General features: G+C 36.1%; 8 protein-coding genes across 19 annotated transcripts; 2 read left to right on the forward strand and 6 right to left on the reverse strand.

Moving 5' to 3' along the window:
* Positions 1–8,509: 8,509 nt before the first annotated feature.
* On the reverse strand, positions 8,510–17,476 carry LOC132111086 (uncharacterized). Of its 5 annotated transcripts, none has more exons than XM_059518255.1 (5): positions 17,333–17,476; positions 16,184–17,007; positions 15,331–15,472; positions 13,000–13,099; positions 8,510–8,656 (listed from the first exon to the last, which is right to left on the reverse strand). In XM_059518255.1, the coding sequence occupies exons 2-5, from the start codon at positions 16,898–16,900 to the stop codon at positions 8,530–8,532; spliced, it is 1,086 nt and encodes a 361-aa protein (XP_059374238.1). In that variant the 5' UTR covers positions 16,901–17,007; positions 17,333–17,476; the 3' UTR covers positions 8,510–8,529. The 5 variants fall into 5 exon arrangements, with proteins under 5 accessions (XP_059374238.1, XP_059374236.1, XP_059374237.1 ...); XM_059518253.1 differs by having other exon boundaries at positions 16,178–17,007; XM_059518254.1 differs by lacking the exon at positions 17,333–17,476 and adding an exon at positions 17,174–17,323 and having other exon boundaries at positions 16,178–17,007.
* A 1,671-nt stretch (positions 17,477–19,147) lies between these two features.
* On the reverse strand, positions 19,148–64,480 carry LOC132110419 (low density lipoprotein receptor adapter protein 1-B-like). Of its 4 annotated transcripts, none has more exons than XM_059517003.1 (9): positions 64,229–64,480; positions 38,726–38,868; positions 37,552–37,664; positions 34,895–35,009; positions 34,632–34,704; positions 27,987–28,082; positions 25,904–26,010; positions 25,655–25,689; positions 19,148–19,359 (listed from the first exon to the last, which is right to left on the reverse strand). In XM_059517003.1, the coding sequence occupies exons 1-9, from the start codon at positions 64,311–64,313 to the stop codon at positions 19,188–19,190; spliced, it is 939 nt and encodes a 312-aa protein (XP_059372986.1). In that variant the 5' UTR covers positions 64,314–64,480; the 3' UTR covers positions 19,148–19,187. The 4 variants fall into 4 exon arrangements, with proteins under 4 accessions (XP_059372986.1, XP_059372985.1, XP_059372988.1 ...); XM_059517002.1 differs by having other exon boundaries at positions 25,898–26,010; XM_059517005.1 differs by lacking the exon at positions 19,148–19,359 and adding an exon at positions 23,495–23,917.
* A 2,773-nt stretch (positions 64,481–67,253) lies between these two features.
* On the reverse strand, positions 67,254–82,028 carry LOC132110420 (macoilin-2-like). Its single transcript, XM_059517006.1, has 11 exons — positions 81,668–82,028; positions 76,526–76,667; positions 73,911–74,037; positions 73,121–73,244; positions 72,630–72,808; positions 71,691–72,249; positions 70,776–70,934; positions 70,513–70,695; positions 69,664–69,784; positions 69,382–69,556; positions 67,254–69,279 (listed from the first exon to the last, which is right to left on the reverse strand). Exons 1-11 carry the CDS (start codon positions 81,745–81,747, stop codon positions 69,077–69,079), a joined length of 2,052 nt encoding a protein of 683 aa, XP_059372989.1. The 5' UTR covers positions 81,748–82,028; the 3' UTR covers positions 67,254–69,076.
* A 13,964-nt stretch (positions 82,029–95,992) lies between these two features.
* On the forward strand, positions 95,993–104,757 carry rhd (Rh blood group, D antigen). Of its 2 annotated transcripts, XM_059517008.1 has the most exons (10): positions 96,019–96,339; positions 97,371–97,563; positions 98,040–98,190; positions 98,682–98,829; positions 99,728–99,894; positions 100,109–100,246; positions 102,816–102,940; positions 103,786–103,865; positions 104,274–104,347; positions 104,516–104,757. In XM_059517008.1, the coding sequence occupies exons 1-10, from the start codon at positions 96,177–96,179 to the stop codon at positions 104,540–104,542; spliced, it is 1,266 nt and encodes a 421-aa protein (XP_059372991.1). In that variant the 5' UTR covers positions 96,019–96,176; the 3' UTR covers positions 104,543–104,757. The 2 variants fall into 2 exon arrangements, with proteins under 2 accessions (XP_059372992.1, XP_059372991.1); XM_059517009.1 differs by lacking the exon at positions 103,786–103,865 and having other exon boundaries at positions 95,993–96,339.
* An 808-nt stretch (positions 104,758–105,565) lies between these two features.
* LOC132110422 (transmembrane protein 50A) lies at positions 105,566–111,519 on the reverse strand. The gene is made up of 7 exons (XM_059517010.1): positions 110,988–111,519; positions 110,287–110,447; positions 110,089–110,201; positions 107,222–107,289; positions 107,056–107,148; positions 106,870–106,936; positions 105,566–106,089 (listed from the first exon to the last, which is right to left on the reverse strand). The coding sequence occupies exons 2-7, from the start codon at positions 110,386–110,388 to the stop codon at positions 106,044–106,046; spliced, it is 489 nt and encodes a 162-aa protein (XP_059372993.1). The 5' UTR covers positions 110,389–110,447; positions 110,988–111,519; the 3' UTR covers positions 105,566–106,043.
* Positions 111,520–112,441: 922 nt separating this feature from the next.
* LOC132110423 (glutathione S-transferase 3, mitochondrial-like) lies at positions 112,442–115,854 on the reverse strand. Its single transcript, XM_059517011.1, has 4 exons — positions 115,593–115,854; positions 115,332–115,454; positions 113,610–113,682; positions 112,442–112,627 (listed from the first exon to the last, which is right to left on the reverse strand). The coding sequence occupies exons 1-4, from the start codon at positions 115,716–115,718 to the stop codon at positions 112,527–112,529; spliced, it is 423 nt and encodes a 140-aa protein (XP_059372994.1). The 5' UTR covers positions 115,719–115,854; the 3' UTR covers positions 112,442–112,526.
* Positions 115,855–116,196: 342 nt separating this feature from the next.
* LOC132110424 (arginine/serine-rich protein 1-like) lies at positions 116,197–121,611 on the forward strand. Of its 4 annotated transcripts, none has more exons than XM_059517013.1 (5): positions 116,197–116,480; positions 117,816–118,394; positions 119,078–119,238; positions 121,214–121,294; positions 121,381–121,611. In XM_059517013.1, exons 2-5 carry the CDS (start codon positions 117,824–117,826, stop codon positions 121,510–121,512), a joined length of 945 nt encoding a protein of 314 aa, XP_059372996.1. In that variant the 5' UTR covers positions 116,197–116,480; positions 117,816–117,823; the 3' UTR covers positions 121,513–121,611. The 4 variants fall into 4 exon arrangements, 2 of the variants coding, with proteins under 2 accessions (XP_059372996.1, XP_059372995.1); XR_009424646.1 differs by lacking the exons at positions 121,214–121,294; positions 121,381–121,611 and adding exons at positions 119,466–119,525; positions 119,683–120,276 and having other exon boundaries at positions 116,202–116,480; XR_009424645.1 differs by lacking the exons at positions 121,214–121,294; positions 121,381–121,611 and adding an exon at positions 119,683–120,276 and having other exon boundaries at positions 116,201–116,480; positions 119,078–119,525.
* An 8,022-nt stretch (positions 121,612–129,633) lies between these two features.
* syf2 (SYF2 pre-mRNA-splicing factor) lies at positions 129,634–135,679 on the reverse strand. Its single transcript, XM_059517026.1, has 7 exons — positions 135,548–135,679; positions 135,143–135,232; positions 133,147–133,272; positions 132,811–132,928; positions 132,473–132,563; positions 131,011–131,109; positions 129,634–130,080 (listed from the first exon to the last, which is right to left on the reverse strand). The coding sequence occupies exons 1-7, from the start codon at positions 135,563–135,565 to the stop codon at positions 129,915–129,917; spliced, it is 708 nt and encodes a 235-aa protein (XP_059373009.1). The 5' UTR covers positions 135,566–135,679; the 3' UTR covers positions 129,634–129,914.
* Positions 135,680–144,179: the final 8,500 nt, after the last annotated feature.

Raw genomic sequence — 144,179 nt, forward strand, 5'->3', positions numbered from 1 at the left:
CTGGATAGAGTCTGTCTCTAAACAGCCATTCCCTTGGAACATCCACCGAACGAGACAAACAGCTGCTCCATCTGCCGAAAGGCAGCATAGCGAGATACATAAGCTCTTAAAACCCTGACAGGGCAAAGAAGACTCAAGTCTCTATCCTCTCCTGACACCGGCAGGGCAGACAGGGCAATAACCTGAGCCCGAAACGGCGTGTTGAGGGATTCCGGCACATAACCGTGCCTAGGTTTGAGTATGACCCTTAGTCATTAGGCCCAAACTCCAAGCACGACTGGCTCACCGAGAGCGCGTGCAAATCACCCACACACTTCACCGAAGCGAGAACCAACAAGAATACTGTCTTGAACGACAGATGCTGAACGCTAACCGACTGGATAGGCTCAAAAGGGGGACCCTTCATGGCCTCCAAAACCGCTGCGAGGTCCCACATAGGGACTGACGGAGGTCTGGGAGGATTCAGCCTCCTAGCTCCTCTGAGGAACCGGATGACCAAATCATTCCTTCCTATTGACTGACCGAGCGCTGTTTCAGAAAACGCTGCAATGGCCGCCACATAAACTTTGAGCATGGATGGGGCTCTGCCCTTATCCAACAGCTCCTGTAGGAAGGAGAGAACCTCCGTCACCTCACAACTAAGGGGTGAATATCCTCGAGCTGTGCACCAGCTGGAGAACACCGACCACTTCGAGGCATACAGACGTTGTGTCGACGGAGCTCTAGTCTGAGTGATGGTATTCAGCACTCCCACTGCGAGATCAGCGGGTAACCGTTGAGCGCCCACACATGGAGGGACCACAACTCCGGTTGAGGGTGCCAAATCGAGCCCCTGGCCTGCGAGAGGAGGTCCCTCCTCAACGGTACTGGCCACAGGGCGACATCTGCTAATTGCATCAAATCTGGGAACCATGGTTGGTTCTTCCAAAGAGGTGCTACAAGCAGTATTGAACATCTCGTTTCTCTCACCCGTTCTATCACCTGCGGAAGGAGGGAGACGGGAGGGAAAGCATAAAGCAGGCAGCACGGCCATTCCCGTGACAGCGCGCTTTCGTTCTTGGAAAAGAACGCAGGGCAGTGAGCATTTTCGTGGGATGCGAAGAGGTCCACCTCCGCTCTGCCAAATCTCTCCCACAACAGCCGGACTGTTTGCGGGTGTAGAGACCATTCGCCCGTAGGAACATTGCCTCTGGACAGCCTGTCTGGACCCAGATTCTGTAGCCCAGGCACATGCACTGCCCTCAGCGAACGCACGTTGCGCTGAGCCCAAACCAGGAGGCGTTCCGCTAGCCTGTACAGGTTTCGGGACCCGAGACCGCCCTGGCGATTTATGTAGGACACCACAGACATGTTGTCCGAACGGACTAAGACGTGGTGATCCTTGATTTGGGGACAAAAGCGCATCAGCGCGTTCTCCACTGCCAGCATTTCCAGACAGTTGATATGAAGGAGCTTTTCCCGTTCTGACCATAGGCCAAAGGACGGTCTGCCCTCGAGCAGCGCTCCCCATCCCGAAGTGGAGGCGTCCGTCGACGCCATCTTCACATTCGGCGAAGTCCCCAGGCTTACACCTGATCGGTACCAGCCGTTCGCTGTCCAAGGGATTGACCTTGAGATGCAGCCGGCCAGACGCCCACGCTCTGCGAGGCACCCGCGTCTTCAGCCAGAACTGCAGGGGGCGCATGCGGAGCAGGCCCAGCTGCAGAGCCGGAGATGCTGAGGCCATGAGGCCCATCACGCGCTGTGGTGACAGCCGCGCCGTCATGGAACACGAGTTCAGAACTATACCCAGAAACAGAATCGTCTGAGCACAGTCTGGGCACTGAGGGGTGGGCACGCTTACTATGCAGTGTGCACGATCGACTTGAGTCGCTTTTATGGGCGCGGGCCCTGCGTGCAGGGCTGTGCTTACATGTGGAGATGGGCACTGAGGAGTGGGCATCGTCACTACATTTATAGCACCATCGGCCGTGGCCGGACGAACATGCAAGGGTTTCGTTTTTACAGAAACCACATGACGCGTGTGACATAGTGATTGTGGGCACTGAGGAGTGGGCACGTTTACTATGTAGTGCGCGTGATGGACTTGAGTCGCTTTTATGGGCGCGAGCCCTGTGTGAAGGGCTGTGCTTATATGTGGAGATGGGCACTGAGCAGTGGGCATCGTCACTACATTTATAGCACCATCGGCCGTGGCCGGGACACCAGAAATTACACCTTTTTCGGGAAATATCTGGGTAGCCGTGATAACGGTTTTTGTGTTTTGTGTGCAAGCGGGCAACCGTACAGGCTTGCGCATTGCAAAAGACGCTGAAACAGTCACAATCTCTGGAACTGAAACAGCGGCGCGTTTAGGTGAGAGCCTGGCCACAGCGGAACTCGTACACCGGCGCTTCGATGAAGCAGCCATCGTGTGTAGTGCAGACGCAGCGTCATGCAGCATGCATAGATGGCTTTCCTAGGATGGCTTCGGGGCTCCCGCCCTCACCGTAATCCTCTGCCGCGGTCCCCGGGTCTCGAGCTGCGTTGCTGAAGCTGTTGTGATAACGGCTTTTGTGTGCAGGCAAGCGGGCAACTGTGCAGGCTTGCGCGTTGCAAAAAACGCTGAGACAGTCACAATTCCTGGAACTGAAACAGCGGCGCGCTTGGGTGAGAACTCGGCCACAGCGGAACTCGTACACCTGCGCTTCGATGAAGCAGCCATCGCGAGTAGTGCAGCCGTAGTGTCACACAGCAGGCTTTAGATGGCAACACCGCTTTTGCCGCCGTCCAGCAGAGGGCGGACAAAGGTGCGTCGCTATCGGCTGTTCCCCCGGTGGAAGTGACTGGTAGTTCCTGTTTTTAGCATCATCCAGTGTGGAGAATGCTAATGAGACAGACGAACGAGTTCGCGCTGAATATGGAGCGTTCCAAGCCTTCGCCACCTCTTCGTGAAGCTCAGGAAGAAATGAGGCGGGCTTTGAGAAGTACGCTCATCCAAAAGGAACATACCATCCAGCCGGGAACGAGAGGCGGGGCGCTGGTGCAGACCACTCGCGGCCGAGACACGTCGCGGCCAACGCGAGCACTCGCCCCGGCTCCTTCTCGATGTCAGCTCGTCTGCTGGGCTTCTGAGCAGAAGGCGCGAGATCCTCTGAGCTCGCCCAGCCCTCACTGCCCGAAGCTAGCAGAGAGCGCGTGTCCTCTTCCCCCGACGCGGCCCTGAGATCGACTTCCTCGGACGACGCGCCGGCAAACAGCCGGCACTGCCCACCGGGAAGCGATGCAGGGGGGGCCGGTGAAGCAGGGCGAACCGGCGAGGTCGGTTGAGCTGAAGACGGTTCCGGAATCCGCTGGAAGCGACGCTTTTACGGCGCCTCAGTGCAGCGGAGAATGCAGGCTCAGAGAAAAAGGCCAGGCGAGTCCTCAGAGTCACCATGGCAACAGCTCACAGTGAGGGCATCCGCCGTCAACGAGCGCGAGCGCTGCATGATCTTCACCCAGGCAGGAGACACAGATGACGTACCGGTCTCCCTTGTTGAGTGGGGCTCTGACGAGCCGCAGGAAGGCATCTTAAAAAAGACGCGAGCTCTTTTACGAGTGTGTGTCGCAGGGCGAACACACACACACATAAAGAACAGTTGGATATAACAGAATTGAAAGGATATATGCACCGGACAGCGCAGCAGGAATGGCAGTGGAAGGCGGCGAAGGCAAGCAGCTTCAGAATGGCTCGTCCCGCTGATATGCCTCTCAGACGGCGCTTGCTTCCTCCGTGATCCAGCGATGCGTGAGCTTCGCTGAAGAGATGAAAAATCAGGTGAGTCAGCCTTTTCTAGCTCCTTTTATAGGTTGGGCCACACCCATTTCGGCGGGAAGTGGCAAGAAGACTTATTGGTCTGATGTTGCATCAGCCTGCGCTCGATAGGCTGTGCAGTTGCCGCAGAACAAGCCAATGAGCGAACGAGCCGTCTCGCCTATGGCTGTGTACTGCTGCAAATGCGCTTTACAAAAATACAAAATTAAGGATAATTTTTTGCTTCAGTATTTCGTGAAAAGAGACTTTTCCCGTAGCGTCTTAGCTAAGACACAGTACGAGAGAGCTCTCGTAAGAGAACTTGTTTTCCTCACTGGGCATATGACAATAAATCCTTCATATCCTTGAATCCTTGAACTAACTTAAGCTTCATCGGTGACTGCCCTGATAGAGCAAGATAATTTGTTTTATTTGCCCTCTTTTGTGGACTAGTACTTTCTTCATTTTGAATGCATTTAAATTCCTTATTTTCTTCAATCTCTTGACATTTAATTAAAGATTTTTGAATCTCACTCGTTCTCTCGCGAAAAGTGAATCTTCCTCGCTCTGTTTCAAAGCTTGTGATTGCCTTTATGTAACACATTCATGCACACACACTCCACAAGCTCAGGATGAAAGCCTGAGCTGACGAAGAAAGTTGATGTTCAGCACACTAACAAAGCCAGAATGGAGTGGTTTGTTTTTGTCAACTTTAAAGTAATCCTGTAACTCTGAATTAGTTCAACTACCATCATGGTATGGGCCCCCTGATCAGGTCAAATTATAAACACTAAAATTACAGATGATTGTCAGAGGGAATCAATAAATGCATTTATTCATAGATTAGATTTATATTTTATCTTTATAGCACATGTGTGCAGTGTTAACAGATTTGAGTATTGTCTAGTCTTTTAAAAGTGCATTCATTTATATTTTCTAAATTAAAATATGAACTGCACTTTAAACAGTCGTTTAAAATTATGGTCACTGAAATGATATATTCTGTCACACACATTGTTGTGACGCCTTCTATGTTTTCCAAGGAAATTTCTTAGCAAGTTCCAGACACCAAAATTAGACTTTAATCCTCATTACAACAAAGGCAAAATGCCTGCAGAACATGTGTTCATCTCATTCACAGCTAGCAGTCTTCATACAGTCTTCTCTCTTTTCCAAAGAAATTTCTCGAGTCAAGATGTTCCAGATGCCCAAATCAGACCTTTATGCTCAAAACCACAAGCGATGGGGGCGTTTCCACCCACTTTATGATATATGCATACTTCAACTTAATGGTTTATTTCTAAGTTAATCACACACATGTTTTTAAGCCTTGCCAGTTTATGCATCAAAAATATATATAAATATATTTTAATCAATTTTCACACAAGATAATGCTAAAGAGAAATTAATGAAATACTCATGCACAGATGGCAGAGTCCACAGCACAACCCCCCCCCCCCCCCCCCCCCAGTTACTGTTGCTTCCTCAGACAAACAAATGGTGCTGCTCAATGTGTCACAATGAGAGCTGTCAGTGTGAAAACCTTGTCTCACTATGTTTTTGCACAATTTAGGACACAGAAAGGCCACCATTCAAGTGGTACTTAAATATCCCATGGAGTGATCAAATATTTTTAAATAAATATGGTGCATTTTTGAACCCTTTTTGAAGCAGGGGTTTACAGCTCACAATGCAAGCTGGGAAAGGTCTCATATTACAGTCGTCATGATCACGGAAGACAACATCCTGGATCAACACTGTTCATGTACCTCAGGGTACATTAGAATTAATGCACATTTAACTCGTTCAGTATGGAGATGCACTGAAATATAGACCTTCGTTTATGTGTTTTTGACTTGCACTGTATATGATGTGAGGAACAGTCCACTATTAAGGTTTGTAAAAGCATTGACTCACTAACTTTAATTTTAGCTGGTTTTAGCCAGAGATACCTCGCTGAAACACAAGATGATATTAATGTTCTGCTTGAGCAGATGAAAATTATAACTCAATGAGAATATGACAACCAGAAAATGTTGTCTTCGTTGGGATTGGGGTTGAATGCTTAGGGACATTTTTGCTCTGTTTTGTCTGGTTTTAGGAAATTTAATAAAATAAACTTTATTGCCCATCCTCTTGGGAAATCTAGATTCAGTGTTACAAGTACCACAGGCACATAGTATAGGATGCTCTGCCCTCCCCATGTAACTGATACCCGACTGCCATTGGAACATCTGCATTTGAGGGGAGGGGCTTACGATAGGTCAATTAAGGCAAAAGCTGCGTCCCAGATGACGCAATTAACACTATGCATTTTGTATTATGTACTCAACCATGTAGTAAATGAATTATAAAAGGTTATTTTGTCATTGATATTCAGAGTCTGATAGCCCCTCCCACTACGTTACATAATTAAAGCTGCGACAGTTGCGTGCATGCAGTGTACAACATTCAACACTTCGTTTTTTTTCGGTAATTTAAAGGCATCATCCGGGTGTTTAAAGTGCACTTTTTCTTTTTGGAATTTTCAGTGTGAACGCACTACTCACAATATTTAAACTACAAAACGTTATATATGTATAGTGCATAAGTACACAATTCAATTTTCCCCATTCCAAACTAAACGAGTGACATGTCTTGGGTTTTCTAGTATTCGATTATGCTGATTTGGACGGTAGTTGTTTCTCATATGGACGTCTGTAAAAAAAAATACATTTCCATATTACCAGTGATAAACTCATAGATTCGGATTAAAATTTATTCACAGTGGAGGAGGGAGTGCTGTGTCCTACGAACCTGGTCACATGATTGTCTGCTGTAAATAAAATGTATTTTATTATATAAAATTCATTTTATTTACAAATTTATTCTTATTATTGTGTAAAATGTATTTAAAAGTAGTTATGTAAAAATGTATTCTTATTATTCCAAGCATATTTTATAATATATAATTTTTATAATATCCTATTTATTATTTTATCATTTAAATCTTCTGTTTAAAAATAGGAAAATAGACCCACTATAGTTGTATATATGCAATATATAAATATCGGTTTATAATAATACACATTTTAAAATTGTATTGCTGCTGCTGCCATAATAAAGACTTTAAAAAAATGTAATGCTATAAATGCATAACAAATGCTTTTATTCTCTTTCATGCTCCAGGACGCTGTAGTGGAACAGTTATGAACTACTGTTCATTTAAATATTAAAATTCTTTACAATGTTAGCCTTATGGTGTTCAGGAGTGCTCCAAAAGGGGTTTAAACCTGTGGCCCACCCAGCGAGAAGCTGGTAATTTTCCAGATGAATGTTATTCATCAAAAGATAATTATAAATGTATAGTTTCACTATAACTTCATATATGTGCTTTAAAATATATTTAACATGAGTTTTCATGGTCAATTAAAGGCAGTTTATTAATTTTCCCTCGTCTTATAGGTGCATACTATACGTTTGTCAAAATAATGTTTGGTCAGTTTCTGTTAGTCCCACCCACAATTATGTTAACAACATGAAGATGCACATGTTTGAATTAATGTTGAAATAATGTTAAATTTGAAAGTTGAACTTGAAAATAGTGAAACAAAACTCATACAGTATTTAAAAATTATATATTGGATTTCCCGATTTAAATGTGAAGTCTTTAGTAGTATTGTGTATTGAATCTTTGTGCTGTATTTTTTGTTGGCCATTTGATATGCAGTTCTCATATGCTACACTTTGCCCACCCAGTTTTATGTAGGCCCACCCACTTAAACAATTCTAGCCTCGCCAATGGTTTAAACACTGAATTTGGAATCGATTTCTTCTCGTAAACTCAGAGATGTGGATTCAGACGGCAATTAAATTACCATTTTTTGGTGTAAAAAAAAAACAGTAGGTAATTTGGGGCCAGGGATTTTTACGGGGGTGGTCAGAGAAAAACAGACATCCTGGATTCGGACGGCATTAAAATCACCAGCTACCTCCTGTAAATAGTGAAAATCAGATACATCGCCCTGAGATACAATTACCGTCCGAATAGCACTTTACTCAATCTTTTGAATCAATCGCAGACCAAAAGTCAAATTCCCATTTTGGCAAAAATCCTCTAACAGTTGGGAGAAAATCTGATGTGTGTCAGACATTAGACAACTGCATTTGGTCTTAAAGTAACAGCAGCATAATATATATAATTATGTCTCTATTTGTTTCTTGGTTTTGCCATGGGATGTAACTAGGATTTACACAAGCTCCAGTCTGGATCCAGACCACCTGAGAAAAGATTATGCCAACCCCTCAGAGGACCCCGTTTGAAACATTTAGCAGTAAATTAATGTATAAAGTTTATAAAACTGCTTTAAATGTAACAAAAGAAAAAAACAATCAAAAGGACACAACATCCAGTACATCCTCTTTCTGAGAGTAACAATGTTCAACAGAACATTTTCCTGCTCACGCGATATAAAATATTTTATCAGTATATGCCTTTATATGCATTTAATGCAAAAAAAAAAAAATAGCAACTGTAATTAGTTTATAAAATAGCTAAAGGAACACTGCAATGTTTCCCCTCAATAAAGCAAACTGAATTAAGTACTACCATGCAACAATGTACAATGGAAAAAGTAAAGTTTCTCAGTGAGAAACTAACCAGCAGCATGAATCAATGATCCTCACCTTTAAACTGATGATAGAGAGAAAAGCTAAGACAACAAATATATATAATAATGTAATAATACAAATAATGAAAGTAAAAAAATTATAAATCAGAGCACTGGGCTCCTGTGGAAAATATCTGGTACTTTAGCAAAGCATTGATGAGAAAGATGGTTTCTTTTTTGCCACTGTTCAAGGGAGACTGACAGACATCTGAAATGGGATTGAAGATAATTCCTACAAACACAAGAGAAGAGAGAAGAGAAAAAAAAAGCACAACACATTGACTTAAGGAAACCTGTAGAACAGGGAAATCACAGGTTTCACTCCACACCATAGAGATCTAACTATATATTCCATCAAAAGTACACCAGCAGAAATAATATTGTATAAATGCTCATATACACACATATTAAATATATATATATATATATATATATATATAAAGAAAAAAAGTAAGTGCATCCTATTGAATTCCATGGTTTTTCTGTATCAGGGCATCATAAAAAAAATATCTAGACCTTGGCAGGTCTTACATTTAGGAAAATAAAACCTCAGATGAACAACAACATGACACATTGCCCCGTTTCATTGTCTATTTAACAAAAATAAAGCCAAGATGGAAAAGCCATGTGTGACAAAGTTAAGACACCCTTACTGTTAACATAGAAATGAAGAGAGTAAGTAATGGTCAGGCACTGCTAATCAAATACCTTTGATTAACAGATCATCAGCAAGTGTGAGCCAGTGGCTCGTACACACTACCATGAGCGCTCAGACTGACATGAGATTTGCTTGCAAACATTTCAGCAGTTATTATAGGCCTGTGTGAATTTATCAGTCTTTTGCATGCCAAAGTCAATTTCTGCATATAAATATTATGCCAAATAGAAGCAGATAATCATGCATTACGCACTTTCATGAGATCGGGTTAGCCTACAACATTTAATTTGTTGGCTATTTTACAAATTGGATTACAAGAATTCACGACAACGTTTTACATTCAAGCTACCTGTAAAATTTATAGTGAAAAGTACTTTGTGTATCTGGAACGCAATAAATTCATTTTTAAAGCATTTGCTGCATGGATAAAAATAAAAATAAAATAATAAATAGGCTAATAAATAATTCACATATCAGACAAAATTGCCTTGCAGCAAATCCTTTAAATTTTAAGGTATTCAAGAACAGTGGAACATAAAAATCTGAAAATATAAGCCGTTTTACATATTTGCCATTATAATTTGTTATATTTTTTTAAATTGTACAGAATTATAAAATAAAATGCAAATTATAATCGGGCCTGTTTTAGGATTTTCCCTATTTTTATATTTTAGACATGCATCTATTATGGTGATGAAAAAAAATGACTCGCCGACATATAGGCTATGATCAATCCACTGTCTGCCGCTGGGTCATTTACCTAAAATCCCCCTGTGGTTAAATATGGTATCCCTTAAAATCTTAGATCATCAAAATGACAATTGTTTTATTTTTCTTAAATTTTTCTATTTTTCTTAAAGTAGCTTTAAATGAAACTTTACACCCTTGCCTCAATTACTACGGGGATCTATGAATATGCAAATTAGACTTTCACACCAGCCAGTGCCTCCTAAGCCACCAAACTGTTGTAAATGCCAAACAATGGCATACACATATTGATTGATAAAACCGTTTTTACTAGTGGATAACTACAGTAAATATTGTAGCATTTACTAATTTGACGATGTTGTGTCCTAAAATGGCTTAAAGACTAATGCAGTGGATTGTGATTCTTAATTCACACCAGTGAGCATACGCTTGTGAAGCGCCGATGCGTGAGAGGTGGGTCTGACCCCGGCTTACTTTTACTACTACTATTGCCATGGGTTATAATGCAAGTTAGCAGTTCTAAATACACATTAAACCACAGCTTCATGAGTTTTTGCTCTTTTATTGTGTGCTGGTATTGTTTTTTTTTCATGCTAGTGATTAATCTATTCTTTGACGTGATTGGCCATTGGATTGTGACGTAGCAAACCGAAGGCTGTTTCAAACCACACTTCTGGGACTGCCATTGGGAAACTACAGTTTTAAGGAGAAAACACTCAGCAATGGTGTTGATTAATGGATAGGCACATAGTTTGTCGAAAGGCATGTTAAAAACACCACAGACAAATAAACAACATAAAACCTTGATTTTCACTAAAGGGAGATATTAAAAAGACAACAACTTACATTTAAGTGCACAAAATTTTTTTCTAAAAAAAAAAAAAAAAACCTTTTCCATTACATACGAAACTGAACTATTTTAATAGCTGGAACTCAGTTAGGCCTAAGTTTTTTTGCAGTTTATATCTGAGGCCTGTGCAGGGCTCTAATCCACCTTATTCCATGATTCAATGCGGTTTTCATCCAATACCTCATATACTGTACCCACCCTTGCATATCCTGCAGGCGCCCCTGGTGTGAGCAGCTCTATTAAAGCAGAAGTCTTGGCAGTTTGCTGGTCCGGAGCCTTTAGTTGCATGTTAACACAATGTCAAAGAGGAAAGACATCAGAATTGAGCTTACAGAAGCAACTGTTGCTGCTATCAATCAGGGAAGAATAATGGGGACATTTCCAAACAATTTGAAGTCCATCATTCTACATTGAGGTGGTTTGTTCACAAGCGGATGACATTCAAGACAGACACCAATCCTCCCAGAAGTGGACATCCCAGGAAATTCACCCGGAGAACAGACCGTACTACACCTCAGACTCTTCAGGCCTCTGTTAACACAACAGTTAAATTAGAAAAATATGGCACATTTGGAAGGCTTGCCAGGAGAAAGCCTCTTCTCTCTAAAGAAACATGGCAGCATGGTTTAGGTTTGCAAAGTCGCATCTGAACAAACTGTAAAACTTCTAGAACAATGTACTTTGAAAAGATGAGACCAAAGTGGAGATGTTAAGTATATACAATACATATATAACAATACATAATGCACAGTGCCATGTTTGGTGAAAACCTAAAGAGCATATCTGCACAAACACCACATACCAAAAGTCACACATGCTGGTGGAGGGGCTGATGATTTTGGGCTTGTCTTTAATCACTGAATCGAACATGAACTCCTCTGTATGCCTATACTAGAGTCAAATTTGAGGTAATCTGTCCGAGAGCAAAAGTTGGGCTGTAATTGGGTCATGGAACAAGACAAATTATCCCAAACACACCAGAAAATCTACAACAGAACGGCTGAAAATAAATAAAAATAAATCAAGGGGTTGCAACAGTGTGGTCAAAGTCCAGACCTCTTCCTGACTGATGCTGTGATGAAAGCTTGGCTTAAATGCCGATAAACCTCAATTAACCTAAGCAATGTTGTAAACGACACAGAATTCCTCCAGAACAAATCTGAGACTGAAAATTACTTATCATTGCTGCTAATAGTGGATCTACAGGCAATCGAATCATAGGTGTTCTAACTTTTTCCACACATGCCTTTTCCATCTTGGCTTTATTTTTGTGAAATAAACAATGAACCATTGTGATGTCATGTGATGTTGCTCGTTTTATTTTCTAAATTTTAAGACCTGTCAAACACACACATATTTTCACACACACACACACACACACTAGGATGTACATGCTTTGTTTTATCGTGCAAAGCTCTGTAGTTTTTATTGTGGAGGCAAAACAATGCAATCCAATGATGATTGAGAACCTGATGGATCACATTTGATAGTGACATTTTAACATAACTTTTCTAAAGATTATATAAATTAAGCAAACCCAATTTACTTCAATCCAGTAAATGTTCAAGTTAAAATACTGCTAAAAATATAAAAGTATTTTGAGGTTTACTTTAAAAATGATTAAACTTTTCACAGCAAAATACATTTTTACAATTACACTGAAATGAATTAACTTAACTATTCATTAGATGACAGAAGGCACTCTTTTCAAACAGAGCAGACCCTGGTATCCTTTATAGGAACTTAGGGTTTTGTACATTTAGCATTTTAGAGTCTGAAGCCTCCCTCTAGTGGAGGGGCTCTGTTAATAGACACAAACAAATGATGTCAAAAGTTTGGAATAGATTTTTGAATTAAGTTTTTTATGTTCATCAAGGCAGTAAAATACAGTAAAAGCAGTAATATTGTAAAATAGTATTACAATTTAAAAGAACTGCTTTCTAATTGAATAAATTTTACATTTGAATTTATTATTGTAATGGAAAACTTTAATTTTCAGCATCATTACTCCAGTCTGCAGTCACATGATCTTTCAGAAATCATACTAACAAGCTGATTGGCCCCTCAAAAAACATTTCTTGTCATGAGAGTAAAAAAAATATTATTATATATATATATATATATATATATATATATATATATAGTGTTTCTTTTTGATTTGCACAAATCACATTTGCCCATTTCAATAAATAGCAATGAGTTTGCAAGTATGATGGTGGTAAGTAAGCCAGACTTTATGATAAAAATTATGAACAACAATCTTGGTACATAAGACTGAATTAATCAGCTAAACAAAGCTTTTGATTTGGGGGTAAAACGTGACCCAGAAAATGTTCTTGACAGGTTTGGTAATATTTACCTCTGTGTGAGGTCTGACGGGTGTTGCCAGTGTGGTCCATTCCCTCCAGTTTGGTGACTGGCCACAGTATTCATCAAAGTATGGAGCTCAGTGATGACACCTGCCAACACAGACGTCACACCACCAATCAACAGTGTTCTACAGTGGGGAAAACATCTGATCCCCTGCTGAGTTAGTAAGTTTGTCCACTTACAAAGAAATTAAGAGTCTTTCATTTTTATGGGAGGTTTATTTTAATGGACATAAATCATTGATATAAAGTTTAGAGACTGATTTGCATTTCAGTGAGTGAAAAGTATTTGATCCTCTACCAACAAGAAAGAATTCAGGCTCCCACAGATAGGTTATGTGCCCAATTGAAACACAGATTAGTCCTGCCACATTAAGAAGTTACTCCTGTCAGCTTGTTAGGTTTATAAGACACCTGTCCACACACAATCTGTATCTTCCATTCCAACCTCTTCCACCACCATGGAGTAGACCAAAGAACGGTCACAAGATGTCAGAGACAAGACTGTAGATCTGCACACGGCTGGAATGGGCTACAAGACCAACAGAAAGAAGCTTGGTGAGGAGACAACTGTTGGTGCGATTATTCAGAAATATCCACAGCCTCGGTCTGTAGCTCCGTGCAAGATCTTGCCTCGTTGGGCAAGGATGATCATGAGAAGGTGAGAGATCAGCACAGAACTAGACGGGAGGAGCTTGTTAATTATCTTAAGGCAGTTGGGACCACAGTCACCAAGCAAACCTTTGGTTACATACAATGACACAATGAAATGAAATCCAATGTACAGCCCTGTTTAAGTTTGTCAATGAACATCTAAATGATTCACAGAAGGCTTAGGAGAAAGTGCTGTGATCAGATGAGACCAAAATTGAGCTCTTTGGCATTAACTCGACTCGCTGTGTTTGGAGGGAGAGAAATGCTGACTATGACCCCAAGAACACCATCCCTACAGTCAAGCACGGAGGAGGAAACCTTCAGCTTTGGGGCTGGTTTTCTGCTAAGGGATGAGAACCTCCTTCCACCAGCCAGAACACTGAATATGGGTCATGGATGGGTCTTCCAGCTTGACAATGACCCAAAACAAACCACCAAGGCAACAAAGGAGTGGCTCAAGAAGCACATTAAGTTCATGGAGGGGCCTAGCCAGTCTTAGAACTCAATCCAATAGAATCTGTGGAGGGAGCGGAAACTTCGATTTGCCAAACAACGGATAAGAAACCTTAAGGATTTAGAGAGAATCTAAAAAGAGGAGTGGATCAGAATCCCTCCTGAGATAAGTGCAAACCTGGTGACCAGCTGCAATACATCTAGCCTCTGTGCTTTCCAACAAGGGTTTCTGCACCAAGTACTAAGTCATGTTTTGCTTGGGGATCAAATACTTATCTCACTCACTGAATTGCAAATAAATTTCTAACCTTAATACAATGCATTTTTTATGGATTTTTTTATTGGTATTCTTTCTTTATACGTTAAAATAAACCTACCATAAAAATTGCAGACTCTTCATTTTTTAATAAGTGAGAAAACTTACAAAATCCGCAGGGGATTAAATAAATATTTGAGAAAGATTTCACGTTACATGTTGCTGTAATATGTAAAAAAAAAAAAAAAGAAAAAGAAAAATTAAAATTTGCTGAAAACTTACTCATCATTAGGCCATCTAAGATGTAGATGAATTTACAAGAAAATACAAGTCCATAATAACTTTACCTTATGTTTAAAACAGTTTTGGATGGTTTTCTCTTGTAAACTTGCACATTTCTCTCCTGATTCAGACGAGATGACTTTTTCACAGAAGAAATCAATATTATAGATAGAAGATTCATATTTTAGCCAGAAGCAAGGGTTTAAATTTTGATAGATTTCGTTCTTAAACGCACAGCTTTTGACTTCATACAAGACATTAACTGATGGACTGGAGTGGTGTGGATTATAGATAGAATTGATTATCGTTTTTATCAGCCGTTTAGGTTCTCATTCTGACGGCACCCATTCACTGCAGAGGATCCATTGTTGAGCAAGTAATGCAATGCTACATTTCTCTTAATCAGTTCCCATTAAGAAACAAACTCATCTACACCTTAGATGGTCTAATAATGATGATGGTAAATTGTCAGAAAACTTTCATTTTTATGTAAACCACTCCATTAAAGTGAAAAGAAAACTAAGTGATCACCGGTATTAACACTATAAACACTATTATTAGAGCATCATTGCCAGCTGGACAGCAACAGGGGGCATGTTCTTTTTACAGGTTTGGCACACACAAATTACACAACTTGAGTGAGACCGAAATCATAGTGTTTTGGTAATTGCGGTACCGTTTGCTGCTCCTTTTTCTTTCATATGTCTTTTTACAGACTCAACATACGTCTTCTTCCGTCTCTCCCACTCCTCTTCATAAAACACCAGAGGTTTGCTGGTGGTCTTTGTGTTGTCTGGATCAATCACCTCAGACTTCACCTGCTCACAGGGCAAAGGGACTGTTAAACAATGACACAGAAAAGTAGGAGTACAGATGGCTGAGGAGTTTAAATTTGCCTACAAAATATTCTACAGGTTTAAATTTGGTCTGTTTTCTCACATGAAGAATTCATATGGGTTCATAAGAATGTAGAATGTTTTTATGTAGATGTTGCAAATTTTAATGGACATTGCAAAAAAAAAAAAAGCTTCAAATGTTCTGTCTATTATAGACAAAAAAAAAAACAGAAAAACAGGTTTAAAACAACATCAGGGGCCTGTATCATGAAGCCGGATTAGCTGGCTAGCCAGTAAAGTTTCAGTTTGCACCAATTCAGGGTTTTAGCGAGGCTTGTCCTTTTTGCGGCGTCAATTGCCATAACTTACACTCCACGGCTAACCTGCTCTGGGGTAGGTTATATTTTGTGTTGCAAGGCTCGTGATTGGCTGTTCGCCAGTGATGTCACATTCATGTGCACAGGCTTCACAAACTCAGGATCAAAGCCTGAGCTGACAAAGAAAGTTGATGATCAGAATCATGGTACCAACAAAGCCAGACTGGAGAGGTTTGGTTTTATCAACTCAAAACTAATCCTCTAACTCTTATTGTGTTCAGCTACAATCATGGTCCAGGCCCCAGGAAGAGTAAATAATGAAGAGAAACAAGTAAAACTATCACAAGTACATAAAGGATGGAGCTCAAACCTGGACCTGTGCACTCTCAAAGCTCTCTGCGGTGGTTTCTTCATTTCCCTGAGTCACCTTGGGCTCTGCCTGTTGACTGACAGACACTCCTTCCTCCTCTTTCACCGGGACAACAGTTTCTGGGGGTGCGATGTGGGATTTTAATTCACAGACTGGGATAAGATCACACGAAACCTCCCGGACCTCATCTTTCACAGGCCCCTGAGAGCCATCTAAAGAAGCCGAACTGCAAATATCAAAATTTAGAGACGCACGCAATGATATCTCAACCACAGGAACCTCTCTGTCCCATTTAAGAGCCGGTATCTGGGAGGGAGACCGGCTCTCCCGACCTTGATCTATCCAGTTCTGTTTGCACTTGGACAGAGGGATGGACACGACAGGGGTCACAGGCTGATTGACCTTTGACCGAGGCAGTGTGATGGCTTTTGATATTATTGGCTGCATAGGTCTCCATTCCTGGACTCTAGTTAGGAAGTCCACAGAAAAGCATCCCTGATCCAGGGAAAATGTTCTTGTGATGCACTGTCTTTTCAGGGGGGTCTCGCAGGTCTCATCGAAATAGGAATCATCCAGCCGTCTTTTACGTGCTCTGGCTCCTTTATGGGAAATGTGTAACTGTATGTTGTAAAAAGGGCTAATGGCATTGTACTGCTGTTTGGAGAACACCATGTGTGAATATCCTGATAGTGGTTTTAAATGAAAAGATGAATAATCAGACATATTTTTTTTTAACTGGAGTCGGTCAGGATTGAAAGAGGAAAAAGGAGTGTCTGGTCAGCTATATCCAAGCAGGAGACATAAAACTGTCTTGGCCAGAGGGCATGCACCTGAGAAAGAATGTTTATCAATAAATCAGACATGTCCATTTTGATCGGATGGGGTCATTAATTCAAACTGACCCCCCAAAAACCAATTTGATGCATATTTAATACTTCCTTTTTATGCAAACAAAGAAATGCATCAGGACAAACAATCGTTCAAGTAAATACTTGCCCGAGTAACTCGCAAACAATTGATCTTCGTTTTTCAAACAACATAAAAACGCGTTTTGGTGAAATGCGTGCAATGAGTTTGTAAAAACCCTCGAAACACACTGTTTTCTAAGATGATAATTATGAAAATTAAAGAATTGAGTGCAGATTACAACTTTACCTGTCGGATACAATAAAATGTTCAGTTTCGAAGTGCTATTAATTTAACTTCAGTTAATCAAATCCATCCTCGACTTTCAGATTGCGGATTACACCTGACATTCATAATTTGCCAACCACACTTCGTCTTCTGATTGGCTGGAAACCAGAACATGTGATTTTTAATTAATTTTATTCACATTGTTTAAAATAATTTTAGAATTACGCAAGTGAAGATGACCGAACTTATTATATAAAAAATATAGTTATTTATGAATCCTACTATTAAAAACGTGTACCTCATGAATATTAATTACATAATGCGAGGATCTGTCAGTGATTGGCTCAAGGTGTTTTGTGTAAAACATTTTTTTTTAAGTTAAAGTGCGGACTATCCTATGTGCAGAGACGATTACAATTGTAAAGAATATAAAAATTAGCAAAAAAATAAATAAATAAATAACAAACTACCCTCTCCAGCAACATCAAACGACTGTGGTAGGTCTATTCTAACCAGCGAGCGAAAAACTGAAAAGTACTGAAAAAGTAACTTGTTAGGCTACTAAAAAGTAAGAGGCATGAATATTAATAAATGATTCTGAAAACTACGTGACAGCGCCGCCTATTCATTAACACTTAATGACTAATTAACTGAATAATGACTTGCATAGCCACTGAAATGAAACCACAAAAAGAAAATCTAAATATGAAACATAATATTTGGATTACTTCCCACAAAATAAATCTTAATTTCCTGACAAAAATGTCCAGTCATAACTGCACTACATTATTTTCACCACTAGATGGAGGAGATGTCAACGCAAAACAGTAATCAGCACAACATTTTCATTAGTTTTCATTTATGAACATGAAATAATGCAAACAGAAACTAACACTGACTTACTATAAATTTTACTTATGAAGTCTAATGAAACTTAAATACAGGGCGTCAATGTAAACCACAAAAGAGCTGCCCGCATTGTTTTCAGTCAAATCCACCGTGTTAAATATCAGTTCATTGCTTATTTATGATGATCATGTTTCAACAAAAGTTAAGCGGACATGTAATAATATATTTCTGCACTTAAATTCAACCTGAAATTAATTCAAGTATATTGTAGGGCAAAGGGAAACATGTTACACAAAATAGATCTGTATTTCAATAAAAACATACCATAAACATCCACGGCAATACAATGTGTTGCTTTTTTTAGACACTACCATGATAGTAATACCACAGTTTTCTTTAAAGTAATTATAATACTGTGACTTACTTCCTCAGTGCTTTATTGGATGGGTATAGCCCGATGAAGAATGAACTATATAAAGTGAAAGAACTTGAAATGAAACCATGAGCTCTGAGACGCAGAGAGGAATACAAAAATACATTTTAATAGAAAAAAATAAGATTCTCGTTTAAATAGTTTTTTTTTTTTCATTATTGTATGCTGTAATGTTTGCCATCCATTTTCACACATCTGAGGACAGACAACTGGTCTATACAAAAAAACACAATCCAACTCCACACAAACCTCAAACATCGGGAAATTAGGAAGAGGAAAGCTAGCCTCAGAAACCAAATCTATAAACATTTAAAAAAAATAATAATAATTATAAATGAGAAAAAAAATATATAGTTATTGTCATACACATATATTTTATATTCATACATGTACAAAAAAAATTAAAAAAGAAAAAAAACAACTTATGGGATGTAACAGAAAATGTTAAATGTCAATATACTTAGTCATTTGAAAAAAAAAAAATAATAATAATAATATATATATATATATATATATATATATATATATATACTGTATTGCTTTTGTTGCAACTCAAAGCTGGTATCAGCTACGGTCAGACGAGCTCGATTCTCTTCATGTCGTTTCATCAGCTCGTTCATCCCACGAACTGAATGCGTCCACGCCGTCTGCAGCCTCAGCATCGCTTTTGTCCCCGTTGCTAGGTGACAAGCACTCTTCAGGGTTGTAGTCCTGAGGATTTACCCCAATGTCCAGCATCTGGGGGTTAGTGCGAGACTCAGCGAGTCTTGGGAGAAAAACCCAAAAGCAGAATGAGTTAAACTGAAAAACACAGGGCAGCAAACAGCTCTACAACATCAGAAGCGGTTCAGATCATGTCAGAGAGCCGGGAATACATATGCAACACACCAGAAACAACACTTTAAATATGCAAGGTAAAATTCTCCCTGAACTGCAGTTCTTTGCTACATTTTAAAGACATGATAAAATAAGTGTATTACTTGTATGAATGGACAGCGCTCAGCAGAAAAAAAAAGTATATATATATATATAGATATATAAATATATCTATATATATCTATATATATATATATATATATATATATATATATATATATAGATATATAAATATATCTATATATATATATATATATATATATATATATATATATAGATATATAAATATATCTATATATATGTATATATATATACATCAAAAACTAACAAAAATGTTATATGTTGTTAAAATGTTGTATTAGTTATGTATTATTAGTTGTATTAGTAATATTTAAATGTATATATTATATGTAGATAACATATATACATTAATAATATATAAAAAAATGACAAAAGCTCATTGATAACTTTCTGACAGCTTCAACTAAATAGAAAAAGAAACTGAAAATGTTCAAATGTTATGTTAAATAATTAACATAAATTATAATTAAGAATATACAGATGGTGTCTGCATAAATACTTCATATGTAGGGTTAGGAATCACAAAGAGGTTATTTTTGTTAATTTTAATAATCAAATAAATCAAATAAATTGGCAATATGTCTTGCAATGCAACCCATGCAGAGTGATCAGTCTGATTTGTGGACTGATGTCTTTTTAATGAATCTTTCAGAAAGAATCAAACTTCATTGATTTTTTTCCCACATGGAAAGAACCTATATGTGGATATATGCGCATATATGAAACCTATATGCAGTGTATATGCACACATATATGCTGCATATATGCACATATATGATAATATATATATGCTGCATATATGCGTATGTATGCCACATATAGGCAAAATTGAGGTGCATATATGTGCATATACAGGAAATATAGATCTCCTATTGCTTCTTTATATCCACATAGCCTATAAGCCCTATATATACATACAAGATATGTCTTCTATATAGGTAATGGCAGGATCTGGTCATTTTGTAGCTCATATCCCATTTTTGACTGTCATACATGATGCCTAGCTCATATTTTCTATTATCAAAGCAAAAACTAAGAAAAAAATTATGCAAGAACGATGTATGCGCGAACATGTGAAATTGGTATCACATGTAACTGGCATGTTATGGAATTTAACTATGGCAATATATTAACATGATATACAGAGCCGGACAGTAACGGAGTACATTTACTTGAGTACAGTACTTAAGTACAATTTTGAGGGATCTGTACTTTACTCGAGTATCATTTTTGGGGAGTACTCATGACTTTACTCAACTACATTTGAGAGGCAACTATTGTACTCTTTACTCCGCTACATTTCTATCCATAACCGTAAGTACCCGTTACTTCTTCGGCCCCGTCCACACGGAGACGGACCCCCGATCTTTTTTTCCCTCGTCTCAAGAAATATCCGCGTCCACACGAAACCGATGTAGAATACATGCCAGATCAGCATGTGGCGCTGTAATTCTGCCACAGAGATACACTTAAAACGGTGAAGAAGACATGGATTTGCTGCGCGTGGTACACAAACGAACATGGAACAATACATTTATTAATCCGTGTTAATGTTAGCGTTCAGTGTTTGTTCATGTTTTTGTTGCTGTTACGTGATGTAGTGGTGTTTGACTAGGGGCGAGACGTGGGCTGATGACGCCATATTTTCTGAAAATGTACGGATTCGCCGTCGGGAAGAAACGCAAAAGCGGCGTTTTCAAATATATCCACTCTGGGACCCGATTTCAAAACATCGGTTTCACTCTTCCAAAACGCCAGATCCGTGTGGACGAAAACACCTATCCGCATAAAAATCTCGGACACCCTATCAAACGTCATTGGATAGTGCAGGAATGAAGAGGAAGAGGAGGAGGCGGCGGATGAGGATAATTTTTTTCTGTTCAGTTTTTTGTCTTATTTTTGTTCTTGTACTATTTGATTGTTCTTGTAAATACATAATGTACATTTCTATATTTTGGACTTTTATTTATGTTGCCTAGCAGCTATGGATTTTAATTTTACTATTATAGGTGAACATATAGGAACATATATACGTGCATATATGTACCTATGTAGGTATATGTATGCACATATATATGTGTACCTATATGTGTAAATGTATGCGTGTTTCACATGATGTGAAATCAAACCTCTGAGGAGCTGGCATGAACAAAAACAGTAACGTCTCTAAGGTAACACTGCCACACAGCCTCAGTGCACTTTAGTCAAGGTCTCTTATGTTCACCAAGGCTGCATAAGATGACTGTTTTCTATTTGAATATATTTCACAATGTCATTTATTCCTGTGATCAAAGCTGTATTTTTAGCATCATTACTCCAGTCTTCAGTGTCACACGATCCTTCAGAAATCATTCTGATATGCTGATTTACTGCTCAATAAATATTTCTGACTATTATCAATGTTGAAAACAGTTGTACTGCTTAATATTTTTGTGGAAATGATACATTTTTTTGCAGGAGCCTTCAAGAATAGAAAGTTCAAAAGAACAGCATATAAATCTTTTGCAACATTATAACTCTTTACTGTCACTTCTTATCAATTTAATGCATCCTTCTTAATAAAAGTAAAAAAAAGTGTTCCACTGATCAAATAAAATCATGAAGGTGATAAATAATGACAGTCAGTTGTATTTATTTATTTATTTTCTATACTATGGAAGTCAATGGCTACCATTAAGTGTTTGATTACCAACATTCTTCAAAATATTTTCTTTTGTGCTCAACAGAAGAAAGAAACTCATACAGGTTTGCAGCAACTTGAGGGTATGACAGAATTGACTATTAATTTAAATACAGTGTCTATCCAGAATAAGGTTCATAGTAACAGTTTGTGACAAGGCAGTAGCGGGTAACTGACGACTGATCACAAGATGAACAAGGAAAATATGAAGATGAATCCAAATGATGTTTCTATGACTCTTGGCAAAGAACCCTGCCTAAAGAACGGGTGTCTGGACAGGGTTTTGAGCCGTGAGGAGGAACATGCGTGACCTGCTACAGATGGAGAACTGGACTACAGTCGTACACTGTTGTGAATGATCATGGTGTTGTGAAAGAGTGGACTATGACGGATGAGACAGGCACCTTTAACTACAGCTCAGGTGAATGACATCTTTACCTGTGTTGGACTCGAAACTATCCAGACTGCGGCTGAAGGAAGCAAACAACATCAGCATGAGAAAACAGAAGCAGCAGCATGTTTAGTCAGCATGTCTTGGTTCACTATTGCCATAATAGAACTTCCACCTTATGGTATTTTTATCAACCTTTTTTCTTTTTTTTTCTTTTTTTAATGTTTATTGAGTAGCCAGTGAAGTCAGAAGTTACCGCTGGGCTAATGTTGAGAAAAAGAGGCCAGAGTTACAGCCAACTCGCCAAGATCAGCCAAGATCTCTTGACAATAAAGATTAAATGGCTGTAAGAACCATTTCTTTGTAAGACTAAATACATTTTTTTAAGATTTCAACACTCCCAAGTTTCAAACATTACTGTATAACCAAACAACTTTTAACAATGTAGTTATTGTTAACTGAAACTCAAAAAAAATTTAAATAAATAATAATAAATAAAAAAAAATCGGTAACAAAGATTACTGAATTAAAAAATAAAATGAAATGAAAATATTAGAATTATAAATGTTGCCTTAACAACTAAATAATATAAATAAGTTTAAGTTCACTTAATAATGGTGTAGGATTAACTTTGAAACAATTTTCACTCAGAAACTGCAAGTAAATTTGTCAAATAATTACAAAGAAATGGCAAGTTACACTAAATTAAACTTCAAATTTTAAGTAGAAAGTTTTGTATAGTACTTTCTTGGAAATTGTACTGGAATTTTTATAGTGATGAAGTATTAAACTGACTAAAAACATTAAAGCTAATAAAAGTGTATAAAAAACTGACAAAAGTTTATACTGGGGTCAAGAGATCAATCTGACACTTAGATCTTCTATTGGACAAAACTGAAGTTCAGTACAGCAAGCCATTTCATTTTTTTTTTTGTACTATTTTGTACTATTTGTCTCTCATCCCAGTGTTTTGGAGAAGAAACCACCTCGAAACACTAAAACCGCTTCAGTTTTTGATGGAAAGCACTTCATTAATCAGGGATTTACTCACTCCCAATTCATCCTTGATTGGAAGAGTTCTTGCATGTCAAAGATCTGGAGCGTCTCTCCTCACACTTACAGGCTGAAAGCATGCTAAATGAAGATTAACGAAGCGCTGCGTTTGATTAAAAGCCAACACTTTAATTACTGCACACGACAAATAATCAGCGTGAATCAGAGATGGACTGAACCCCCGCTGCTGTAAAACAGCTCATCTCATGTCTGCTAATCTCTCAGGAACGGCACTCTGTGTGTCTGGAAGAATAATGACCATCATTACAAATCGTTAAACAGCTGTTGTTTGGTTTGCAGAAAAAAATAACTGTTAATTAATGCCCTTACGATCCCATAGTATGCAAATAATAGTCATTTAAAACATGACTTAATCATGTGTCATCACAATTGTTTGATTTGTGTATACAGGCAAGCAGGAACATGCATATTATCCCAATAATTATGAGGGATCCATTTTTCCTCAATAGTTTCAAATGAATGCTAAAGAGTGTAATTTTCAAATTTTAAAAATTCATTTTCCTGTCTGTCTTAATGTGTAGAGACAAACTATCTGTATTCTATTGTGTTATCAAAGCATATGTCAATTTCAAAGGTCCATAAAACAGTATTGGTATATTATTTTCTTTTCAAATGTTGGGTTTTTTAGACTGTATATCATTAAAACTTATCATATTTAATGCACCTTGAACATGGCTAAGAAAGCCCACTCTGAACTGGGGAGAGGGTGCAACATGACATCTCTGTCTACAGTATATTTTGCCATATGTAAAATTCAATGGTCCATAAAAAAAGGTTGGCATTACTTTAATATAACTTTGGATATTGTTAGAGCATTAGACCATTTATCAAGTCCCATTGTCAGATGTAATGCAACCTTGAAAGTAGCAGAGAAACACGGACACAAATTAAGCAGAAGATGCCGTATTCTGGCTCATTCTGTATTGTGCATATGTATCGTTTAAGGGTTCATAACAAATACTGATACAATAAAAACAATTTGTTTAAGCCTTAGATTATTTATCACACCACATTGTCAGACGTAAAGCAGTCCTGAAAGTGGGAGAGAAACATGATGGCTCATTCTGTTTTGTGACAGATTCAAGGGTCCATAAAAAAAGACTGATACAGATTTTTTTTTTTTTTTTTTTTTCAAAATTTGGATTTCAATAGAGTCGTACGCTGTCTTTCATTGTTAATTGTCAAATGAAGGCCTCCACAAATTGGGCACAGGGTGCAATATAATATCTCATTCTGCATGATCCCTATGTCAAGTTCAAGAGTCCATAAATAAACATTGGTAAATTAAAAATCAACATTTTGGACTGCATTACAGTCATAAACTATATATCATTCTTAATTTTCAAATGTCATGCAATGTTGAATATGGCTGAGAAAGGCTTATTCTAACTGCGCATAGGGTGCAACATGATATCTCAATTTCAAGGATCCATAAATTAAGATTGATACAGTAAAAAAGTTCTAATTTTAGAATTAATTTACAGTTTGAGACTATTAATTGTCAAAACTGATGACAACTTGAATGTGGTTGAGAAAAGACTCCCTGAATTAGGCAGAGGGTACAACATGGTATGTCATTCTGCATTAGCACTACGTCAAATAAAGATTGATATAGCATCTTGCACATAACCTCAGCAAAGTGCACATAGAAACAACCAGTGACAGTCTGTTAGAACCTCAGTGTCTACTCCAGATGTCTTTTTCTTTTCTATGAAACATAGAAATTGTGAGTGGACTGTAAAAATTGTCGGGATGACGTAAGACCAACCAAAGAATTTATTCTCAGAGCTGAATGCATCCATCCCAAATACCCCTGTGGTCACATAATGGAGCGCCAGGAATAGTCATGTCCTATACTCCACATCTGTGCTGAAGTTATAGTATGATCTGTTAAAGTTTAATGTGCAGGGTGTTGTGGTTTAAAAATGCCAGATATAACTCAAATAAAATTTTACTAACCTTGAGAAAGCCTCATCTAGACCATCCTCAAGTTCCTGCAAGACACCGCAGAGAATACAGTAAGTTAAAATAAAAATCTTGATGTGGAGACCATACGGTTCTGATTACTGCAGCAGAAACTAACTTGCTGTTAAATGAAATAAAATGTGCTGTTTTATTTAAAAGTTAAATATTAATATAAACTAATGAACAAATACAAATTTAAAACATTGTATGTGGACTGAATTGTGTGTGTGTTCCTACCCATACAGTGTTGTTGTTCTCTGTGCTGAGGTTCTGTGCTGGGTGTGTGTCGTCTTGTCCTGAGCGATCTTTTACTCCACATTCAAAGTCCAGCAGATCCCCAGTGGCCACCTCTACAAACACAAATGAAAATAGTGTAAATAAATAAATAAATAGATAAAGCAAGAAACAAAAAAAAGCTACAAAAAAAATTATAAATATAGAAATTATTAAAATAGATGAATACTTGTTTTTAACATAAAATAAAAAATATGTAAGAAAATAAGTAAAAAAGTAATAAGGTAAAAAAATAAATGCAAAAAATATGATTTTTTGAATAAATGAAATCAAGTAAATACGTAAAAATAAGTAAGTAAATGCTCAAAAATAAGAATACATTTAAAAAATAAAATAAATGAATATGTAAAAAAAAAAAAAAAATCATGCAAAATAAGAATACATGAAAAATAAACAAACACACAAGCAAATTAATTAACACTGCATAGATTTCTTGGTCCAAATTATATTTGCATTTTTTTGATGGAAAAGGTGTGATTTTATTTGACAATCCATAAAACAGCTAGTTGTGATCACAGACACAATGGTTATAGTTCATAGATCAACCTTTAAACAGAATATTTTCATATCTCCACACCTGCAGTGATCATACAGATTTGTACATTTAGACAATGAATCATCGCTCCTCTTAACATCAAGCCGTGACATGCTTCACAAACTCACAGTGCAAACAAAAGCACCATCCCATCATTCTCTTATGTAGTTTTCACCTCCCTGCCTTCATTCTGCTCCGATCCTGAGATGTTAAACGTGTCCATCTCTGTCCTGCTCTCATATTTCACGAGCGGAGATTAGCCGATGTGTGTCTGTGTGACTAAAAGGCTCATATTTCTGATATCTGATGGGATTTACGAACACACAGAGCTTTATTCATGCACACACACGTCTGTCTCTTGGCACACGGATCACTGGTTCTCAAGGGTTCATTCGCTCACTAAACTCTCCATCCAGAATCATTTCTGTAACCTGAGATTCATTCAGGGTCCTCTGGCACCCTTACAAAAAGCAGCATGGTCCGGTGATGGTATCAGATGATAATACCGGGGTCTTTTAATGGGTCTGTAAGGTACTTTGAATAATACAAAGTATTATCATTGCCATCCTTGCTGGATGGGTTCGAAGGAGATAAGACTGGCATGTTGTGACCAAAAAAAAAAACCTGTACAAACTTATTTAGTGCCTGAAAGCAACAAAGAATCTTAAAATGTTCAATTTATTGTGTTCTTCCAATCTCATCAATACACTATCATTGAAAAGTTTGGGTCGGTAAGACTTTTAAATGATTTAAGCTCTCTTATGCTGACCAAGGAGGTATTTATTCACAAAACATACAGTAAAAATGGTGATATATTATCAAGATTTTAAATAACTGTTTTCCAATTAAATGTATTTTTAAATGTCATTTATTGCTGTGATGCAAAGCTGTATTTTCAGGATCATTACTCCAGTCTTCAGTGTCACGTGATCCTTCAGAAATCATTACAATATGCTGATTTGCTGCTCATATATTATCATTATAAATATTGGAAACCATTCTGCTGCTTCATATTTTTGTGGAAACCGTGATACGTTGTTTTTTTTTTTTTCAATATTTCTCAAAAGAACAGCATTCATTTGAAACAGAACTTTATTGCATTTTAAATGTATTTACCATCTCTTGTGATCAATTTAATGTGTCCTTGCTAAATAAAAATATTAACTTCTTTAAAAATAAAATAAAACTACTGACCCTAATGTATTTTCATCATGTTTCCAGCGTCTATTCATTTATCCACACTGTAACTTTAAGATATCATGTGACAACACAATCAGATACTATAAGAACAGTTTTAATTTATTTAATTCATACACTTCTGTGTAGTGGGATTTTGGACCAATGAGATCACACTGTGGGCGGAGCTACACAGCGCAACCCCACAAAAACTGACTGACAAACTATCCTGTTGATAGTTGCATTCATGGCTGGTTAGGCCAAAGTGTGTGTGTGTGTGTGTGTGTGTGTGTGTGTATGAGAGAGTGCTCCAGAAATCACCTCCTCCTCTCGTGCTGCCCAGACTGGCCGAACTGTCAGACTGAGAGCTGCTGGCCGCCTCTCCATCTGATCCACACTTCACCTGCTTCTCTTTCTCTGAAAACATAGGTTTAAAAGCAGAAATGTCACGCTTCTATTGTTGTATATTTGCTTCCATCAAACAGTGGCGGATCTAGAAAATTTTGCATGGGGGGGGGGGGGGCAAAGGGGTGGCAAGAGGTCTTGGCAGGGTGGCAGGGGTACATGTCCTGGTTTCATTGCTGTGATATCTGAGAGGAATTGGATTTAATAGGACTGCTTAGGCTTAGCTAATCAAATGATCGATCTCCTAACTGGCACTGTATTGTGTGTTGTAACGTAACAGCCCAAACTAAAATTGGGTATTTTTATTTAAAGTAATTAATTAATTATTAAAGCGATTTAAGGGAATAAAGAAAAAGAAAGGCTTGTTGTATTAGTGAAATAATTGTAACTTTTTGCAACTAATATTTTATTTTTAATTTACATAAATGAATCAAGGAAATTATAGCATATTTTCAATTCAAAAAGGCAAAATTTAATAAATAAATAAAAAAAGTTGAACTTTTCTATTGTAAAACAGTCAAATATTAAATTATCTACTTACATTTTACCAGGCATTTGTTAACTTATTTAATAATTTTGACATTGATGAGCTAGACCGCTGAACTTTTAGTCTTGCTAACAACGCTTCCTAGAGCGTTGCGTAATGTAGTGCATCAGAGCAGCATCAATAATAATATCAAGTGAATCTCTTATCTGCATCTTAAGTTTATTGCCAATAATAATGACAGGTTTGCGAACGTGAACTCGGTGAGCTCGCGCAAAACACATCTTCAGCACAGCGACTCATTTAAACGCCTCTGATTGGCCGATGTGATCAACAGACATGTCTGTGATTGGCTACAATGCTCAACGTTGCAAAAGCACGTCAAAAGTACCTTTAATGCAAAGGGAAAAATATAAATAAAAATGTAATATGCACTGTTCATGATTAGTTAATCGCGGCCGCTGTAATCTTATTTACATTTGTTTTTCTGATGAATTGTTTTGCTCTGTGAGAAAGACAATTTAACCCTCTGGGCTTCTTCGTAAATGGGTCACACTTAGCTTCCTCCCGCCCGAAAACGGGCGAAGCCTTAAAATTGTACTTTACTTTTTCCCAGGATAACCAATCAAATATATTTTTGTTCTATAATGTTTTCTGATTATTATTTAGAATTTTTAGATTTTTTTATGATACTTTGCATTAATTATATAATTTTTATGAGCTATTTTTTCCATTAGAATTAATATATCATTTTTTATTTTATATTTATTTCTTTTTAAAAATTCAATAAATGCAGCATTTCACATCAAAATAGAGTGCCAGCCTAAAAAAAAAATGTTCCAGGAGAAGAACTTCATCTAGTGGCTTTAAAAAATAGCCACTTTTGTGTAATGTCCTGTACCAGCCTGTAGGCTGTCTATAGCTTCCTATATATCCTATGTAGAAAGGCTATTTGATTCCTTTTGTTGTTTTAGACATGATTTCTCTATCTTATTCGTTTTTTTTATTTAGATATACATTTAGATATTCTAAAAGATGATTACTTTATTTTCTTAACAAAAATGTTTAGATAAGTATCAGGTTTTGCATTATGATTACAATCAAACTATAGCATTTGGTTAGAAAGGGAACACAATGTGTGTGTGTGTGTGTGTATGTGTGTGTGTGTGTGTGTGTGTGTGTGTGTGTGTGTGTGTGTGTGTGTGTGTGTGTTGCATTTGAGCGAGAGTCTCTTTTTGTATTTTTTATTTATTTATTTTTGCATATTCTCAAAATTTGCTGTTGCAGTCTTACCAGTCTCTCTCTTTTTCTCTCTCTCTCTCTCTCTCTGTGTGTGTGTGTGTGTGTGTGTGTGTGTGTGTGTGTGTGTGTGTGTGTGCATTTGAGCAAGTTTTTTTTTTTCATTTATTGATTTTATGTGGAATATTCTACAAATTTGCTGTTGCAGTCGCCAGTTTATCTGTGTATGTGTGTGTGTGTTTGTGTGCGTGGGTGTGTGTGTGTGGGGGGGGGGGTCTTATTTCCACTCTTGATGTTCTAGAGTGTCACCCCTTCATTGCTGTACACTTTTTTTCAGCACAGTTGCTGATCTGTAGCTTGTACCACCAAAAGTTTCTCTGAGTTTTCCTATTTTTTCGTATTTCCCATTCATTTCCTATGTCGCCCGTTTTCGGGCGGGAGGAAGCTAAGTGTGACTTTTTTTTTTACGACCCTTTAACATATCAGAATCATCTCCTTGATTTTTTTGTGTGTTCATATAGGTAATACAACAAAAGTCACCAAGTTTCATACCCATCCGATGAAGCAAAAAAATTAAACATTTCAAAACGTTCAAGTTTTCGCCCGTTTTCGGGCGAAGAAGCCCAGTGGGCTTTACTAAAAACTTTCGGGGCTTAAGCCCCATTAGCCCAGCCCTAGCGCTGCCCCTCAATATTTTATATTTTTTATTAAGCTGTTCTTGTCTTTACTAAAATCAAAATCAGGCTAATCAAAGAGAAGAGTGCTCTTACAAATCACGAGGGAGCGATTTGACCGCTGATTTTGCCTAACGTAATAGACTCGCTGTTTTTGCTGATGCTGAATCGTCTTTAGCATACAATACATTCATTACAAATGTAACTTTAAGTTAAACGTGTGTTTAAACTACACCTGGGGAAACTCACTTCACCTTCAGAGGATCTGTCCGGGGCAGTTCAGTCTCTGGTTGCAGGGCCACCGCACCGAAGCAGACTCGCTGTGTGTATGAGCCAGACTGAGCGAACGCCGCTCTGCACGTTTGAATCAGGGACGTAAGTATTTGAGGGGCAGGGGGGAAGGGCGAATAATACATTTAAAATTAAAAATTAAATTGTTCACTTTTGGCAAATGTATTGGACATAGTGGTGGGTTGTTTTTGTAAGTACAGTTTTTGGATCATTAAAGTTAGGGGGGCAGCTGGGGGTGGGGGGCACCTGCCCCCCCTTGCCCCCCTGTAGATCCGCGCATGCCATCAAATATGTGGAATATGCATTCATGGATTTTTTTTTTTTATTATTTTTTTTTATAAAGAATGAGGTCAGTGAGTATAAATGTGCACCAGGTCCAGGAGAAACCAGCCCTAAATGTGCATTTGAATATTTAACAGATGTAGCATAAAACTGTGCCATGGCCTTGATCTCTGACTGAATTAATGAAATGGAAACACTATCAAAGCCCCGGACGCTCAAACAGCCTCCTTCATGAGGAAGTGTATACACTGCTCTCACACACTGTCTAGCGCTCTATGACTAAAGAGGGAAGTCAGGAGGGTGGTGAAGTTCTCAGTATCATAATGATGTTTTTGGTTCTTCTCTTTTCCTCTACTTATGGATTATTGTGATGTTTTATAAACTTTTTAGACCCTTTTTCTGACTTTTTCTGACAAACTTATGGATGGCCAGAAGCCGTGTATAACTATTCCTTGAATTCACTTCTGAAAATCAGAAGTTATAAAACATATAAAAACATGTTCTGCCTTTCCTTCCTTGCTCTCATCACCTGTATGTATCACTCATGAAGAGCCATCAAAACGCAATGTAAATATAATGGTGTCATTTGTTTATATTTCAGACACTGTAGTAAAACACAATGAGATGGAGAGAAAAGTCTGAGTTCTGCCAGATGAACAGTTCCTGCAACAATCTGTCTGGTGCAGAGAGATGAAATTAGTAAATCTTTACAGGTCTCAGGACACACACACACACACACACAGGGATGTTCACACATGCAGTAAATTACATATGTGTTCTGCTGAACTGTACGACTGGACCTGCTCTATTTTCACTGAACTATTATGTATTTATTTATTTATTTAAAATCTCTTTCTTGTCCTCCATCCCTGCATGAAATAAATCTATTAAAATCCCTTAAAATTATATTATTCTACAAGACAATGCCTTTTTAAAGTCATAAATACATAGGGTTGGGGCGATATAGATAAAATTTTCTTTTTAATATCTTGATATTTTCAGCCTTTTTGCAATATTCAAAATTCAACAAAATATTTGCTATAAATTGCCTTTAAAAGAGTGTTTTTGTTGCCAATTAAATTTAAAATGTATAATGCAAAAAAGTAAACAGTAAAAATAATGTAATATTACTTAAAAAAGGAAGGATCAAAACAGATGAACCTCGATCATCAAAATTGACCATTAGTGCAAGTTTGAGGGTGGAGCTATTGGTTAATACGCAGGGGTGCACATTAGTGATGGGAAGTTCGATTCTTTTCCGCGAACCGTTTTTTTCGGACGGTTCGATTCAATAAACCGGTTGAAAAAACCGGTTCACCGGTTCTTTTACGCTCGACGTAATGACGTCAATGGCGATGACGTAATGACGTCACGTCTATCAAACATTCAAATATATAAAGTCAGTAATCATAACTTTAGTCAGTTAAAAACCTCATAATCATGAAAAGTTTACAATTAAGTTTTGCAACAACGCACCCAAATACAGTAACAGCAATAATGTGCATATGAGGATTTAAGCCTTGAAGATATAAAGCAAATAAATTAGGTGTCATCAGCGCAGAAACCACTATACATAAACCATTGCAATGTATTTGTTACTAAATGAACTTACGTTTCGCCAGATTGCCCCTTCATTCAAGCCCTCGGTTTACCTGCGCTCATAACATTAGCACAGAATCAGTTCAGAATCAAATACCAAAAGAATCAGTTCGGTTCAGACGCGCTGTGAGTCAGTCGTCTTCACGCTGAATCACGCATGCGCAGTATCATCAGCTCCTCTGTTCTCAAAACGGACACGTCCGAAAGAAACGGTTTTGGTTCAGTGTACTGATGATCCGAAAACCGATGCAACCGGTTCTTGACTCGAGAACGAGAATCACTCTAACCAGCACGTGCTGCAGTTCAGTATAATCAGCTGCTCTACTCGTGTTCATGTTCTGTTTACTACAAACTCAATTTGTGAATGTGTCATCATTAACTATAAATACAGTACACATATTTCATAAATCATCACTTATTCCTATTAAACATAGAGTCTTTAGAGTTCTTAATTATTGTCCAACTTCCCTGAAACCCCCTCTGGCCTATTCATAACCTACAATATACAGATTAGAAACATTCATCTTAAAAAAAAAAAAAAATAATAATAATAATAAAAATGTATATAGATCTTTTATCACACTTTTGAAATACTTTACACGCATGCGCAGTAGCATCAGTTCATCGGTTCTCAAATCGGACGCGTCCGAAAGAAACGGTTTTCGTTCAGTGTACTGGTGATCCGAAAACCGATGCAACCGGTTCTTGACTCGAGAACTGCTCCAGCAGTGGTCGTGTTCGTTCGTCATCTGGCTCGGCTCGGTGTTCATCTTCAGTTCGGTCTACACAGCAGTTCAGTCAGTGTACTGTTTGAGTAAATGAATTACTCCGGGATATTGGTTTATTCTGACTCAGAGGGAGTGTCAGTCACGTTAAAAAAGTTAACATCTTAAGTAATTTGTGGATTAATGCTTATTGGAGACGTGAACCGTTTCAAACGATTCAGTTCGATTTGGTGAACTGGTTCAACCGGTTCACTAAGAAGAGCCGGTTAAATTGAACGATTCGTTCACGAATCTGACATCACTAGTGCACATAAGTGGTCCGCAGGTCCGCAAGCGCGACCAAAATATAAAATGCGTTATATAAATATGTTCTGACAGCGCATTTGCGTACCGACATTGTTGACAGCTGTTAATACACAATTACCATTTTAGATCACAAACTGTACTATATACGTTTTATTTTTAACCTGAAAACATAAATCTAGGCTATGCCATCTCGTTTTCAAAGCACAATGCAAAACTGTGACATTCATCCACTGATGATCTTTAATCAGCGGCGCTAAATCCGGAAGCGCGTATACTTTCTAGCAACCCGCCAAAATAAAAGCCTGCTGATTTTAAGTTTGAATATGAAGAAAACGCTTTTATTTATTTATTTTTAGACGCTTTTATCCAAAGTGACTTAAAATTGGGGCATACATAAAGCGATCCTTCTTAAAGAGGCAAACAAAGAAAGTAGTATTAAATATTAGCATTTTATTTTTAAGTTTACTATAAAATAAATGTATTTGTATTTAATACTAGGACTGCCTTTTATTTTTAATAATATTATCACACACTATTATTTAGTTTATTTACTATTATTTTATTTTTAAAAAACTAAATAAATAAAGTGCAATAATATTATAACTATTATTAATAAAAAAAAATCTTCATATTTAATGGGTCACGCTATATGCAGTGTGAGGACCAAACCAAATCTCCAGGTTCTCTTATGAGAACCAGGCTGAAAAAATTATGTGCACCCCTGTTAATACGACCAATGGCGGATGGAAGTGTTTGCGAAACCTGTTTGGAAACAGTCATTATTTTTGTGTTTTATTTTATTTTTGGACTTTTTTTGGTGTCGCTAGTGGTGTGGAAATTACACTTCAGCTTCAAGCAGGACACGTGAATTTGTGCTTCACAGCCCATAACAAAGAGAGAAAGAGTCAGAAAGAAAGATAAACAAGAGTTGTACTGGGATGGCTGAAGTTGTACATCGTACCTTCTTTAGCAGCCTGCCAAATCTCAAATGCCACACGGAAAGCCTGAGCCACCGTTAACGTCACCGCCTGAGCCTGAGACAGATGGGAAAAGGGAAGAGAGGGAAGAGACATTTCTTGTCATGGATAGAAATGCAGCACATTGGTATCCTCTCTCTCTCTCTCTTTCTCAGAGGAAGTGTGGTCTTAACGTATAATGGTATTTATAGACTGAAGGAAAGACAGGGAGTGTTTCTGACACACAGACACATGAACACGCACTCACCACTTTCCTCTTGGTGCAGAGATACGCGTGACACTCCAGCGTTTCATTGCATTGACTCTGAGCGATGTAGGCGAACACTTTATCGTGCATCTTATCAGCTGTGCAGTATGATATCCTACAGACAACAAACAACATATAAACAAAATCTATCTAAAGACAACCTACGTAAAAGTACAATAAATAGTTCCTGTACAGTTATTCTTTTGTACTCAAACTCAAAAGTCAATAAAATATTTTTTTTTTTTTTTATGCAGCAGGCATGCATTAAATTGATCAAAACTGACAGTAAAAATACTCATAATGTTCAAAACTCTTTTATTTCAAATAAATGCTGTTCTTTTAACTTTCTATTCTTTAAAGAATCCTGAAAGAAAATCAATTACGGTTTCCAAAAAACAAAATTGAAGCAGCACAACTACTTTATATTTATATAATATAAAAACATACATTTTACATTATTTTAAAAAGTTAATATTATTTCACAATATTATTGCTTTTACCATATTTTGGTCAAATAAATGCAAACTTGGTGAGAAACGTTAAAAAAAAAAAAAAAAAAAAAAAACTGTCCTGTCCTGTCCTGAATACTGAACCTTTTTACGTTACCTTAGTTGGTTTCAAATATCTGAGACCACTAGTGAAAATACAATTAAATATATATATATATATATATATATTTTTTTTTAATTGCTGTAATTACAGTAGCACTTGAACAACACCTGCTGATCATGTTCTTCAGCATGATCTGAGATGTATCAAAGAGCACCTTAAGCTTCATCAAAAGCATGAACTGGAAGTGAAGCAGTTCACATTATCAATAACACATTTCTCCTTCCATTTGGTCAGTGACCTAAATCCTAAAACTTTCTGTTCATCTCCCAGTTTAAATTAAATGGGGGAAATAATCCCAGATGGTCTCAGATTGGTCTCAATCCAGCTAAACACACCCACTGTCCATTATCCAGAGCTAAATCACTTCCATACACACTCCAATATAACAGACCATCACGTCACCTCCTCTGAGATTTATAAAAACAATACGTGTGTACACTTTGACAGAAATATGACCCACCAAACCATAACACACACCCACACGCACGCACGCACACACACACATACACACACACAGAGACACATGGGAGAGCTGGTCTATCTGACATCCTGTTGACATCACTGTAATGTGCAGTAAACTCATGAACTCCTCCAGTGCTGATTTCTCCCCTCAGCCCTGAGTGACAGCTGGCTCAGCCTGTCAGAGGCCCCACAGCAGCAGGGGCGGGACTAATGATGGATGACCACCATCTGTGCTGTCTCGCATCTAAAAATTCACACACATACTCTACTTACAGACACTTATGAAAGCTTTCTCTGCCTCACACACACTTCTGTCTGATGAGGACCAGAGTAGTTTAATCTGAAAAAAACTAATCTATAATTTTTTTTTTTTACATGTGAAAAAGGCTGTATTTGCTTAATTGAAAATATAGTAAAACAGTAATATTGTGAATTATTATTACAATTTTATATAACTGTTTTCCATTTGAATATATATTTTAAACTGTAATATATTTCTGTGATCAAGGCTGAATTTTCATTCAGGCATCATTACTCCAGTTTTCAAGGTATCGTAAAAAAGTTTAAAAGTTCATTATCATGTTTTGGGACGGTATTCTTTTATTTTTTATTTTTTTTACGTTTCTCACCAAGTTTTCTGTTTTAATATTCTATTTTATTTTTTTTAATTGTTTTCTATATTTAAATTTATTATTTTAATCTATTTTAAAATGTCATTTATTCCTGTGATGCAAAGCTGAATTTTCAGCATCATTCCTCCAGTCTTCAGTGTCACATGATCTTTAGAAATCATTCTAATATGCTGATTTGTAATTACACGAGATTATTACATTAACATAGAATTGTATTTAATTTTGTCTGCAAACATTACATTAGAATTTGAGAGAAAATTTGCCTATTTGTCATTAAAATAATATAACAGTGCAAATTTTTTTCATTGATCTACATTTTATGGCTTCATTTTCATTTCTTCATTTTCATTCTGGAACATATTTTCATACTTTTTCTTTTTGATTTGATGGTGAATTGAAACCTGAACATGTTTTCATTAGAACTAGCCTGCTGGTGTAATTTGTGTGGAGAGACCGGCCGGGGGCGACACCTCGCTCATGTTTATTCATTACACACACCACAGACGGTGTCTGAGCGCACTGAGCGTGTGCGAGCTTCCAATAATAGGTGAGGGTCAGAGAGTGTCTGTCTGAGCCTCAGAGACACTACAACAGATCGATAAAGGATCCTGACAAACACCTCTCTCTCCCTCTGTCTGTATGAACACAGCAATCTTCAGGTCACACCGCTCTAAATGATGGATGGCAGGATTTTAGGGCCAACGAGAACTCCTTTCTTTTTTATTGCAAGAGAGATGGGGTAGGCTATCGAAAACCAGTTCTTATTCAGAACTAGATCTGCTTTTAAGACAATATTGTAACTGGCTGCGACTGGACAGTTGTTGCTTGAAAATCTCCATTCGTTCACATTTAAATTGAAATAAAATAAACATGTTAATATATAATATAAATTAATAATTGCATTGATAAAATGTTTTAAATATATTAACATATAACCGCCAAGAGACTCACCTGTATATGGACACATTCTCTATTAGCTGGTTTGATACACTGTCATAGAGAACAATCCCTCGAGGAGAAACCTTCAGCGTCACCTTCTGAAGCTTCTTCCCACCAGCTTTAGCCTGAGAGAGAGAGAGAGAGAGAGAGAGAGAGAGGGGAAGAGAGAGAGAGAGAGAGAGAGAGAGAGAGAGAGAGAGAGAGAATGGCTTCATCAAGCAGCTCCTACTGAAGCCATCAGAGCCAACAACAACTAGAGCTTATTGTTTTTTTTCAGCATCTTCTGCAATGAGCAGCATGCTTTAATATATCTAAAATAAATATAAAACAAAATATATTAAAATGGCTTATTTTTATTTAATACAAATAAATAAAATTTAAATATTAGAAGAAAAAAAACATGAGTTACTTATCAGAAATGTTTAAACATTTCTAATGTTAAAATGTTAAAGCAAAATATAAATATTAAATATTATAAAAGCGCAAACAAAATTGAGAGCTATCAAGTAGGAAAATTTCACATCTGGCTTTGAGTGGCTCTTAAACACACTTGCAATGAGTCACACACAGGCTGACATAGTTCATTATGCAATTGATTTCTACTGCTGAATTGCAACAATCTGGAGTGTTAAATAAACTCAAAACAACTTTATATCATGACAGGATCTAGTTTGTTTAACCACACAGAACCACACCCAGAAACCCTGAGACACACACACACACACACACACACACTAACACCTCTTGCAAAGCATAAGAGACACAACAGAGCAGTGAATGATACTTAAAGGTGTCAAACTCTACACTGTTTTTTGCATTTTTCTCTTACAATCTTCGGAATAAAGTTTCCATGAAGAACCTTTCAAATCCATGGAGCCTTCCATTTGCACAAAATGGTTTTTATAGTGGAAAAAGGTTCTATACAGGATTAAAATGTTCTACACACAAAGAAAAATGGTTCAAGAGCTGTTCACTGAAAGGAAACTCAAATGGCTCTTCTATGGCATCTTTGAGTGTATGGTAGTCTGGTTAAGATGGCAGAAACTGAAACTCCTGGATCAATAAACCACATTTTACATCTCAGAAGAAAACAGAATAACTACATTTTAAAAAGGCACATGACCTTTGCCCTGTCATTCATTTCAGTCTTTGATTGGCTGGTGGTGATGGTGTATGTTTGTCTTACTGTGGCAACGATTCTCTTGACAGCAGCGGCTGAGATCTCTTCTCCTTTGGGTTCCTCCACCAGCGTCATGCCCAGATACTTCAGCTGAAAGACCATTCCCTCCAGCAGCGTCTCCCGCGTGTCTGTCCAGTTCTCTGGCAACTCTGGAAAAACACACATAGGATTAAAATGTAGGCATGATGCAAACATGGCCAAAAACATGCCAATACATGCTACCAACACAAACACGCTCCTCCAAACGGGCGAATCTCATGAAAACATGAGAAATAAAATTAAATAAAAATAACTCCTAAATAAAACGAATGAAAAATCATGAGAGATTGTATTTTGGCAGGTTTATTTGTGTGTGTGTGTGTGTGTGTGTGTGTGTGTGTGTTTCTGCATTTCTGTACTGATTTGAAGTGTATCAGGAGGCCAAATATATCAGCAACACGTTTGAGAGCTGAGTAATTAATGATAAGCAGTTATATTTTACATACGGATAATCTGGTTTGTTTTAGACCTTCTTTAGGATCTTTGAAAATGAAACACTCAAAATTAAACAAGTTCTACATTGCATAATATTTATGGTATATTAATAATAATATAAAAACACACCAAATTAAATAATTAACATATTGCACTATATATATATATATATACACACTCTCAAACATGAGTTGATATATTTGTGTAAAATATATCAACCTATATATGCAAAAGAGCACAGAAACACTGAACATGCTCATTATCTGAACAAATAAACGTTAAATACTAAAGCAACTCATTAAATAACAGATGAAAACTTCTACATATGAAAAACAGCCTTCATTAAAACACACAGTCTTCAATCAGGTCTTTCATCCACTGCTCTTTTGATCCACACCTGCACAGAACAGGAACTCATGTCCACATTTACACGCAGCCTTGTAATACTATGGCTTTGACTGTGATTAAGTTGGAACTCATGTCAACACAAAACTGTGTTTATGTACATAATAACAGTAGCCATATCTTCACTCTGACTACAGTGGTCACGTGCTACACACAAAAATTGGTTCTTCAGTGGTTCTTTAGGATGATTGAGGGGAACCACTTTTATTGATATTTAGCACCATTTTTAGTGTAGTGTTGCATGCATGAGTTTCAAAACATGGCAGAACTTTTGGAGTTGATGCTTACAGCTTTATGATCATGTTTTAATGATCATAAAGCTTGTTTTATTGTTACAGATTGATCATAAACACCAGAAAGGAGATTTCTGACAAAGTGAAAACAGGTTGTAGGACAAAAAAAAAAAAAAACAGCAGAAATGAACAGACCTTCTGCACTTAAAAATAAAATTGTGAATAATCAAGAAAATAGCAAATAGCATGTAGATGGGACTGAAGAGAACACATTGTAACATTTCGCTCAATGCTGTCATTCATAATAATCAGACTATTGGTGTATATGTCACTGAACACACACACACACACACACACACACACACACACATCAACCCCATACTGCCCTGATCTCAGACAAAGAAAAGAATGAATGTGTGTTTAACCCCACATCAGCGCTGGTCTGTGTCAAAGGTCAAGGTCAGCGGTCAAGGACGCACATGAAATAGGCATTTATCTGCTCCCCTCCACTGCATCTCCATTATATTACAACCTTGCTTAATCCATCTCAGCATGACAGAGGGCCAGCCAGAAAGGAAAGCAGGCATTTTTTGTGAAAGAAAGCAAGCAAGATATAAAAAAATCATTAAAGGAACAACGTTGAGTCTGGACTAATCAGACACACCATGTTTCATTAGATTTAACAAATCAATTATTCATTAGATTAACAAAGTCACAGACCCCCTCACCCAATAAACATAACTGCGCATGAGTTCCCATGCATGTTTACAGGAGCGCAAGTCCTGCTCCACTTGCGCGTGTTGTAAGCTTGCATCGGTCTCTTAACAATGTATGACCCCGGGGCTGGAAAGCAGCCTTTTCCGGTTCAATCTGATCACAACACACACCTCACAGATCTTTGTGTAAACAAAGAAGCCCTTTATCTCAACTGTAAGCTGTTAGCATCTGACTAACTGTGAGTGTAAAGTGTAACTTTCGAACCACTCCTCTCTCTCTCTCTCTCTCTCTCTCTCTCTCTCTCTCATTCCTAGTTTCACTTCCTGTTTGTCCTATCACCTTCTCTTTGAATTGAATTAGGTCGTTCCCTCCCTTCACACTTTGGTTTTATTTGTGTTATTTTTATTTTTACTTTATTCTGCCTCTCTGTGATTTTATTTTCATTAATTTACCATTGTTTATTTGTCAATCTGAGATTTAATGAAATCAATTTATTTATTTACCTTTTAGTTTCCTACAGCCATTAGGACCTTTTCATTTTACTTTTACCTTATTTTAGTTGTTTGACCTTCACCATCTTCCCTCTTGGTACAGGATTATAGCAGTTCTAGCAGCTGTTGTATCCTTAATGAGCCTTACAGGTTAATTCCTGTCTCTGCTATACCCATACTTCTCAGCACGAGGCCTACTATATAAGGTACAGTTACCATTCTTAACTGATCTCTGCTTCATTACAGTTTGCATATTATTTCATCACGAACTTTTATCTTTCTTAGTAGAAAACCTTTTACACCTGGTAAAAAATTTGAGCGATAATGTGCGTCATCACTACGACACGCCAAAGTTCTTTTGTTCACACAGCACTCGTTCCGGGACTGAACCCGGCAATGTTACTAGGTCCCCGACCCGGGATCAATCCCGGGACATGTTTGCTTTCACACAGAAGGCGACCCGGCAATGTTCCGGCAATTTTCCGGATCCAACGTGCAGTGTGAAAGAGGCCATACAGATAGCCTAACATCTCTGTATGTTCTTGCATTTGCCTTCTGCCTGTCTCAGACAACGCCAGCTCACAAGGACCACCTGGAAACCCAGCAGAGAACTGTGATGTACATCCTTCAGCCCAAAGCAGCCACCCACCTGCAACAGCAGAGAAAGGAACACCAAAACTGCAACACAAGTGGACACCTGACACCTGCTCAACGAGAGAAAGCACAGAACAGATGAAGAGAACCTAACAGAATGGCGCAACAGAAGGAAATCACTAGTCTTCAGGGAGCTCTTACAACTGCTAGACACTGAGAGCAGTTTGAAAAAGCCACCAGACAGGACTTGGAAAGAGAACTGTTACACACAAAATCACAGTTAAAAACAGCGTATGTGGAACTTAATGAGAGAGACACTACAGCAAAGGCCTCAGAAGGCCATCTGCATGCAGCCAGAGCTTAAGTCCAAACCCTGACTCAGCAATTCGGCAACATTAAAGGGGAGCTTGACATGGTCCAGAAAGAACTGAAACAGTCCTACAGACTGTGCATGGAGTGGACTCAAGTAAATTTTGCAGAAGGAAAAGTTTCAATTCAGACAAATTCTGATATGGCACATGGAGTGACACTCAAAGACCTTAACTGAATGGCATTAAACTCCCCATGCTTACTACCACAGACTTCGACGAGCTTACTTCAGAGCTCGCAATTATCCTGGGATGGCGGAGGACACCAGCTTCAAGAGCATTTTCCTCCGAAACCTCCACCCTATTTTAAGTCACCATTTAGTAGGGTTGGGTATCGTTTGGGTTTTTTACGATACCAGTGCCATTTCGATACTTTTAAAACGGTACCAGTGCCTAAACGGTGCCAGAACCGATACTTCTAAAAAATAAAAAAACTATGGATAACATTAAAGAACATTACAAAATATTGAAAATAAATCCATAGCTTTCACACACTCCTTTGATGCTCTCATTTCCCAAGCTTCCCTTACTCTAAGCCTAACAAATGTATTTCATGATCTGAGTCATTGTTTCATAGAAAACCACACGTAATGTTTCTACTGTATCTCTGCCAATCACTCTGTTATTTAGTTCAAATGAGTGCTGTCTGTCCCTGTCTTTAATCAGTCCTGTGAATTAATGTATGCTCATTCTTTATAAAGTAGCAACAATGTCGTTTGTAAAGTACAGTACTGTGCAAAAGTCAAAAGTCTCACTAGATTATTATTAAAATGAATGGCAAAATGAATGTTTGGAAATGTAAACTGATATACTGACATACTACAGCAAAAGATTTAAATAACTGGCCGAACACCATTCTTTGGTGTGAAAATACTAACGTGCTTAATACTTTTGCACAGTAGTGTATGTATAAAGTACGTATAATTAGATTAAGTATATTTAAATAAGTGCAATGCGTTCATTATGTGTTAAGGGCTAGATTTTCGCTGGAGGAAACAGCTGCGGTGTGATGAGCGGTGAACAGAGAAAACTTTACAGTAGATGAGAAACCGATTGCTCCCTCTTAACCTTGTGTAAACTGTATTTATGACAAAGAACTGCACAGATAAAGATATTCTATCAATCTATCGATAACCACACACATTGTCCTCTGTTTCTGTTTGAGTCGGCTCGTGCTGCTCCACCGCAGTCTGCTTATTGAAGAACGTGCTGAAAGACGGGGAGACAGATCTGCTGCCGTTTTCATATGAAATTTAAGGGGACTGACTCTGAGGCGATCACGTGTACAGTTTATGGAGCTAAATGCTATAGCCCCGCTAAAAAAAGTTTCTGATTCTGCCTTGCAAATTGACCCTTTATGATTTTGATCCTTGCTACATGCTCTAATGCATTATTAGGCTACTGTAAGAGGGTTGTTTTCTGTGGCCACAAAAATATCCTTTATTATAGTTTATATGAAATTACACTAAATGTTCACTGGACGAACAGATTAGTTGATGGCCAATTTAATTCTGCTACAGTTACTACTGGCAGCTCATGTAAATAATTGCAATTAATTTCCATTTTGAGCTAATTTACTACAACAATGAACAAACAAACTAGAATTTCAGAAAAAACAAACATTGAACAAAAGTCATGAAACTGAGTAAAAGAAAAAAAACACAAGCCAACAAAAGAAAGAAAGAACGAAAGGGGAAAAAACAGAGACAAGAAATAAGAAAGAACTCAAAAATAAACTATAAACAAATAAATAAAAAATTCAGAACAAAGGAGAAAAAGGAAAAACAATTAACAAAAAGCAATGAAACAAAACGAAATAAAACATAAAATGAAACAAAGAAATTGTGTCTGTGATATGTGTTCATTTAATTCTGTGTGAAAATGCATAACTTTTGTGAAATTCAATTTTTGTAACATTCTGGTTTGAACTATAAATATGTTAGTCAAACGTTTAAGTGTGCATGTAATTAAAATGGATATTGATTATTGTTGATTTCATTAATTATTCATGGGTCCTCTGACAGGTGCTCTCCGAAACCCCCGTCAGAGATCAAATGACAACGTCACCCCATCGTACTGCCTCCGGAAGTTCATTTCACTCCCCAAGACCTTCACATTCACTCTTCCCCACTGTGACAGATCAATGACATGAAATATATTCACATTAAAACACTACGGTGTTCATGGGGTAAAGTGGGCTTTGGAAATTGACGCCCCTAGTGAAGCTCATTAAGAGTGTCTGTGTAAGCATAAGTGCCATCCCTCTCCATCACAGACACAGACTGACGCTCTCACGGTGTGACAGACGTTAATTCAACCCTCAATCAAGCTTCATTATTTAACATAACTGAAGGACATTCATAGAGTTAACAGTATTTCATGCCTCACTGTGATCTGAATGGGTTAATTTTTTTACCCATGTCAGCCCTCCGTCCGTTCATGGACACAAAGTCATTTGTACACAAAAATGCACCGGCTAAAATCATCACACAGTCTGAATGGCTGATATAATCACTGGATTTGTCAGTATTGGTGAGGTTAGTGGCATCAAATCTCAGAAAGATATTTAGAGTTTTGTTTTGAAGTGATTCGTTTTTTAAACAAACTTTCCATAAATTTCCATGAGCATATACTGTAAAACATAAATAAATAAATAAAGAGGATGTAAATAAAACAGATAATCTAAAGTTTTACAAGAAAATAGTATGTCAGTCAGTATTAGTATTTAATATTTTATTCAATATATTATTTGTAATTTCTTTTATTATTTGTGAACTTTACTAGCCATTTCTTAGTGAGAGTTGCTTCAAGGTAATTCTGCTTTGTTTTTGATTTATGTTTGATTTAGTTGAGCCACTTAAAAAAAAAAAAATCAGACAACAAACATTTAATAATTTCTGTTCTATATTTTTCATATTAATATTTGTTTTATTAATATAGTTTATTATAATTTATTATTATTAGATATTGTAGTTTCTGCTCACCACTATATAAGTTGACCCAACTATGACGACTCTGAGAACCCCGGAAATGTGAAAAGGGTCCACTGGCTCCTATTTAACTTAATTAAATCAACACTGAACTGACTCAAGCTAATGTTTGATTTAGTTGAGCAAAAAACAGACTAACTGGATAATTTAATTATTCTGCATCACACACACACACACACACACAGAGTCAATAGCGATCCATCAGCACTGTGTGTAAAGTATTGCGGCCTGTGGCATGCTGGGATTGGTGAGGGTCGTCCTGCTCCACTGAACTTCAAAGAGTGTCAGGAATCAGAGCACATCACACACACACATACATACACACACACCCAGCAGTGCCAGAGATGACAAACCGCGAGTGTGTGTGACAACACAGAGCTGCTAGAGGCATTAATACAGAACAGAGACAAGCATACATGATTCCCATTGACCAGATTCACAAACCCTGCAGTCTTCTGGAACAATGCAGGATCAATAAGCAAGCTTCAAGAACAGCTTCCAAACAAAAGGAGATTGCATTCTCACTGAACCTCTCACAAACACATTCAATATGAAATAAGTCAAAACAATATTTTACATAAAAGCTATGGTAAGGTGCTATATAAATAAAACAACTTCTTCAAGAATATGAAGCCTACTTTACAACATTAAGATTTTTTTGCACTATGCAAAAAAAAAAAAAATTATAATAATAAATGTGTCTAAAAAATATATAATTTTATGTAAAAATAAATACACATACATATATTTATTATTATTAAATTATATACGCACACATTTTATTAGATTACAATGAGATTAAACTATTATATATTATTTAAATTATTTATTATGTATTATTTACACATAATGGCATTTTTAGCATGATTTTAGCATATACACACACACACAATAAGTAATAAATATATTTTATACTTAAAAAAACTAAAACAAAAACAAAAATATATATATATATAGAAGCGAGATTAAAGAAATCATGCCTGCAATGTTTACGGCTCCACTCACAAACAAACATCAAAGGGAATATCAGCCCAAGATCTGCTAAAGTAACTGACTAATATTTCATAAAGCATCATCTCAAATATTGACTCATCCCTAACACATTCATTGATACAAAGCAGTCGGAAAAAACGCAAACACATCAGAGGAATGAGAGAGAAGCGTTTCACACTAGAGCAGGGGTACCTTGGGTAATGTTTACATGATTTAAATGCACTTTTTATTTGGCCTTTTAAGATTCCTAAATAGCGTGTCATTAGTAGGGTTTCGCATTCCACCATTTATCAGTAAAAAAAACATTGTTAGATGTCATATGCTTTTCATTTTTGTTACAACCGTCCATTTCAGTGAATAAATCGAAACTCAAATTTTAACTGATTCCAAACTAGTTCGACAATCTCACAGAATATTCAATACTCAAAGAAGTCTTTGTGTGCTATCTATCAAAGTAAAAATTGCTGTTCAATAATTTGTATTATTTATATATTAGTGCATAGAATAATGGAAATCAAAAAAATTGTTCATTTAGCGGAAAACAGGATGAAAAACCAAAAAAAAAAAAGCCAAAGCAAGTAAGCAACCATCTACAACACCTTATGTTTTCTCAGAAAATTTAAATAATTAAATACATAAGCAAATAAAATAATAAAAAAATATGTGTTTTATTTAAATAAACAAATAGACATTTTTTAGTATTTAAAAAGGTACTTTTTAAAAATAAATAAAATATACTTTGTCATTTTAAAATAATTAGTTAAAAAAAAAAATATGTACCGTTTATATTTTTAAATAAATAAATAAACATATCCCCTGTTTCGTGCAAGCTATTTCTTTTAGTAACTTACAGTTTAGTGAACTACTACTTTTTCAAAAGCTTAGCTTGACTGTAGTTTAACTACTGTAAATTATGCAGTTTGTAGCCTGGAGGGCTATGGTTTGTGTCAGATGAGGTTACAGTATCTGTGCAGGGTGTAAACAGTGCTGGAAATGTGGGTCAGTACTAGATAACGTCTACACAAGAATTTCACTCCCATCCTCAAACCAGCAGCTCATGTTAAACACCGAAACACTGACAGTACTCGACTTACTTCATATCGGCTGCTCATTATCAAAATACACACAAACCTCTGAACAGAACCCATATCAAAGTAGAATTTATATACTTTTATAGTTTTGAATTACAGTTTATTGGTAGATTTTCTGTTTTCAAATCAATTCTAAGATTTCTAAGATTTTTTATGTTTTTGAAAAAAGTTTCCTATGTTCTTTAAGGCTGCATTTCATAGAAAATTTATTGTGAAATATTATCACTAAAGTTACTGTTTTCTATAGTAATATATCTTAGAATTTAATTTATTGCTGTGATGCGCAGCTGAATTTTCAGCATCATTACTCCTGTCTTAAGTATCCCATGATCCTTTAGATATCATTCTAAATATGCTGATGTTTATTAATGTTGAAAACAGTTTTTGTGGCTTAATGTTTTTTTTTTTTTAAACTGTGATACACTACCATTCAAAATTAGTAATTAGTAATAAGTATGATAAAAATAAACTTACTTTTTTATCCCTTTGGCCAGTTTTTGGTAGTATTTTTTTGGTTTAGTTTAAAGTTATTTTAGAACCTTAAAAAAATGATAAATACTGCCTTGACAACTAGCTGATGCACAGGAACGAGGCAAAGACTTCAGCAATTTAAGATACTACTGTTCATAGTCTTCCCCATCCAAACAAAAGCCAGGGATCGATGTGGAAAAAGGCCTGCTTCGCTGACACACTTTCTGGAAGTGTCCTAACATTTCTAATTACTGCCTCCCAATTTATCTGGATCTCATTTTCTGGAAGGCCATTAAACTCCAATCCAGTTGGCAGCTATCTCTGGTGTTAATGTAGTGCTATCAAATAATCAATACAATATGACAGCATCCCTTACACTCTTGGCACGAAGAGCTGTGTTGCTTAACTGGAAGTCAACAGAAGCAGAAAACACACTTTTTCTGCTTTGTCTGCATCTGTCCATTATATTATTATTTGCCAAAGAAGCCAGAAGGCTTCATAAATCCCATCTGAAATATGTTTGTACTAGCCCTTTTCAGTAGCTTTTCTAGCTGACAGAATGAAGCATGTGCAGGTACATCATGTTCAGCAGGAACTAACTGATGAAACCAGCAGAAAACTCCTTGTGTCCTGTTCACTAGATTGGATGGGATTTGGCCTCTAAATGAGGGGGCTGTTGGGAGATGTTGTTAGCAGGAGTGACTCAGGCTCAGTCGGGACACCCAATAGACAATTCAAATCAGGTTGCACTGAGAATGTCTGATTCGTGAACAAATTATTGAGGGCTGTGTTTCCCAAAAGCATTTTAAGCTTAAGATTTTAGCAGCATCATTTTAGTATCACTTTTTTATACTTTTATAATATTTATTCATTTTAAATTAACATTTATTTATTTATTTTTAGTTTAAGTTTTAGTAATTTTGTCATGCATTTTGTTATGTACTTTTGTCATTTTTACTTTTTGGGGGGATTTTATTACATATTTCTATTTAGTTTTATTTTCATTTAGTACTATATTATTTTAGTAAAATAGTACTTCAAGCTAAACCCCATTGTACTTCAGATAAATAAAGTAAAAAGAAATAATAATAATTTAAGTTTTTAATATAATATAATGTATTTTATTTTATTTCAGCTTTATGTCAATTAAACAAAAATATTTTTAATAGTTTTGATTTCATACAAATTTATTATCAAAATGTTAGTAAGCAAATGGGGACATAAAACAATATCAATTTAGTTAATCTTTTAAAATGTAATTAAATGACAATGTAACTGGACAAACAAAAAACTGCACAACAGAGGCATGGGAGAACAACTATGAAAAAAAAAAACACTATTATTATTCATTTTATCATCATAAATTTTTATTCATTTATTATCATTAATATTACTATTTTCGAAGTACATTCTACTGTACATTAGTAATACATTGAATCAATTTTTGCAAGTTTTTATTTCATTTTATTTTAATTTATTTTTTGATGGGTTATTTGTGTTTCGCATGGCTTCAGAAAATTTTTTAAATAGTGTAGTGAGTCTTATGTACCACTTTTACAATGATTTTCGTTATTTACAATTTGGCCAGAAGAAGTCATCTCAGAAGAAACAACCTTCATCTATAATGCCTTAAAATGCTCCCTGCATAGGTAGCTTTTGAAACAGACCCGCTTCCACACTCTATAAACATTCAATTCTGACCCAATTTCCTGGATCCCATTTCCAGGGTCAGGTCGTTTCTCGAATGCATTCAAGGCATGCTGTTTACATAAAGCTCTGAGTCAGTTTCCTGTGAGTGTCTCAGATGACACTGTAATTACTGACATGTAATCATGTTCCCTACGGTCTGCACAGACCCATCCATAAAGCACCACCAGCAGCTTCTTGAGGATACGGCCTCAATGTCAGTCACAGAGCTGCTGAATCAACATGCTGACTGTCTGAGGTGTGCTCTGATTACAGCTCTCGCTGCGTGAGCTCAGCTTTTCCAAACACGGATCCGCCGTCTCCTGAACCACAGCTGAAAATAGCACTTAGATGGAGATCCGCTCCAGACTGTAAAAAGAGATTTATACGCCCTCAAGGAGTGTTTGAGAAAACCTGTGTGAAATTTCATCAGTTATTACTGTATATTTACACTGTGACACTGGAGGCGCAGAAATTATACACCAACTACTAAAATATAAAAAAAATGATTTTTCAAAGTTGGAAATGAAAGCCAAGCTTTTTTTTGTTCATATTTAATTCAATGTGTTACTTGCAGTTTCACAATATGAATGCTTTTCAGTATTTCATTATTTGTGAAATTTACTAACACTTTCGGAGTAAAAATGGTTCCAATGTAACTGCTACACTATTTTATTCCAGTATAGGCACAATTTATGCAAATAAAGGAATATTTTGGGGTTCAATACAATTTCAAAAGCTTAATCTGTGGCATAGTGTTGATTGCCATGGAAAATATTTTGTCCCTGATATTCTTTAAAAAATAAGTAAATAAACAAAGAGAAACAAATTCCAACTCTGGCACAAGAACCAGCGCCGTTACAGTGGAAACAGGATGACAGAGACTGGTCGATTACAGGTGAATCACTGGGTTTAATGCTTCATTTTTACTTCTAATGTTTGTTAAACAAGTTTAAATAAGCAATATGTATGGCCTTTATGTATTCAAATGATATAAAATATGATACTGATTGAATCAATCCATTATGTTGTGTTAAAACATGCAAACCAATTTGCTGGGCCAGGCCTTGGGTTTTTTGGGGAAAAAATCCTTAAAAATTGAGGAAACGTGCTTAATTTTAATAGTCCAATGAAAAAGCCTCACATTCTCATTTCTTAATTTATTCTGTTGATTTGAGGCTAAAATATAAGTCAGACATTTTCTTGAAGATCATCACCCTCTGACATGCACTGAGGCAATATTAGATTCACATTAGTGCTGGTCACTGCTGACTCAGTCCAGACTACATTTACATTTATGCATTTAGCCGACACTTTTATCCAAAGCAAATTGCAGTGCATTCAGGCTACACATTTTTTTTAGCAGTATGTGGTTCTCTGGGAACTGAACCCATGACCTTTTGCTTTGCTAACAATATGCTCTACCACTGAGCCACAGGAACACTATCTACAGAACCCATCACATGACCACTGCATTTATCAGCAAAACAGCCGTGAGAGATTTCTGTGGAAATGCACAACTCAAGAAGCTACTGCTATTACTGAACAACACTAACAACAATACAACAAAATACATTGACATATTAACAAAAAAACACACAGACTTGTGGCTTCTACAGTATCATGCACATGACCTCAGGTTGTTATTGTTAAAATCCATTTCTCTATAGGGAAAATGAATGGGACTAGAACTTTACGTTCTGCTGAGAAACACAGAGGCTGTTGGGACAGTTCTGTGTGAACTCAAGTAGCACAGATCATGCCGTCTGGGACGGGAGAAAGATGGGAATAGCAGAATAGGAGCATTGTTCAGTCAGGAGATAAAACAAGAGATGACAGAGCTGCAGAGGAGGAGGAGAGAGAGATCTCAGCCTGACAAAGCCTGATACACACACACACACACACACAGTTATTTATGTTGAAGAACTTTCCTTGAATCCATAATAATGACTTTGAATATTTATATGCAAATTCTACTTTAAAAGTAACCTTGATGAGGATGAAGCCAAGAGGATCAGCGGAGATGAGATGTGTGTGTGTCGTGAGACCCCATAAATAACCTGATGATTTAAAGAGATTTGAAGGGCTGTGTCGCTGCTGTATTTAGCCCCAGGTTACACACACACACACAAACATATCTACAGGTTGCAAAAAAGACACAATCAACAGGCTCTTTCAAGGCTCTTCAAGTTGTGAAAGACCTGCTGCATCTTTCGTTTTACAGTGTGGCAAATTAAAACATGCTGATGAATCATTACTCACACAGATGACTAAACAATATAGTTAAAAACATTATTTCAGCCTTTTGACAATATTCAATCTCAATATTTATGTATTTCTCTGAAAAGGCCATTATTTTCCATCAAATAAACAATCATTTTGACCAAATGATCAATGTTAAAAAATAAAGAGCTGCAGGTTTTCTACACTACTTCTTACTGCGAACACAATGAAAAAATTATATTTAAATCATTTTTTTATTCATATGCACCAATATATCAATTATAACAATTGGTAGAGCATTGCGTTATCAAGCGCAAGGTTGGGGGTTCGCTAAATGCATACATTTTAATTTAATTTAAATTTAAATTTTAAATGCAATATTAAACTGTAATATTTATAAAACATTTCAAACATTTGGGGCCTGTGAGATTTTTTCATGTTTCTGAAGTCTCTTAGGGCTAAAGGCAAATGTTTCTGAAGGCTATATTTATTTGATTAAAAAATATATAGTAAAAACAGTAATAAAGTGAAATATTACAACAATTTAAAATAGTTATTTTCTTTTTGAATTTATTTTAAATGTAATTTACTTCTGTGATGCAAAGCTGAATTTTCCGCATAGTTACTCCGGTCTTGATGATCCTTCAGAAATCATTCTGTTATGCTGATTTGCTGCTCAAGAAACTTTTATTATTTAATTTATTAACATTATTATAAATGTTCAAAACAGGTGTGCTGCTTCATATTTTTGTGGAAACCATGATATATGCAATTTTTTTCTGGATTCCTGGCCTCCTTCAAAACACATGAACATTTATAGGCAGACCAGAGGCTAAGCTCTTCGTAAAAATTCCCTCATGTGTTCTTTGAGAATGGTAGTGTTTTTCAAAAAGCTTTTAATCATTTCTTGCCAGCATGGTCTGAAACTGATTTAAGACAATTTTAGTGAAGATCACACAAACAGTCTAGTACGAGTTTGAAAAAGTAGCTTTTACAAATGACCCGTAGAATTTACATTTTGGTTTGCATTCGCATGAGCCAAGGAATCAAAGGAAGATGAGTATTTTGCATCTAAAACTTGTGGATCAAAAGTTATTAATCATAGGTGTGATCGACAAAGGACAAAAAAGCAGGAAACTATACGGTGCACTTACCCCCCCCCCCCCACAACACACACAGTGACATAATTTATATTGTATAATAATAAATTAATAAAAAATATTGTACTTGTTTTTTGTTTAAATGAATTTATAAATTAAATAATTAAAAAAGGGAAGAAAAATTTAAATACACATCTAATTTAAATGATTGAACAAAGAAAAAATCATAAAAGGAGTAATATGGGAAATATGCTTCAAAGACTGGGCAAAATAGGGATGAAATCCAAAAAAATCTGTCAATAACTTGCTGCTGACGTGCACGAAAACTAGCCATTTATTGGGCATTTCTTGTCCTCCCAGGTGTTTTTTTTTTCCTTATTACTATGGTGTCCTTTACATCTATTAAAAATAACATCTTTATTTGCCTCTATATTTTTGAAAGGTATCTTTTCTTGTGTTTTTGTTCAGCCATTTTGTCAGTGCTTTATTATAGACTTCTATGATTGCTAATTCACAACAGAAGACGATTATTAGGTTGAACGTTCAGAATACGATTCCATAGGTTACATTTTAGAACGAATTTCGTGAATGGACAGCGACTCTTTAGTAGCACGTAGAACGCGTTCATGTCAAGTAAAGTTTTCGGGAAAAGCGCGTGGAATTGCGGCGAGCGTTTATAACCTTGCACGTTGAGAGCGCTCTTCAGAGCTAAGATACATCATTATCGGGAAACTCGACCCAGATCAGATTTAAGCATTCATTAATGTGAATCGGTTCAAAGGAGTCATTAGTTCGCAAATCGGACGAGTCATTAGTGGACAGATATGCTCATAAGCTCCGCGCATATAACGTTACTCCCAAATATATTTTTAGGTCGCACAGATTAAATTTCAGGAGCATATGCGACAAAAATGTTGGCAATTTCGAGCCTTGTAGAAGCTGCTAAACTTTCTAGCAAGAAGTAAGCAATAACCAACATGGCGTTAGCCTACTTTGCAAAGTTAGACCAGAATCGTTTAACATTAATGTTATGGAATCATGACAAAAGTGATCAATTGATTGGTTTAATTTTACTAGACCTGCATATAAAAATGAAAGACAATTTATTGTATTTGCTTACATGAATCACCCGTGTTCACGGTCTTCGTCAGTCAACTGAAGCTGTTCACGTGAGTGGATGGTTGGGTGTGTGGCATTCAGAACGGTGCGCGTACACTTTGAACTTTAATCGTGACAAATTATTGGACTACTTGCGGAGTGACATGACGACATGATTCAAAGGCACAAAAAACGTTGACAGTGGAGAGCGATCATTATGTTTACCAATACCCGACCCATCGCAACCGCCTACCCCCCGAAACCACCCCACCCCCGCACTTTTTTTTTTTTTTGCATGCTTTACGAGAGCATCATTTTCAGGTCGGAAAAGCTGGATTTCCAGATTTTGAGTGAGTGAGTGAGTGAAGAGACGTGTGGCCAAGTATGGTAACCCGTAATCAGAATTTGAGCTCTGTATTTAACCCTTCCAAGTGCACACACACATTGTGAACATACCCATGGAGCAGTTGGGAGATCGGTGACTAGCTCAAGAGTCTCACCTCAGTCGTGGTATTGAGGGTGGTTAATGTTGAGACTGTCCTCTATCTCTGTGCCAGATTTCACAACTTTCACACATGCCATTATATGGGCTGCCACAAACTCAAGAGCGGAAAAAGAAGAAGAAAAAGCGGATGCGAAAGGTGCCTTTGCACCTTCTCCCCTAAATATCATCAATGCTCAATACATCTCCCAGCCATATACTAGGGTTGTGATGTTGAGTAAACTTTCCCACTGGTTAATCGACGTGTGACAACACCAGTGATACCAGTATCACCGTGGTATTCCTTCCCTTTAAATAGCTTGTAAAAGTGGCATGGGCATTTTACTTTCACTTTCAAATAACGGCAATTCGGCATAAAGCAATTGTTCGTACGAATTCGTTTGAATTTACCCTCTTTTCCTCACTTTCCTTCACTTTTAAATAGCTTAAAAGTGCCAAATTAGCAGCAGTTCGGCGTCAATTGCTTGAATGCAACAACAAAATACAACGTCAAACTCACTTTAGCCTATATATATAAAACATATATGACACATAGTTTAAATAAAGTAAAAATCAGCAAACAATGTGGAACCAATTAAATAAGAAACAAATGTTTTAAAAAATTTCCAAAATCACTTTAGATAAACGGCAAAAGGCGACAGACAGGCTTTTCAAAATCCAAAATATTGCCAAACATTCGCTTTTGCATTAAGTTTCGAAACTAAATCATCCGCCATCGTCTTGTCTGTCTCTCCTCACTCTTCTTGTCAGTCAGCTCGCCTCAATCTCCTGACTTGATAAATTAAATCTGATCTGTGTTGCGACTGTCATTCGGGACGCTGCATTGAGCAGCCGTGTTCAGTTTTAAATTGTAGTGTCTGTTATTTTACTGAACTAAATTATTTTATTACTACAAAATATCAAAACGATGGTGGGGGTCGGTGCCGTGGTGGGCAAGTGACATAACCGGTGATTGCGGCAAGCCTACCATACACACAGGCCTCCCATAACATCACTTAAACATGAGAAGTTAAATAACCAATCAATTTCACTGCTTCTTTACAAAATCACTTTCTAAATCTCTTACTGACCCTGATCTGCTTCCAATCTCCGACCACACAAGCAGGAATAGGAGTGTGTTTGTGTATATATGAGTGCTGAGATACTGAGGATGTCTTAGGTGGTAAATCTGGTTTGTAAAGAGAGCTTTGATGGACAAAGTCTCCATTACACACTGACAGCGGTGCTCAGATCTTCTGCATGACACATTTCACTCCCGACATCCCAGTGGGAGCTCCAAACCCTCACTGCCGGAAAGATGGGAATTACAGACACAATATTTTTGCTCTGAGTCAACATAATCAGATTTATCTCAGGAAGGGAGTTCAGGTATTTGAAACCTGCTGAGCTCCCGGTTAACATCAAACCAAATGTTATAAATATTCTGATATTAATCAGTAAGAGATTTCCAATCAACTGATTTAATTGAATATTCCACAGTTGTAATATTAGACATCTGTTGAAAATGCTTTAATACAAGTATACTACTCATATTAAATACAAAAAAATAATAATAATAATAATATCATTATTAGTCTTGTCACGGTACCAAAAGTGAAACACCAGTGAAAATCCATGGTTCTCTGTACCAATATCGGTACCAAAGCAAAACACAAAAATATGCTAATTAAAAAAAAAACACTTTTTATCACTAAAAATAAAACTGATGCCATTCTTTATACTTATTTACAATTGTGTTTAAAGTTTTTCTACAAGTAATATAATTATGAAAAACAGTAAACAAGTTTCACCCAAATTATATTTGTCTTTTAAGTAATGAAATTTAAACATATTTTATTTTTTGGTAAATAAAAGGGATTTGATAATAAAATTAAAACATGGAAAACAAATATTGTGTGATTTATTTCTTTAAAAAGTTTTATAAATTTTTTCAACAGTAGTAGCAGTATCACATAAATTCTACTAAATAATAGTAATATTTCTAGCACTATGCCTTTATGTAAAAATGAACTTTTATTTTGACAGGCTACCGTGAATACCTTTAAATTGACACTGGTTTTACTCAAATGAAACAGTAAAATGCTTGTGAAGTGACTCAGAACAGTTCTGGTGATGATGTAGTTTATGTATTTATGTCCTCATTGAGACGCCAGATGCTGAAATTACTGCAAACGTCACGCGCTTCAGTATCTGTAGTAAACAAACCTTTTATTCATTCACACAGAGACGCAGAACATGCAGGATTCAGATTTCAACCAACTTTTTTTTAAGCTTAACATTTACATTTAGGATTTACATTTAACATTTAGGATCAGATGCCCTATTGGTTAAAATCCCCAAACTGTTTACTTAAATATTAAATTAATAAATGACATCAAAACAGGCGCGTTTGCGTTATGATGTGGTGGGCTGCTGTGGGCAAGAAAGTCCAGCTCAACTTTTTGGTCCCAGTCCGCCCCTGAATGCCGCACCCCTATCAAAAAAGCACAACCAGGTGTATTAATAATGTTATCCTGAGTGTGAAGTGTTACCAGAATTTGTTTTAATTAAGGTGGAAAATAAAAGTTGTGTGTTTAATGTATTTGTGTTGATGTTGAAATGGATTTTAAAACATATGGTATCGGAAAAAGTATCGTTAGGAACCGGTATCGAAACTGAGGTATCGAAATTGGCACCGGATCGAAAGATTTTGAACAATACCCAGCCCTAGGGATGGGTCATGATTTTCGAATATTCGATTAGCCGATTTAATTGCAGAATATCAATTAGGCTGTATGATTATTTTCTAAGGATGTGATTGTGAACTGTGCCCAAGCGCTTCTGACACCCAAAGCCTGGTTCGGTTGACTGTGATCGCTCCATGCCATGCTCGGACGCGGTTGGTTGTAAGAAGTGGGCCAGAGCATGGTTCAGTTTAATTAGGGTGCGGTATGCATGCAGTGTGAGCGCTAACTGCGCCGGAGCAGGGAACTACTCATACGTGCAGCATGATTACGTGAACATTTCTGAGCAGCAGACACAACAGATTTACAAAGCAATATGTTGTGAGAGGGTCTTCTGTGTCACCGCATCCCAAACAACTCAAAATAATAAACCACAAAGTTAACAAAACGATGCACTCCACTGTGCTGAGCAATGAAACTTCATGTTTCCCACGTATTAAAGGTCCCATGACATGAAATTTTCACTTTCTGAGGTTTTTTAACATAAATATGAGTTCCCCTAGCCTATATATGGTCCCCAAGATTCTAGAAATTGTAATTGGTGTAAATCGAGATTTTGCTATCTTTCTCTGCCTTTGAGAAAATGGAAGCTCAACCGGGCTGATCTTGAATCTCCTCCTTGTGACGTTATAAGGAGAAATGTTACCTCCCCTTTCTCTGCTTTGCCTGCCCAAATATTTACATATAATTCAGTCGCAATGACAGTACGCCACAAACAGTGAGTAACAGTGTTCATTAATGCCTGATCTGTGATCAGTGATTTCTGATGTGTAGCTAATTATTCAAGTTCACACAGACTTTCTTTCTAAATCGTTTAATATTGTTTATGCATCAGTGAATCAAGCCAGTGACTAAACGATCAACTTCACGTTGTTTCTCTTAGTAGCATGAAACAAATCTGTTATTTAAATTGTGATTTAACTACAGAGAGCGATCAAAGAATGCTCCCTTTTTTTTCGGAGCTGTCACACATCGCGAGTATATCTGCACACTTGCCTAAACTGCCGTTACAATGAATGACGCTGTTATGCTGCACAACAAAGCTCTTACTGTATTCATGTGTTTGCTGTTAGTCATGGTGAAAGCATTTTGTGAGAGAAAACGTGTTGCAATAATGACGAGATCACTGCATTCACACGATAAACAGACTCTGTTTACTCAATGCTCATCACTGCAGCCTTCATGTGATGGGACAAGATCGAAAAAATAATTATATAATCAACACTTCCACGATTCGTTAATCTCGACAGCTGTAATAGTATAAGAATATATATATATTTGAGAGGGGTGCCACATGTAATATGCATTTCGTATGCAAAGATGTCAGCCAATCACAACAGTTGTCGTTTACTCGGAGTCTCACAGCAGACACGGCCCTTCAAACAGAGCATTCAAGCTAGAGGGCTAATATCAGGATATAAAAATGCTTTTTTATTTCTTAAAATGCTTTTTTAGGAAAAAAGCATTTAAAAAAAAAAGGAAAAAATCCATGTCATGGGACCTTTAAGTCATGATTACGAGCTAGCTGCATTAAAATGATGTGTTATTTGTTGAAAGAATAAAATGTAATATTCCACTGATTGATAAGCATAAACATTGACTACCCATATATAAAAAATTTAGACTCTGTTATGTTGATTTTTCTAAATTAAATAAAGTTATATGACTATTCACAAGCTTTTAATTATGGTATAAATGATTGGAAATAATATGTACAATTTTAAATCGCAATAAGGCTTTGTTACTTTTTATTATAACACAAAGCCTCAGCCTTCTGTCAATTTTAAGATAAAATAAAAACAATAAAAAAAACAAATCAGTTTAATACAAACAAGTGTCTCGTGAAATAAACCAATTTGAGTTTAAAAAATCGTGAGTAAGCCTACTGCTGTTTTTCCTGTTAAATGTGGAAAATGACAGGTGCCACATACTTTTTTTTTATAATTTTTTGGTATACAGGTGTATTATTTTCACTTTTACTTCACTCAACGTAACATGATTTTATTATCGTAATTGTTACTTTATTCCTAAAATATTATGATGCTAATCTTATTTATTTTTAATGTTTTTTGGGAAGGACAAACTGATCAAAAATGCTCAACTTACTGTCTTGCGCTGGCCGCTTTTTAGGCTATTTAAAAAACAAACAAACTTGAATTTAACAAACATAAAATGTTCCAATTATATTTCTGAATTAAATTAATAAATAATCTAAACAAAATATAACCACTTTGCCACTAAAAACCAAAATTAAAACTATTATAATGGCTGCAACAGCAGAAAGGGAGTACTTTGCGGCCGAACTAATTATGAACAGACTGCTCTCCTGTCTTCTTTCGAGCAAGTGGACATGGATACAAATATGAAATAGATTATAAATACAGACGTTAAAATTAATGTTCACATAAGTGCTGTCATTCAGGCTGTTCACAATATATTTTAGCGGCGTAGCCTAATGTGTTTTAAGCCTAATTTTCATGTCTGAATTAATCTGTTCTAATCTTAATGAATCTGTAATTTAAAAAAAAAATGCTATTAATGTTCATGCTCATTTTTAAAATAGAAATGTCCTAGGCCTTGTGAACAGTTGATAATAGACTGACTGTTATGTTAATAAGTGCCGTCATTCTGTTATGTTATATTAATGTTTCAGCAATCATTCAACCATCTGTTGGCTTGGGTTAGAAGAGACTATTCTATAATGAATTAAACAGTTTGTTATCATACAAATTGAAAGCCTGAATAGTCTCTCTCCCTCTCTCTCTTTTTATGGGTGTGTGTTTATGCGTGTATGGGTGCGTGGGTGCATGCGAGGGAGGGGTGCAATTTTCGACTACTAATCGAATAATACCTAGCGATTATCAAATATTACTTTTGCTTAAAATGCACATCCCTAGTCAATACTAGCATGTTCACAAATATATCATGCATACCAAAACCCAAACATGACAGTGTGCTGACATCAGTCTGACAGCTTCCCCATGTGAAAGCAAAGGGTCACCAGGCAGTTAAGCTTGTTTTTGTGAACCGCCACCGTGCAGCAGATGGACTGAACTGTGCTGTCTGTAGGATTTACACACAACATCAGAGATCAAAGATGCCTCTGGATCCAGTGGAACACCAACAGCTGATACCAGTGCAAGTGCACAGAAATTTAAAGAAATACTTCACCCAAAAGACAAAAAGCTCTTCATTGACTCATCATTGTATTGTACTGAACTGCATAACTGCCTCTCTGCAAAGGAACCAAAAATTGTATTTTTGAAGAATATCTTGAAATGAGCTTCTTCCCAGGTCTGTTACCTCACGAACCCAGATAAACCCCGCCCCCGGGAAGACACAACAAATGGGGTGAGACCATGCTGTGCTGCTTTAGAGAAGAGGAGGAGAAAACTAGGGGTGAACTTAAAAATCTGTTCATATATGAATCCCGATTCTGTCTTCTAATGATTCTAATGGATTCACAAGTTTCAAAATCAACATTCTAAAGCAGCGGTTCTCAATCCAGTTCCTCACGTCCCCCTGCTCTACATCTCTCTCTCTGTCTCTCTCTTTCTCTCATTCAGATCATCAGATCAGCTCCAACAAACTGTTCCCTTTTATACTCTTATTTTCACATAACATTGAGAAACGTTATACATGTGATACAAGCGTACGGTTCATGTGCTGTATTAAAGCTTTAAATCAGAATAAAACCATATGCTAACAGAAGCGGTAGCATTTACAAACAACAGCGTATCTACAGTCATGGCCAAAAATATCGGCAAACCTTGGTAAATATGATCAGAGAAGGCTGTGAAAATTAAACTGCATTGTTAATCCTTTTGATCTTTTATTTTTTTTAATTCACAAAAAATGTATCCTTTCATTGGATAATAAGAATTTAAAATGGGAGGAAAATATCATTATGAAATAAAGATTTTTCTCAAATACTCGTTGGACACAATTATTGGCACCCCTAGAAATTCTTATGATTAAAATATCTCTGAAGTATATTCCCATTCATATATAGAAGCACCAACATGGAGCTGGGAATCTAACGGGTCTGGAGTGATTCTGGATGGAGGAATGGTCTCTGATCTCTTGTGAGGTGTTCTCTAACCTCATCAGGCATTATAGGAGAAAATTTAGACCTGTTAAACTGGCAAATGAAGGTTTCAAAAAGTATTGAATAAAAGGGTGCCGTTAACTGTGGCCAATGTGTATTAGAGAAAATCTTTTATTTCATAATGATATTTCCCCCTATTTTTAATTCTTATTATCCAATGAAAGGATACATTTTTGTGAATTAACAATGAAGAATTAACAATGCAGATGAATTTTCACAGCCTTCTTTGATCATATTTACCAAGGGTGCCGATATTTTTGGCCATGACTGTAAAAGTATGAGACAACAACAAACAAACATGCGCTTTAGAAACGTGCTTGCACAGGTTCTGCACGATCCTCTTCATTAATATTCTCTACATCTAAATCGGGCTCAGATTGATAAACAATATAGAGGACGTCATTGTTTCCAATACATCCGCAGCACATTCTGAGATTGAGGGGCGGGATGTTGTGATGCACTCGAGGCAGTGTAGCCAATCATAACACACTGAGCCACCTGACCAATCTCAGCCCATTGCTTATTTCTGTGGGAGGGGCTTCATTAAAACAAGAAATAATCGAGGCGTTTGTCAGAGAAGGGACAGAACAGTTTGGATTATGGTAAATTATGTGAAAAATAATGTTTTTTTTTTTTTTGAAAAAACATAAAAAACACCAGTTCATATACATCTGAATCATATCGATCTATGTGTTTTTGAAACGCTTAAAAGAATCGGCTCGTTAGAATCATCTGATCGTGAATCGGGCGACAGTGATCTCGCTGTAACCGACTCGTAAGAATCAATCGTTCGCGAATTGGAGTACATTTTTATTCAATTAAAAGTTAGTTAGTTAGTAATTCTCTTTTATTGTCTCCCTTAGGAGAAATTTGTCATAGGCAACTGGGAGAGCAGATCAAAACACACACGAAGAAAAAAAAAAAAAAAAGAAAGAAAGAAAAAAATACATGCATACATGTATACATCCACTTTACATATATACACATACACATATATACACATTAATAATAATAAACCATTCCAAAACATAATTCCCACACAATCCTAATAATACACTAACATTACATGTTACCCATCACATAACCCTCACCCACATAAACAATTTCAATCACTTATTCAATAATTTGACAGATAACGGAATTAGAGAAAATTTATATCTATTCAGTTTACAGATTGGAACTCTCCTGCCCGAGGGCATTACCTCATACTCCTTATGGAGAATATGACTTGGGTCACTAATAATTTTTAGACTCTGCTTCTTAACAGACCTCTCAAAAATTTCCTGAAGAGAAAGTGGAGACAACATACCAATTATTTTTCCAGCTCTTCTAACCACATTTTGATGTTGTGACCTAAGTTTAACAGTCAAATTGCCAAACCATATTGTAAGACCATAGAATATTATAAATTCAATAGCTGATCTGTAAAACAGTAACATGATAGTTTTATCCACCCCATAGACCCTAAGCCTTCTCAAAAAATGCAAGCGCTGACTAGCTTGTGGGGAAGTCATGGCCTAATGGTTAGAGAGTCGGACTCCCAATCGAAAGGTTGTGAGTTCGAGTCCCGGGCTGCCAGGAATTGTGGGTGGGGGGAGTGCATGTACAGTTCTCTCTCCCCCTTCAATACCATGACTTAGGTACCCTTGAGCAAGGCATCGAACCCCCAAACTGCTCCCCGGGCGCTGCAGCATAAATGGCTGCCCACTGCTCCGGGTGTGTGCTCACAGTGTATGTGTGTGTGTTCACTGCTCTGTGTGTGTGCACTTTGGATGGGTTAAATGCAGAGCACAAATTCTGAGTATGGGTCACCATACTTGGTTGAATGTCACTTCACTTTCACTTCACTTTCACTTTCAAACATAGTCCACATGATGACTCCATTGCAGCTGAAGATCGAAGTAGATACCAAAATACTAATATGATGTTACCAGCTCGATTTCCTCCTCATTAACTAAAATTGGACTATGATCACCCATAAACCTCAGGTCAAGTATCATTTATTTAGTTTTTTTGACATTCAACATCAAGTTGTGTTCCTCAAACCACTGCACAACCCCTTCTATTTCTTTTTTGGTTTTGATTCACTTTAAATGACATGTTCATAAGAATCATTCGTTTGGGAACCGGATCATAAGTAATTTGTTAGGGAAATCAGGGTACTCAGAGCGTGCCGTTTAGTTTTGATTCACTATAATGAAACGGTTCCGATGAATCGTTTGTTCGGGAATCGAACTGCTCGCGTTGTATGTTTGCAGCTCCACCAGAAAATAACCGACTCATAGGAATCATTCGTTCGCGAATCGGTGTACATCGATCGTTTGTTTTTGATTCACTTTAAAGAACAGGTTCATAAGAATCAGTCGTTTGGGAATCGAACGACACTGATTTCGCAGCTCACGTAAAAAAAAAGAAAGAGAAAAGAATCGGCTCGTTAGAATAATCTGATCGTGAATCGGGCGACATTGATCTCGCTGTAACCGACTCGTAAGAATCATTCGTTCGCGAATTGGAGTACATTTTTATTCAATAAAAAAAAAACGATCGCGCTGTTTGTTTTTGATTCACTTTAAAGAACAGATTAATAAGAATCAGTCGTTTGGGAATCGAACGACACTGATTTCGCAGTATGTGTTCAGCTCACATTAAAAAAAGAAAAAGAAAAAAAAAGAGACGGATCTTGAAAGTCATTTCGGGAAATCAGGGTAGCCTACTCCGATTCTGCTGTTTGGTTTTGATTCACTATAAGAAACCAGTTCAGAAGAATCGTTCGTTCGGGAATCGAACTAACACTGAATCGTGCTGTAGATTCAGTGACTATCAGTGCAGGGCATGCTGTCAAAAACCGAACACCTGAGGCATAATTTGGATTTTTTTTTTATTTAAAACTTGAATCGTTTCTGAAAAAGAAACGTTTCTCGGTTCCCAGCCCTATTTTTTTGGAAACAAATCTATATAAAGCCATGCAATACAAAAAGCAGTCATGACAATACGCGTAATTTGCTGAACACGCATTCAAATTGCACTAAAATATAGTTGACTAACAAACAGCGGACCCCATATACTTGAACAATTCAAGATTTGTGATGAAATGTAATGTAAACACGAGTAAATCCCTGCTTTAAAACACAGGTTGCAAGCAACTTTGACTCTGAACTTCATAACAGATCAACAGATACAAAGAAGAACTATAACGACCGTTTTCAAGTAAATGCATGCAGACTGACAGCTGTAAAACTCACTTTTATGTTTTCCAGAGGTCCAAGACTGCTTAGCCAGACTGGGACTGCGAATGATCGCGCGTCCGGCTGATTTTAGCGCGTCCATGATGAATACAGTTTATTGCGACACTTAATAATCCTGAGAGCGCGATCCTCTGGCGGTCCTCTGCCCGAACGAGCCCTATCCTTTCCCCGCAGGAAAACTTTTCTGACAGCCAGTAATTTTCTTCCTTTTCCGCGGATGGTCCCGGGTGAATGTATGAACATGTTCGCCACGGCGGGCGTGGTTTAGTATGTAAATTGACCGGATAGTGTTCCATCATGACGCTGCCGTGAGTGGGCGGAAGGCGGGGTTCTAGTATGTAAATTAGGCAGATAATGTTTTTTCAGTGATTGGGGCTTCGCGTGTATATATAAACAGAGCGCTGTTTGACTTGTGTGATTAAAACAAACAATACTATTAAACGAGAAACATGTATTTTACAGTATTTGGACGCTTTAAACCACACATTATATTACGGTTTATAATATTATGGATAATGGAAAAGGTTAATAATAAAGAAATGATTGAATAAACAAATACTAAAATACTAATACTTATAGAGAATATTGCCGTTATGAGATCTAGTTTTGGTGTATAAACCTTATTATTATTATTATTATTTTATTTATTTATTTATTTTTTTGCATAACGAATAATTTATAAATATAATAATATATTTATAACAAATTTATTTAAAAACCTTTTCTTTGAGAGTGTAGTTGTCATTCTCTCCACTCATCCGTGTCTAAACTCATCCACATGAGTGCTTTTACACTGACAGTCCATCACCACATGGGGAAAGAGATGGAAAAATGGAAATAAAGAAAGGGAAAGATAAAGAAAAAAAAGACGTTCAAGAGTGTTCCTCTGAGAAATGGTCATTTTGCTTGTCATTGGGCCTTTTGTCAGTTCAGGGTGGCGTCTCACAACCTGTATGTATGGCTCAAAGAGCAAATAGAGACCTGGGCATCAGGTTCTTCTGACCCCTACAGTGATTCACCAAAACCTGTTTAGTTTCATGTAAAGATGCACAATAATTACAGTTAACCAGGGTCTCCCAGCAGAACAACAGGTGATCACTCAGTTCAGGTGATTAAAACAAGTCAACAGTCTGCAGTTCATTTGAGAATATAACAGCTTTAACTGGTGAATAGATAGATATATACAGTACATCCAGGTTTGGAATGGCGTAAGAGTGAACTATCACTATCCACCTTATTTTGAAATCAAGATTGAGGGTGGCCATTTTAACTTGAATGTGCAAGGCTTACGGTGTTAGTTGCTTTCACTTTTTTTATTTGCTATGACACACAGCTTTGTAGCACAATTCATTCTACTATTCTTTGTTATTCTTCTAGTTATTTATCTAGTTATAGCAGATAATGCACATTCACATAAAATAGCTTATGTGCATTGCAAAATAATGTGGATGTGGCATCTTTAAATAAAAGCTGAAATGTAGAGCCTCTGAATGTGACTTGTGTAATTTATCTGAGCCAGAGTTTTTACATGCACAAATCATACCAGTGATGCACTGAAGAAAGATCAAGTGTGGAACTGTGCCTGTCTGCATGGTTATAAAAAGAGATGTGTTTAATATGAATGCTCTGGTTATTTATTCATACACGTAATAACCTCTTATGAATGAGGGATGTAAGCCTCACATTTAGCGCTCAGAGAACCTGTCAGCATGAGTTGCTGCAATAGTTTACAAACAATCAACTGTTACCTGCAAACGTATGAAAAAAATATATATATTGAAATATACATTTTCAAAAAGCCACAGAGACTAATATGTGTGTGTGTGTGTGTGTATATATATATATATATATATATATACATACAGTACAGACCAAAAGTATGGACACACCTTCTCATTCAAAGAGTTTTCTTTATTTTCATGACTATGAAAATTGTAGATTCACACTGAAGGCATCAAAACTATGAATTAACACATGTGGAATTATATATGGAATTATATACATAAAAAAGTGTGAAACAACTGAAAATATGTCATATTCTAGGTTCTTCAAAGTAGCCACCTTTTGCTTTGATTACTGCTTTGCACACTCTTGGCATTCTCTTGATGAGCTTCAAGAGGTAGTCACCTGAAATGGTCTTCCAACAGTCTTGAAGGAGTTCCCCGAGAGATGCTTAGCACTTGTTGGCCCTTTTGCCTTCTGTCTGCGGTCCAGCTCACCCCTAAACCATCTCGATTGGGTTCAGGTCCGGTGACTGTGGAGGCCAGGTCATCTGGCGCAGCACCCCATCACTCTCCTTCTTGGTCAAATAGCCCTTGATGCCTTCAGTGTGACTCTACAATTTTCATAGTCATGAAAATAAAGAAAACTCTTTGAATGAGAAGGTGTGTCCAAACTTTTGGTCTGTACTGTATATATATATATATATATATATATATATATACACACAAGAAAAAGAAGATATGATTGAGCTGATTGTTAAGGTGTTTCTGATTGGATCATGATTAAAATCTACTGTAGCATAATTGCCAGTTATATTCATTAAATTCATCAAAAGTAAAATTTGACGAAAATTGGCAGTTTGAACAACTTAAAATTAACATTAAACAGTTGGAAATAACATATAAAAGTAAAAATGAGATCTAAAGGCAATATGAACTATGCAACAGTTTAATATGCAAGTTTTTCTATTGATTTTTAATTTTTGTATTTATATCACTGACATGTTCCCATATGTCAATGAAAATCTGTCCCAAGAAATCAGATAAACAAATGTTTACCTACTCTTAGGGGAAAACATTTTACATTTTATTAAATTTTATGTATTTCATTGTCATTCTTCCTCATGCATTTAACCCTTTGCTCAGCCCAAAATAAGCCATAATAATGTTAGCTCTGTTTTATCAATTGCATTCAGCAATGCTTTTCCTTGCTGTCAAAACACTATATATTGTGACCCACATTTTATTTTACATGCAAGCATTTAAAAACCACAACAATCAATGGACAAACCACAAAAGAATGACATATGCCAGAAAAAAATGTTTTATTACTTGAAACCTCACAGAGACCTCACAGAGAGTGCAGCCGAGGTCTGGCCGAAAAAAAACAGACAGAAAGAGAGAAGTGACAGTGGGCAAAGAAAACAAAACAACTCTTTCATTTAAACCACTTGGACTCTGCAAACGTTCCCACTTCCTCCATCACATCATAGTTTTAAAAAACACAAACACCAAAAACAACAACCATCTCAGAGCACGACTATACCACAAAGGACTGACTCTGTCTAAACCCCGCCCCCTCCCGCCCATCATTCACCAATGGAATACTCACAGTAACCCTTCTCCCCTTCTGAAACTACCCGCAACAGAACTCGTTTGAAGGAACGGCCTTCCTCTGGTTGGCAAAATCTATTAGCTTTAACACAAATCTGAGGGTTTTTCCAAAAGGTGGGTTGGCTCAGGTTCTCAGGTTCTTCTCCCTTTAGCCCGGTAATACTTCATGTTTAGCAGACGTCTAGATCTGAATTAATTTGCACATCAAGTGTGATGATGGTCCGACGAACACCTTTACAAGAGTCTCATGGTTTTAAAGTAGCAAGACTTTTCTGAACGCAACGGCGCCATCAAGTGGCACAACCAAGTATTTCTCTGAAAACCAGACACAAACTATATAATAATAGCAATAATACTCTCCTCTAGCTTCTGTTCGTTGGACCAGCCAGTAACCTGATGGATCTAAAACACTTCTTTTTCAACAAAATTACAGTCTTAGTTGGCACTGGATTACACTAGCTTCCGTCTGATACTGAAAGATGGTCAATACAATAAAGAAAACAAGGAGGGGGAAGTATCCCGTGTTTTCATACTTAAGATATTCCCTTACGAGCTCATCAACAGTGCAATAGTGCAACGTTGGATAAATAAATAATAATGTAAACAAATGACTGAATTCACAAGCGTGGAGTCCGTTTGCTGTACGTGACTAAAAAGGATGTGTTTGAGGCATGACGTGGCAGAGGGAGGGAAGAGATCTTTCGGATCCACCAATGAGGTCCCATATGAAGGCACTAATTATCTGTAACTGGTGAATTACGCTGCTGGACTGCGATTGTGATGCAGTTTGTCTTTTTGTACCAGGAGGAAGAAAAGCAATCTACAGATGAAGCTTCGGTCCGTCAATCGAGTCCTTAAAGACCGGGAGTCATCCGATTCTGACATACTGAGATGTGAGATCATTTTGTTGCATTGTTTCTGGGACGTTTTGGTTTTTGAACATTGCGTTACATTCTTCTCATATTAAATGGTGACATTCTTGAGTAAAAAATTTCTTCTGATATGGGGTAGAGCACCTGGGACAACGGATCTCACACTTGCCCTTCTTTGCATCACTCCCCCCGAGAGAGAAAAAAAAAAACCTAACTTCAAGGCTGAAATCCAAAGAGGAAAACAAATGGATGCGAGCGGTCTCTGAATGGACTGAGGGAAGATAACTCACCAACTTCTGTGAGGTTTCTAGACATTTACAAGAGAAAAGAAACGGCAGTTTCCTACTCAACGTGCGATGTCCCTTAAAAGTCCTCTTTTTTTGTTTTTTGTTTTCTTACTACAACAGATACAGTCACACAATACAACATCCTTCACACCAGGCAAGAAGCTGGAGTAATAGAAGACAAAAAAAAACTAAACCAAAAAAGCAATCTGAGCCACAGACATGCCAAAGATGAATCTGAATCTGGGCCTATTGAGGAAAAAAAACAACCAGAGAAGACTGTGTGTTTGCATGTATATGTGTGTCTGTGTATGTGAGAATGAGTGTAGGTCTGCTGTGGTGGGTGACAAGCATTCATTTTTTCAGGGGCTGGTAAACAGATGCATTGGGGTCCAGTCCTGATGGACCGGTGTCCATGAATTTGGAGGAGTAATGGGGCGTGACTGGGGTCATGCTGCCCGTATCTGCGGAATACACCACACTGGGCATGACGGCCATGACCTCAGCTATCTTCTGCTTCAGGTCTTTAATCTCCTGGTCTTTCTGCAGAATTTGACCTAAAAGAACACAAATCCAGACAGGAACAACTTATTAAGTAGTTTTCAAATTTAAATGCTGATCTCGTGGGTAATCTGGACAAAAAGTGTGTGATGGAAGACCTTGTGCAATCTCCAGCTGTCTCTTAGCATCTCCGAGGGCAGAGAAGAGGTCCAGCTTGATTCGGGTCTCAGCGCTGAGGCTGTTTTCCAGGTGCTGGGTTTTATCCTGCATCGCTGACAGCGCTGACATCAGAACCTCTGTGTCCTTCTCATTTTCCTTATATTTATGTAGCTCCTGGAAAGAGGAGGAGTAGTGTATTTTTATACCACTTCCCCATTTACAGAAGAATCAGAAGATTTTGAAACATTAATAGCGAATATGGCATTTGAACATTTCTTTACTTGAACTTTGAGCTCCAGCTCTCTGATTTGTTCTTCTTTCACCTTGATGTCAAGCGTGAGTTTCTTATACTCCGTCTCCAGCTCAGAAATCCTCCTCCTCAGAGACTCTGTGCACTCACCTCTGATAGACACAAATAGACGCACATTAGTTCACATAAAAAAAAAGAAGAAAAAGTGAAATATCCTGCAGTTTTATGGAAAGAAAACAGAAACAGATCTCATGAAAGGGAAGACATAACTGACGATGGAAAAGAGAGAATCATGTGAGAAACAGACAGAATGGATGAAGGCAAAGTTATAAAAAAATCAGGCAGTAAAAAATGAAAAAGAATGGAGTGGCAGAAAACAAATTGTATGGCATACATGTTATGTATGGGACTATTTTGGGTCAGTAAGATAACTTTTTTCTAAGCAATTTCTTTTATTTAGAAAGGACAAATTACATTAATTAAAAGCGACAAAGACATTTATAAAGTTATAAAGGATTTCCATTTCAAATAAATGCTGTTCTTCTGAACTTTATAATCAAAGACTGGAGTAATGGCTGCTAAAAATGTCAGCTTTGCATCACAGGAGTAAAAGACATTTTAAAATATAAAAGAAAAGAAAAAAGTTATTTTAAATTGTAATAATATTTCAAAATTTTACTTTATTTGTTTTTTTTTTTTTGTTTTTTTTTTTAAATGCACCCTTGGTGAGCATAAGAAACTTCTTTCAAAAACATTGAAAAATCTTACTGATCCCAAACTTTTGAAATGGAAAGGAAGAGAATGAAATGCACAATATATAACAGAATGAAAGTTAGGAAATAAAATGCAATGGAATGAGGCGAAGGTGTGTCATTAGCACCTGGTTGCCGCAGCGAGAGCGACTGCACGGGCCGCTGTGGCCTCCTCCAGCTTCTTGCGTTTCTTTTCCTCTGCTAACAGTTTCTCTGCTGCAGCACGAGCCTCCTGTTCTGCCTTCAGACGCTTCTCCAGCTGCCCCACTGTCTGCTTGTCCTTCTGCTTCGCCTGCACGGCGTTATGAAGTCTGAACACACAACAGAAGAGTTTGCATTAACATCTGCTCTGTGCTCTCTTAAGGAGCAAACTGAAGATCAGATGTCTCACTTGTTTTGCAGTAGTTCGTTCTCCTGTCGCAGCTGTCCGAGCTCAGAGCGTATGCTGCGTTCAGAGCTGCCTAGAGAGCCCAGCTGACTGCGCAGATCCTGTTCAGTCTGTCTGCTAGCCTGCAGGTCTGCCTTCAGCTTCTTAACATCTTGCTCCAGCCTAAAAGTAAATTTAGAGAAAAGGACTGAGCTTCCTAAAACCTAAGAGGGTTTAAATACTGAACTTTTTGAAAAACAGTAGGACCTAGATCACCTACTATTTCCAAGTGTCTCTTTGTAGTTTATAACCATGCAGATCTGGTATGTCCAGAATGCATTCATAACACGCACATACACCCATACCTTTTTAATTCCTTCATAAAATGTACTACCTATTCTGGCAACAGAAATTTCACATGCAGCTGATTACCTGAAATGTATGATCACTTTAGCAAAATTATGCATGGAAAAAAAGGTTCATTTTGCATCATCAATTACAAACCAAACAGCTTTCTGTTGGTCAATGCTGCAAAATCATGTGACAACTTGAACCTGTTTCGAAATCTGTGTGGGGAAAGCTTTCACCCTTAACCGAAATTTCAAATTGCATGTATTCCTACTGAAATGACTCTCAAACACAAAGATTTGAAGAAAACAGCAAAAGGACCACAATATATATTAAATGTGATAAAAAGGAAAAGATCACTTTAAAAGTTCAGAGTCAATGTGAACTCAACTCTTTTTTTTCCCTCAGTTCAGTTTTGGGAAAACTGAAAAAAAATCTTGTTTATTAATGCTTTCTATCAGATTGGGAAACAAATTACAAAATGTTATTGTTTACTAGTGTGCAGTGTTCTCACACCCCCTGCTGAACATTATAGCTGCTGTTTTAATGTGAAGCCCTGATTTTGATACAGATGTTGTGTGCGAGTCTAACCTGACGAGCGCTTCGGGTTTGCTCAGCTGATTGTTGGGAATGCAGTTTTCCACAGGGTCTCTGTTCTTCCCTCCTCCACACTTCTGTTTCCGTTCTCCTTTACTTGAGGAAGAGGCGGACGACGAAGGCCCAGAGGAAGATGGCACACTGCCATTGGCTGTTCCGTGCCCCCGGGGCGAGGAGCTCACTCCCCCTCCTCCTCCGTTGGCATTTTTGTAATTTTTGTTGGAGTTGGAGGAGGAGGAAGAGGAGGACGATGAAGAGTGTTCATCTTTCAGCAGGTTCTCAGTGCTGCCCAGCAGATCTGAGCTGCTCAGTCTCTTACTGTTCACGTGGTTCTCCATGTACTCCATCTCCTGAGCTTTACTGTCCACTGATGGTAACATGCTGCTGGGATGGTTCTGGTTGTGTTGCTTTTTGGACTCGTTCTTGCCTCGTTCTTTCTCTCTGTATTCCAGCTCTGGTAAGGTGTTGGATGATGGCTTTTTACCGCCCGCCGAGCCGTTCTGTGCCACAGCTGGAGAGTCTACATCATGAATGCCTTTAGATGCTGCTGCTGCTTACAAATGAGAAAGAGATAGACTTAAGAAAAATAGTTTATACAAAACTGAAAATATTTACTCATGTCACATCTGCTATGAACAATTTTTGAAGTTTCTTTAAACAAAGTCTGTTCATATCTGTCTAAAACACTTTTGAAATTTAAAAAACACTTTAAAAATGCATTTGAAGAAGTCCATCTAGCTCTGGCATGTTCCATGTCATGTGATTTACGAAAGTGAGGAAAAGGCTTCAATGTAGGTTGTTTTTCACTCCTTTTTAGAGCTTGACAGCCATGGAGAATAAAGAGCTTTGCAGAAACTGTGCAACATGTCTCCAAATACCAGCATATGGTTGGGTGAACTACAACCGTTAGGAGACACTGTGCAAAGTCCTTACCCTCCTCTGCTTCTCTCTCTTGTCTCTGTATGAGCTGCTGTTCTGGAGGTAACGCCTGCTGCAGCAGCTGCATGTAAAATTCGTTTTCTTTTTGCACCTCCTTCTGTTTCCGCAGACGCATCTTATAACTTACATAACTCTTAAAACCAAAGCCCAGCGTTACCACCGGGTACCCGATACTGTGAACACAGAAATAGGACATCATATGATTAGCATTGTTGGGGGGAAAAAAAAACATCACAAAAAACACTGAAGACACAAGTAAGAACCGTAACTCCATGCTTTGGTCTGAGTAACCTGTTCTACACATTTTAATGGGGAAAAACTTGAGCCATTGTTTTCTGCACCACTTCAAATGTTGTGGATTATTACTGTGTACTGCTATATGACTGAATATAGAGGAAAGCAGACAGATCAAGCTGAAACTTGCTCACAATCAGTGCCAATGTTTGACTCATCAATGCAAGTAAGGACTGAGAAAATTGGCATACCAGTGTGCTGCAAACGGACGACACAAGTCCACGTGGAAGTGTTTCAAATCTTTAAATCTGATAGCTGCCTCGATATAAACAAAAAGTATCCATAGCGATACGGTGGGGAGGCAGACCCCTCGTTCTGTGGAGAGATGGAGTGTGTGAGAGGAGAACGGTCAATTCAACATGTCTTTAAAATACTTCAGTTGACAACAGTGAATGAGTGTAATAATCTCAACATTAACAGCCAGAATTACTCTAAACAAACCCACAACGATTCAAGCACACACTCTATGGGTGAATCTGAATCAAGGATCAGCTCTAAACAGTTTGAGGGAGTCATTTGAAGCAAATCCTTTTGTTGACGTCAAGATCCAGAGCTGCTCAGAAATAACCAAGCTTACAGCTGCAAGGTCACAGTGCGTGTGTGCGCATGTTATAAAGCCAGAATAAATCCTGTTATGACAACAAAAGCTCACAACAGCATGGGAATGATCCTCTCAAGCTGGAGTCCACACATTTGTTAAATGTATATTAATCCATCTTTATAAAGAGGATACAATAAACCAGAGATGGAGTCACAAGTGTGTCTACACCATACCAGACTGACACTCTTACTGACAGACATGTCAGTTTGAGGTTGTCTATACAGGAAGTGTCAAAGGTGCGAGTCATGAATGTTCACAAACCACTGACCAATCAGCTGTAAGCTTGAGGTTAGACTTCAGTAGCAGTACCACAAAAAATACCAGATCAACGATGGCAGGGTGATCATGTAATACAATATGAACAGGTGTGCGGCTCTTACCTGTGTGCCAGACGTACTGTACCCACACATATGTGCTGGCTGCAAAGAACAGCCACTGCACTGGGATGAACAGCAGACATATAATATCTGATGTGAATGCCACACACACAAAAAACACTGAAAAAGCCTGCAACACAGAGAGAGATGCATCAGATCATCACATGTGCAACTAGCGTGAAATGTCATTTCACAGGCCTCAATAAAATGTCATTTCACCATCCTGCTGCGAGACATGCAAAACATCATATAAAACAACCATAAACAGCATTTTGTGATTATGCAGTTTTCATTATTATTTAAGAGACATAAGAGGAACAATAACATACGTTTATAGTAGTGGATGCATGTAAAGTGCTGTCACAATACAATACACAAATCATAAATCACAATACTGATGACTGACCTTCTGAAAATGTAGAAATATGTAGAAATATCTTAATCTCAGAGAAGACTAAATAAGAGTATAAACTAGTTTATGTCCCTCAAAGGATTATTGATAAGCTCAAATTCATAAAGAGATGCATAAAGTCTTCACACAGTATAACAATTAAGATATTTTTAATGTTCTACTAAGAAGTCTCTTATGCTCACCAAGGCTGCATTTATTTGACAAAAAACATAGTAAAAACTGTTATATTACGAAATATTATTGCAATTTTAAAAAACATATTTTAAAATGTCATTCACTCCTGTGATGGCAAAGCTAATTTCCAGCAGCCATTTCATACAGCATTTACAATATATAATATATACAAACTACAAATACATACAATATATAAAGATACATACAATATATATATATATATATATATATATATATATATATATATATATATATATGTGCGTGTGTGTGTGTGTGTGTGTGTGTGTGTGTGCTAAAAATTACATTTCTGCCAAAGTCAAAAAAAAAAAAAAAGACTTTTTTTTCGAGCTTATAAGCAGTATAAAGGGGCGTTCACACTAGCCTTTAAACGTGCGAAATTATTTCGGACGCCGCTGCGAATATGGGTGGGAGCAAGATATAACGGTTATATATATACACACACACTAAACAATAAAAAAAATTATAGAACGTGTCCTCATTCAAATGTACCATCTGTTCCTGTTTCCATTGACACTGCGAACCATGCAGCTTCTTTTTTTATTATCTTTTAAATATGTATTATATAAAATAGGATGCTGCACTACAGCTAAAATTAGCACTTCCTTCATTTTTTAATTTCTGTACAGAGAGGTCACGCAGTGACGTATCGATCATCTACTGGCCACACGACTTCATGTGATGCGAATTCGCAGGTCAGAGTTCACCAAACTTGAACTTTCGAACGCAGCGAAATTTTTCGCATGAGCCTGCGTTTCCGGTCTGACGCATTCGCATGCGTATGAATGGAAGTCAATGGAACGAAAAGTGCAGTGTGACCGCCCCTTAAATCACCATGTATGGTAAACAGAAGCTCAGACATTTTGATAAACATTTGATTTTCTATTGGACCAACATGAGCATGTCCAATCGATGCCTTTAATTATTTAATCCTATTATCTAGATCAGTGGTTTTCAACCTGTGGTCCACGCCCCCCTAGTGGGTCGCGGTGGTATTGCAGGTGGGCCGCCAATTATTTTCTGTTCATTTCCAGTCCATTCTAGGGCTGTGCGATTAAAATAAATCATCATAAAATCACGATTTAAGCGTGTGCGATTTCTAAATCGCTTTATAGCACGATTTTAGTAGTATGCTATCCGATCCAATCAGAATGCATTGCGCCTAGCGATATGCCTAACTCCAGGTTCACACACTGTCTGTGATGCGCCTTTTTTCCGAGCCCATGTTAACGGATCAGAGCGTTCACACTGCACAAGGTAAAAGTAAAAACACATGAGCATAGAGAGAATTGTGAGTGCACAGGACGCAGTTTAAGTGAGAGGAGACACGTTTTAAGTGCGCACACTCTCTCCGCGCAGAGCAGCGTGTATCTGAGCAAGCACGTCTGGTTTTGTGACAGAGCAAAGGAAATCTGCGTGCATTATTTTAATGTGCTTTCGAGTTATATTTATGCGCTCCCGCTGCTGACCGCATACACATACTGTATACACACTGCAAACACCTGAGGCACCGCTACAATTAATGAGCTCTATGAACAATGCATGGCAAAAAAGAAAAAAAAGTCCCTGTACAAGGGATTTTTTTTTTTTTTTTGCCATATACATTTTGTTACATCTTTACTATAGTGATAATTTTGACTTATGTCTGTTCTAGAGAAGTTACAACTTTTTGATAAAGCTCTAATTGGTTTTCTTTTGGAAATGTGTTTCAAATTAATCCTGAATGCATTTATGACTGTAAAAGCATATCGGTGTGTGTCACAATCGCAAAATTGATCAAAGAAATCGCGATAGGTTTTTTTTTTTTTCATATCGCACAGCCCTAGTTCCTTCAATAAATACAGTTAACAATCTAGCTTCTGAGTTCTGAGTAAGTTATTAACCCAACAATAGCGGGGTCAGTTAATTTTTTTTAAGTGGGCCGCACAAACATATGTGTGTGGTTGTGTGGGCCGCGAGTTGAAAAAGGTTGGGAACCACTGATCTAGATGAAACGCTTGTCTCACATACTCACCAGGCCCTGGTATCTGAAGGAGTCATAAACACTGCGAATGAAGAGCCAGAAAGGCCAAAGGTACTCGAAGCGGAAGTCCAGGACAAAGTCTGCCAGCAGCACCAGCGCCCAGACCACCAGAAACTTCAGGTACAGGAACGTACTGAAACAAAAAAGAAGGGATATTATTACCAAACCATTCAATCATCCATTCAAGATCTCATCTCTTTGAATAAGACCCCACATGTGGTCTTGAGCCAAAGAACATTTAGCGACACGTACAAGCAATTCCATCGTGAGCTCCAGTAGTAAATCCAACCCAATGAAGCATGGGTAGGTGGGGGAGGATGTAATCACTGTTTGGCTTTCTCCAATTCAGCGTGTAGTGAATTAAGCAGATTATGTTTTATATAGGGATGAGAAGAAGCCAAGAGTAGGATGCCAAGATGTATCTCCAGATGTAGCAATGCAGATCCGTTTGTACTAAATCAACCAGATATTCTTTATTTAGACTATAATTACACCTCAGCGATATATTGAATAAATGTCAATGTGATTCATTGCGAATCTTGATTTTAAATGTGTTTTTTGGCCATTAAATGGACCTAAAGACTTTGTCACCAGACCAATTTTGTGATCATTCTTTGTTTCACAAAAATCGAAGCATTAAGATAAGCTAAAAATAAATTATTTAAAAAACGATTAACATACATTAAACACAGCTTAAAGTGTTTAAACATGCATAAATGTCTTAAAAAAAAAACATAAAATAAAGCAAAAGATTTAAATAAATAAAATCTTAACATTAATGTCCACCAGACAACAGAGACAATAACAATAATAACAAGAAAAAAAATCTATATATTTTAACCAAAAAAAGTGCTGGTGTTGGTAATTCATTTAAATGAATTTCATCATAAAGAAAGCATCATTTGGAAGAGGGGTGTAAAAACATACACTTTAAAACAAACTACTTTTGGAGGGGGGAGGGGGGGGGGTTATATGGAATACTCACTGATCTATATAGACGGTTTCATCGGGCGCACGCGCCTGGACCTAAGTTAACTTCCGGTCTGTGTTGTGTATATCGGTCTGCCTAGCGGTGCCGTCTACAAACGCAGTTAAAGTCAAGGTGTTGAGTAGACTGAAGTTGGGCTCAGGTGGTTGTGCTGTGGGATGTGTTTCCCATACATTTATTTATTTTTAGAGACTCGCCACAATTTTAAAACTGATCGATTTTCAAAAAGGCTTCGTTGAATAAGCATGAGTAACGTTACGTACTGCACGTTTAATAATAATAATTCCGTACATTTATATGTTTAAATATCAAAACGAGGCACAGGTGTTTTTATATAACTGTATTTCTGAAGGAAGACTTGCATGTTATATGTCTGATAAAGCAGCGTGTGAGGGTACCAGCTCTGCTTTGAGTACAGCGGTTACTGGGGAAATTTCTCGCGCTTTATGTCTGTGCTTTAAAACATCTCCTGCTGGCAAAGAATGAATTAGCATTTTCATTAAGTCCTCCTGATCCACACAGCAAACATATTTTGTTTGTTATCAAAAAATATCTACTCTAGAGGGACTTGGCTGTTGTTATTGATTCTATTTGGAAGTTAAGTTAGGTCCGCAAAAGCACGCATGCGCAGTAACATTTGTTTATGTTGTTACCGTTGAAACCGTTTATATGTTCTATATTATAGATCAGTGGGAATACTACAGCTGTTCTGTCTTTAAAAAGTATGATTCATCTAATTGCATAGCATCTACATATTTCTCCGCTGCTCATACAGGTGCTGAAGATGCTATTAATAGTGTTGAGATGACAGAAATTATTGTGTCAACAGAAGTAAAAAAAAAAAAAAAAAAAAAAAAAATCACTGGACAGGTAGATCTGGGCACATACGTCATCAAAGTTGACAGCCAATGGATGGATGCATCTGCATATGCAACACATATTACACATGAGAAAAAGAAGTTGCAAAGCTGCATAATAACGTACATTTTGAGGTAACAATTTATCATAGTCACACACCCTTTTGGGAGCTATAAATACTATTAAAGTGTGAGAATTAATTTGCGCTAGTCTACGGATGCACGCACGACCACTGCACATACTAGGCACTTCAGATCAAACCCTCAGCTGTCTAACAGCACTCGTCAATGTCAAAATGACTGATGGTCAATCAAATCAAAGTAGGCAGGATTTACTGTTCACAGAAGCAGACAAGGAAGCATCAGTTTAACATTAAATAGAGCAATGTAAGGTGAAGCTGCAAACCATTTATTAGTCAACTTTTAACGGTATGTTTTACGATAGAAATGTTAAAGGTGCTGTATGTAGGATTGACACAGAGTGTTTGTAAGGGGTATTGGAGAGGGGTTTTTTCACCTGCTCCTCAGACTTGATGTACATGTTTACCAGATTGACGACAACAACAGGAACTATGAACACTTGATGAATGAAATGAAATATGCTGGTTGCCAAATGAAAATGAAATGGGTGCCGAAATACAATTGGGTAAACTGGCAGTGGGCAGGTTTCACAAACCAAAACAGAAATGGACATTCCAGCCAGGAATGAACATTTTCAAAGGAGAATAACTGACTGTAACATTGTTTTTCAGATAAACAAGTATGTTAACTTAGCATGTTTCTTACATATTATGGTATTTTTATGCTGTAGTAGAGTCAAAAACTTACATACAGCACCTTTAAATGAGCAATAGATTTATCCAATGATTCAAACTACTTTTTTCCTCAAATATGCCATTTTAAGAGAGATACAGAGAGATGTGTAAATTGTCTGCGTATGTCTCTTAAACAATGAAGCGGATTATAATTACTTAAACTACGATTTTACCCCCTTCGTTGCTGAGAAATATAGTGTAGTGATTCATTATGGATTAGTAAAAGTGGCATGGCAGCGCTGAAATAACGTTTATGAGCTTCAGAATGTTACTTTTTGCATAGCACAATCTCAGATCTCTGTGTGTGACTGTGGTGTGTATGTGTGTGTGCACGTATCAATTAAAGCAGCACATTAAAATTGAGCGGTGATTAAACTAAATAGTTTTAATGCACTGGCCTTCTCACACTGTATATCTGTTATTCAAGAAACTTTTGAACAGTTTAAAAAACAATTTATGAAAAAACCTTCAGAAACTATGTGGATGAAATTCAAATTGGCCTTTTGTTGTTGTTTTTTTGTATTTATTGTAGCATTTAAAAAGTTATATGTACTGTATAAACACAGAATGTTTTGGTTTTGGCACAGTGGTTAACCAGAAAAATAAAAAATGGCACGTCATGCCGAAAAGGTTGCCGACCCCTGCTCTAGAGCCACAATATTAAAGAGTCAAACATGCTGAACATTAAGCAGAATAGCAAATGACTGATAATGGGTGAAGTCTGGCAACCATCTTTAATGTTATTTACCCATTGTGAGCAAATCATAGTGTTTAACTGGGTCGTCTATCTGCGGCAATAGCAACACTTCAGCAGTGGAATTGCTAACAACATTTGCAACTAGCAGTGTGCAAAATACTGAATATTCACTATATATATGCAATTATTGGCCAGTAGACGAGCGTATAGTTTCTAAGTTCGATTCATTTTGTGAATCAGTTCAAGCGGTCAGTGAATCAATGAAAAATTCGAATCATTTCTTGCAAGTATACGTGCATTATTTTTAACACAACAGTTGCTTTGTTCAAATATAGCCTATATGTAGGTATTTCCATCATTAGGTTTTCCATCTTGCTGATAACTGTAATATACTTCAGGCATTATGAATCTGCTTGGCCTGTTTGGTTGAAATTATGGTTTCTCAGATTGAAGAAATTCATTTTTTGACCGTTTCAGAGCAAATATTCACATAAACTAAAAAATAATTGTTGCGCTCCAAATAGGGAAAAAAAGTCATTTTACTTCAGGTGCACAGAGTCAAGGGAACAACTGAAAATGAGCACTAGTGCAGTGTGAATTTGGTATAGTACACTTCACTGACATCTTGCTCAGACATTGACCGGCACCCCATGCATGGAGATTAAAGTTATTATATGGGAGGTTATACCAACTGTTAAGTGCTGAGATATGAAATATGCAATACTGCTGCATAAAACCGCTTCACAACATCACTTTTGATTGAAAGGTCAGATGCTCCATGACAAAGCTTACGAAAACAAAAACACTCAGACTAACAAACTTACGGCTTTCAATGAAAGAATAAACTGTGCAAAAAAAATCATCATGAAATGTGTGTAATTAAGTTACCCTTAATTAAATTAATTAACGTTACCCTTACAAAAGGATAATTTTCTTTCTTGTGTGGAACACAAAATAAGATGTTAGTCACTCAGAACAACAGTCATCATTCAGGCATTTGCTTTATAATTTTATGTAAAATTAGAGTAAAGTGAATGGTGAGTGAAGTTAGAAACATCTTTTGTGTTTCACAGACAAAAAGTTAGATGGGTTTGGATAATATTTCAAACAATGATAACGTTAATTTAAACATTATTCCTGGCAATAAAAAATACTAACTTACCATAGATATACTGTTAGTTTTTTCCACATATACATATTTTAAATACAAAACTTGTAACGTTAGTAGTTCGTGAGTTCTCAAGGAAAACGTAAGGAAAACGTAAACAAATTCGTAACTGCCTCCGGTCTCCAAAACTTCTGAGGAAAGACTGAGCCAACTTCAGTTATTTGGCTTCTCGGCCATTTAAAAACCTTCTAGCTGTGTCTTAGAAACCTTTATTTGAATAAACTCCCCTCATTTACATATGAGATTTGCTAATTAAATTAAGGTTATTCTCATTGCGGTCTTGTGAGAGGAAATCAAAATCGATCAATGTCTCGATGACTGATTCTGATGACTGACAGTTAGTGACTCTAACCGTCGGGTCTCGAGCCCACGGCGGTGGGCTTCGCGGGTTTCTTTCTTTTAAAGCGCATCGCTGTAATGAGGCCTACGGCAGCTTATTCATTTCTGCGGAGACGACTGTCTACCTCCAGCCAATCTTTGTTGACGGCAGCTCAGCTCGATTAGGCGATTTACAGTGTCTCTGTGATATCTTATATCATAATAAAAACGAAATCTGGGTCTTTCCTGAATGATAACGGTTCGCTCCGAGGGTCTGGATTGTACGTTACCTGCTGTAGATCCCCTCGGTGATTCGGTTCCGTTTTAAGGGCCGTCGGAGCTTGCTGCAGTCCACATTGCGCCGCTTCATCCTCGCCCCCTTAAATCGGGCTTTTTAATACGTACAGCAGTATGGTCCAGGGTTCTCTCTTATTCGGACGGGAAACATTGGCGCTCCCGCAAAGGAATATACCGCCGTGGTTGTTGTTTTTTTTCTCCTGGAAACAAAGAAATAAATAAAAAGACTGAGTAGAAGATCCTCCTCCTTCTCTCGGCGCAGACGCACAGATACGGGCCCAGACAGGTTTGACTGACAGGCAGCTGAGCAAATAGGAATCGCATCTGTGGGCTGTCAATTTAAATGACAAGACAAACAGCCAATAAGCAACGGCCTCTTTTGTTGCGGTACCAAAGAAAGGGAAATGGTGCTGCTGACAGGTTTTCCTCGCCCCACCAATCGCTGTCTTTGTGGACAAATCAGGTAGTGCTCCCTGACCAATAGGATTGATTCGGGCGGGACTCTTCGTACGATTTTTGCGTATGATTTATGAGAGAAGCGTATTTCACTGTCTATGGCATAGACATATAAATACCTAGACGCCTCATTGGCCCAAGAGGGTCTGGCTGCAGACTTGCACTTGCACTCAGACTTGCATTCTGTGACTTGCACTCTCAGACACTTGCACTTCCGCACATCACTTGCAGTCTTTTTTTTTTATTTAGTTGAATTTTTTATTACTTTTTGTTTGAATTTCCCAACATTTTATAACAGTAGACAGGTGGCGAAGACAAGAAAAAATAAACTAAAATACAATGTCACTTTGCAATCGCTACTTGCACTCTCTGCTACCTGCAACACTTGCAATCAACACAAATCATGTGTGTTGCCAATGGAGACAAGAAGCTGTGGTGGTGAATAAACGATTAAACCCAGTTTATTACTATAACGTACAGGGTCCTGCAAGAAAAAGACAAGACCGGCAAATCCGTGGCCAGAACATCAGAATATGAACGCTTGCGCAAAGTATCTCACTAAGCGTTTTCCTTCCGTAGAAAAACATAAACACTTAACATGGCGTAATGTATTAAGATGCTATTAAAATATCAAATTAAATATAAAGATCATTATTTTAATGAATATGCATATAGTATTTTCCTCACATACCGCAAAATGTGGCATAATGGACTAAGATGATAAAGGCCAAACTCAATATGCTTCTCTACCAGTGTTGGGTATAGTTACTTTGGAAAGTAGTTAGTTAGGTTACTACGTTACCATCAATTAAAAGTAATCAGTTATAATACAGCGTTACCTATTCATAAAAGTAACGCGTTAGAGTACTCATGCGTTACCAAAAATTAAAAGCCGTTTGCAGCGGCTCACACATGACAGACACAGCCCCCGGCCCCTTTAAATGCACCTAGAAGTCGTGACTCTTGACAATGAATAACGTCAGTCATCCGACTAAATTAACACTGCAGGATAACAATAACAGGAAAGACAGTCAGCAATAGGCTATTCCACATGGCGTTTTATTTATTTATTATCACAGAACATATTATTAATCAAAATTCGCACCTACCCAGCCCGGGTAGCCTAGGCTACTGTATATTATGAGCACCACAAGATAACTCCTGATTTTTCTTTAACTTTAAATAATGCAGTTATCAAAGTACAAGTAGCCTATGCTTACTTGTAAACACAACCTTAAACAGGCTTGCAGATTTAAATCCATTTAGAAATGATGAACAACCAGCCAGCCAACGATCTAACAGAAATTAACAGCTGCCTGTCAAACAAAAATGATAACAAACCGAATTAAATCCTTCACTGCCACACAGGCAAATGACAAATCGCTTAATAGCCGAACTAATTATTATTAAAGTGTCACTCACAGTCACAAGCCTAAATTCGCTTTAACACAGTCCATAAACCAAACGCTGTCCTCTCTGCCATCTTGCCGGGAGTTCGAAACACACACACACACACACACACACACACACACACACACGCACACACACACACACACACACTCACACACACTCACACACAGAGGGTCAGGCGCAGGGCACAGACGTATCACAGCCATTGACTTTACGATCACAGAGCTTCGGCTCCGCTGATACATCCGCAGGTGGAACAGTAGACCTAGGCCTACTGTCTGACAAAAAGCAGGCTGCAGTCGGGATTTTCCTTTCCTTAAAATAACGGATTACTTTTTTAAAAAAATAACGAAGTTACTGATTACTTACGCACGAAACTAACGCGTTAAGTTACACATTTCAGGAAAAAAGTAATTAGAGTACTCTAACGCCTTACTTTGTAACGCGTTACCCACAACACTGTTCTCTACATTATTAAAATACATTAAAATTATTAAATACAAGCAGGTGAGCCCAGAATAAACGCAACACGCAAAGTTTCGTGTTATTTTTCCAGAATAAACTTTGTACAACTCGTTTATTTCACCGTCTTTGTCCATTAATATACATTATGTGTTTTATTTATAATGATTTGATATAGGAAGAAAACGTTTAATGTAGGCTACAATTTAACGCACTGCGTTTTGTACTCGTCTGCTTGCCTGTACGGAATTGATCGTTTTAAAATCACTTAATGCATTTCATAATGCACGTTCATATTTGCTGGTCTGTAAATATGTTGAGTCAACAACAAAACATATAGGTTAGGCCTACTGAATTGTCTTTATCACCTTAGTCTGTTATTAGGCCACATTAAGCTTTTTGCTGTATGGGAGGACAAAGTTTGTGCATTGTGTTCATAGCCATCTGCTTGATTATGAATTCGCGGGTACAGAATCAAAAACCGAGGGTACAGTTTACAAAATCTGAGTGCACGGATTGGAAATTCGTGGGCTAGGATAAGACATTCGAACCAGAAAGACACAGCTTACATTTGACTAAAAGGTTTTTGTCTTTATGCTCAACTAAAGTGAAATAATGAGCACATTTCCACTTTGAGAAACTCGTGTTGCTCTCGCCTTGACTCGCCATGACTGCCGCACATACTTGAATAAACGGAAACACGCCCACAGTGCGTCTTCATGTTTACAGTGGTTGCCATCCACCAATCCTACAATGCGTCGCTGCTGCAAACAGGTTAGGCTGCACTTCAGTCAAAATTAATTAATTTTTTTTAAAAAGTAACAGACAATATATGGCAACGGTAACAGAGTTAATTTATTTAAAAAGTAATGCGTTACAGTATAGTTACTGTCAAAAGTAACTGTGTTACAGTAATGCGTTACTAATAACGCGTTACTGGACAACACTCTTAAAAAAAGGGTTCATTGGGGTTCTATATAGTTATATAGTATATGGTTCTTTACTCAACTCCATAGAACCTTTTATGCTAAAAAGGTTCTATAATGACAAGAAAGAACCCTTTTGGCACAAAGGTTCTTTAGGCTATTATTCATTCATATATTACATTATTCTGCAACATTTTGTATTTGTAATTAAATTATTGTTTGTAGTAACTTAATATCACATTTTAATCATGCTGATTTTTAGAGAAAAACTGAAATGGCACTCTTCGTGTGTTATTGATTAGCTACATAAAATTATATAAATATATACATTTTCTAACACCCATATCTTGAATTTTGTGATCATTCACATGCATTCTTAAATGCATTTGAATACACCGTATAATGCAGTGAAAGAACGCACTCAAAATGCACACGCGCCACGCGCACTAGTATGACTTCATCATGTAACTTTACATTAACCTAGATGCGTGCACTTTTTAGGCACGATTTGTTTAGTTTTTGAATATACTTGATACTGTTAAAAGGCACATCATTAAAACAAAAATACTAGTTCACATATCACACCTAAACACGCGTGGAAAACGTAAACAGAACTAGCTACTAAATTAGTTAAAAATGCCTATCCATACAAAGCTATGATTCGCGAACCTGCTCCAAACTTCTTAACTGACTCAAATGATTCGCGAACCCCAAACTGACTCAAATGATTCGCGAACCAGCTCCGAACTCCCGAGATGACTCAAATGATTCACGCTCCAAACTCCCAAACTGACTCAAATGATTCGCGAACCCGCTTTGAACTCCCGAACTGATACAAATGATTCGCGAACCCGCTCCGACCTCCCGAACTGATTCAAATGATTCGCGAACCTGCTCCTAACTCCCGAACTGATTCAAATGATTCGCGATCCCTAAACTGACTCAAATGATTCGCGAACCCGCTCCGAACTCCCGAACTGACTCAAATAGTTCGCGAACACGCTTTGAACTCCAGAACTGACTAAAATGATTCGCGAACCCACTACTAACTCCCGAACTGACTCAAATGATTCGCGAACCGCTCCGAACTCTCGAACTGATTCAAATGATCCGCAAACCCGCTCCGAACTCCCAAACTGACTCAAATGATTCGCGACCCCCAAACTGACTCAAATGATTCGCGAACCCACTCCGAACTCCCGAACAGATTCAAATGATTCACGCTCCCAACTCCCGAACTGACTCAAATGATTCGCGAACCTGCTCCGAACTCCCAAACTGACTCAAATGATTTGCAAACCCACTTTGAACTCCCAGACTGACTCAAATGATTCACAATCCGAAGTTCCAAATCAAATGACACCGCCAGCGCTACTATTGGCTTAGTTCTCTAATTTTATAACATTTACTGAAATTAAGGTACGAAAAGTATGTTGTTAACAAAAAAATATCAATATTTCCATTCCGAATTGCTTTCCACATCGAAACATCCACGAACATGACCAGGTGAGCAGATCACTCTCTCAGTATTTGATTGCTCTAGTCTTTATCCACTTATCATCATCATCCACCAATCAGAACACACGAGAACTCTTTGACCACAGCTGCTGTGCTTCAAAAGCTCTTGCAGCAGCTCAACACTGGTTTTCTCTGAGGTGGTTGGATCACATCAGATTATGGTTAATCTTGCAGATCATGACTTATATCTACTCTTCCTCTCCCTGCAGTTTGGTAATATAAAGATTTCTCCTTTGAACTACCACCTCTTCTGTGGGTTTTATTGTTCTGGGTCTGAATTTGGGCTCCTGGGGTCTCAAAAAATAAATATTTTCAATCTCCAAGGTGAACGTTATGACAACACCAGTGTTGTGCTTACTAGTTACTAGTTACTAGTTACTTAATTCAAGTAATAAAAACTTTCTCAGACCACATTGCCAAAACTGTCCGATCCTGCAGATTTGCTTTATTCAACATCAAGAAGATCAAGCCCTTTCTTTCGAAACATGCAGCACAACTCCTTGTTCAAGCTCTTGTTCTGTCCAGGCTGGACTATTGTAATGCCCTCTTGGCAAGTCTTCCAGCCAATTCTATCAAACCTTTACAATTAATTCAGAACACGGCAGCAAGATTAATTTTTAATGAGCCAAAAAGAATACACGTCACACCTCTGTTTATCAATTTGCACTGGCTGCTCCCAATAGCTGCTCGCATAAAATTCAAGGCATTGATGTTTGCCTACAAAACTACCACTGGCTCTGCACCCATTTACCTAAATTTGTTACTTCAGACTCATGTGCCCTCTAGAAGCTTGCGTTCTGCAAGTGAACGTCGCTTGATTGTGCCATCCCAAAGAAGCACAAAGTCACTTTTACGGACTTTTAAATTAAATGTTCCCTCCTGGTGGAATGACCTCCCCAACTCAATCCGAGCAGCTGAGTCCTTAGCCATCTTCAAGAATCGGCTGAAAACACATCTCTTCCATCTTTATTTGACCCTCTAACTTTAACACTCACTATTCTAATTCTATTCTTTAAAAAAATCTACCTACCTTTCTAATCTTTTTGTATTCTATTTTCTTTTCATTTATTATGCAATTGTATGTGTGTGTGTGTGTGTGTGTGTATGTGTGTGTGAAAAGATCTCTAACACTAGCTTGCTCTATTCTTTTTTTATTCTATCGGTTATTTTTTTTTAATTTTTATTATTTAAAATCCCATGCTACGTGTACTGTGATAACCTAACTGATACTTGTTATAGCACTTATATTTCATTGCTCTTTTTGTTGTTTTTGATTGCTTCCACTGTCCTCATCTGTAAGTCGCTTTGGATAAAAGCGTCTGCTAAATGAATAAATGTATATGTAAATGTCAATTCAAAAAGTAACTCAATTACTTTGTTGATTACTTACACCAAAACGTAATGCATTACTGTTAAAAGTAACACAAAGTAAAACAGAAAGTAATTTTTAAACATTATTTTGATTGAGGCAGACCAGCACAAACTGAATATTGTATATCACAAGGATTTCTGAAATAAATAATTAATATACAATTCTTTCAGACGTGTCCGATTCGAGAGCCGAGGAGCTGATGATACTGCGCATGTGTGATTCAGCGTGAAGCAGACTGACACACAGAGCGTCTGAACCGAACTGATTCTTTTGGTGATTGATTCTGAACTGATTCTGTGCTATGAGCGCGGGTAAACCGAGGGCTTGGATGAAGGGCAGTCTGGCGAAACGTAAGTTCATTCAATTAAAAATACATCGCAATGGATTATGTATAGTAAGTAGATCATGGTTTCTGCGCTGATGACACCTAATTTATTTACTTTATATCTTAAAGACTTAAATCCTCGTATGCACATTATTGCTGTTTCTGTATTTGGGTGAGTTGTTGCAAAATTCAAATGTAAACTTTTCATGATTATGAGGTTTTTAACTGACTAAAGTTATGATTACTGACTTATAAATATATATATAAATATATATATATGTATATGTATATATGTGTATATATATATATATATCCGTCATCGCCAATGACGTCATTACGTCGAACGTAAAAGAACCGCTGAACCGTTTTTTTCAACCAGTTCATTGAATCGAACCGTCCGAAAGAACCGGTTCGTGGAAAAGAATCGAACTTCTCATCACTATTGTACTCGCTTTTCATATTATTCACTTTACTTTAAGTTGTACTACATATACTTTTTAATATAACATATCACTTTTACTATATTTCTACTGTGCACTGTATTAGTTCATATTTTCATTTTCACTGGATCCATAGCCTCATCAGGTACATGTGTTATTATTTGTGGAGTTCATCTGTAGGCTATAGTGCTATCAAAATGAAAAGCAGACTACAAGTGTGTCACTTTTTGATTTGTATTTACTTGTTTTATTAAATTTTCTCAACAAGAGTAAATTATTAGTGTTTAAAGATGTATTATTTAGATTTTATCCCAGTATTTCAAAGGGAATGAGCTGTGTTCTGACCTGAGACACAAGAAAGAGAGAGAAAAAAAGGAAGAAAAATGTTGGGATTGAACACAGAGAAAACAATAAAACAACTACATATCATGTAATGTACATTCAAATTACATTACATTAATATGTCACAGTTATACTTAATTAACAGATTTGTAAACCGAAAAAATAAACAAAATCAACAAGTGAGACAAATGTGAGCTTTCAATTAATAATTTTCCAAACCTAACTAAATAACTGGAGGCAAAGTTTTTTTTTAACTGCACGTAGATCACAATCATTTGTTTTTAAGGCAGTCTTGCCCTCACTAACATGGCGGACGCGTTGATGTATCGCGACAACGGGTCAAAGCGGCCAATGAGGCATGTATGAGGTGTATCTTGTGCAATTTCTGTTACTCACTTATTATTGCGTTCTGACGAGCTCTTTAATATGACGTTGTAACATGCACTCGTCTCACTGAACGTCTCACTGACGTCTTGATTTTGTGCTATTAAATCCATTCATTTTAAGACGCAGACGAGGCGTAGACGTCACACAGACGTGACGTAAATCACGTGTGGCAGTGAAGTGTCGAGTCAGACGTTCACGCGTGATTCACGTGTAGCAGTGAAGTTATTTATTTATTTTTTCCCTAACACGGATCAGAACACGGTCCTCACACGGCTCAGTGCAGTGTGTGAGGCAATGCACAATTTACTTGCACTTCATTCACTGCTCTCAATGGACGTGACATCTCCGTCTGCATTATAACGTTATGTCTGCGTCTGACTTTTTTTTTTTTTTTTTTTTTTTTTTTTTTTTTTTGTGATTGCATTTTTTAGTGCGTCTTTTTCCCGGCCAATTCAATGTACATTACATGTACATATTCCGTTTATTTTTATGAAATCCTTTTTGAAATGACATTTTAGGGTTATTTTGTTTTTATCTTTTTACATTTTTAATGTAGCCTACAGCATTTGATCGTCTTGATGGCCAACCCATCAATCGCAATTGGCTGCTAGATCTGAGACTGTTGCTGTAAAATAATAAAGGCTGTAAAATACATTATGCCTGATTAATGTTCAGTTTTTCAAGCACCTCTCTTCTTATATTTTACATTTAAAATCTAAATTAGGATTCTAATATAATTTTATTATTCAATTTTTTTCCTTTTTGTGATTGCAGTTTTTTAGTGCGTCTTTTTCCCGGCCAACTCAATATATATTAATTAATGTGCATTTTAAATATACATATATTAATATATAATAATTTAGACATTTTTTTAAATTTTTTAATTACACTGTAAAAGTATAAAGATAACGTACAAAGCCTATAAATAACAAAAACAATCCTTTAGCGAAGTTTGTGTTGCTTATAGGTAAACTTATGTCGTATTGTTTTATAAAATCCTTTTTTTTTTTTTTTAATTTACATTTGGGGTTATTGTTTTTTTTTTTAAATCTTTTTAAATTTTTAATGTAGCTTACAGCATTTGATGGCCAGCTGCTAGATCTGACTGTTGCTGTAAAATAATAATAAAATGCATGGAAAAATGCATTATGCCTGATAAATGTTCTGTTTTTCAAGCACCTCTCTTCTTATATTTTACATTTAAAATCTTAATTAGGATTCTAATATTATTTTACTATTAACCATTTATTTTTTCCTTTCTTTTTTTTAATGTAAACTTTTATTCAGCAATAATGTTAAATTAAGATTTCTATATTTTGAAATAAATCTGCCAGGATTCATCAATCAATCCTTTAAAAATATCATAGAAAATATTAAGCAGCACAATTTTTTCCGACGTTGAACATTGAAGGACCATATTTATTTATTTATTTGTCGTGTCCTCGATCGTTATCGTTGAGAAAACCTAAGATAAGCTCATTTTAAGCTTTATGATCAGTGAATTATGTGTACCAAACAAGCAAAGAAGTATTAAATAGGCTATATAAAGGTGTGCGATAGACACATAAATGATATCTCGATATTTTCTAGGATTTTTAGCCATAACCTCAATCAGACTATTTTCCTTAGTGTGTTGGAGAGACTCCTAAAGTTATTGATATTCTTTACATTCTGCGTAGTCAGTTCACAGCAGTGATGGAAATTTATATTTTCAAACAAAAGTTATTATTACCCTTTATGTGCATTTTATATTTTTTTTCTAGAAGAGTGCATTATATTTAGCGTCAAATTCTTAGATTCAATCAATTAAGTGAATTAGAATTATACGACATTCAGGGCTGTTACCAAATCAATAAAGATCATTATTAACAAAATATATCTTTGCAATGCAGAGGAAACAACTGCATCTGAAGAGGAATTTAGATGCACTTACACACTGTTTAATGCAGGACATGAATTCTTTAACCTGTAGTTATAAATGGAGAAATAATGTTTTGATATTTGAATCCTAAAACGTTGAATAGCCTACTGATATTTACAGAAAAACACCTTAAATACTTTAAACTACTTTAAATGTGAAATGAAAACCGCCAGTAGGTGGCAGAAAGTCACTATTAATAATTGAGTCATTGATCATTTAAACGGTTGATTAATTCAGGAACGAAACACTATCATGATGCTAAAAGACACAAAACAGCACCATGGCTCTGTTTGGAAAGAGCTATTTTTATTGGTGAAATAGAGCCGAAATGTGTGTGTCTTAAACAGAAGTCTGTTAATATTGACTTCTTGTTTAACTGATGTAAAAAAAAATAAACAATATACCATTTGTGAAATTTGCAAGAGAAAAAAATGGGTATGAAGGTGCATAAGGGTCCTGGCAGTTTGGAGGCCCGCCAAGCCCAGGGGAACTTTTAGTTGAAACAAGGGAATAACTAGAGCCTTGCACAGCTTATCAGAATTCTAGTCCCGAGTCTGACTGATCCCCTGTCTTTTGCTCTCTCTCTTTCCCATACACAGCTGATGTTGCAGCCATTACAATATTTAGTTTTGTTTTTTAATGGCAAAGTGGTCATATTCTCGATTCTTTATTAAGTTCTTTTAGAAATATGTTTGGAACATTCGTTTTTTTTCTTTCTAAGGAACAACCAAGAGGCCAGCAGCAGGAAGCACAATGAGCATATGTTTGATCAATTTAGCCTTCTTCACAAATCAACACGACTTGCCTAAAATAAAATCTATGGATAAGAAAAAAAAAAAAAGAAAAAAAAAAGAAACGCACTTCATGCATTTCACCATACTAATTAATTTTTTTACTCTAGATAAATGTGCGCTATTGATGGAGAAAAAAAAAACGGAAGCTTTACAGCCAAACTGTAAAAGTTGCAGATGTAGACATCATAGATGTTCACAAAGTCGAACTTTAATGTGGCAGACGCAGACGTGACGTACGGCAGACGTAGACGTCACGTTCGGCAGACGTAGACGTCACATTCGGCAGACGTAGACGTCACGTTCTACAGACGCAGACGTGACGTTCAGTGAGACGAGTGCATGTAACAAAATCATATTAATGAGCTCGTCTGAACGCCATAAATCAAATGCATAAACCACACCACATCGGCGTCTAGGTCTGGTGCGTTCAAGTATGGAAAGACGTTTTAACATTTAAAGGGTCATGAAACCCCAGACTACTTATTCTAAGATTTTAGCAGAGGTGTTTGTGTTGCACATCATAGAAGACAATGTTAGCATCTGCTAATTTTAACTGTTGGAGAAAATTGGTTAATTTTAAGCTTTTTTGCTCTATTTTCATCTTCCGGATTTAGAATCCACATTGTGTTGACGTCACGATTTTTGACGTGGCAATGGACTATTGTACATTGATGACGCATCTGTGTCTATTCAATTATATAGTAACAATTGAATTACAGAGCTCTTCAATTGATTTATTACTAGTAAAAATACACATTAAAGATATGTGTAATTGTAGAGTGCTCTATAATTGATGTACAGAGCTCTCTAAATGAAATTACTAGTAACAATTGAATTAGAGAGCTCTCTAATCGTAATTGTTACTAGTAACAATTGAATTACAGAGCTCTCTAATCATAATTGTTACTAGTAACAATTCAATTAGAGAGCTCTCTAATCGCAGTTCTTACTAGTAATAATTAAATTACAGAGCCCTCTAATTGAATTGTTACTAGTAACAATTTGATTATAGAGCTCTATAATTAAATTACAGAGCTCTCTAATTGAATTGTTACTAGTAAGAATTAAGTTACAGAGCTCCATAATTCAGTTCTTACTAGTAACAATTAGAATTAGAGAGCTCTGTAATTGCAATCTTACTAGTACAAATTAAATTACAGAGCTCTACAATAGCAATTCTTACTAGTAACAATTGCATTACAGAGCTCTGTATTCGGCGACATATCATTATGCTAATCGTGCCTTATGCATATTCAACTGGGGTATAAAAACAGGCAGGCGGGAAACTTTGGTGCCCGCAGTCGACATGGACGAAGTACACGGTGGAGAGGCAGGGCAGCAGTCTGCAATATCTGCGATTTGTAGCCAAAACATTAAATTCAAACACAATAACATTTTAAAATCCCCAGGATGTCTCCTAATAAAATAAAAAGAGAAAATGCAGATAACACATTCATAAAAGAAATTATAGACATATTAGTGCTCTTAGTGCAAGTTGTCTAAAAACAATCTGGTGCTTCCTAATGTGGGACACTGAAAAGTCAAAAAAAAAGTCCAAAGGTCCAAAATCTATGATAATGATGATAGTAATAGTAATGGTAATAATAATAATGATATTGATAATAATAATGATCATAATAATAAAAGTTCTGAAAAGGCCAAAGTCTATGATAAAGGCCAAAATCTATGATAATGATGATAGTAATAATAATGATAATGAAAATTGTCTAGTAATTCTCTTGGTTTATGGATGGATTGATTGATAATTGAACATCATCAGACAAATAATACAATATGATAGTTTTTATGCATTTATTACAAAGACATTAGCCAACTATTTTGATAGGCTAGGTTATATATAATATATATTTTTATATATAAAAGAGTTAAATGCACAGTCAGAATTCCTCACTGTTCTCTTGTTCATTTTACTTAACAACAAACATATGCAACCACAACAGGCATAAGCTTATTTGAAGGCAAAATAAAAAAATCTTGCAACCTGGAGAAAAAAAGAAGAAAAAAAATAAAATAAAATAAACTTTAGGCTAGATTTAACCTCGAGTCACAATTTATAAAAAAGTTTAAGACTATTTGGCCTAATGTTTTCTATTTTACTAAACAACAAACACAATCATTCTATTATTGCATAACAATACTAAACACTGTAAATATTTCAAATTAATGTATACTCCTTAATATCAAGTTTGTCAAAAGGCTTTCATCTCAGGCATCATCTTAATTTTGCTTTAATGTGAACATGATTAATATGTTACCTAAGTCTGTAAAATATTTCAGGATACTTTAGAACCACGCTACAGGGCTTTTATTTTGAAACGCACTTTTGTAAGTGGGAAATCTGCAATCTGTTTTGCATCTCATGAATTGGAGTTTCTCCTAGTAATAATACAATTATAGAGCTCTGTAATTAGAATTGTTACTAGTAAGAATTGAATTAAAGAGCTCTCTAATTCAGTTTTTACTAGTAACAATTACAATTAGAGAGCTCTATAATTCAGTTTTTACTAGTAACAACTGAATTAGAGAGCTCTCTAGTGGAATTGTAGAGCTCTGCAATTGAATTCTTACTAGTAATAAATGAATTGTAGAGCTCTCTAATTGGAATTGTTACTAGTAAAAACTGAATTATAGAGCTCTTTAATTCAGTTGTTACTAGTAAGAATACAATTGCAGAGCTCTGTAATTCAATTGTTACTAGTAATAATCCAATTGCAGAGCTCTACAATTCCACTAGAGAGCTCTCTAATTCAGTTGTTACTAGTAAAAACTGAATTATAGAGCTCTCTAATTGTAATTGTTACTAGTACAAATTAAATTATAGAGCTCTTTAATTTAATTGTTACTAGTAAAAATATAATTACGACGAGTAACGCTGAAACATTTTTATGCTGAAACGGCCTTCCATACTATCGGTCGTTTCGACTAGTCACAATTACGTTACAGATATCTTGAATTACAATTCCAACTATCCAAAGTGTAATTACGACTAGTCAGAAAGACGTTGGTGATATCTACAATGTTAATTGCGGATAGTCAAACTTAACTTTTAAATGTTAAAATGGCTTGCGATATTCAAGTCCTCCTGGGAAGTTCGTACGCACGAGGTGGGAAGTCGTGCTTACAACGGCATGTGCGTTCAAGTCACTTTCATTGGAGCAAGATGGCGGAGTACTTTCTCTTAATTAATAACACAAAAATACAGCAAATGTTAACTCTTGTTCTATAAAATGAAGAACAAAGAAATGTGCATTAAGTATACTTCGTTTTTTAATGTTTTAAATTAATTTATGAACTCACGGCCAACTTTATTGTTACAAGTTGCATTGTTATATTATAATGCCATCATATTAACATATTAACAGCGTCGTCGATTAACTTACTGCGCTGTAAAAAGAGAAAAGCCTGACAATATCACAGCCAAATACCTTTAAGTATTGTATATTCCGCCATGTTAATCAGTGACACGCCCCCAACTCGTACAGATCGGGGCTTAAAGAAAATCCCAAACTCCCCACTGGTATTTACTATATTGTGGTGGCGTTCATGTGCATTCAACTCGTAAATACGATCTACAGGTATACGAGATGACTTGAACGCACCATGGTATTTCACATAAACGTACTTTACGTTGGTACGTTGCGCGTTTCATTGCTAGGCACGTGAATTAATTTAAATTGTGTGACTGTCAGTCGCTACAGTGGCATACACAAAGCCCCACGAAGAAGCTATGCATTATTAATTTAATGATTAATATTATAAGTGGTCACTTAATTGTACGATCAAACAGAAGCCCCCCCCCCCCCCAACATTTCTGAATAGACTGCAAGTTCCTTAACGTTACTTTACTCTGAAAAACAAACAAAAACAGTAAAGATCTCAGAAGGGGCTTTAGGACGGTAATAACAAACTTTAAATACTTCTTGCATCATTTTCTTTTGACAATGGTCTTGTTATACAACAAACTCTGTCCAATATTATACAGAGACATCATAATAATTAATTTCACATGTAGGTGGCTTAATTTTTGGGAGACTCCTCCTCCATGCCTCTTACATGCACGTGATCTTACATATTCCTCATCTCTGGTGGGTGTAGATTACAGACATTCACTCAGTTTGTCACCTAATAATGGCTCCTCAGTACGCCCCCAGTCTCCGCTCAAGGCTTCCTCTTGTGGCCTTCCTGCTGGAAACCATCTTTATCCTACTGTTTTTTTTTTTTGTGAAAATAGAGCAGCGTGAGCAGATTGACAGAGAGTCTGACAGTAAGCTTTTCATCAGTTCATATGCAGGTTAGTAAGTCTGATTTACATTAAGGCTGTGTTATGAATTTTTTAAGGGTTCAGGCTTGCATTCACTTTTAAACTTGTGGTTATTTATGAACAGCATTAAATCACATTACCTTTTGTTAACCTGCTATGTTCAGCTGATATGTCAATGCATGCTAAATGCACCAAAAGACCGGTTGTCAGTTGTGTATTATGCTCAGAAACTAATTTCTCGACTTTTTTTATCATCTTAAACATATCAAACCAACACCATACAGCAAAAAAAAAAAAAAAAAGTATATATATATATATATATATATATATATATATAAAAATTATATATATAAATATATATATAAACTGTATATTTCCTAAAATGTTTTAAAATGCATTTGCTTAAGTATATTTTCTACCGATATACAATTTTGGCCTTTTTAAAAATATATTTTTTAAAATATATCTAAAAAATATAAAGGTTTATTTAAACGAGTGAACACGTGTGAACATATCACATAAAATCAGCAAGGAACATACTTTAAAAAACACAAAAACAATTCTAATATTGCAATAAAAAAAAAAAATTAAGTCATTAAGATTTATAAGTCATTATAAATCTAGTAGGCAATCGCATCCACATGCATTTAACGTTACCTTATAAGTAGGCTACCGTAAGATTGGAATTGCATTTTGAAATATATTTTGGTTGTATGTATATTGAAACTAAATATATTGTACATTTCAAAAATATATTTCATTGAGCTTCACTGTCTAGGACCTATTTAAAATATATTTTGGCTATAAAAAAAAATCCATATATAAAGGAGTCATACCCAAAATAAATAATAATTTTACCTTGGTTCGTTTGTAAATGTGGGCCATGTTGCCATTGGGGTGTGGAGCCACAACATCTCTGGTTTTGGATGATAAGAAGTATTTCTCTACCACAAGCAGTATTAAAGTCTGACTACCATTTAGCCAAATTTTTAAAGTTTATATATATATATCTTTTAGAAACGTATACATTGGAAATAATGGAAATGCATTGCTTTCAACAGAATTCCAAGACACTCATGTGATGATATTCATGGGGTTTGGATTTCTGGCCACATTCCTTTTACGATATGGGTTCAGTGGATCAGGGTTTAACATGCTGTTGGCAGCCATGGCCATCCAGTGGGCCGTCTTGATGAATGGCTTTCTGCTGCCACAACGACACCACAGAAAGGAGATCCACATCAGTATGAAGAGGTGGATACATTACAGCTCTTAGCAGATGCTTTTTTACAAAAGCCAACAAAGATTGTTAATGACAAAAACCAGAATAGGCAAGTCAGTTACAGATAAAAAGACAGTTGACCCAAAAAAGTACATTTGCTAAAAAATGTATTTGTTCTATCCAAGATCTAAATGAATTTCTGTCTTCATCTGCAGATTAGAAAAAAATTTAACATCACATCACTTGCTCACCAATGGATCCTCTGAAGTGAATGGGTGCCGTCATAATGAGAGTCTAAACAGATGATACACCTATTCATTGAATAGGATCCATTGGTGATCAAGTGATGGAATGCTAAATTTCTCCAAATATGTTCCCATGAAGAAATTAATTTAGGATGGCCTGAGGTTAAGTGGAATTTTGCCTAATTTAATTTTTTGTGAACAATTACTTTAAGATATTTTACAGCCTCAGACTTTATCAAATGCTGTTTGTGCTCCTCTTGCAGCATGATTGAGGCGGAGCTCTGTGCAGCGTCTGCTCTGGTTGCCATGGGAGCAGTCCATGGGAAGACAAATCCTGTCCAGCTCTTACTAATGGCTCTGGTGGAGGTCACAGGATTCGTGGTCAATCAGTGGATCCTGCGAACTCTGTTCCTTGTAAGAGAAGTATTACTTTCCCAGATAAAAATGATCATTGCTATCCTTTATATATATATATATATATATATATATATATTTGTTTATTGTTTTTTTTGTGCGAGAAAATGATCAAATACTCAGATATCAATTTATTTTCAAGATTTCCCATATCTTCATCTCAAGGTACATTGCAAGCCAATTTCAGTAAAAAAGTTTAAAATAAAAACTGCTATATTTAGACGGGCAAATTCAGACGGTAGAAACATTTCTGGACAAACAGCTTTTCCAGTCTTTGAATTTTTTTTTTTTAATTGCGAAACACTGAAAAATGTATTATTATAATATGAAACCTTTGAAAATATAATTGACAAAAATAGTTGAATTAAATAATAATAATACTTACAATAATCTGAATACTTACAAGCCATTCCACCTAGGATTGTGCATGATATTTTATTCAGACAGACTGTGTATTTTCATACTGTACTGACGCAGAGCTCATGTATCAGGCAGATCCAGTGTACAGCATCATGCTGCTGCATGTCTTCGGGGCTCTGTTTGGTGTGATGGTGTCATGGGTGCTGCACAGAGAGGGGATCATACCGGTGCACGAGAAAGAGAAAACTGATCGTAAGACTGGCGTATTGGCAATGTTTGGTGAGTACAGTAACCAGTTAACTATCTCTTAAACTCAGAAAATAACATCAATACTCCAAACCAGTTTCTTGGTTTCAGTCCTTAACCATAATGGCACATCAGATGATTTAGAACAAATTCCAGTGAGCTTTAAACATAGTTGAATGTTTAATAGCACCTTATTTTATACATTTATAATATACATTATTTACTGGTTTAACTCACTTACTGTACAGCTAAAATTTTCCTAGAGATTATTAATTACAGATTATATAATTTGTGTTTATAATGATTGAGTTTCATAACTGTTACAGTAAATGTGAGCACATTACTTAATGAATCAATGTTTTGAATGCTTAAAGAAATAATTAATTGACTAAGGCACTCATTTCTGAATAAATAAGCGTTTTACACCAATCATTTGAATGAAAGATTCAATTATTCACTCATAAAGACAATAACTTGTCTTTTTTTTTACTTAATCAGTTTTAGAAAGGATTGTTTGAATGAATCATTCAGTGATTCAGTTATAAAGACTGACTGATATTTTTGTTCCTGAATGAATCCGCTTCTTTCTCCAATTCATTTGAGTGAAATATTCACTTGTTACAGTCTCTTGATCGGTTGTTTTCTTGTTTAGTTGCTAAATGAATTAGCGTTTTTAACAAACTGGTTCAATGATTGAGTGAATTACTCATAAAGACAGTCATTGATCGCTTCCTACTAGACTATAGTTGTAATCTGCTGAAAAATTACCTGAACAAATCCCTGTGTGGAACAAACAGTGATATCATCACTCTTGAATTGATTCAGTTCTCTTGAATCCAATCAGATTCGAGAACTAAAGTGTAATTATTTGATGTCTATATTGTAATTCAATTATGCACAGGAACATCCTCCATTTCTCTCTTCCTCACAGGAACGCTGTTCCTGTGGATGTTCTGGCCCAGTTTTAACTCAGCACTGGTGAGAGATCTCAAACTGAAGCTTACTGTCATCTATGGGACGTATCTGTCGCTGGCTGTCAGTGTTGTCATGGCAATGTCTGTCTCTATGCTCACTAGCGCCAAAGGAAAGATGAACATGGTGAGCAGCTGTAGGAACAATTCCCACATAGCAACTTCCAACTCCCAGTAGAAAATGATTATAATATTATATCAATAATGTTTCACATTATAAAAGTAAAATGGGTTGTCAACAGCATTTCATGTTCACTTAGTTTGGATCCAGGAATGCTGTCCAGATTTTCAGATAATTCATTGTATATGATGAGTAATGATGCTGCACTTCCTCTACACAGGTTCACGTCCAGAGCTCCGCCCTGTCCGGTGGCGTTGCCATTGGAGTTGCCATGACAGCAGTCCAAATGCCATGGATTGCCATGACGATCGGCTTCTGTGCCGCTCTATTATCATCTTTGGGATTCCGCTACATGAAGGTAAAGTCACATCAGTCACAAAATTCTTATTTTGTGAATTAAATTTATTTATTTTTTTACTGTGCAGTTGAACTGAGAACTTGTAATAGTAATACAGGTGCTGGTCATATAATTAGAATATCATCAAAAAGTTGATTTACCGTATTTCACCAAGTCCATTCAAAAAGTTAAACTTGTATATTATATTCATTCATTACACACAGACTGATATATTTCAAATGTTTATTTCTTTTAATTTTGGTGATTATAACTGACAACAAAGGAAAATCCCAAATTCAGTATCTCAGAAAATTTGAATATTGTGAAAAGGTTCAATATTGAAGACACCTGGTGCCACAGTCTAATCAGCTAATTAACTCAAAACACCTGCAAAGTTCTTTAAATGGTCTCTGTCTAGTTATGTAGGCTACACAATCATGGGGAAGACTGCTGACTTGACAGTTGTCCAAAAGATGACCATTGACATCTTGCACAAGGAGGGTAAGACACAAAAGGTCATTGCAAAAGAGGCTGGCTGTTCACAGAGCTCTGTGTCCAAGCACATTAATAGAGAGGCGAAGGGAAGGAAAAGATGTGGTAAGAGTGGACTGCCGCTGGAGTCAGTGCTTCAAGAACCACTACACACAGACATATGCAAGACACAGGTTTCAGTTGTCGCATTCCTTGTGTCAAGCCACTCTTGAACAACAGACAGCGTCAGAAGTGTCTAAAGACAAAAAGGACTGGACTGCACACAGTGCCAAAGCTACCAGTACCTGGTTTAAGGACCATGGTATCCCTGTTCTTAATTGGCCAGCAAACTCACCTGACCTTATGGGGTATTGTGAAGAGGAAGATGCAATATGCCAGACTCAAGAATGCAGAAGAGCTGAAGGCCACTATCAGAGCAGCCTGGGCTCTCATAACACCTGAGCAGTGCCACAGACTGATCGACTCCATGCCACGCTGCATTGCTGCAGTAATTCAGGCAAAAGGAGCCCCAACTAAGTATTGAATGCTGTACATGCTCATACTTTTCATGTTCATAATTTTCAGTTGGCCAAGATTTCTAAAAATCCTTTCTTTGTATTGGTCTTAAATACTATTCTAATTTTCTGAGATACTGATTTTGGGATTTTCCTTAGTTGTCAGTTATAATCATCAAAATCAAAAGAAACATTTGAAAGAAATTAGTCTGTGTTTAATGAATGAATACAATATACAAGTTTCACTTTTTGAATGGAATTATTGAAATAAATCAACTTTTTGATAATATTGTAATTATATGACCAGCACCTGTATGTGATGGAGGAACAAGAATGATTCATGTTTATCTGGTTTGAGTCAGGGTTATTATCATTAACCTACACTAAAACAAAAAAAAAAATCCTCAGCAGAAATATCTTTTCAATAAATGAAAAGCAATAATATAAAAAAGTTGACTGAAATAGAATTTCTAGAATAAAAATTTCAGCTTATTGCAAATGTAAAATTTATCATTTTTAAGTTGTGGTTTAATGAACTAAAATAATAAATATAAACTAAAAATACATATAAAAATGCAAATAAAAGTAACTTAAAAACTATATAGACATATTTAAACAAAACTAAAACTTAAAATGACTAAAGCATACAACAAAATTGCTAAAACTAAAAGTAAAGCAAAACCAGAAATTACTAAAAAAAAAAAAAAAAAAAAAAAAATGATCTGCTTGTTTTAAAATCATCCCAGTCTACTGACATTCATGACATCCCCTTCAAACATTAGTGCACATGATAACTTTCGTTAACTCTACATTAAGGAAATCCAATTCAGCAGCTAATTACTCTTTGACAGTGATGCCATAGAAATATATAGAGCTACTGCAAAAAAGTTCAAAGACTACATTCTAAAGATGACTGTGTGCTTGTTTCTTGGGTGCATAAGGTCTATATCAAACATTTGTTTGGGTGTCAAGATTTTCTGGTGGAGCCAACTGGCAAGTTTAAGTGTGTTTTGAACATAGAGGTTTTGAATAACATTAAAAATCAGTGTTTCAAAATGAAACATCTATAAAGACCAGGCTTTGAGGAGAGCCACAACACTTAAACTGCCTCTAGTAGAGGGTCTTTCTTTACCAATACACCTGGCTAGATAGGATTTCAAGAGAAAATCAAAACCCAAGAGGCCAAAGGAAAAAGCCTTTCTCCCTCTGTCTCCAATAAGAATAAACCACACTGTTAAAGTATAGCTTCTCAATAGAGAGACTCATCCAATAATCACAATCATGCTGTCACACAATATTTTCAACACTATTTCCAATAAAAGCTAAAAACTGAGAGCTTTTTAAAGACTCTCAGTAATGCATATCACCTGATTGGACTAATTAGCTCAAACCACATCAGTTAGCTCATTTCAAAAAGAACCAAACAAGAGAAAATAAACCTATATTGCTTAAATGACAGAAACACTTGAGCTGACAAGAATAATGTTTTATGCTTTAGTTAAAAGATTTAAATCCTGGATTGTAACTGTTCTCGCACTTTTAGATGTGTACTGGATATTACATTAACCGTCAGGAATGATTTTCTGTTTTTCTCTTTCTTCCAGAACCACATGCTACTTGCTTTTGAGTGTCATGACACCTGCAGCGTCCTCAACGTGCATGCCGTTCCGGGAATTCTGGGATGGTTTGCACTTTTATTTCTACGGCTGGCCAGTGACGAAAGCACAGTGTAAAAAATTTTTCACTTTTATTCAAACATGTATCCATAAAATGTCATTGATGGAACACTTTACCTCTAAAAAAGAAAATTTACTCACCCTCGGGCCACCCAAGATGTAGTAGATGAGTTTGTTTCTTCATGGGAACAGATTTGAAGAAATTTAGCATTCTATCACTTGGATCCTCAGCAGTGAATGGGTGCCGTCAGAATGAGAGTCCGAACAGCTGATAAAGACACCACAATAATCCACAAGTAATCCAGTCCATCAGTTAATGTCTTGTGATGTGAAAAACTGTGTGTTTGTAAGAAACAAATCCATCAAGATGTTTTGTAAATTAAAACAGTTGGTTCCAGCTAAAATACGAATCCATAATCCGTAATTTAGCTTTCTCCAGTGAAAAAGTTGTCTCTTCTGAATCAAGAGAGAAATATGCACAGATACAAGTGGAAACAGTTAAAACCATTCTAAAGGAATTTTGATGTGAGAGGACAACAAAGGATGGACTTTTTCATTCATAGAAGCTTTATAAAGGATTGTGGATTTGTATTTTTGCAAGAAACAAATGTTCAAACTTAAAACACCTTTAAGATGGATTTGTTTCTTACAAACAAACAACTTTCCATTTTACAAGACATTAATTGATAGACTGGAGTCATGTTTGGACTCTCATTCTGACGGCACCCATTCATGACAGAGGAAGTGATGTAATTTAAAATTTCTTCAAATCTGTTCTGATGAAGAAACAAACTCATCTACTTCTTGGATGGCCTGAGGATGAGTATTTTGTTAGCAAATTTTCAGTTTTGGGTGAACTTTCCCTTTAATGTTGACTGTGTTGTATCTGTGTTCTCAGAGCGGTGCAGTTCGCTGTGTTTCATATCTGTGTTCTCCTCATAACGGTGTGCATGAGTCTGGTGATGGGCACAGCTACAGGTCCAACAACACTGATACAGTCACACTAAAGATCATTAGAATAGATGTTTCTTTTGCTTTGTATGGTGTTATGAATATATGAGCAAAAGACCAGCAAAGTATCTTACACTGCAAAAAAAAATTTAAGGTTGTAAATAAAAGGTAATAAGAATACATTTCACATGAAAATACAATTTCAGTCTTTCTGTTTCAGTTTATGTTTCATTCAACATTGCATGTTTGTAATCATTATTATTTTATTCAGCATAGGCTGGTTTTAACTGTTTTCTGGTGCATATATTGATATGTATTTTCTTTGTGACAGGCAATTTGATTCGACTATTTTTTTTAAAGCTTGTGTGACCAATTAATTTTGTGTTTTAATTCAATGAGGCAAACTAAACATACAACTACAATTAAAATTTGCAGGACTTTTCCTGAAGTGGAGTATCTGGAGACCCCAGCAGGACAGGAAGTGCTTTGATGACCAGGCATTCTGGGAGGTGAAGGGTTTTGTTCGTTTGCACCACTATACATGTTGTCTACAAGACTTAACACCAGTCCATGACCTCAGTCTTTGCATTTATCTTTTATCATTTAAAATGACATTAAACCTAATTAAAAATTAAAAGTACATTTACATACTAATTATGTATTTGTTTCTCTTGTAGTTTCCAAATTTGGCTGTAAAAAAATGAAGAACTTATGGACAAAGATATAAGAGGACTCCAGATATGCATGAATGCAGTTAGCACAAAATATATCTGTGGGTGTGTGTATGTGTGTGTGTTTGAGAGACATTGTAAAGTAAACCATTTAAAATTTCCTTGAATGGAAAGCATTGTGCTTTTTTTAAGAGACAAATCATACAAAACATCACCAAAGAAATTTCCAAGCCCCGGGACGTTAAGGCTGGATTAAATTACTTAAATGGAAGCAAGAAAAATGGAAGAGTTTGTTTCAGGCTGACAATGACAAACTGATACACTAATGCAATATATAAAAATAACCTTCTGGTGCGCAGTACACTGACTATAGTCCACTCTAGTCATGATTTCCTTTCCAAATGAACAAAACACTGGCTCTGTACATATTCACAATAGTTTTATTAATTTAAACCCACAGTTGGATGAAGGTCAGCTACTTTTTGTCAGAGAGACATGGATTACATTAAAATGTTACATTCTTTATTATGTAGAAATCACAGAATCTCTAATTTGTTAGTTGATAGACTCAGATCTCACCTTATTCTCCCATAACCACTGAAATAATAAGAAATTGTGCTTTTTAAAAACATTACGATTTTTATAGAAAATTTTAGTAATCTGCCCAAACATACACAGAGAGTGAATTTAACGCTCCAGAACGCAAAATATATAACCAGGCTTCCCACAGGCAAGAACGACTCAGAGAAATATGCTGTTTGGTTTTACTAGTTGCACAGAAATTGTTTATGCTCCGCTCCAAAAAAAAAACACTGCTTTTGCTCAGTGCAATCCATGTAAAATAATTGTTAAAATTAAAAAAAATACTGAAGGACTGAAAAAAAAAAAAAAACAGTGGGAGCCCAAAAAACAATGTATAAAAATCTTCCAAAAGCGCTTGTTGTAGTGACGTCAGCTGACTGAAGGTTGAGGAGCAATTATACAGGAGTGGGCTCTCAAATCTGCACACTGCAGAAAAAAAGTCAAGATATTATGATTGAAAGTGTTCTGAAAGATATAAAGAAAAGACTTTTATTCAAATGTGACATTGAAAGTAGAAACACAGTGAAGCTGTACTTATTTTGGTTATTAAAGGTTCTGCTCAAAAACTGCTGTTGCAAAATATCATGTAACTATATTTTGTGAATCAATAATGTTTAACATTTCGAAAATGTTTTTCTGAAGGCTGAAGATATATTGGTTGTAATTCCATTGTATACAAGTCATTTTTACTATAGTCGCAGTATGAAGTCTAAATGTGTCCATTCTGACTGCAGAGTCTGGATTTGATTCACATTTCTCTCGCTGTGGGCGCCCACTGTGGCCACACAGGAAACAAGAGAAAGAAAGGAAAAAGGAACATATTTAAGAACGGGAGGCAGCTGAGGAGTTGGAAAAGAAATTAGAAAGAACTGTAGAGTGCAAATAAGCAGCAATAAGTACAGAGGAATTGTGTGTTGATGGACTGTGGGATTTGATTGAAGAAAATAAATCTTTACTGCCAGAGGTCCTCAGTTCGGCCAAACTTAAACACCAGACCACTGCGAGAGAGAAGGAGAATCCAAATAAGAACTAAAAATATAGTTTCAAAATAATAAAATCACACTTTGCCAAGTAATTTATTATAAATTGCATGAATACTCAAAATCTCAGACCACTACTGCAGGTAAATACAGACTGGACAATAACTATTTATTCATGATATATTCAATAATTATTCAATAAATATTCAATAATTAATACATTCCTATTATTATTATTCAATTATTGGGACTTTTATTACATAAGCATTTTTATGATTATTTAACATCTTATCATTGGAAGTGGTTTAATAGCATCAATAGCAAAAACTTTTTTTCATTCCCCATTCATTTCAATATGAATTAGATCAAATTGTCCATTTAAAAAAATAAGAACAAAAAACCTTATTCAGCAAGGATGCATTACATTTATTAAAGGTGACAGAAAAGACATTTATAATTTAATTATAGTTCAATTGATTTAATTATAGGTACAAAAAAATATTTAAAACGAAATCCGTTCTTTTGTACGTTAGACAAATAATCTTAAAAAAAAAAGTATTTTTGTCTTAAAAACATTAAGCAGTTATTGTTCTTAACATTGAAAATCAGAAATGTTTCTTAAGCAGAAAAACTTGCATTTAAGAATTATTTCTGAAGGATCATGTGAGACTGAAGACTGGAGTAATGATCCTCACAGGAATAAACAACATTTTATAATTTATTAAAGTTTAAAAAAGTTATTTTAAATTGTTATGATATTTTCCAATATTACTGTTTTTACTGTATTTCCAAACTTACCCAAAGAAGATGAATGCATTTTGGAAGAAAACTGCAATACCAGGATACACGGACAGATCCTTTTTTTCTTTTCATCCATGATAAAGAAAAAAAAAGACAAAAAAAAACCACAATCAGCAGATGAATATTGATAGAAACATGAATGATCTTTTTCTATAAAAGGCTAAATCAGTCTCATTCTCTCACCAGTCACAACAAAACCACCGAACAGAATCCACATAGATGCGATGAGAGACCCGAACGCCAACATGAACCCGATAAAGAGCCAAACTCTGGCACCTACACAAAAACACACATTTAATGCCGTCTCTTATAAAAATAAAAAAAGGCATGTTTTGACTGCAGCACGTACCTGTCTGTCCCAAGCAGCCCTCGCTGTAGCTGTCGCCCCTCACCTGGCCGTTTGACACCGCATTGATCCTGCATTCAAACCAGTCTTATTTCAGTATCAGAGACTCTATTGTACACTGTAACCCCTAATGCTCTGAGTAGGGCTAACATCAATTAAACAAATGAGTTCAATCCAATTCACTTTTATGAGTATTTAGAACTTTCTTTTTCATTCAAGTTCATGAAACTGACAAATCTGAGTTTAATGAACTTGTTTCTTTAAATTTAGACAAACTTCATTTTTAACTTGGGTGGGTTTTCTATTTTCCAGTACGCTTTGGCAATTGAAAGAGAGAGTCTTGCTATGCTAATTTAGAAGAGTTTCTGTTATTCTGGGTTTCTCATTGTGATGAATAGAGCACAAGCTTTGATTTCAGAACAGAATTATGTTAAATATACAATATTTCCTTACTCATTTAGCAATGACCAATCAGCAAGTTAACATTTAATGAATTAGCTAGCTAGGTTTCCAAAACTAAAAATATTTACATTGAGATTACATGATCGTTCTAAGTTAAATGTATGAATTAGCTTACTTGAATATTTCAAGTTAGGAGCACTTAAGATTTATGGGCACACAAATAAAAATCTACCTCTTCTGCTTACTTAAATTCCAAAATGCATTAACTTAAACCTTTTCAATGTAAATTAAATAAAGAATAAAAAAAAAAAGTTTTGACAAGTTGTGTAGTTTTTATTAATATTTTTTAGTAATAACTTTTTTTTGCAATTTTTTTGATGTGCTTTTGCCATTTTTATTCGGATTCGTATTTTTTTCTCCACAAAATATATCTAATACAGTTTCAATTAGTATTTGATTATAGTTTTAGTTATTTTATTACATTAATAAAACCAGAGGTGGGTAGTAACGAGTTACATTTACTTCGTTACATTTACTTGAGTAATTATTTGGGGTAACTAATACTTTTCGGAGTATATTTAAAGATGGGTACTTTATACTCTTACTTGAGTAAATTTTTGGGGAAAAATCTGTACTTTTACTCCGTTACTGTGGGCGACGCTCCTCTCGTTACTTTATCTTAATGCAATAAATGTTATAAATGCTTCAGTTTATTCCAAACGCGCCGTTTACTTTTCTCTGGGCAATGAGCGATGCCCATTCGCGAATGATTCATTCTTTTGAGTCAATTTTGTTCAAAGGCTTGATCAAACCAGTTGGCAAACGAGTGAATTGGTTCATGAATCAGTTTGAATGAGTCGTTCAGTTCCCTGCCGCACGCGCTGAGCGTCTGAAGTGGTTCACTCAAGAGTTGTAACGTTTAAGAACAGCAGCGTTGAAAACGTGGCTATGGAACTGCACTGAATTGAAAGCAAATCTGCAAAGGCTATTTGCTAGCGATGAAGATCTTTATTAGATGAACACCACGTGTGCTGTGTACTGTTTAACAGGTAATAACTTGGGCTACATTCGATTACAGTACACGATACCACTGTGACATTAGTTTGTTGTACGTGTGTGGCTTATAACAGAGGGGAGTCAAGTTGAATGCAGCTTCCAAAAGACAAAAAATAGCCGATTAAGATTTTATTAATTTTAATACAATCACACCGGTACGAGGAGGTTCAGCAAGTCATATCATCAGCTGCTAAATTCAGATCTGTGATTGCTTGCTGGCGCTGAGCCAGAGATAGATGCGTTTATACAGCACTGCGCAGTGCGCATTATAACCAATCACACATTATTCTTTTGAGCTTATTAAAGCATTGGCCAATCAGAGGTGTTCAGATGAGTCATCGCTAAAATGCCGGTGCTTCCTTCACTCGCTCGCTGACTGAATACCTCTTTCTGGCGAATTCTCTCGCAGAAACAACAAAGTGCAGAATGTGTGTACGAATCTTTAATTAAGATATTGATTTCACAGTGTTAACAGTTTCAGTGATTTTAATGAGAGTTTCTGAGAGTGATTGAAATCTAGACTGTCAGTGAAAATGATCTTTAATAATGTAAATGTTATTTGCTCTCTTTCTGAACAATGAAAGATTAGTAGCAATATTTATATCACATTAACTTTCAATGTTAAATTCACATTTAATATAAAGTCAGTCGTATTAAAAATATGTTATGGCATGACACCTATATCTGTTACTTAAGTAAACAGACAGGGTTTTATAATAAATTATATAAATTGGAGTAAAGGCTGATGAAATATATACATTTATACACACACACATATATTACATACATTTTATCTATATATCTAAATAAAAATAGGCTCAGTATATAAGACCCAAAGTAACTAGTAACTAACTACTTGAGTAGATTTTTTATCCGATACTCTTTTACTCTTACTCAAGTAACTATTCAAGACTAGTACTTTTACTTTTACTTGAGTAAATATTTCTAGAAGTACTTTTACTTTTACTTGAGTACAGTTTTTGGGTACTCTACCCACCTCTGAATAAAACTAAATGAAAATGATAAATGTTGCGCAGTGGATAAGACACGTGCCTTTGGTGTGAGAGACCCGGGTTCGAATCCACTCTGAGACATCAATGTGTCTCTGAGCAAGACTCTTAACCGCTAGTTGCTCCAGAGGCGTGCGACCTGGATAAAAGCCTCAGCTAAATGAATAAATGTAAATGTAAACTATAATAACCCTGATTAAAATCCACAAATAGTGAAACTCCACGGCTGGTTTAATAATGGTATCATTGTGACAGCACTCCCTGCACAACCCTGTAGTTAAATCAGTGATTAACAACAGGAAACAATATCTGGGACAGATCAAATGATGTCACAGAGTCTTTCTGGCTGGACGCAATAGGAAGCGCCAGTGGGAACGGAGAATCTCTGCAGGTGTAACTCACATGAGGAAGGCTATAGTCGCTATAACCCCACAGGTGTGATATGCGTGGTGGAATTCTTCCTCTTTTGGGTACATTATCGCCGCATCGATGATGATCCACCAGCCTGTGAAAAACTGCACATGTGTACAGTGTAAGAACAAAGATTGTTAGGTCAGAAATCACTGGATATTTAAAAAAACACAGGATTTATTGGTGTACCAGAACTCCAGCTGCGATGGAGGCGATGGTGTTTCTCTTCTCTCCCCAGTCCACATTACACTCACAATCGCCACATCTGATCCCGTCCAGAAACCCTGACATCCTTCTGATCTGATCTGACCCTTCAGAGAGGTTTCGTTTGAGATGTTCTGCTGGTTGTCCTAATAAAGAGACATATTGTATATTGAACAGGACTACTGAGCTTATGCTTTTTTTCTAAAAAAGAACAGCGATAGATAAAAGCTTTAGTATAGTTATATATATATATAAAACTGGAATGATTATTATGAATGACAATGGAATGACAAACATTATTTAGAGGGAAATAAATTCAACTGTTTCTGCACAAGAGCGGCGCAGCATCCGTGGCTGCGCACACGCAGGGCACAAATGATCATCCTGAACCAAACACTAATAACAAACAAGAGGATTTCCATCTGTCATTTTTTGCGACTGATATCTAAATATTAACCTAAGTGAGCTTTACCATAATAGTTCAAAACCACGTTACCGGTCAATATCGGTCAAAAACGTCGAGCGTTACTGCTTTAAACATGTTTGATCTGCCCGGCTGATTTCTAACCCAAATTTGCCACATCACTGTTTCTATAAAGCATGGCGGATACATAAAAGCACAATAGCGGAGAATACCTATTGAATGATCACTAGGAATCGTGCTTTACAGCACAGTGATTTCTTACCTGCACTTTTCTTGAGTTTTTCTCGTGGTTCGCAGTAAGTGGAGAGACACTCCGCAGTCTTCCGTCTCAAACAGTGGCTCTGAGTCGCGCATGCGCAGGGCGCCTCTCAACCAGAATCTGCACTCACTGAAGGTTTAGCTCAAAAATACATTAACAGAACGTCTGATAAAATTACGGGATAAGAGAAATTGGTTTACGAAGTAGAAACAAAGTACATCAAAACAAAGCATATTAGACCGTGAAATGTCTCAATCTTGCACACGGAAACAAATATCTTGCTATGTCTTTTATCAAAGTGAAAAGAACATAAAAGCTTCTGTATAGGATGCCTATACTGTATTTTGTTATACATAGAAACCATTTTCAAACATGGAAAAACTGAACTCCTAAAACTCATGCTTTCAAATATTTTCTTGGTGCTTGCATTACTGTGTTTCATACTTGTTGACCCCTAAATATTAAACCTGGCCACATAGCTTGTATTGCACTGCTTGATTAATGAAATGCTAATACTTTTCTATTCTATCAGACTTTCTCATGTGTTTATGTAAAACAAAAAAATCTCCCATAATTGTGAATTGTCACTTAAAGGGATAATTTATCCCAAAATGAAAATTGCGTCATAATTTACTTACAGTTACTAGTAGCCATTGACTTCTAGTATTCTTTCCCTCGTACTATGGAAGTCAATGGCTACCAGAAAGTGTTTGGTTATCCACATTCTTCAAACTTTTCATTATTTAATTAATTTAATTTTCAGAATTATTATTATTATTTTGTGTCTAGTTTAACTATCCCTTAATAAATATGGAAAGATAAGAATTTCAGTGTAACCACCCACAACACCATAGCATCACAGTAACAACCTCGGGTCTGTTTATAAATTATTTAACGCTCTAGTTGTCCTAAAGCCCTGCCATATGCCATTTTAAATATGATCTGAGAGATCGGAATCATGTAATTAATGTAACTTTCACATATACAAGACCTTTAAGCTTTGTAATCTCCTTTAAAGGTGTCTCAAGTTATTTCAGAAATGACTAAAACGAGTATAAAGTATGCAGCACTGTATTCTCTTGCAGTTTGAAGCACTTACACATGGTTTGTTTGAATCTTACACATACATTTTATTATTCAATTGTCTGAATTTAATGATAGGGTTAAATCCTAATCAAATCAGCACAGTATCTGATATGTTGCCCACATCACTATTTTGCACCTGATAAGCCTTGTACAGAAGGTGGTCCACAAACAGAAATAACACAAGCTGAACTCAATTCAAAATCATAAGAACATAAACACTACCATGCAATGATTATCTGGTCACCCTAACTGAAATGTAAGGAAAGCTGTGTAAAGAACATATGTGAAAGCCTAAAAAGTTGATTATATATATATATTGATTATATGTGATTATAAGCTATAGGATGGAGCAATGTAATTTAAAAAAAAAATTAAAAGTGAAAAATAACTGCTGAAGACTACATTAAGTGCAACCACATTTTGTTTTTATGTGGTATTTTCTGAGTGGTGTTTTCCTTAAAGCACTCCAAGCAGTTTAAGAGCAACAGAGATGGAAAGCAGAACGACTCCAAACAGCCCGATGTATCCGTACGCACCACGCATCCTTTTAGCAGGATCTAAAACAGACAAACAACACTGGAGATGAAGGCTAAAGCCTAAACACATTGAAAAGTATCTTTTTGTATCCTCCAAAAGGTTCACAAAAACACTTATACAAAAACACTTTTCTTGTAATTAAAATTAGAGGCATTTTATTATGAGGTTCCATTTGTGCCAAAATTATGTCGACATGCTGTCGGTCTATGCTATGTGTCATCTCAAGTTACTCCTGTCATCTGTCCTTGTCGTTTGACTGTGTCGCCTTGCGAGTCAATGCTGCATGTGTCATGACTATGTGTTTTTTCATTCTGTCATTACTATGTGTCGTCTTCCATGTCTATGCTATACGTCATTTCCCTCTCTTTTGTAAAATGGTAAGTTCTATTTTATTCTTATACTGTACACTTAACAGTATTTTTTTCATATTTCTTACGGTCCTCTGTTTTTATTCTTTAAGTGAGTGTTGTAGCCTAGCCTACTTTATAGCAAAGATTAATCAGAGTCAAATTCCTTGTTTGTTTACTCAAACCTGGCCAATAAATCTGATTCTGATGTCGTTTCTATGTACTTATGTTTTAAGGAAAAAGAGTGACAACCCTGTCACCTGACTACGTTCCTTCAATCTTCAATCATGTTCCATCCCCGGAGATGAGAAAAAGAATAATAAGGTGACTCAAACAGTAAGAAATATTTAAAAAATACTGTTAAATGTAGAGTATAAAAATATAATAGAACTTAACCATTTTACAAAAAATATACAAAAGAGAAGGAAACGACGCATAGCATAGACATGGAAGACGACACATAGTAACGACAGAGGGAAATGACGCATAGCAACGACAGTATGAAAAAACACAGTCATGACACATGCAGCATTGACACGCAAAGCGACACAGTCATATTTTATGCTCCAGCAGCATACAATATAATCCCCAATCACAAGTGTCTTTTTTTAAATCCATAATTAAATGCAATGTTTTTCATATTTTAAAGACTTACCGCCACTGTAGTAACCCCAGGCATAAGAGAACCTGCTAGTAACCCAGATAACTCCTAACACAGAGGCAGCGATCTGATATGGGAGATAAAAATGCCAGATAAACAACGATGATTTGGCTGAAATGGTGTACATATGAGAGAAGGAGAGCACATGATAAGAGAATTAATTCACATTTTTAACAGAGATTTGCAGAACACTTGTTTTAAAGAAACTTTCCTCTGCTAAAGCCACGTTTAAGCTCAACTGTTTTGATCAAAGCATGAAGGGTTTGTTTAATATTAACCATTGTAAGGTTTGAACAAACAACATTACTGTCACTAGCCCAGCACTTTAGTGTGATAAATGCTTTTGTCACATTTCTAAATATATTAGAAACTTCTAGTGGCCACTAAATATGATGGAAGATGGCACAAGTTAAAGTAAGGTTATGCACAGGTATATAAGGAAGGGTGGGGCATATTTTAAGAACTGGCTCCATTTCAATTGCCTATCTTCACATTAAATTTATTTTTGAAATGGAACAGCAGGAGGAAGACTTTGCTGAAATGCAATAAACTCAGAAACACAAATCTATGGGAGGTCGTTTGAGGCGAAACCCATTGAAAACTTGCGATACACACTGAAACACTTGCGATACACACTGAAACACTTGCGATACACACTGAAACACTTGCGATACACACTGAAACCCTTGCAATACACACTGAAACACTTGTGCGTACAAGTGAATCACTTACGCATACATGTGAAACACTATTTATCTTTGCAAATATATGAAAGACATGTGGTTACTTAGAAACTCTTTGCATATACCCTGTAATTGCCCACGTACTGTTGTGCCTGCACAAAGACTGCACTTTCAAACATTCTCACATGTGAGAGAGCATAAACATTTTCAGTGTGTCCGGAAGTCATTTCATTGCAACAGGAAGTTATAGCTCAAATATTCTCCATGTATTTGGCTCCTTCCAAACTTGTTTAAAAAGTGAGGTATTTGTTGTTATTCTTTACACTAGGCTTTTTCGTATGTGATCACTCTTGTGTTATTGCCAAATCGGATTTTTTTTTTTTTGATTTTCTTTCCCGTGTCCTTCAGTTCATTTAGTCAGAATATATGAGGATAATATTTGAGCTATAACTTCCGGTTAGTGGGTGTAATTGTATTTATGTAAAAAAAAAAAAAATATATTTTATATTATTATTATTTTTCTCACGTTTTGAAAGGGTAAACTCTGGTTCACACTCCAATACAGTAGGTGGCGATAATGCACCTAACTTTGGTGCTACCCGCCTTAAAACCGAAGAAGAAGAAGAAGTATAACTTCCGGTTGCAATGAAATGACTTCCGGACACACTGAAAATGTTAATGCTCTCTCACACGCGAGAATGTTTCAAAGTTTTTATATATTTGCACAGATATATAGTGTTTCAATTATACGTACAAGTGTTTCAGTGTGTATCGCAAGTGTTTCAGTGTGTATCGCAAGTGTTTCAGTGTGTATCGCAAGTGTTTCAGTGTGTATCGCAAGTGTTTCAGTGTGTATCGCAAGTGTTTCAGTGTGTATCACAAGTTTTCAATGGGTTTCAACTCAAACGGCCTCCCATACAAATCTTTCTACAAAACATGATTCATTAAGGCCAACTTTTTGACCACAGTGTCTGAGATGAGAGCAGTGACATGAGTTTCTTTGAAGTGTCTGCATTTTTTAATTGATACTCACAGGATACTCTAATGCAGCAATAGTCTGGAAGACCAGCCACTGTGGATACACTTCCAGTGTGTTCTGATGAGCTCTCTGAATGCAGTTGAACACTTGCTCCTTATCACTGTACATGGTGGGATACTACACACAAAACACGAAAGCAGAAAAAATACATTGAATCAAAGCATGTGCTATTAATCATGCATTGGTCACAAATAAGAAATCAAAGTTTACTATGCATCAGTATAATTTCAGGCAATGCAACAAGCTTTATCGTACCTTAACTCCATACTTCTTTCGTGCACCACCAACTTGTAACCCGAGATACGTCAACATGACAAAACTATACAAATACGTAAAAATTGCATAGCCAAAGTTGGCAGGTAGCAGGCTTTCGATCGCCATGTTTTAGACGTAGCGTTCAGGATTCGTTTACTGTCTCAAGCACGAGCTGGTCTTCTTTTATTTGAAGGTGAAAATGCACAATCATGCAGCTCACGCACGGTTGTTATTTGTGTTAAAAGGCGAGTTCCAGGAGGAGACCCGGATAAAATCTCGCGATAAAAAGCGAGAGACTGTTTGACTACTTAGGGACGGGGTTTATTACAAAACACTAAACATATATACAACTTAATTAAACAATATGTAAATGTGAAGTAAATATACGACTAGTGAGAATTTCCAGTTATAAACCCAGTCCCCAGCGTGTAATGTCGATTTTTATTATTATTTTTATTATTCTAATTAAATCAAATTATTAAAAACACAATGTGTAAAAATAAAACAAATCATGTCTATCAAACCATAGATATGTATACATATCAAAACACTGAAGTTTCTAGAAACCCCCTCCCTTACACACACACACACACAAACACACACACACACACACATGACGTCACTGGCTTTCGGGTGAAAACAACAAGCTTCGCACCGCATGAGCCATTTTACTTCACCGCGAGATAGAAATCGAAGACGTTGGCTTCTCAGAAAGACGTTCTGTTTCATGAAAGTGTCCTCAATTTGGACTTTGTTTTTGGAATAAGCACACACTTATTTAACAGTTGTTGAATTTCAAATAGTTTACGTTTTGAATACGCTCGCTCAAAGAGTAACGTTCCGCGTGATATAGAGCCATCTTACAGTTGGACCAAATTCCTTTTGAAGGTAAGTTACAGTTAAATGTTGTTTATAGCTAATATTTAATGTTATATATCCAATGTTGTTTAAGGTAAACACGTTTACGTTGTTATATATCACCAATATTTGCTGAATTAGCAATAGTAACACATTTAACGTTAATCAGCTAACGTTATACTAATAATAGTAAATATTGTAAGGCGAACATGTCCGAATATGATTATTAATATATGGATGGTGATATTTGAATTATGTTGTAGTAAGGTAATGATAACGGTCGTTCATTATTATAGTGTTTCTCGCGGAATGTTCTAGATTCGAGTCTGTTGTGTAATTTGATTGACAGGAGGGGCGGGGCCTGTGTTACACAACTGACCTTATTCTTTTCAGCACTTTCTCCTTTGTCTTTCATTACTGCCAGCTTTATTGTTGTTGTAAAGTTCCATGTTTTATTTGAAAGTTCTCATTATGATTTGATTAACAAACTAAATCTTTAACCAATAAATTAATATCCTTGTTTTTAAAATTAAAACAATTTCCGTTGATGCCAACATACTCATCGTTGTTCTTTATTCATCACACTACATTAACCAGTTAGCTGTCACCCGACCCCTACGTTTACTTCACTCGATTACAATTAAATCCTAATCTAATCGCGACAAACTATACATTTTTGGAAAGGTCCAAGACTCCTAAATAGATATTTTATTTTATCTTTTTTGTTAAAAATTATGTAGGAAAAGTAAGAGATTAATTTATGGCAAGAATACACCACACAAAAAAAAACCTTTTCTTTGTTACCCTTTTGAAATCATCAGAAATTATATATCACTTGAAAACTTAAAATCTCAAAATTCATCCTTTGAAACCCATTTTATATTCAAACATTGCATTACCATGAAAATGGTACATCAAAATCATGTTACAAAATGTTTTCAGTCAAGCATTATACAAATTTAGGTATGGACCATGCACTTCCAAGTCTATGTTCAAAATCTAAAATGTTTATTAAATACACAAATATTGGTATGAAAAATGTACAAAGTTGAATACATTTCTGAAAACAGAAATATGAACATTGGATAAAGCCAGTATAAATATCTGACATGTTTAAAATGATCTTTTTTTAGTATTTTGAATATTAGTCTATATAACTCTATAAACGACAAAATATTGTCAACAGCCAAGAAAAAAAAATCACCATGGTTTTAGGAATTCAAAATTATATAAACTAGGTGAATGCTACATGAACGAATCCCTGGCCTCTGTTAAAACCTGCAGAATTTAGTTATTACATAATCCAATTTCCTGATTGATCTACCTGTTAGTTCATAAGCAATTTCGGATGCTTTATGTTTGTAGGTTTGATCATGAAGGAGGAGGCCAGCCCTGGACGTCTCGGTGAGGGTGTGAAGCTCATCTTTGATCAGAAGGCTAGGTCCGGTCACAGCTCCTCTCGTTCTCACAGCAGCAGCAGCAGCGACGGCTCGTACTCCAGCAGCAGAGGAAGCCGCTCCTCCCGCAGGTCACCGAGCTCTTCACGGAGCTCATCCTCTGACAGTTGCTCTTCCTCACGCTCTCGTTCACGTTCCCGCTCTCGTCCACGCTGCTCGGGCCGCTCACGCTGCCGTCACAGACACCATTCTCCTCCTCGCCGCTACCGGGCTCGCTCCCGCTCATACAGTCCTTCTCCTGAGCGTTCCTCCCACCGCAGACGCTACCATCGCCACAGTCGCTCTCCATCCCCCTACAGCTACTCTAGACGCTACAGGCGTTCTCCGTCCCGATCTCGCTCTCGCAGTCGCTCTCCAGTCCACAGGAGAGGAAGCAGGTTTGTGGGGAGGTACAGGTGCCGTTTCTCCCGCTCACCCAGGAGCTCCAGAGATTACAGAAGCCGGTCTCACAGCCGTGAACGCTCTGCGGTCTGCCTCAGCCTTGAGGGTAAGATCAGTTTTGCTTTAATTATTGTATATTCTAAATGGAAGACAAAAAGGAGGTTTGAAAGATTTTAAGTTCTTTTTTCATATAAAGCAGTTCATGGTGACCACAGCTATTAAAAACCTAAATTTCAGTATGTTCCTTACACCAAAAGGTATCATTAAGCTTTAGAAGACTTTGAGTACACTGCATGAGTAGTAAGGATGACTTTTGATGCTTTAGTTCTGTCTTTATTTTTTTTATTTTCACTTTTTCCTTCTATGCAAAAAATACCAGCAACACATTTTTTTTCTTCCTTACTAGGTTTTATGCTTGACAGTTAAAAAACAACAACTCTTCTTTCTCTTTAGGTTTTTTATGCTTGTAAGTAAAAAAAATAAAATAAATTATATGCACAATTCTTAAAAATGATATTTGCTAAAGTACAAAAAAAAGAGATCATTTTGAAATAATTAAAAAGTATGTAAATGTATTCAAATATAAAAAAGGTATATAATAATATAAAAAAAGATATATAATATTTAGTAATGGTTATAGTAAAGAGATTTATAGTGAATTTGCAATACAAAAATGCAGATTCATGATTTTTATTTTTTGCAGTGTAGTCAGTTGTTGGGTGACTAGTTGATAAAGCTGACTGTGGAGGTAAATGATAGAAGTTTAATCTCTGTCTTAATCTTCCACAGAGAAGAAATATCTGTTGAATGTCGCCAAAGCAAATGCGGCCAGGATTTTGGGAGTGCAGAACTTAGAGCTGCCAGCTAGCCTGAAGGAGCTGGAGGAAGAGGACAAGAAAAGATCTACATCAGATAAAGAGGAAAGGGTACCACAGAAGACCTCAGCACAGGTGAGCCTCACACATGACTACAGACGTGTTACTAACACACACCCAGTGTGTTTAGATATCTCTAATGTTGCATGAACGTCCTGAATGGTTGACCGTATTCTGATTTGTACTTCAAGTTATATCTGTGATCTCGGGACGTTGACTAACCCATTGAAACGGGTTTATTTAAAATGTGATTGCGTGCTGTACTTACCCAACCTGGGTGACCATGTAATCTGTCTCCTCAGACATGAATGATTTTACCTGATGGATTTAATGGAATGATGAACAGCACTTGTCCGGATTAGGTAATGGTACATGTTAAAGAGTATGTACTACTGTGGAGTGTGTGTGTGTGTGTGTGTGAATTAATAATCATGTACATAGCTATTATTCCACACTGTATTTAGGAGCGGCATTTAGCTTCAATTGCTCTGTTTTCTTGTATCGTTTCTGTTCCTATAGAACTTAAACTCCTCCACCCTTTGGACAAAGAGGGAGAGAGGGGGAGGTCACATGACTTGAATGACACCAGCTTTCAGTCTTATGTGCACAACTGCAAAGGTTAAGTAATTGTGTACAATGTCAGCGGTAGCCTTGTCGAACAAAAACAGACCACATGCATTAGTCTGATTCATCTCACAACACTTTCAGCATCACACAACAAAACATGCAGAAAGGTTTGGGGTCAGTAGGTTTTTTTTTAAGAAATCAATACTTTTATCAAGGACATATTGTATTTATCAAAAGTGAAAGTAAAGACATTTATAACGTTGAAAAATGCAGTTCTTTTTAACTTTCTATTCAAATAATCTTCAAAAAATTGATCATAGTTTCCACAAAAATATTATGCAACAGTTTCAACACTGATAATACATTCTTGTTGAGCAGCAAATCAGTATATTAGAATGATTTCTGAAGGATCATGTGACACTGAAAACTGGAGTAATGATGCTGAAAATTCAGCTTTGCATCACAGCAATAAATTAAATTTATAATGTATTCTAGTAGAAAACAGTTAAGTTGTAATATTTCACAGTATTACTGTTTTTGATAAAATAAATGCCAAACACATAAAACAAACAAACAAATAAAAATCATACCAACCCCAAACTTTTGAATGGTACTCTTTACAGCTGTTAGAACTACAAGAAATGACTTGTTTGCTGATCGTTGTACTGGGTTGCGTTGTCATTTACCAGAGTTTTCATCTGTTCAGCGTGTTTGAAGACCTGAGAGAGCTCGCTCTGCGGTGACGGATGGGGTTTGGAAAAATATACCGTACTGTCTCATCAATTTGTAATTTGGGCTTTGTTCATACAAGCAGCAAAAATCCAAATTATTATTTTTTTATTTATATTGTTTCCTTTCCATTTTCTCTTTTGCCATTTCAGAGCAGTTTAAATAATGTTAAGTTAATTGGGACTTTATTTCAAAATTCTGAATTTATCAAGACTTTCCTCACAAAAATAAAAGATGTAAACTTGGAAATGCATTTGAATACCTCGTTTTATTTAATTTTTTCTTATTCGGACTCCTATGATTTAGATTCATATGAAGTGTGAACAAGTAAACTATTTCACACACTGCATATGCATGAATTTGTAAACAGTGATACCTCAGGAGTTGCTATAGTGTTTAAAGTGACAGTCTCAAATCGATTACTTTTTTTTTTTTTTTTGATTAACAAATTGGAATTGGGTGCCATGTGAACAAAGCCTTTGTGTACAGATTTTTATTTATGCTTGTTAAAATTGCTTTTTGTACTATTAAAGAAGTAAATGGGTAAAACCCAAATGGTGTTTTTGATGTCAGACTGATTTGACTGCAGCACTGGCATTGCACATGTCAGAGTCCCTTCAGTTAGATTCTTTTGCATGACTTGCATACCGAACTGAGGGTGTCCTCACTTAGAAATGAAAATCATGCCTTACTGAAGTTAGGGTTTACATCGACAGCTATTTCATTAGACTTTTCCCCTTTTCTCTGTCTTTAGGTAAACGTTGCCAATGATGATGTCAAGGCAGAGACTTCTCCAACATCACCCAAGAGAAAGCCAATTACCTTCAATATCAACGTAAGTTCATGAGACCTTACTCGAATATGATGACTGTAAGACTAGACTGGAATATTAAAATTGATCTTAACTCTTTATACTGACAGAATACCATTGCCAAACCATCAAACAGCCCAACGCTCCATGACAGTAAGGTAACATCAAGAGCCGACAGTGTAGCAGACAGGAAGCCATATGGACACTGGGTCCCCATCAGCAGATCCTCTTCTAAGAAATAATTAACACTGAGGTTCAACAGTGATGTAAAAAGACTGTATATAGTGAAAATAGTTTGTGTAGATTTCACTTGGGGTTAGGGAACATCTGAATTCATCATGAACGTTTTCTTCCAGATATAAAGTGGGTTTTGTGGAAGAAGGCAAGAGGATGTCAAACAGGTGGGAAATATTGTGTACTTGTGTTTTTGTGCTGTACAGTGAATGTTTCTGAATAAAAATGCAAAAAAAAAAAAATGGTGTGTATTTATTTACTTATTAAATAAATATTACTTATTATAGTTATTTTTATATAGGTATTATATTTAACAATTTCCTGAGGTTGTTATTCAATATTTTGAATTTAAAATTTAAATTTCAAAAACAACAGAACACTTGTAAATTGTACAATGATAGGGATGCCTTTTAATCTGACATAAATACTCTCACCAGATGATAATACTCAATACTCTCACCAGATGATAAACCACTAGATTAATATCACCTGCTACAGAATTAACTGAATTGCCTTTTACACAGTTATCCAATAATTAGGAAAAATCTGTTACATAAACAATAATGCTCACTGGGTTAATGGCACAAAACCTGCCAAGAACATGTTGAAGCCATATTGTACCCATATATGAACAATTTATTTTATTCAGGCATGAATTCATTCATGCATCTGTACACGTTTTTTGTGATTACATTTTAAGGTAATCAATCAGCTTTTTTTGTGAATTTAACATTTAATCAAAGAAAATGATGTTATTGTGTATTTTAAATTTTGAATGTTATTAAGAAGAGGGTGTTTTGCTAGATGAAATGATCTTAATTTCCAGAACTCTGGGTGGAGCTGTTGCACTGTGCACATTAGTTGATGATGAATCTGGCAGACATCAAGATATAATAAGCTTTCCAAGGAAAGAATTTTACGGTGGTTATTATGAACTGTCCATAATGGCATATAATAAAATAAGAGAAAAGACTGTTTGTAAAATTCCTGTATGATGATTGGTTGTCCATTGCTCTAGCTGTACTGTCAGTGGATCACCATTTTTAATTTATGACAGGAATGAAAACAAAGATTTTGAGGGACTTTAAGTAATGTTACAATGGGTTCAAAGGATTATAGTGTTGACTAACAACATTCCGATTGTTACAGATTACCACAGTGCCATTGTAAAATCCCAAAAATTCAATATGGCGTCTAGCTGAATTAAGGGCTATTAAATTGACAATAAAGCAGACTTGACTTGATTCTAACACTGCTTTGTTCGGCACTTCAATGGATGGTTAAAAACGTATGCAAACCCTGCTTTTAAATGACAAGTGTGAAATGCACCTTTACCCGGGGCTAAAGCAGGGTTTAGGATCCTGATAAACTTGGGTGGACAGTCCTCTGAAAAGCTGTATGACTGGGCCAAACAAAGCTATTTGTAGGTCTTCTCAGGAACGAAAATCTGTACCCGACCTGAATCACTTCTTGCCCAAACCAGACGTGCATTCATTAAAAAAACAAAAACAAAAAAACAAACCGAGACAGAGCCAATGGAACCCGATCACACTGCACCATAATGAATGGCTTTTATTGATGTATTTCTGTGTGTGAGGTCACAAAAGTGTGTTCCTTTTCTATGTGTTTCTCAAAAATGCACTTAACACCGATGCACAAGGGATCGGGTCTTATCGGGTCCATTTGGAAAAATAACCTTTATTTTAAATGACCTTAGACCTGAGGCAACGAATACCAAACCCGAGCCTTGCTAAGGCACTCGTTGAAGTTTTGGACCCAAACCTGCTCGGGTCGGACCTTAGGTTTTTGGATCCTAGTGAACCCGTGAAGACCTCTCGTTTGTACATCCCAGTTAATCTGACAGCAACATTTGGCAAAATGAAAACATTCACCGCTCGGTGACACTAGTAGCACAGAAAGCAGTGGCCTGTTGTGTTTATTCTTAAACTGACAAAACAAGTCAGTCAATAAAACTGTGATTCACTGGCACAGATGGAGCACCATTTGATGTGTGCCGACATGTCTTGAGACTGGGGAATAGTCCTTCTCTACCAGAGTTAATGAGCTTGAATGTTTTCTAGCTTATTCCCACCCACATGATTCCCTCAGGTGACTGGTGGTTTTAAGTAATTATTTTAATCTGATAAATCATTGTGTACTGAGACTTCTGCACAGGATCCACTAGTTGTATTCAGCATGAAGGCTAGTTTGGCACAGTGTATGTTGTGCTGCTCTTTTCAACATGTTCACTCTTGACGCCCCCTTGCATAAAATACCTGATGATTTTTGTGCAATTGTCATAGCTTGAAAGAAAAATGGAGAACTGGAAATAGCACACAGCTTTTATTATCCCACCTTCAAGGTTTTTCTGGTCTCTAGATGTGACCAGTTAAAATGAGCAGGGTTGATTACCCTCCACCCTGAATGCAGAGAATCTAAAAGATTTCATAAACTCACTGGTGGTGATTATGTGACATTTGTTTGTGCATGAATAAAGTGTAATGGGTGTTGTGCAACTAACTGCAAAATCTGATGAAGCTTGTTATGCAGCAGGAAGAGACGTTATCGTTCTGAAGGATCTGTGTATTTCGTTTTTGCTTCTTGTTGATAAGATCGGAATGAAGCATCTCTTGAGAGATTCACTAACACACTGTGTTTCATGGGTGTCTAGCTGATATATGTAAATAACAGAATACAGACTGCTCAGGAAGTCTTTTCAAGAAGATTTAGGGCTATATGGGAACCATCTAGAGTCAACAATAAAGTACATTTAACTTTTAAAATGCATTTTATTGTGCACAATTCCTCAGTGCACATTATTCTTAACTAAAAAAAATTCTTCATTTACTTTTTATCCAGATTTTACTTGCTGAAATGACTTTTCTTTTCAGCAGTCACTAGTACTGCTAAATTTCAATCACTTCAACCAACGACCTGAATTCATTCTGATGTAAGGGACACTTTTTCCAATCCAATCTATGTCTGATGAATACAATCAACTACCAAGTAAAAAAAAAAAAATCTTCAAACATCCTGTTTCACTTGAAAACACACTGTATCACAAAAGTTAAGTGGTTTGTGAACTCATTTCAGACTGAATACAGTTTTTAACTAAATTAGGCCAAATATTTAGAGATACACATAATATATTCTTTTTCTTTTTTCTTTTGTTTATTGTACTGGTTTATACTGCATATAATTGAAAATGCTCTAGTGTAGCATTTAGATTACCTTTGCCATCATCTAATGCAGATGGGGTAAGATTTATATACTATGTATAATTATTTTTTTAAACAAGTCTCTTATGCTCCCAAAGGCTGCTGCATACAGTAACTACAGTACTAGTATTAAATATTGTTATAATTTAATACAACAATTTTCTAGTTCAATATATTTTAAACTGTAATTTGTTTGTGCGACCCAAAGCTGAATTTTCAGCATCATTCCTCCAGTCTTCAGTGTCACATGATCCTCAGAAATCATTCTTATATGCTGATTTGCTACTCAATAAGCATTAATTATCATTATTAATATTGAAAACCGTTGCTTAAAAAAATTCAGTTGAAAATTTTTAGAATTCTTTGATGAAAATAAGTACAATTTATTTTAAATCGAAAATTTTTGTAACATTATATTAATGTCTGTTCTCTCACATACATTTTCCACATAATTTCTTTAGTAAAAATCTTACTAACTCCAGACTTCTGTCTGTAATAAACCCATAAATAGGCTAACAGCGAATGTAAAAACACTTTAATGACACTGTTATATGTAATCTTTAGTAAATCTTAAAATGGTATTTTCATATCCATGATGTTTTGTCTATTATGATTAATTTTATTTTTTAGTATTTTTAGTAGACAGAAATATCATCCATTTATTGGATATCAGCAGAGGTTGAATTGTAAAAATATTTCAGGGGGATGGTGTGGTTAGTTTCTTTTTCGGTTTGGCGGAGGAGGGAGGGGGGTGAAGTTCATATAGCGAATTTTACATTATGATTAAACAATTTGTCATTTTTAAAAAGGTTTTTATTTAATGAAATATAATCCTTATAAAATGAACTATTGCCTGAAATGGAGGAATTTCTATCAATATTTTGCCATATGTGTTTTTGTGCTGGCACCTTGTCTGGTTTAGGCCTGTCATGGATAAATAATGATTACAATAAAATTGCCAGTAGGAGGCAGCAAGTCCATGTTTTAATAAATGATTTATTGAACCATTGAAATAAAACGATTCGTTCAAAACTACTGATTCAATTAGAAACGAAACAAGTGAGTCCATCTGGATGGACTGTTGAAGCAATGGCTACATGCTACACCGTGTTGCTGTTGCTAAAATTAAAAGCACATTTGTGCTCGCGCACATGGGATGATACTCAGAAAAGAACATTGCTTGTGTAATGAATATAAAAGCGTAACATGATGTCAGGGAATGTCTTTAAATTATAATCACGGAAATATCATACCTTTTTTGATGTCTTCTTTTTTAAATAACTTAAAAGTTGCGCTTAAACCATTTGGCCCGAAAAAATTATGAAAACTCGCTTCCGCTTGTGAGCAGCTTGTTACAGAACCGAATTCTGATTGGCCAAGCGCCAGTGCTCCACTGTTTATTTTGTGAATTATCATAATTAGAGAATTTTATTTCATTTGCATGATAAGTTTTACATAATAACAATGATTAATCTAAAGGTGATGATGGGGGGTTGGGGGTGGGGGTTACCAAGGGAATACTTTTAGTATTTATTTTCAACAAGGGGGATGCCATCCTCCGCAATTCAACTTGATATCAGTCATTCTGTGAAATGATGAAGTGTTGTTGGTTATCGGTATTGCTAGGTTGTCAACTATTTAGTTTGTGCAAGATTTGAAGACATTATAAAAAGACCCTTTTACTGTATGATGTATTTCTTATGTCTTACAGTTCCCAAAATGCTGTATTTCAGAGTAAAACAGAGTACAAGGTCAGTAGGGTGAGAATTGACTGGCTGGTGTAAAGCATCTCTGTCAATGAGATCTGTGATGATGATGAAGATAGAGCCTCTGTGTTTGTGGAAAATGCATCTACAATCTACAAATGACTTATTTATAGCTGTCATTATAGAAGAAAGTATTTTAAACATCAGAACAATTACACACTTTATCATCAAGCTTATTAAGATTTTCAAAGCAGAATTGGCATTTGCCAGATGAAGGTTTATTCACCTCAGTACTGTCAGCTGCGCCCATGTTCTTTCAGCTGTTCCAGATCAAAGATCAGATGTCCCAGCCTTAGGGATGGGCACGGACATCATGGATGAAGTAGCCTAACAATTGGGATACAGATCACTTGATAAGAGATCTACTAATATCAAAGGTGTGCACACATACACAGATCAATGTCTGTCTCTCATTTCTATTCACACACATGTTCAGCTATTCCTGATGTGCACTTGAAGTTTGCCAAAGAGAAACACCACAGGCCTCGAGTCTGGAAAGCTCTGGCAAAGCCACAGAGGAATCCTGATGCACAGAGAGAAATAACAAAAAGTGTATAAAGATGCGGATAAGGAAAGCCATTGTTTGCCATACACAAGATGTCTTTTCATTTCAGTTTATGAAAAATGGTACATGTAAGCCCTTGCAGGCAAACTGAAAATTTAATGTTTAATTCGCTTTCTGTGATGCCATGGATGCCAGGCAGTTATTTGCGCTCGTCACATGAGTGTAATCTCGCGGCGCCTACGTCTTGATTTTCTCTCAAAACATCCATCACTATCACAGAAGTCTGCACATGAAACTCATTCAATACCCATCAATCTCCAGCACTCAGACAGGTTTGAAAACTACTGAAATGATTGCACCCGTTTCATCTGTTTCGCTTTAAGAAAAATGAAACAGTGCTTTAAAGAAGTGCAACCAAGATGGGCTATACATTATATAATACCTGGAGAATTACAGCACAGGTGTTTCTGAACCAATCACTTGAGCTGTGAAGGTCATATGACAAATCAGCGCATAGTCTCAATACGTTTGCCAGGCAATGCAAAGTTTCTCAGGAGAATGCAATACTTTGTGGAGAGAACAGTTTCTCAGTAGAACATACTTTTCCGAGAGAATGCAAAGTTTTCTTGGGTGAACGCCATACTTTAGAAAAATTTTCAACACTGATAAAAATAAGAAATGTTTCTTTAGCAGCAAATCAGAATGATTCCTGAAGGATCATGTGACACTGAAGACTGGAGTAATGATGCTGAAAATTCAACTTCATATCTCAGGAATAAATTACAGTTTAAAATATATTCAAAAAGAAAAGTTATTTTTCACCAATATTACGGTTCTTACTGTATTTTTTATCCAATAAATGCGGCCTTGCTGAGCCGAAGAGACTGATGCCATGCATTTAAACAGTAGTGTACATATTGCATATCACATACTGTACGTATTTCTTGAAACAACTAATTATATTTGTCTTCATGTCCAAACACGGATACCTAAGAACAGAGAGACTGCAAAGCAACAGAGTTCTCTCTGAATGCTCATCTGTTACTAAACAGGTCAAGACGTCATTCCAGCGATCCAAATGGCCACTGGGATTGCAAGCAGACATGACAGATGTTTTTCACTATGAGGTAACCAGTAAAAACACCTCCAGCAGTTGTTCATTCACGACTGTGGCTCTTGTGGATTGTGGCGCGTGGATTTGAGCAGAAACTGTTGAATGGCATTCTTCAGCTCTCAATGGAAGCTTTATTTCTCTGTATTTGAAAAGAGCTCTATTTGAAGAAGTCAAGCCAGTTCAGATATCAAAGAGTTTGATTTGTGTGGCTCCCTCGGTCTAATCACCCACAGCCAATACTGCCACTGAGAACAAAAGCAGGAAATCATAAACACGGCATGACTCTAATTGTCAACACATCGAGCTTTGAAAGCAGCCGCCCAAAGCCCATTACCCTGCTCCCCCAACTAGGATAATTCATAACATATTCATTTATGCAGATGTCAGAGATCTCTGATACACATTCAGTCCTATATGGAAGCCTGTTTCCACCATGAAGTGTGAGATAAATACTTAGAACTGCAAGATATTAACACAGAATTATGGGATGTAAATATCAAAATGCAAGACTTAACACCTTAACACCCCAGGTGTTCAATAACATTCCAATAACATTAAATAAAACTGTCTGGAGTCAGTTTCTTTTCATTAATACACGGGTAATATGTGTTTATTTGAACGTGTTTCCATCGCTAAAATGCACTTGAGGTTAACTACTAAACTTCCTTACACCGCAGTTAAACTATCCACCAGAACTAGATCAGGAAAAAGAAAAAACCTTAGCAGAGTGTCATTTTAATATTATTTCTATACTATTATACAATTCATTCATTTTTTAATTAGCTTTTATATTTTCTGTTATTTACAAGTTTTTTAAAAATAATTTAATGTATGTTTTTAATGTGGCTTTCTTCGTTTTTAGTGTTATTTGCTTTTTCATATTTCTTTTTGTCTAAATTCATTTGTATTTCACTTTTAGTTTTAGTAATTTTATTAATCAAATTAAACTTATTTCAACATAAGTTTTCCAAGTATTTCTACTACAAATGTTTTAGTTAATTCAATGTGAGAAAAAAAATATATATATATATTTGAAATGTATTTCTTATTCAAGGTTTTTTTTTAAGTAAATTCTAAACCATTTTTACTGTGTAGAATTTATGTTAAGGTTTTTTTTAGCTGTATTTCCATGATCAAAAACAGCTTAAAGTTTGGGTTAGGAAAAACAGTGACAAAGTACACATAGGTGCTACTTCACAGCCTTACAGTCTATGTTTAAAATAGAATACTAACTAAATACTGTACAGTATATAGACTGTCTACTGCTAGTACTGTGATTTACAGCAAGTTCAACTCTAGGCATTATTCCACCACAGAGGTTTCAAACTAAAGTATGTTTTCACACGACCACCACTTTACATTCGTTCCAGATGCCATCTTGGAAATAAAACTGTTTTTCATTTTCAAATCAAATTTGTGTTTAAAAGCAACAAAACACTTTCCAGTCACATCTGTTAAACCACCATTATCAACAATTCACCAGTGCTGTGGCATAAACTCGCTTATACATCATAGACCTTGACCTGTTTCATATATATATTTTTATTGAAGTAAATGTCAACTGATGCAGAAATGAATGAAATTACACTCAAGCAAAACACTGACACTGTAGACAACATTTATTACCAGAAGTAAAACTTACTAAGAGAATATGGAGGTAGAAAAAAAAAAAAAGATTAAATTTGTAAAAAAAAAAAAAAAAAAAACAATTCACAAGACCACCATAGAAGCATTTCTTAAAATATCTGCACACTTTCTGGTTGCTTGGCAGATGGAGAGATGGAAACCATAGTGACGTTCTCCATAGTTACACGGCTGTTCCTCTCTCCAGGTTCTGTTTGATCTCCGCGGTGTATTTGCCGTAGAAACGCTCAGCCTTCTTGTTGAATTTAGCATTTCTCTCGTTGATATAATCGATGTCAGCATCGTCGTTGTAGGCCCTGCGGCGACTGTATTTAGAGCGCTTTTCAATCCTAAACACACAAACACACACACATTGATAACTCTTCAGAAAAATGTGCATTTCCAAACATTTTTTTATCTGATTTTAAATACGTTCACACTTTAGGCAGTGTTGTAACTATTAAATTAAACTATAATAAATGATTTGAATTGAAGCTGAATTTAAAAAAAGGTAAATATTAGATTTTAAAAAATTAAGAAAAAAGGTTGCTTATGAAATTTAAGAACTAAAATGATTAAAACAGATATTAATATAAATTAAAGCTATATATTTATGTATATTGAAAATTAAAGCTAATAAAAATGAAGAATGAACAAAACAAATTTACTGAAACTAAAATTAAATGTAAATACTACTACTAATATATGACCAATACTAAAATAACACTAACATTAGGAAACAACAACAAAAACAGTACATTAAAGTCATCACTGCACTCACATTAACACAGCAAACACCACACATTAGCTATATTACCCAGCTGCATTCATTTCCAAGTCTGAGGCTTCAACAGACAATGTCAGTTTCAAAGTCCATCAAAGAGACTCACATGCACCCCACGCGCACACAGACGGTTCTTCAAACATCTTCAATGTGTGTTTGTGCATCACCATCTGGCAGCCGTAGCCCTGTCTAATGTCTCTCAGAAGCGAAGAGCAGCTCCTCCAAAATAGAAGAATGCAGTCTCGCACATAAACAAACCCTTGCTAGCACACACATCCATGTGCAACAGGCACGCAACGACACAAACACATCTGGAGCGTGGAACAATCACACGGGTCCGTGCTCTCAGAGCGCTCACATCACATTCAAAAGAGCCGCTATCTGCTATCTATCTCTGATGGAGAAACGCTGAGGTGTGAGATTAGACACAGATCTGCTCAGCAGCTGATTCTGCAGTGTGTAGGTTTTGAAACAGAACACAAACACAGATTCTTACTGTTTCTCCACGTCGTCCACCATGCGGTCAACGCTCTCTTTAGACGGGACGTGAGTGCCGTGAATCAGACTGTTGGAGGTGGGGTGGAAATCTTCTCCACTAGGAGCAAAAGAGACAAGGACAAATTATCATCAAATCATTTTATACACACACACACACACACACACACACACACACACACACAGGGTTTCATTTATTTATAATTACACCACCAGAATAGCAATCAAATTTTACTTTTGAACAGCAATAAAGCTTGACTTTTGTGCTTTATTTATTTAGGCTTTATTTCTCATCATAATCACAAAAACACTAGTTTGTAACACAAATAGTTTTTCCATTTACAGCAATTTGTTATTCTTAGTTATTTACAATAGCAGTTTCACACTCACAGGAAATAGTTTAAAAGCTCATTTGTTGTTAATATTTGTCACTACATGTTGTTTCTATTTCAAATAAATGTTATTATTTTGAACATTCTATTTTTCAAAGAATCCTAAAATAATGTAACAAGGATTCCAAAAACAATTTTAAACTGATAATAAGAAATGTTTCTGAATGAATTTGAATTAAAGTAGCAAACAGGATGCAGAATTCCAATACAAATTTGAATTTTAAAGAAACTTCAACTGTCATTTAAAATTTTAAAACATGGAGTTTAAGTGAAACTGAATGTTGGTTTGATAAAACCTTTTGTTGTTGTTGTTGTGTGAAGGTTTATATATTTTACAGATAGATGGATGAATATTTTAACATTTTGTTTATACCATATACAGTATTGTTCAAAAGTTTGGGGTCAGTAATTTTTTAAAAAGACATTATTACTTTAATTCATCAAGGGTGCATTAATTTGATCAAAAGTTACAGTAATCTGACAGATTTCTGAAGGATGATGTGACACTGAAGACTGGAGTAATGATGCTGAAAAATCAGTTGCGCATCACAGGAATAAATTACATTTGAAAATATATTACATCAAAAACGGTTATCTTAAATTGTAATAATGTTACACGATATTACTGTAGTTTTGATTAACGAACTTTAGTCTAGGTAAGCATAAGATACTTTAAAAATATATATTTTACAGACTCCAAACTTAGTTAAAAAAAAAAAAAAAAAAAAAAAAAAAAAAAAAAAAAAATGCCGAAAAAGCTAGGACATTAAATTAACACTTACTTTACACAGTATTTATTAAAACATCACTGTCTCAAATTCAAAAACCATCACTGGGGACCAAAACTGGTCTCTATTTTCATTTTCATTTAAATATCTATCTTCATTAGGCATGTTATAATCACCATTTACACCATGAGACAGAAAACCTTCATATGACAAAATAAAAAGTCACTGCTCAGGCAGTCTCACACAGGAACTACTGTTAGTGATTGCTTCCCGTATCAATCCATAGTCTTCCTCTAGTGTGGGTTTCTTTCAGAAGTATAATGAGTAATAAATATAGTCTCACCACTCCTCTCTCTGTTTCTCATAATTGTCCATATCCGGCTTGATCTGCTTCGTCAGTCTCTGGTACTGTCTCAGCTGGGCCTCAGCATAGCCTAAACACACACACACACACACACACAGATGAATACAAACACCCATCCAGCTGTGGGGGTCTGAGAGGGGAAAGGGGCTCTTACAGGGAGCAGCAGAAGGAAAATGATAATGATTACTAACATGAAACACAAGCTCTGCATGTTTTCATTTTCACATGTTTAGCATCTCCATATTCTCTCTCACTCTCAGCCAATCAATGAGGCTCTTTATTAACCTGCTTATGTAAATGAGACGAGCGTTTCATACCTGAGAATCCTGGATCTGGGTTTTTCTTCTTTTTCTTCCTCTCCCATCTCTCTGCATCTTCAGCGCTGATCTCCAGGAGCTTCACGCGGTTGTAGTCTTCGCCACGCTCGGCACATTCCTGACACATAAACACAATTCCCAGCTTTACAACCTCATAACATAAGAATTACTGCTTGATTGATATGGCTTTTAAAGACTGATACTGGTAGCTAGTATCAAAACAAGTATTCAAAAACATGAAGCAGCACAACGGTTTTCAAAAATGATACTAATAAGAAATGTTCCTCGAGCAACAAATTTGATTATTAGAATGATTCTTAAAATCTGGTGCTGTACCTTCTTCTTCTGGTCCACGATGAGTTCATACTCCAGTCGGGCTTTCTTGGCCTCCCAGTTTGACGGCAGCTTCAGTCTCTTGTCCTCCTCCACCACCTCCTGATGATTCAGCTTACGGGCTTCATTCTACCAACAGAACACAGTTTAATAGAGCAGATTCTGTTGTGCTGTTTTGATAGTTTCCACCTAAAGCAATATCAGCACACAGTTTGCTCTCAATCTACACCAACTACACAAAAGCTCCTTCCACATGATGAAAGTCAACGATTCAACACAGGGCTCACCACAAGAGTCGTGTCTTCCTCTTAAGGCATTTCAGATGTTTTCTGAGGACATGTTATGGAAGCAAAATAGCCTAAACTCTAAAATTTGATCAGTGCATGAAAAAGCAATGGTTTGCCTGTATTAGAACTTAGATCGGGCCCAACAAATCAAGCCCGACTCTACCTGAGCCCGTTGTGTCCGAGCCCGGCCTGGCCTGACACATTCACTGTAATTATGAGCCCGATTTAAACCCGACCATTTTTAATATGTGGGCTGTTATAACCAGGGGCGGCGCCAGATTTTTTTTTTTTTTTACCGCAGGTGCTGCTGTGCTAGATCATTTAGGCTACGGGGGAGCTGCGCAGTTATATATATCACGCGTATGACACGTGACATGCTTTATAAAGGGCCCGACCCGACCCGGCCCGAGGACGGTGGCGGGAAATATCTGCCCGGGTCGAGCCCGGAGAATCTAAGCTCTAGCCTGTATTGTCTTGCCTTAAAACCTAACCACAAGTGGCCACAGGAGAAGAATGTTGCTATCAAGTGTGAAACGTGATCAGTTTCATCTGACCATTTGTGATGCTTCTTTTTCCCAGACATGTCCTGGCCAGGAATTCTCAATTGCCTAAAAGGTTCAGCTTCTGGCTTAGTTTTCATATTGTGTTCATACTTGCTAAAGGTAATAACCAATAGCAATGCTTAATTGTACATAATCAACCAATCGTGGTGATTGCAAGGAAGTGCAATCTATAGAAATCAATCAAAGCAATGTTAATGTGAATGCATATACACTGCTGTGCAAACGTTTGTGATCAGTAAGATTTTTTATGTGTTTTAAAGAAGTCTCTTCTGTTCATCATGGCTGTATTTATTTGACCAAAAATACAGAAAAAAAAACATTAATATTGTAAAATATCACTACCATTTAAAATAATAGTTTTAAATTGTAAAATACTTTAAAATCTAATTTATGTCTGTGCTGCAAAGCTGAATATTCATCAGCATCATTACTCCAGTCTTCAGTGTCACATGATCCTTCAGAAATTATTCTAATATACTGATTTATTATAAATTTTGGTCTAGCTGCTTAAATTTTTTTTGTTGAACCGGTGATACTTGTTTCAGGATTATTAGATCAATAAAATTAAAAAGTAAAAAATATAAATCTTTACTAACAATATGTCTTTGTTGTCGCTTTTTAAAAAAAAATCAATTTAACACATCCTTGCTGGATAAAAGCTTTCAATTCTTTGAAAAAAAAAAAGAAAAAAAAAAAGATAACCAAACTTTTGATTGGTAGTGTATATTACAACAAAAGATTTCTATTTTAAATAAATGCTGTTCTTCTTAATGTTTTAAATTATAAATTATATTTCAATGTATATTAAAAATAGTAAACCAGTTTTTTAAATTGCAATATTATTTCACAGTAACGTATATATTTTTTTCTTCCTGTATTTCTTATCAAATAAATGCAGCCATGATGAGCAGAAGATATATATATATATATATAAAAAAAACATTAAGAATCTTTCTGATCCCAAACTTTTGAATGGCAGTGTAATGTATGAATACTAACAGAGAGCATATGAAAACAAAGCCAAAATGCGGACATTTGGGCCCTGGTGATAAAATCACATCACTCGAGAAATATGTTAAACCCAGGGCATCAATAAACAGTTTGGACTTCTGGATCCCACTGATATGAAGTCAGATGTGCCGTGGTTACCCTCTTGAAGTGAAGCTCTCTGAACTTCCTGAGTCTCTCTTCTCTCTTCAGAGCTGCTGGACCCTCCGTGGTTTCCTCTTCATTCACAACCTGCACAGCGAAAGTACCGCGAGCAAGTCTTAATAATGTCCTTTCAGTGACAGCTCAATCACAATCAGAACACTGAAATCTCTCACGTCACATTCAGCAAACCAAATCAACACATTAATAACACAGAGACTGATGTTAGCATCTTTAGCTTTGACGAGAAGAACAGCGTTCTTAAAACCGACACACGCAAACGAAAATTTAACGAGTAACAGTTAATGATTACTGATTAAAAATAATACATAATTCACAAACATTAAATACACCTATTAGGTTAACTTAGCTCGTACATCATTTTTAACTCGTGTTTTTGTTTACCTCAGCGCTAGACGCCATCGCTTCTTTCAAAGAGGAAGTACGTCACGAATTTCAGCTCGACTGAGATCTGATGACCTAATATGTAGTTCCGCTTTCTTAAATACAAAATATCAAAAATAGTCTGCATTTATGAATTCTGGCCATATTAGTTAAACAGCAAAGAATAACAACTGGTAATAATAAAAAGTGACAGATTTACATTTAATCATTTAGCAGACACTATGAAATATCAAAAGTAAGATGTTTTTTATTTATTTATTTATTCTTTTAATGAGGTTTAGTTTGCTTACATCTGCTTATTAATGTTTCTGTTTAATTATATATTTTTTAAATGTATTATCATTTTAGAAAATCACATAATTTTTGTTATTTTATTTTTCATTTATTTGTTTTATTTATTCTTTTACTGTTATTGTTATGTTTGTGCTTGGGGGCCTGCTTTGTTTTTCCTCTTGTTTGTTACATGTGAAAAGATCTGTAGATATTCTTTAATGTTGTCCTGATATTGTTTGTATTATATATATTTTTTTATAAAAAATAATAATGCCCATCATACATATGATTTATATATGAATATATTAATTCTGTTGAAACTGAAATATTGCATTTAACCTGATGGCTAACAGGGTGAATGAAGTTGCAGTGGTTCAAACACAATAGCTCTGGACTCATCTGATATGTTACATTAACTTGAACTCCACTGCTCCTCTGGTCTGATTATGTGTAATTAAGTTCTCTTTAAGAGGATGTAATTAACCAGAGTTTACAGTTTTAGATTAAAGGAACCTCTAGATCAGAAGCCACATTGATGAACTGATGTGCTTGTTCTGCGATCCAGATGGAACATAAACCAAACCACCCTCAAACACACAAGACCTAACAGCAAGCCAGTGCATTTTATGATATTTCATATTTCCCACAATAATTTAATTGAGTTAAAAACATAATATAGCAATTATTGTCCTGAAATTTATATGAATATTAAATATAAAATTTGATGAGAATTAAGAACTGAAGTTGTCTATAATATATAAATCTACAATTTTTATAGTCTGAATGAGGTGTGTCCAAACTTTTGGTCTGTACTGTATATATATATATATATATATATATATATATATATATATATATATATATATATATATATATAGCTAAAATATTTTATTATATTATAATACTAATGTTACTACTTTTAATTATGCATTTTTAAGTATTTATTTGCATAAATAAATAAATATGAATGGCAACCAATGGAGAAAGATTCTCTCTGTAATCATGTGGTATAGTTCCAGCTTTTACCAGCAGGGGCTAACTGAGCCACACTAGTTAACAAGCTAACCTTCAGCGTCTTTAGTCACATGTACACCTCAGGTGCTCAGGAGTCAAAATGTTATGGAATATTTTAAGTCGTGAACATCCAGGAAAGAATAGCATCAGGCCAAGCACATCAGACTGCCACAGAAAGTGAAATAAAATAAGGCCAAATGATTGGATGGTGCTTGCATGAGGCCATGTGGGCCACATTTGAAATATTTTCAGTCCAACAGTGCCTGCTGTTTCACTAAATGTATTCAAAAAGTTTTAGTGCATCAAGCTGTATATTGACAGTATTCAGAGAATAGCAACCCGAACAGGTTTTCATCATTCAGCTGGATTCCATAAGCAAACTATATAAAACTATTGTGTTGTTTGATTAATGGTTGCGTCCTGCATTTGGATTCACGGCTCACACCAGTGTGTTCAGCTGCCTGACATCTGGTATAGAAAACACAGCCAATAAAATCATACCATTTCACTAATTACTATTTCTTTCATTTCCACTGCCAATGAGCAACTTGAACAGGCCAAACCAAACAGAGCTCTGACTGCAGCATGCCAGCTCAGTTACCCACCAAAGGAGGGTCCAAACATGGACACACAGGGTATTGTTAGGTGGCCTGATTATGAAGTGTCAAACCCAGTTTTGATGATGGCATTTGTGCATGATTATGAAAGTAATGTCCGAAACAGCTACTGCAATAAAAATCAACAGTGACAGAATAGGGAAAATAAACAGTACAGTACAATTATTTCACAAGGGCAGACTTGTGTGCTAAACTACACTCTCAGGAAAAAAGGTACAAAAGCTGTCACTGGGATGGCATCCTTTGAAAAGGTTCACCCCAGAGATAACTTTTATACTCTTTTTGTTTTCCCTGAATGTGTTATTTGAATTATTTATTCCTTACTTTGAACTTAAAAACTGAACTTAAATTCCTTAATTTGAACTTAATTTGAATTAAGGTGGAAAACAGAATGCAGAAATCCAGTTCGAATTAGAACTTTGAAGGAAATTCAACTTTCATATTAAACCTTTAAAGCACAAAGTTTGTTTAAAAAATATAGAATTTTGGCTTTAAAATTTTTTAAAGATTTTTTTTAAGTGTTCAGGATTATAGACCTTAGATGGATAAATGTTTTAAAATGTTGTGTTTATTTTATATACACTGTTGTTCAAAGTTTGGCATCGGCAAGATTATTTATTTATTTATTTATTATTACATTTTTTTAAAAGAAATTAATCCTTTAAGTTATCAGGGATTAATTAAATTGGTCAAAAGTGACAGTAAAGACGTTTATAATATTACAAAAGGTTTATTTTTTATTTTTCAAATAAATGCTGTTCTTTTGAACTTTCTATTCATCAAAACTTCTTGATAATAATAAAAAAGAACTTTTACATAAAAATATGAAGCAGCTCAACTGTTTTCAACACTGATAATAATCATAAATGTTTCTTAAGCAGTAGATCAGCGTATTAGAATGAGTTCTGAAGATCATGTGACACAGAAGACTGGAGGAATGATGTTGAAAATTCAGCTTTGATCACAGGAATAACTTACATTTTAAAATATATGAAAATACAAACGGGGTATTTTAAATTGCAAACATATTTCTCAGTATTACTGTATTTTTGATCAAATAAATGCAGCCTTAGTGAGCATAAGAAACTTTTTTTTTGGCCAAAAAACAGTAAAAGTCTTACTGACCTCAAACATTTGATTGGTGGTGTACCTGACATGATGACGTAATTTAGTGCTAATTTTTACGTTTTAGTGCATAGAAAATCAGCATCTCTCCAGTAGGATTTTCCAGGTAGAAAGCTGCAAATCCATCTTCTGAGCTGAACAAAGCATTAGATGGTTGTAGAAACACACACCTCCCGTGTTCGATCTGAATCACACGCACATCTCATGTCAGCAGTCTGGTACCTCAAGGCAATGCTGAGCGCCGGTAATTATATGCAACTCATCTGATCAGACTTAATTCTCTGGAATGATTTTATGTTTTGGAAGTAAACTATCGTCACTTGTATCCCTGGGGCTCTCATGAGCATGACAGGCTGATAAATAATCATCATAATTATCCCCATAAAATGAGTATCTCCAAAACACTTTTGTTTTTGAACACTAGGCATAATATATATTCAGCGCCGCCAACCTTGTCACATGGGATTTTCCACGGTCAAGGTTAATATGAAAGACCAGCTTGTCTGTATATTTCTAAAAGAAGGCCATAGACATATGATTACTCTTTAGCATCAATATTCAGGCTCTCTTCCACAATTAAAAGCTATGACAGCACACATAAAGAGATCTAGAGCATTGTGGTCAACAGCGACTTTCTGTCTCCGAGAGGAACATTGACAGATCGACTGAGTTCAGTGATGTTCTTACGTAGATGTACAAAGTGAGACAAATGTGCACTGCATCAGCTTACAGTCTTGTTTTGTACCTTCTAAGGCTGCATGTTAACTAAAACCTTATAAGTGATTGTTTATGTGACTTTTTTAAGCATGCAAAATGTATCCCCAGGAGGATATGATGTCATTTTACTTTTAATACAAGAAATTTCATACAAATCATTCAAAAAATAAATTCCATGAAAATTATACAGATGATGCTTTTTTAAAAACAAAGTAAAATTTGAAATACATCAAAAAGGTAGTATACTTATACTTATATAATAAAATAAATAAATAATATAATTTATGTATTATGTACAAAAATGTATTTCATACAAATCATAAATTATGTACAGTTATGTACAAATCATACAAAATAAATGTCATAAATAATACATTTTTAAAAATAAAATGTAAAAGTACATTCATTTTTTATATATAAATTAAATAATAATATAACTAAATGATGTATGTTTTTTATGTAATATGTATGTATTTGTTATGTACAAATCATATAATAATAAATTTCATTCAAATCATAAATTTTAAATACAGTGAAAACATACATTAAAATCTAAATTATATAATAATATAAATTATGTACAATATGCTTAATATAAATATTAAAATATAAACTGCACATTTTTACAACACTTTAAAGCATGCATTTTGAACTTTGCTTGTTCGTTATGAGGCATAAGGTCAGTCTGTGATGCTTAGACCCTGGTTTTGCTCATTATTGTGAAAAAAAAAAAAAACTATGAAATGTGCTGTTTTTACATAAAAATTACCCAGAAAACAAGTTACACTCAAGCTGCTTGTCAATAGGGGGCGCCATGTAACACCAATAACAACTGTCTTGGAATAATGCAGAAAACTGAGCTTTTGATACTTAAATTAATGTCTGATCATCTCTTCCTCCCTCTCTCTCTCTCTCTCTCTCTCTCTCTCTGTGTTTACTGCTGTTTTTCTGTCATAAGGACAGCTGATGGCATCACCGTGGGCTTTGATTTCAGTCTGTTTCATTCATCTCAGCTCATCAGCTGGAAATATTTAAATCCTCAGATCCCTTAATCTTTAACGAAAGAGGCATGAAGCTCTGTCTTAGATTTCGACACAAGATGAACACACAAAAAAGCCAAAGAACAAGAGAGAGCAGAGGCTGTGATGGTCAAATATACAGCTAACTTTAGCTAAAGGCCTGCAACACAACACTTTTAGGTCTGAAAAATCATTCAGGAGTTTGAGGTCGGTATGAATTTTTTACATGTTTTTCAAAGAAGCATCTTATAGTTATTAAACCTACATTTATATGACCAAAAATGCAATAAAAACATTAATATTATGAAATATTACATTTTAAAATACTTTGAAATGTCATTTATTCCTCAAAGCTGAATTTTCATGTCTTCAGTCTTCAGTGTCATTTGATCCTTAAGAAAACATTTTAATATAGATGTTTTTTTTTGTTTGTTTTTTTTTGCAGCTCAAGAAACTTTTATCTTTTGTTATACATTATAAATTTATATACTGTCATTTTTGACCAATTTCATGCATCCTTGCTCAAAAAGCCCAATTGACCGGAGATAGGAGTATTTGGGAAATCCTTTTGAAAATAATAGTTATTTTTGATGATGCACTTCAAAACTATGAAGGTTAATTAAGGCCATGATGAGATCTTTATTTTTTTGAGTATAGGTTTTACTTCCAGAATGAGAATTCTGTCATTATTTACTCATCCTTCACTTGTTCCAAACCTGTATGAGTTTCTTTCTTCTGTTGAACACAAAAGAAGATATTCTATAAAATGTTAGTATTCGAACAGTTGATGGGCACCATTGAATTCCAAAGTAATTTTTTTCCTACTATAGAAGTCAATGCCTTGACAGGAGCCCATCAAATGTTCGAATACTAACATTTTACAGAATATCTTCTTTTGTGTTTAACAGAAGAAACACATACAGGTTTGGAACAAGTGGAGGATGAGTAATGATAGAATTCTCATTCTGGAAGGGAACTGTTCCTTTAACATTTGAAAATATTTTATTAAATATATTGAAGAGTTAATAATTGGATCAAGATAAAGTAGCTAAAAACAATTTAGCAGTATTTCTAAAGTGCCTGTATTTGAAGAATCACCCATAAGTGAACTCCAGAAACTCACCCATTGTCACATGTTCTTCTTCAAATGCTTCAAAGAATTTCTTTACAGAATGGTGAACATGTGCTCCTTCATGTTTGACCTTACTTTAATGCTGTTTTTACACAATAAGTCGTTGTGGGCTCTCAGGTCATGCCAACAGCCTCTGGACACACAGCTGTGTGCTAACAGACCTGCCTGTCGATCCAACATTTAGCTCAAGCAATCACAGATAAGCTCAAATGAATATATGTAGAGAGAGATTCTTATTTATTTTCACATTACTTGACTGCACTTCAAACTTTGGTCCTATTTTATCACATAATTTTTACCCAATTGATGCCCCAAATCAGAATCATCAAAATCTAAATGTGCGCTCTGTGTGGCCAAAAGTCTTAGAGGAGCTGTTTTAAATAGTCATGTGATCACAAATAAGATGGAACAGAGCTGATTCACGTGTGTCCTTCTTCTGTGTGAAATAATGATAAATACCACTTTACACCATTTGATTATATACCTCCAAGCTGTAGCTCGACAGTTAAAATTTTCTTAATAATTTCTGACATATAACTGAACACATAAAATGGATGTGTGTTTGTGTGTGTGTGTGTGTGTGTGTGTAAAGACCTCTAACACTAGCTTGCTCTTCTTTTTTTTATTCTGTTTTCTTTTTATTTATGCTACGTGTACTGTGTTAACCTACTTGTTATAGCACATATATATCATTGCTCTTTGTCCTCATTTGTAAGTCGCTTTGGATAAAAGCATCTGCTAAATGAATAAATGTAAATGTAATCAATGTAAATGTAAATGTAAATGTAAATGTGTAAGGCAGTGCCCCCTACTGGTTGGGGCCTTTAAAAATACTGAAAACATAAATCAAAATATATAATGATGTGATTCTTCAGAAATCATAATTTATTATCAATGTTGAATACAGTAGTGCTGCTTAATATACATATTTTGTATTTAATGCACCATTGTTGAATTAATTAATTTATTTAAAAAATATGCCCCATCAATTGCAAGTTTGTTTGAGAAACTTGTTTGAAAACAGTAATTATTTTCTTTTCTGTAGCATTTTTACACACTTCATAAATAGGCTTCTACTTATTTCTGTATACATTTAAATAAAATGTTTAAATCACAAATGTATTTATTAAAATTTTATATATATATATATATATATATATATATATATATATATATATATATATATACATTATACATTTAGATATACATTTTCTGAATGATTATGTGCACTGTAAAAACTATATATATATATATATATAGTGTACGATACACAGTGTGTGTATTTGATGCTTTCTAGAGTATTACACATTTAGATTAGCAACAACTCAATTGAGTCAATTCTCAATATAGCACACAGTTGCTGTTTATGTAGAGCATCATTGTCAGACAAACTGACACAGATTTGACCTTTTACCTTACCTTAAACTCTGTGTGCATTATATTTGTCAATTTGAGAATTATGCAAAAGTCAAGAGTTTCGTTCACCTTCACAGATGATGTAAATGAGTAAACTCACTGCACACAGTCAGAGAGGAACTCAGAGTGTCAATGAACCATGTGTCTGTTTGTCTTAACTCTCACTTGTCATGTCTTTCTTCCTTCTCTCTCTTTTGTCTGTGTGTGATTATAGGATATCCTTCCAGCAGGGGCTGGAAACTATTATATCATCTCTACTGACGCTCTTTCATCTGTGTGGAAACATTCCGAATCAGCCCGACTGGGAGGATGAAGCGACACGGAAAATCAAGCTTCTGAGAGCTGAATCTGATCTCGCCAGAGTTGGATAGGAGTATTTAACCACAGTAAGTAAGCAGCCGTAACAGAGAGAAACGGGAGTTTTTAAAGGGCTACATACGAGGGCTTTCTGGGATGCATTAAGCAGTGCTGTGGTTGGCTGAAGGATTCTGTCCCGCCTACCGTGTTTAACAGGCCCACATGTGTGTGTGGCGAGGGGTATTCGGATGCTGAGACAAGCTGTGCTGTATGATCTCACTTCCCTTCTCAGTCTTAGTGGTTTTAGATTGGCCACCGGTCGCTGTGATGGTTTTATGGCCCAATAGGAAGCCAGTGACTTTGCAGGCCTCTGTTTTTTATGGAGCGATGGTTTAAACACAGTGTCTGAGCAGGAAGCCAGACGCCTGCCTGTGGTCAGAAACTTCTCCATCCTCTATCCCTTTTTCCTGTTCTGCTTTAATGCATGGATTGATTGAATACATTTCCAAACTCTCACATACATCTATCTGCCATTACATCTATTGTTATCTATCTATCTATCTATCTATCTATCTATCTATCTATCTATCTATCTATCTATCTATCTATCTATCTATCTATCTATCTATCTATCTATCTATCTATCTATCTATCTATCTATCTATCTATCTATCTATCTATCCATCCATCCATCCATCCATCCATCCATCCATCCATCCATCCATCCATCCATCCATCCATCTATCTATCTATCTATCTATCTATCTATTGTTCGTTCCGTCATTCTATCACTTCATCTGTAACAACAGGATCAGCAGGGAAAATAGAAAATTATGAAAATAATGCTGGTAGTTTTAATAGTTTCTGATATTTGACACATATCTTGCCTTACTAGTTCCACAGACTCTACGCACACATGCACACACACACACACACACACACACACACACACACACACACACACACACACACACACACACACACACATATTTAAAACTGTAATATATTCCTGTGATTTAAAG

The sequence above is a fragment of the Carassius carassius genome, chromosome 30 (genome assembly GCF_963082965.1).
Source record: "Carassius carassius chromosome 30, fCarCar2.1, whole genome shotgun sequence".
Taxonomy (NCBI): Eukaryota; Metazoa; Chordata; class Actinopteri; order Cypriniformes; family Cyprinidae; genus Carassius; species Carassius carassius.

Bases quoted from the DNA above. Each gene is read 5' to 3' on its own strand.
- syf2 (XM_059517026.1), bottom strand. The intron at 132,564-132,810 runs GTATGAAACGCT...GTGTGTGTTTAG, and splicing joins CCCAGATCCAGGATTCTCAG to GCTATGCTGAGGCCCAGCTG. The intron at 130,081-131,010 runs GTAAGAATCTGT...TTGTGTGTTTAG, and splicing joins GTGGACGACGTGGAGAAACA to GATTGAAAAGCGCTCTAAAT.
- LOC132110420 (XM_059517006.1), bottom strand. From the start codon at position 81,747: ATGAAGCGGCGCAATGTGGACTGCAGCAAGCTCCGACGGCCCTTAAAA. The intron at 76,668-81,667 runs GTAACGTACAAT...TTTTTGTTTCAG, and splicing joins ACCGAGGGGATCTACAGCAG to TACGTTCCTGTACCTGAAGT. The intron at 70,935-71,690 runs GTTAGACTCGCA...ATTTACTTTTAG, and splicing joins AAACCCGAAGCGCTCGTCAG to GCTGGAGCAAGATGTTAAGA.
- LOC132110422 (XM_059517010.1), bottom strand. From the start codon at position 110,388: ATGTCAGGGTTTCTGGACGGGATCAGATGTGGCGATTGTGAGTGTAAT. The intron at 107,290-110,088 runs GTGAGTTACACC...GTTTGAATGCAG, and splicing joins GCGACTATAGCCTTCCTCAT to GATCAATGCGGTGTCAAACG. The intron at 106,937-107,055 runs GTGAGAGAATGA...ATGGATGAAAAG, and splicing joins CGGTGGTTTTGTTGTGACTG to AAAAAAAGGATCTGTCCGTG.
- LOC132111086 (XM_059518253.1), bottom strand. From the start codon at position 16,900: ATGTCTGATTATTCATCTTTTCATTTAAAACCACTATCAGGATATTCA. The intron at 13,100-15,330 runs GTACCGCAATTA...CTGTGTTGGCAG, and splicing joins AGAAAAAGGAGCAGCAAACG to GTGTCATCACTGAGCTCCAT. The intron at 8,657-12,999 runs GTAAATATTACC...TTGTGTTTGTAG, and splicing joins CCGTCAGACCTCACACAGAG to GAATTATCTTCAATCCCATT.
- LOC132110424 (XM_059517013.1), top strand. From the start codon at position 117,824: ATGAAGGAGGAGGCCAGCCCTGGACGTCTCGGTGAGGGTGTGAAGCTC. The intron at 119,239-121,213 runs GTGAGCCTCACA...CTCTGTCTTTAG, and splicing joins CACAGAAGACCTCAGCACAG to GTAAACGTTGCCAATGATGA. The intron at 121,295-121,380 runs GTAAGTTCATGA...TTATACTGACAG, and splicing joins CAATTACCTTCAATATCAAC to AATACCATTGCCAAACCATC.
- rhd (XM_059517008.1), top strand. From the start codon at position 96,177: ATGGCTCCTCAGTACGCCCCCAGTCTCCGCTCAAGGCTTCCTCTTGTG. The intron at 100,247-102,815 runs GTAAAGTCACAT...TCTTTCTTCCAG, and splicing joins TGGGATTCCGCTACATGAAG to AACCACATGCTACTTGCTTT. The intron at 104,348-104,515 runs GTGAAGGGTTTT...TTTCTCTTGTAG, and splicing joins ATGACCAGGCATTCTGGGAG to TTTCCAAATTTGGCTGTAAA.
- LOC132110423 (XM_059517011.1), bottom strand. From the start codon at position 115,718: ATGGCGATCGAAAGCCTGCTACCTGCCAACTTTGGCTATGCAATTTTT. The intron at 113,683-115,331 runs GTGAGTATCAAT...CTCCCATATCAG, and splicing joins TTGCTGCATTAGAGTATCCT to ATCGCTGCCTCTGTGTTAGG. The intron at 112,628-113,609 runs GTAAGTCTTTAA...TGTCTGTTTTAG, and splicing joins CTGGGGTTACTACAGTGGCG to ATCCTGCTAAAAGGATGCGT.
- LOC132110419 (XM_059517002.1), bottom strand. From the start codon at position 64,313: ATGGACGCGCTAAAATCAGCCGGACGCGCGATCATTCGCAGTCCCAGT. The intron at 38,869-64,228 runs GTGAGTTTTACA...GTGTTTTTCCAG, and splicing joins GACCTCTGGAAAACATAAAA to AGTTGCCAGAGAACTGGACA. The intron at 35,010-37,551 runs GTGAGTCTCTTG...TGTTGTCTGTAG, and splicing joins GAGAATGTGTCCATATACAG to GATATCATACTGCACAGCTG.